At 47.1% G+C, this 144,179-nt stretch overlaps 4 protein-coding genes and 1 pseudogene across 4 annotated transcripts; 4 read left to right on the forward strand and 1 right to left on the reverse strand.

Annotated features, from left to right (window-relative positions):
- Positions 1 to 2,341: 2,341 nt before the first annotated feature.
- LOC122946637 (UDP-N-acetylhexosamine pyrophosphorylase-like protein 1) lies at positions 2,342 to 11,483 on the forward strand. Its single transcript, XM_044306386.1, has 9 exons — positions 2,342 to 2,804; positions 5,856 to 6,060; positions 6,320 to 6,495; positions 6,873 to 7,045; positions 7,665 to 7,858; positions 8,667 to 8,807; positions 8,893 to 9,078; positions 9,152 to 9,218; positions 10,968 to 11,483. The coding sequence occupies exons 1-9, from the start codon at positions 2,516 to 2,518 to the stop codon at positions 11,034 to 11,036; spliced, it is 1,500 nt and encodes a 499-aa protein (XP_044162321.1). The 5' UTR covers positions 2,342 to 2,515; the 3' UTR covers positions 11,037 to 11,483.
- A 3,215-nt stretch (positions 11,484 to 14,698) lies between these two features.
- Positions 14,699 to 26,357, forward strand: LOC122919491 (endoplasmic reticulum mannosyl-oligosaccharide 1,2-alpha-mannosidase-like). The gene is made up of 13 exons (XM_044268552.1): positions 14,699 to 14,937; positions 16,174 to 16,282; positions 17,518 to 17,660; positions 17,762 to 17,883; positions 18,894 to 19,003; positions 19,270 to 19,455; positions 20,081 to 20,229; positions 21,351 to 21,539; positions 21,629 to 21,819; positions 21,939 to 22,059; positions 22,512 to 22,709; positions 22,794 to 22,925; positions 23,522 to 26,357. Exons 1-13 carry the CDS (start codon positions 14,830 to 14,832, stop codon positions 23,720 to 23,722), a joined length of 1,959 nt encoding a protein of 652 aa, XP_044124487.1. The 5' UTR covers positions 14,699 to 14,829; the 3' UTR covers positions 23,723 to 26,357.
- A 1,154-nt stretch (positions 26,358 to 27,511) lies between these two features.
- On the forward strand, positions 27,512 to 31,513 carry LOC122919496 (kelch-like protein 9). The gene is made up of 4 exons (XM_044268557.1): positions 27,512 to 28,632; positions 29,710 to 29,962; positions 30,332 to 30,492; positions 30,680 to 31,513. The coding sequence occupies exons 1-4, from the start codon at positions 27,595 to 27,597 to the stop codon at positions 31,058 to 31,060; spliced, it is 1,833 nt and encodes a 610-aa protein (XP_044124492.1). The 5' UTR covers positions 27,512 to 27,594; the 3' UTR covers positions 31,061 to 31,513.
- A 26,547-nt stretch (positions 31,514 to 58,060) lies between these two features.
- Positions 58,061 to 96,062, forward strand: LOC122919320 (dual specificity testis-specific protein kinase 1-like). The gene is made up of 9 exons (XM_044268275.1): positions 58,061 to 58,147; positions 83,470 to 83,669; positions 87,502 to 87,623; positions 88,503 to 88,551; positions 89,441 to 89,590; positions 89,721 to 89,894; positions 93,939 to 94,022; positions 94,126 to 94,212; positions 94,392 to 96,062. Coding segments are annotated over exons 1-9 (969 nt in total). The 5' UTR covers positions 58,061 to 58,146; the 3' UTR covers positions 94,494 to 96,062.
- Positions 96,063 to 96,337: 275 nt separating this feature from the next.
- LOC122946744 lies at positions 96,338 to 100,944 on the reverse strand (annotated as a pseudogene).
- Positions 100,945 to 144,179: the final 43,235 nt, after the last annotated feature.

Genomic DNA, 144,179 nt, shown 5'->3' on the forward strand with positions numbered 1-144,179 from the left:
CTGTTATGGGGTCACTGTGGCTGACACTGTTATGGGGTCATTGTGGCTGACACTGTTATGGGGGTCCCTGTGGCTGACACTGTTATGGGGTCCCTGTGGCTGACACTGTTATGGGGTCATTGTGGCTGACACTGTTATGGGGGTCCCTGTGGCTGACACTGTTATGGGGGGTCACTGTGGCTGACACTGTTATGGGGGTCCCTGTGGCTGACACTGTTATGGGGTCCCTGTGGCTGACACTGTTATGGGGTCCCTGTGGCTGACACTGTTATGGGGGGTCACTGTGGCTGACACTGTTATGGGGGGTCACTGTGGCTGACACTGTTATGGGGGTCCCTGTGGCTGACACTGTTATGGGGTCCCTGTGGCTGACACTGTTATGGGGTCCCTGTGGCTGATACTGTGATGGGGTCCCTGTGGCTGACACTGTTATGGGGTCCCTGTGGCTGACACTGTTATGGGGGTCACTGTGGCTGACACTGTTATGGGGGTCACTGTGGCTGACACTGTTATGTGGGGTCCCTGTGGCTGACACTGTTATGGGGGTCCCTGTGGCTGACACTGTTATGGGGTCCCTGTGGCTGACACTGTTATGGGGTCCCTGTGGCTGATACTGTTATGGGGTCCCTGTGGCTGACACTGTTATGGGGTCCCTGTGGCTGACACTGTTATGGGGTCCCTGTGGCTGACACTGTTATGGGGTCCCTGTGGCTGACACTGTTATGGGGTCCCCGTGGCTGACACTGTTATGGGGGTCCCCGTGGCTGACACGGTTATGGGGTCCCTGTGGCTGACACTGTTATGGGGTCCCTGTGGCTGACACTGTTATGGGGTCCCTGTGGCTGACACTGTTATGGGGGTCCCCGTGGCTGACACGGTTATGGGGTCCCCGTGGCTGACACTGTTATGGGGTCCCTGTGGCTGACACTGTTATGGGGTCCCTGTGGCTGATACTGTTATGGGGTCCCTGTGGCTGATACTGTTATGGGGTCCCTGTGGCTGATACTGTTATGGGGTCCCTGTGGCTGACACTGTTATGGGGTCCCTGTGGCTGACACTGTTATGGGGTCCCTGTGGCTGACACTGTTATGGGGTCCCTGTGGCTGCCACTGTTATGGGGTCCCTGTGGCTGCCACTGTTATGGGGTCCCTGTGGCTGGCATTGTTATGGGGTCCCTGTGGCTGACACTGTTATGGGGTCCCTGTGGCTGACACGGTTATGGGGTCCCTGTGGCTGACACTGTTATGGGGGTCCCTGTGGCTGACACTGTTATGTGGGGTCCCTGTGGCTGACACTGTTATGGGGTCCCTGTGGCTGACACTGTTATGGGGGTCACTGTGGCTGACACTGTTATGGGGATTACTGTGGCTGACACTGTTATGGGGGTCCCTGTGGCTGACACGGTTATGTGGTCCCTGTGGCTGACACTGTTATGGGGTCCCTGTGGCTGACACTGTTATGGGGTCCCTGTGGCTGCCACTGTTATGGGGTCCCTGTGGCTGACACTGTTATGGGGTCCCTGTGGCTGGCATTGTTATGGGGTCCCTGTGGCTGACACTGTTATGGGGTCCCTGTGGCTGACACTGTTATGGGGTCCCTGTGGCTGACACTGTTATGGAGATCCCTGTGTCTTACACTGTTATGGGGGTCCCTGTGGCTGACACTCTTATGTGGGGTCCCTGTGGCTGACACTGTTATGGGGTCCCTGTGGCTGACACTGTTATGTGGGGTGATGGCTGACACTGTTATGGGGGTCCCTGTGTCTGACACTGTTATGGGGGGTCACTGTGGCTGACACTGTTATGGGGTCCCTGTTTTTGACACTGTTATGGGGTCCCTGTGGCTGACACTGTTATGGGGTCCCTGTGGCTGACACTGTTATGGGGTCCCTGTGGCTGACATTGTTATGGGGGTCCCTGTGGCTGACACTGTTATGGGGGTCCCTGTGGCTGACACTGTTATGGGGGGTCACTGTGGCTGACACTGTTATGGGGGGTCACTGTGGCTGACACTGTTATGGGGGGTCACTGTGGCTGACACTGTTATGGGGGGTCACTGTGGCTGACACTGTTATGGGGGTCCCTGTGGCTGACACTGTTATGGGGGTCCCTGTGGCTGACACTGTTATGGGGGTCCGTGTGGCTGACACTGTTATGGGGGTCCCTGTGGCTGACACTGTTATGGGGTCCCTGTGGCTGACACTGTTATGGGGGGGTCCCTGTGGCTGACACCGTCCTGAGGCGCTCTAGTCTCCGGGTTGTCAGCCTCCTCCTCTCCGCCGCCTGACACCACATCTGCCTCACGTGAATCCCGCCGCCCATTTATATACCGCACACGTGACTGGTCAACGCCCGCCCCCTGCTCGAGGTCCCTCAGGTGGTAACGGCACTTCTGGTCTCCATAGTTACCGGGAGCGAAGGCTCCGAACTGACAGTCGGCTGGTTCCTATAGTAACGGACCGGCGTCTGGTTCGGTTCGGATTTGGTTCTGGCGGTGACAGTCCCGGGTCCGCTTCATGGAGTGTGAGGCGGAGATCCGGCGGAGGCTGCAGGAGGCCGGGCAGGAGCAGCTGCTGCGGTTCTGGGACGAGCTGGGCTCCGGGCAGCGGGAGGCTTTACTGGCGGAGCTGAAGCTGCTGGATGGCCGGGAGCTGCGGGAGCACTGCGGCCGGGCGCGGGCAGCCTACGTGCGGGAGAGCGGCTCACCTCAGCGGCTGGACGAGCGGATGCGCCCGGTCCCCCCGGAGTTCCTGGGGAGCGTGAGGAAGAGCCGCCCCGAGGAGCTGGCGGCCTGGGAGGAGGAAGGTGGGTCCCGGGGAGCCCCAGGAGGGCCCCCCAAAAGTGCCGGGATAAGAGAGCACCCCCCCAAAAGTGCCGGGAGAGTGCCCCCCCAAAAGTGCCGGCATAAGAGAGCGCCCCCCCAAAAGTGCCGGGAGAGCGCCCCCCCAAAAGTGCCGGGATAAGAGAGCGCCCCCCCAAAAGTGCCGGGATAAGAGAGCGCCCCCCCAAAAGTGCCGGGATAAGAGAGCGCCCCCCCAAAAGTGCCGGGATAAGAGAGCGCCCCCCCAAAAGTGCCGGGATAAGAGAGCGCCCCCCCAAAAGTGCCGGGATAAGAGAGCGCCCCCCCAAAAGTGCCGGGATAAGAGAGCGCCCCCCCAAAAGTGCCGGGATAAGAGAGCGCCCCCCTAAAAGTGCCGGGATAAGAGAGCCCCCCCCCAAAAGTGCCGGGATAAGAGAGCCCCCCCCCAAAAGTGCCGGGATAAGAGAGCGCCCCCCCAAAAGTGCCGGGATAAGAGAGCGCCCCCCCAAAAGTGCCGGGATAAGAGAGCGCCCCCCCAAAAGTGCCGGGATAAGAGAGCGCCCCCCCAAAAGTGCCGGGATAAGAGAGCGCCCCCCCAAAAGTGCCGGGATAAGAGAGCGCCCCCCCAAAAGTGCCGGGATAAGAGAGCGCCCCCCCAAAAGTGCCGGGATAAGAGAGCGCCCCCCCAAAAGTGCCGGGATAAGAGAGCGCCCCCCCAAAAGTCCCGGGATAAGAGAGCGCCCCCCCCAAAAGTCCCGGGATAAGAGAGCGCCCCCCCCAAAAGTCCCGGGATAAGAGAGCGCCCCCCCAAAAGTGCCGGGATAAGAGAGCGCCCCCCCAAAAGTGCCGGGATAAGAGAGCGCCCCCCCAAAAGTGCCGGGATAAGAGAGCGCCCCCCCAAAAGTGCCGGGATAAGAGAGCGCCCCCCTAAAAGTGCCGGGATAAGAGAGCCCCCCCCCAAAAGTGCCGGGATAAGAGAGCCCCCCCCCAAAAGTGCCGGGATAAGAGAGCGCCCCCCCAAAAGTCCCGGGATAAGAGAGCGCCCCCCCAAAAGTGCCGGGATAAGAGAGCGCCCCCCAAAAGTGCCGGGATAAGAGAGCGCCCCCCGAAAGTGCCGGTATAAGAGAGCGCCCCCCCCCAAACTGCCGGGATAAGAGAGCTCCCCCCAGAACTGCCGGGATAAGAGAGCGCCCCCCAGAACTCCTGGGATAAGAGAGCGCCCCCCAGAACTGCTGGGATAAGAGAGCGCCCCCCAGAACTGCTGGGATAAGAGAGCGCCCCCCAGAACTGCTGGGATAAGAGAGCGCCCCCCAGAACTGCTGGGATAAGAGAGCACCCCCCAGAACTGCCGGGATAAGAGAGCGCCCCCCAGAACTGCCGGGATAAGAGAGCGCCCCCCAGAACTGCCGGGATAAAAGAGCCCCCCAGAACTGCCGGGATAAGAGAGCGCCCCCAGAACTGCCTGGATAAGAGAGCGCCCCCAGAACTGCCTGGATAAGAGAGCGCCCCCAGAACTGCCGGGATAAGAGAGCGCCCCCACAACTGCCGGGATAAAAGAGCACCCCCCACAACTGCCGGGATAAGAGAGCACCCCCCACAACTGCCGGGATAAGAGAGCGCCCCCCAGAACTGTCGGGATAAGAGAGCACCCCCCAAAAGTGCCGGGATAAGAGAGCGCCCCCCAGAACTGCCGGGATAAGAGAGCGCCCCCCAGAGTCATTGTGCCCCAATATTGGAAGCATTTACTCAAACACTGTAGTACTTGGGGGGCAGTTCTCTGTACCCCGATTATGTCCATTGTGCCCCCTGGTCATACCCGCAGTGTACCCCATTATTGCCCAGGTCACATTGTATCAGTTATCTGCAGTTTTCAGACCTTGTACCCGGGTGTGCCAGCCTCACAGGACATACAATGCCGCCATTCCCTCGGCTCCTCAGTTGGAGAACTTTGTACCTGGTAAAAGATATTAAACTCTGCAGCCTGCTGTGCCCCAGTGCCACCCAGTGTGACCATTATATACACTGTGCCACCCAGTGTGACCATTATATACACTGTGCCACCCAGTGTGACCATTATATACACTGTGCCACCCAGTGTGACCATTATATACACTGTGCCACCCAGTGTGACCATTATATACACTGTGCCACCCAGTGTGACCATTATATACACTGTGCCGCCCGGTGTGACCATTATATACACTGTGCCGCCCGGTGTGACCATTATATACACTGTGCCACCCGGTGTGACCATTATATACACTGTGCCACCCGGTGTGACCATTATATACACTGTGCCACCCGGTGTGACCATTATATACACTGTGCCACCCAGTGTGACCATTATATACACTGTGCCACCCAGTGTGACCATTATATACACTGTACCACCCAGTGTGACCATTATATACACTGTGCCACCCAGTGTGACCATTATATACACTGTGCCACCCAGTGTGACCATTATATACACTGTGCCACCCAGTGTGACCATTATATACACTGTGCCACCCAGTGTGACCATTATATACACTGTGCCGCCCGGTGTGACCTTTATATACACTGTGCCGCCCGGTGTGACCCTTATATACACTGTGCTGCCCGGTGTGACCATTATATACACTGTCCCGCCCGGTGTGACTCTTATATACACTGTGCCGCCCTGTGTGACCATTATATACACTGTGCCGCCCGGTGTGACCATTATATACACTGTGCCGCCCGGTGTGACCATTATATACACTGTGCCGCCCGGTGTGACCTTTATATACACTGTCCCGCCCGGTACGACCATTATTTACACTGTGACTGGTATGGCGCTATCCTGTGCCCAAGGATAGATGAGCTGTGATCTGGCGGCACAGAGACATAAAGGAGCAGCGCCACTCTCCTCCACAGGTCGGGTCTGGTATTGCCCCGATCGTCTCACGTGAGCTGCTGCTTCTCTTTCCTCCGGTCGGCACGTATAGGGCGAGTGACTAAACCTGCAGTAGGCGGCACGCGGACGGACAAGGTGGCGGCGCTCTTCATGGCTTACAGTTTTCAATGTTTTCCAGGTTACCGCCAGATCTCACAGAACAGGGTGGCCGTCCTGCTGCTGGCTGGGGGTCAGGGCACGCGTCTGGGGGTGACCTACCCCAAAGGGATGTACAGCGTGGGGCTGCCCAGCGGAAAGACTCTGTACCAGGTCCAGGCGGAGCGCATCCTGCGTCTGCAGCAGTTGGCCGGAGAGAAATACTCCACGCGGTGCACCGTGCCATGGTGAGAGCGCCTCCTCTCACCCCACAATACTCTGCACATACCCATCATCAGTGAGCTACCCACAGCAGGGGCATCAGTCTAATACATGGATGCCCTGTGTAGTGCCCCCCCCCTCTTTTACTGCGGGCCTAATAGTCTCAGCAGCCAATCAGACTGCATCTTTCATTTTGTAGACCACAATATAGCAGCAAGCATGTGATTGGCTCCCGCGGGTGCTGCGTGGTATATAGAGGTCTCTTCATTCTTGCCCCCCCCCCAGGTACATCATGACCAGCGAGTTCACCCTGAACCCCACGCAGGAGTTTTTCGAGGAGCACAACTTCTTCGGCATCGATCGGGCGGACGTCGTCATGTTCGAGCAGAGGATGCTGCCCGCGGTCGGGTTCGACGGAAAGGCCATTTTGGAGAGGAAGGACAAGGTCGCAATGGCTCCAGGTAAATGATAAAGGAGCTTACGCTCTCCATTATTAAAGGGGTTCTCCGGGCTTTTAATATTGACCTTTGCTCAGGATCGGCGGGGGTCCGACACCCTCCTTCCCTTCATACCGGGTGTCAGACCTCCGCCAATCTGATATTGGTGACCTATCCTGAGGACAGGTCACCAATATGAAAAGCCTGGAGAGCCCCTTTAACATTATAGAATACGGAGGGCAATCGCTTACAGTGCAATTACCCAGAAGCGCTTCCCTGGCAGCAAGTGGTCGTCCCCCTGGACTTGCTGTAACTCGGCTCCACAGACCGATCACACCGCCATGTGCACCGTCCCAAGGAATTGCCTTTTTAGCAGTTTCCTTCCGTTTGTGTCCTTCCAGATGGTAACGGCGGCCTGTACAGAGCCCTGGCTGACCACCGTGTACTGGAGGACATGGAGGCGCGAGGCATCTCGTCTGTCCACGTCTACTGCGTGGACAACATACTGGTGAAGATGGCCGACCCTGTGTTCGTGGGGTTCTGTGTTTCCAAAGGAGCCGACTGCGGCGCCAAGGTAAGTGAGCACATTGTAGGCTCACCCTTAAAGGGGTTGTCCAGGCCTACTCTCCTCATCTGACATTGGGCATGGAGAGACTTGCGAGGGTCAAGTTGCCAGTCATCTGATGCCAGGTCCTAGTGTGCATGTCACGTCTGGCGGGAGACCATGCCTGCACCTCCCCATTAAAGGCCTCCTCTTAGATTACCAAGCACAGCGCCGTCCATTGTGTGGTGGCTGTGCTTGGTATTGCAGCCCAGGACTGAACTGCACATAGACCATGTGACCGATGAACATGACGTCACTGGTCGTGTCGCTCAGTGGGGCACCCCAACCTCTTCAAACAGCTGATATCGATGACCTAAGGAGAGGCCATCAATAGGAAAATCCCAGGAGACCCTTTTAAAGGGGGATTCCTATCATAGACATATGGAGAGATTATCTGAGACATGTCTGATGGCTAGGACCAGTTCCCCGATTCCCAGTGGTCACTGGCGTGTTCCATCATTCAGTATAGAGAGCGACCTTTCACGTTGCCCTTTTATACGGCTCCCTGCGTACGTAGATGTTGGGGGTGATTGTCCGAGCAGTTGTATCAGGTATTAACGTGACCATCGTTTTCCCCTGGATTGTTCAGGTGGTGGAGAAGTCGTACCCGTCAGAGCCTGTCGGGGTCGTGTGCCAGGTGGACAGCATCTACCAGGTTGTGGAGTACAGCGAGATCAGCCCACAGACGGCGGAGAAGCGCAACCCGGACGGCAGCCTGACCTACAACGCCGGCAGCATCTGCAATCACTTCTTCACCCTGGACTTCCTGAAGAACATGGCCGGGTCAGTGGCAGGTGCCCTTTAAATAGGGGCATCCACACACAGCACTGATTGGAGGAGCCCTCCAAACATCGCCCTCTATGGGGATCCCCGGGCAGCACCTATAATATAGATAGTTTATGTATAGTGCTGTCCCCTTTAAGGGATTTTAAAGGGGTCCTCTCACTTCAGTAAGTGGCATTTATCATGTAGAGGAAGTTGATACAAGCCACTTACTAATGTATTGTGAGTCTCCATATTGCCTCCTTTGCTGGCTGGATTCATTTTTCCATCACATTATACACTGCTCGTTTCCATGGTTACAGACCACCCTGCAATCCATCAGGGGTGGTCGTGCTTGCACACTATAGGATAAAGCACCAGCCTATGTGGCTCCCATGGTCCCGGCCTCCAGAGAGGTTGACGCTTATTCCTATACTGTGCAAGCACGATGACCACTGATGGATTGCAGGGTGGTCTGTAACCATGGAAACAAGCAGTGTATAATGTGATGGCAAAATGAATCCAGCAAAGGAAGCAATATGGATAATAACAATACATTAGTAAGTGGCTTGTATTAACTTTCTCTACATGATAAATGACACTTACTGAAGTGAGAGGACCCCTTTAAGCATGAGAAATTCAGCCGTTTTCTAAATTTCTTGCCATTTTTAAGATCTCTGTTTGCTGTTAGTGAATGGGATCATTTATTGTTCCCATCTGTTCTCATAGGAATCTCTGCACCTGCTTCATGGTTTCACTGACAGCAAGCAGAGATAATGAAATCTCAGGAGGTTGTTATCCAGTTGTTACAGTTAAGGTCTCATTGCAGGACGCTAGAGCAGCGGCTGGGGTACCATGTGGCCATCAAGAAAGTCCCCTACGTAGATGAAGAGGGCAACTTGGTGAAACCCACACGACCCAACGGCATCAAGATGGAGAAGTTTGTGTTTGACGTCTTTCAGTTTGCCAGGTGAGTGGCATTCCCTGCGCCGGGCACCACCGCAGCCCTCTGTGCCCGTGCGGATGACGCCAGCTTTGTCTCTCTTGGTTTGCAGGAACTTTGTGGCATTTGAAGTTGAGAGGGAAGAAGAATTCTCCCCTCTAAAAAACGCAGACACAGCCGATAAGGACACGCCGACCACGGTCCGGCGCTCGCTTCTGTGGCAGCACTACCGCTGGGCTCTGAAGGCTGGGGCGAAGTTCACTGATGCCAATGGCCGTGCCATAGCTGAGAAGTCCGGGTTGGTATCAATTGTATCGCACAGTGCCCGTCACCGCAGCCTCTCCGCTTACACATCTTGCTTCTCTTTGTAGTGATCCAGAAGCGGAAGACCCCCCTGCCGTCTGTGAGATCTCCCCTTTAATCTCCTATTTTGGGGAGGTGAGTAAAGATGAGCACTCTCTGTGTTAAAGGGATAGTCAGTGATTTACCCATCAGTTCTAAAGGCTTGGAAAACCCCTTTAAGACCCTGCTGCCAAGACATAGTAATTAATCGTGGGGGTCCGACCCCTGTCGATCAGCTTTTCGAGAAGGCAGCAGCGCTCGCAGTAGTTCCTCTGCCTTCTCTCAGCTTTTCCAAGGCCACGTCACGTTTAGAGAGGAGCGAATTTCATATTTTGAAATTCGTTCACGCTTCGTTTGGTGGTAAAGGCAGAATTGCGTTACGGATTCCATTACCACGGACCATAACGCATTTCTATAACGGAATGCCTTTAGAAAAGTCTACGGGCTGCAAAACGGATCCGTCCCGTTTCCGTTATGCAGGGGAGGCCTCTAAAGGCATTCCGTCATAGAATTGCGTTATGGTCCGTGGTAGCGGAATCCGTAACGCAATTCTGCTTTCACCACCAAACGAAGCGTGAACGAATTTCATAACATGAACGTGACGTGACGTGGCCTTCGCATCGCTGCTCCATTCATATGGCGGATACAGGACCCCTGAAGAGAAGCCAAGTGCGAGAGCTCGGACACTCTGCACATGCTCGACCACCACTCCACTCATGCGATGGACACAGGACCCCTGCTCTCAGCAGAGGTGCATGGGCGCCGCTGATCCATTCATTTCTATGGGACGGCTTTGTACAAGCGCTGGAGACACTCTGACAGTCTCGTAGAAGAACAGAGCAGCAGTGCTCGACCGCCGCCCCATTCATAGGGTGGATACAGCACCCCCTTCTCATGATTGGTGCGGTGGTGGCGCATGTGCACTGCTATTCCATTAAGGCCCCATTCATACCACCGTATTTTTGGGTCCGCGTCCGATCCGCAGTTTTTCTTTTCCATGTGCCTGTTCCACAGTCCTACAAAATAGATGGAACATGTCCCATACAGAAATAGGCGTTGCTATAATGGATCCGCAACAAAAAATGGATGCAGCATGCACGTCATCCGTATTTTTTGCGGACCGCACTTGAATGCACCATCTCTATGTGATACTTCCTTCTTATCCTGTAGATAGGGGATACTTTGAGATTTTGGGACCACCCCTTTAAAGGGGTTATCCCACTTAGCGTTTTCATACTTACCTGCTGCCACCGCGCGTTCACTTCCTGGATTCTGGCTGGGGGCGGGCTTCATCTTGATTGAAGTCTTCTCCCGGCCGTGCCGCGCGCTGGACTGAATGCGCACGCCGCCGCGCATGCGCAATGGTGACTTATTCCTACAGAGCCGGCGTGCGCGTTCGCAGCTCTGTACTATTCTGGTTGGGAAGAAGTCACTGTCGCGCATGCGCGGCAGCGTGCGCGTTCAGAACAGCGAGCGGACCGGCCGGGAGAAAAGGAGTCGTCTTCTGGGCAAGCGCGACCTTCCGGCTTTTGGAGAAGAACAATGGTCGTAACCAGGGGAGACCGAGTCACAACAATCAGGTAAGTGGGTATGAATTTTATCCTAAACGGTGGGGATTTGTTAATAAAGTATATTTACAAAAATGATCACTGTCAAATCATTAACAGATTTAACAGTGATCATTATGATGGGATAACCCCTTTAAGGTCTATTGTACTCAGGGGCCCTGTGGCCCCATAGAGTAGAATGTGAACAGTAGATTACATTTTCTTAGTTTTTTGGGGGGGATTCGGCTGTATAAGGGTCTGATCATTCCCCTCCCCCTGTATTATCTGACCCCTGCAGGGCTTAGACGCGCGTCTGAATAACCAGGACATCTCGTCCCCCTTCATACTGGACGTTCCGAGGGTGTAGGAGGAAATGAAGACCTGAGGGCGGAAGGGCCCCAGCGCCGCGCAGGAGCCGTTGTGCCTTATAATCCGTCGCTTCCGCTGTGAATCACTGCCGTGGGCCTCGGCAGTTTACTGTAAAAGCTGAAACCAAAACTGGAGGATGCTGGACATCGGCCCCATGAGGACCACAGGGTATACATTTAAGGACCACCAATGGGTCCTCTCCGTACTGTAGTGTTGTCCTGACGTCACCTGAGCGACCAGATGTGGTTTCTTCCTGATGTTTTCATTGATTGAAGTCTGTCCCTCGCCCCATCCCTCTACACACTGATCTCCAGTTGCATCCAGCATGAACATGCCAAGCTGCAGTGTAAAGCATGGGGGAGAGACAGCAGCAGCCTAAGCCTTTGATGAAGTTGACACAGATAATTTTGACTCCGACATACTAGAGGCTTCATGTAAAATGCCATTAAAGTCTCTTTTCTAATCACAGGGTCCCTTTAACTACCACGCCTATTAATTTGCAGCCACGTACAATACGGAATCAAACGCTGCGTCAGCAGATCAGGGGAGATTCGGCAGCAGAGCTTTGCCCCTTCACAATCCTCGCAGTCGGATAGACGCTCAGTAAGAGTTTTGGTGCGTAGCCTTAAGGGCTCATGCACACGACCATATGTATTTTGCGATCCGCGAAAAATACGGACGACGTCCGTGTGCATTCTGAATTTTGTGGATCAGCCGGCCCCTAATTGAACTGCTATCCTTGTCCGTAATGCGGACATTAATAGCAAAACGGAATGCACACAGAGTAACTTCCGTTTTTTGCGGACACCTTGCAATGAATGGTTCTGCATACGGTCCGCAAAAAAACGGAATGGACACGGAAAGAAAATACATTTGTGTGCATGAGCCCTAAGAGTGACCCTTAAAAACAATGACCTATGGATGGAGTGGAACTCGCCGACACCCCTCCGTCCAGGAAGAGGGAGCTGTAAAAGGTAGCGGGTGCCGTATGTAGAGCAGCGTGCGCCACATCACCCGCACACGACCCGGGGCGTATCCGCACATGCCAAAAACAACACAACAAAACCGGCGTGTGAATGCGCCATAGCTCTGGTCAGGTGACCCCTCCGACACGGCGACTCCCTAGGACAAGGATCATCAACCTTCAGCACTCCAGACGTTCTGAAAAACTACAACTCCCAGAATCCTCCTTTTACTTTTATGGTAGTTACAAGAACAGCCAAGAAAGTGTGCATGCTGGGAGTTGTAGTTTCACAACAGCTGGAGTGCCGAAAGTTGCTGATCCCTGCCCTAGAAGGCCAATGGCTGCCATATTGGCGCTCGACCCCCAACACACGCTAGGGTCAATTTAAATACAAAGCCAATGGGGGTATGTGATGAAACGCGCAGGACCCCAGCGCTGACCACCGCGCTGTTTTCAGACTTTATCTCCTAGCCCCTCCTCATCAGAACACTAAAATCTCTGCTTGCTGTTGGTGAATGGAAATATTTATGTTTCACAGCTGAGGGTTTGCTACAGGTGTATCCAGTCTAGGCTGTGTGTACGCACTTCAGGCCGATCTATATAAGCCTCTGTTCACACCTGGGGCTAATCATTTCCAGTTTTCTATGGTATCGTAAAAACAAGCGCCGGACCCCACAACGATTTGTATTGGGGTCTGCCAGGTGGATAACGGAGCCTCCAGTCCAGATGTGAACCTAGCCTTACCTGCACTGATACATTGCAACAAACTTCCAGCACTGGACACAGATCAGCTCACATAGGATTGTCTAGACTGGATACAATTGTGACAAACCCTCAACTGTTTAAAGTACTGTGTCAGGATGGGGTTTCAGGTTAAATGTTTCAGTTCACTGACAGCAAGCAGAGTGTTTTGAAAACTGCGAGGAACAGAAACACAAACCATTCTAAAGGCTGGTGCTGAAGCGAGTAGGAGGCTTCACAGGGTCCTTGTTCCTCCCCGCAATTGGTGGCATTAGACAAGTGGTCTCCACCCCGTGGCCCTCCAAGCATTACAGGACTACAACTCCCAGGAGCGCCGCAGACACCGCACGGATGGACACCTCTGCAGCGGGCAATAAACTGGAACTAAATGCATTCATTTGATAAGGGTGTGTATATTTTTGCAACTGTTTTGTGTTCCAGTGCATTGAGGCAAAGGTAAAATGGGGCGCGCACAGCCTTTAAAGGGGTTTCCGACCCCCACGTGGATAGTGTATCACTAGGATGTACCATCACTTACTGACCACAGGGGTTCCACCATAACAGGAGCTGCCCTCTAAAGTGGTGTTTGAGGCTTGTATCGGGTTAGGGGGGGGGGGTCCGCCTGTTACATCTGGAATACGGGAAGTTCCAGTACAGGTGCAGTGCACCTATATGTAGGGAGACCCCGGCAGGCGGCCCAGACTCGCCAGCCCTTCCAGAATGTCCAGGAGGCTCCCAGAAGAGGCGGCAAATCTCCTGGATACCCCCATAGTCACCAGCCCCCGTTACTGCCCGAACCTTCCCTCCCAGATAACCTCCTCACATCCCGGGGGTCCGGATGTCGTCTGTGGCAGCACCCAGGAGGGGAGAGGGTCTGGATGTCTGGTCTGGAGTCTGTAAAGCTTTACTTTGGGGTCTATACAACTGGGGGTCTCTGTTCATGTAGGGGTTTCTGGGGCACTTATTTATGTAGGGGGTCTGCTCTGAGGTCTGTTTATTCTGGGGAATCTGGGAGGTTGCATTTATTTAGGGGGTCTGGTCTGGGGTCTGTAGTAGTTTTGGGGGTTTGGTCGGGGTCTGTATTACTGTAGGGGGACTGGTCGGGTCTGTTTTACTGTAGAAGGACTGGTCTACGGTCTGTATTGATTTTTGGGGTCTGTAGTAGTTTTGGGGGGCTGGTCTGGAGTCTGTATTACTGTAGGGGGACTGGTCTGGGGTCTGTATTAGTTTAGGGGGTCTGGTGTCTGCATTAGTTTAGGGGGGTCTGGACTGAGGTCTGTATTAGTTTAGGGGGTCTGGGGTCTGCATTAGTTTAGGGGGTCTGGACTGAGGTCTGTATTAGTTTAGAGGGTCTGGTCTGGGGTCTGTATTAGTTTAGAGGGTCTGGGGTCTGTATTAGTTAAGGGGGCTTTGGTCCTGTGTCTGGTCCAGGTGCCCCCTCCATATGTCACGTGCTGTCTGAATGACGTCTTATCATTGTCTTGGGGCTTGCTCTACTCGTTTTGCTTTATGTTCATGCACCTCTTTTTATATAGAAACATAGAATGTGTCGGCAGATAAGTAACATTTGTCCCATCTAGTCTGCCCGATATGTTCAGCGCCATGGAATAAATGGGGGGGGGGGGGGGGGGGTGCTGGGAGATTTATGAAAACTACTGCAATAAAAACTGGGTAGTCTCCCATAGAAGCCAATCAGATCCTAGCTCTCTGGAAAATGAAAGCAGTGACCTCATTGGTTGCAGTGGATGACATGTTGCTCTCTCACTAGTTTGGATAAATCTCCATTATTATACATATATAATCACTACCTCCTCCCTCCCAGTATACAGAAGGTAGAACTCCACTGGTAGACGTAATGGAAAGTGCCCTCATCCAATATGGCGGCTTTGGATTGACACTTCAGGAAACTAGAGGCCGCTGCTGTCGCCGCCGCCGCGCATGCGCAGTGACCCCCGCATGGCACTTGTCGGGTTATTGACATGGAGTGGTAGGCCGCAGCCTCGGGCTGTAGTTACCGCTCCGCCCTAGACTCGCTCCTCCTTCCCCGGAGAGGCTTGGCATGGGGAAAGGGTGAGGCACAGCAGCCATGTACTCGCCGCAGCGCCGGGACTTCATGTCCGTCACCCTCATCCAGCCGGACGGCAGCGGCGGCTACAACAACAGCAAGAACTGGAGGCGGAAGTCGTGCTGGCGGGTGAGGGGTTAATGACACCTGTGACTGGGGGGTGGGGGGAGTGCAAAGTGTTAATGACCCCTGACCCCGCCCTTGTCATGTATGGGGCGTTAGAATTGGGGGCGTTCATTGTTCCAGGGGCCCCTGTGTCAGAGCAGTGATGGGCCCCACTGCTCATTAGTGCAGTTTGCCAGTGTGATGGCGCCGCTGATCGGTGGTTCCTCCAGTGTAGTGGTGACGCTGCTTTGTGGTTACCCTGGTTTGATGGCGCCGCTGATCTGTGGTTCCTCCAGCGTTGTGGTGATGCTGCTCTGTGGTTACCCTGGTTTGATGGCGCCGCTGCTCTGTGGTTCCTCCAGCGTAGTGGTGACTCTGTTATGTGGTTACCCTGCTTTGATGGCGCCGCTGATCTGTGGTTCCTCCAGTGTAGTGGTGACGCTGCTCTGTGGTTACCCTGGTTTGATGGCGCCGCTGATCGGTGGTTCCTCCAGCGTAGTGGTGACGCTGCTCTGTGGTTACCCTGGTTTGATGGCGCCGCTGATCGGTGGTTCCTCCAGCGTAGTGGTGACGCTGCTCTGTGGTTACCCTGGTTTGATGGCGCCGCTGATCGGTGGTTCCTCCAGCGTAGTGGTGACGCTGCTCTGTGGTTACCCTGGTTTGATGGCGCCGCTGATCGGTGGTTCCTCCAGCGTAGTGGTGACGCTGCTCTGTGGTTACCCTGGTTTGATGGCGCCGCTGATCGGTGGTTCCTCCAGCGTAGTGGTGACGCTGCTCTGTGGTTACCCTGGTTTGATGGCGCCGCTGATCGGTGGTTCCTCCAGCGTAGTGGTGACGCTGCTCTGTGGTTACCCTGGTTTGATGGCGCCGCTGATCGGTGGTTCCTCCAGCGCAGTGGTGACGCTGCTCTGTGGTTGCTCTCTTGTGATGGCGCCGCTGGTCTATGGTAAAGCTCCCCCCCTGCTACATTACACTGTAGGGGGCGTCATATGGCCTCCCCTGTGCCCCACATTCTCATGTCTCCTGTGTTCATGGATTCTCTGTGGGGGACGTTACCTGTGCCAGTCAGCACCAGCAGGGGGCACTGCATGTATATATCGGGCTCAGGTGTAATGAGGTGATGAGCGGGTGACACACGGGGCCCTGATGTTCCCGGGCAGAGGAGGGGGTGTGGCTTCCATGTATCCGGGTGGGATGTTGGGGTCCATTGTGTCTCTACTGGGGCTCCCCTCCCCCGGCCTCACCTTTCCTGTCTTGTAGAAATGGAAGCAGCTGTCGAGGTTACAGCGCAGCATCATCCTGTTCCTGTGCACCGTGCTGGCCGTGTGCGGGGTCGTGTCCTTCTCCAACCTGGGCGAGCACTGGAAGAGTAAGTGCCGAAATCCATGCACCGCACCCCGCTATACCGCCACATATGTGCTACCCACAGCTATGAGCAATATAAAGTCTGTCAACGAGTGCGGCTCTGGAGTATAATACAGGCTGTAACTGAGGCTAAGTAATGTATGTACACAGTGACTGCACCAGCAGAATAGTGAGTGCAGCTCTGGAGTATAATACAGGATGTAACTCAGGATCAGTACAGGATAAGTAATGTATGTACACAGTGACTGCACCAGCAGAATAGTGAGTGCAGCTCTGGAGTATAATACAGGATGTAACTGAGGATAAGTAATGTATGTACACAGTGACTGCACCAGCAGAATAGTGAATCCAGCTCTGGAGTATAATACAGGATAAGTAATGTATGTACATAGTGACTGCACCAGCAGAATAGTGAGTACAGCTCTGGAGTATAATACAGGATGTAACTCAGGATCAGTACAGGATAGGTAATGTATGTACACAGTGACTGCACCAGCAGAATAGTGAATCCAGCTCTGGAGTATAATACAGGATAAGTAATGTATGTACACAGTGACTGCACCAGCAGAATAGTGAGTTCAGCTCTGGAGTATAATACAGGATGTGACTCAGGATCAGTACAGGATAAGTAATGTATGTACACAGTGACTGCACCAGCAGAATAGTGAGTTCAGCTCTGGAGTATAATACAGGATGTAACTCAGGATCAGTACAGGATAAGTAATGTATGTACACAGTGACTGCACCAGCAGAATAGTGAGTGCAGCTCTGGAGTATAATACAGGATGTAACTCAGGATCAGTACAGGATAAGTAATGTATGTACACAGTGACTGCACCAGCAGAATAGTGAGTGCAGCTCTGGAGTATAATACAGGATGTAACTCAGGATCAGTACAGGATAAGTAATGTATGTACACAGTGACTGCACCAGCAGAATAGTGAGTGCAGCTCTGGAGTATAATACAGGATGTAACTCAGGGTCAGTACAGGATAAGTAATGTATGTACACAGTGACTGCACCAGCAGAATAGTGAGTGCAGCTCTGGAGTATAATGCAGGATGTAACCCGGGATCAGGGCTGTCACTTCTATATTCAGGACATTTCTTGGTCGCCCCGGGTTCAGTCTCTGTAAGCTCAGTAATGGCGGTCATCACCCAACTTTCCCAGATGCAGTAGAGGAGGGGGATGGATTATTGGGGTGCAGTTCTGTAATCCCTTATTTCTGTCTGCTCCTAGGTCTAACGAGCCAGATAGAAGGGGTTAATGAGGGTCGGGACATGCCAGGCATTAACCCCGCGCATCCAGCCGTATTACCAGCCCCCAAAGAAGCAGACGATCCGGATGGCAAGTTACCAAAACCCGCACCACTGCCCCAGCAGGTATGGGGGGGGGGGATGTCTTTGAGGAGGGGGATGGGGTCTGATTGTATTCGCTTTTTATTTTATGTTGTTTTTTTTGTGTGGTTTTTTTTTTTCCGTAGAAGCTCAGAAGACCAAATAAGCGCGGACCTCCAAATCTACAACCCCCACCGGACAAGGGCCAAAAGCTGGAAGATAACGAGCAGCGGCCGGATGAAGCGGACAACAACCAACCAATCATAAGGTAGCTGGAAAACCCTGTGAGCGCACCTAGCCAATCAGCAGAGCTGTGGGCGGGGCAAAGCCGTGCCCTTCCCATTGTCACGAGCATCGGGTAGAGTATAGCCCTTTAAGTGATGCGCCATTCCTCAGCGGTTTGTACTGTCCCCTTAAGAGGGTTGACATTAAATGTAGTGATTAGCACATAATGTTCTGTTGCAATTAGTTTGCCCGCAGTGAATAGAAAACCCATCCACTTCTGCATGCAGTACTGCGTTTGTTACAGTGTATCAGTGTAGACAATGCCAAGCTTACCCGCAGTGTCACATTGTATCCTGAGCATCCGCTGTGGGAGTAGGACTCGGGCATGGTGTAAATGATAGGTGTGCGCACGGGGTGTGCCTGGGCACACCCTAATCAAGCCTGCTGGCCGGCAAATACTAAGGAAGCGCTTCCATTTTGGAGGCACTCATTAGTACCGGAGGACCAGGAAGCGGTGAACGCTCTGTACTTACCGCTTCCTGGTCCTCGGCTGTCGTCTGTGCAGGGCTGTGCGCGCCAGTTCAGAGCACAGCCGACAGCAGGAGGAAGAGGATCGCAGGCGGCGTCCAGGAGCAGAGAGGTGTTTTTTAATTTATGAAAAAAGAGGCTCCTGGGGGCATATGGGGGGCTAATGAGGCATATGGGGGGCTAATGAGGCATATGGGCTGATAATGGGGGCTAATGGCATAAAGGCTATATATAACGGCGTGTGTGTTTGTGCTTTAGGCCTCTTTTACACTGGCGTCAAGTGAGTGGGTCCGCATCCGTGATGCAGAATGCCCACGGAACGGCACCCGTGTATTGCGGATCCGCGAATGCGGTCCGCAATACGGCAACGGGCCGCACACGCCAGTGTGAAAGAGGCCTTAGGGTGCACACTCTAATGCAATAGGCTGCGCATGCCTATGGTGTAAATGATGAAGGTTAGCATTCACTGACAGCAAGAAGAGATCTTCAGAATGGTGAAACGTGTTCACCTTTGTGTATTTGCAGCTGGAGAGGAGCGGTGATAGAACCCGTCCAGACATTGGCCCCTTCTCCAGTCAAAGCCCCGGAGCCCACGAGGGCCCCACCTCAGGATGTCCCCGAGCAGAAGGAACCGGGTAGGAAAGGTTTTATAACTTTCTAATGCACCTTGTGGTTGTTTTTTCCCCCCCCCCTAATTTTTTAGCAATTCTGCTAGCTGTCAGTGAATGGCACCATCGCTTGTCTACATCCAGAGGCACAAAATCGTTCCCAGTCGTGTCACAGCTCCCTCTTGTAACGTAGCCTGTGGGTGCAAGCCATGAGTGTTCCCATTCACTGACAGCAAGCAAAATTTGATGCCCAAAGTCTATGAAAAAGTTGAAAATCTTGTTTTCCCTCCTAGTCCCCATCAGCGAGCGGCAGGAGGCGGTCATCGAGGCGTTCCGTCATGCGTGGAGCGGGTACAAGCAGTTTGCCTGGGGTCACGACGAGCTGAAGCCGATTTCCAAATCCCACAGCGAATGGTTTGGACTGGGACTCACCCTCATAGACGCGCTGGACACCATGTGGATCCTGGGCCTGAAAGAAGGTGACGCCTCTCAGGGGCTGGGGGGCTTGGATGACGTGCTGAACCCCTGGGATGTCTGTGTCAGCGGCGCCGCTGATCTCCATGCTGCTGTGCCAGTCATTCTCATGGAGGTGAAGAGGTGCTGTGCGGTCTCTGGACGATAAGGCGTCTCCATTGTTGTGTCAGACTTCTCTTCCCATTCACCACCTTCAAGATCTCCGCTTGCTGACAGGGAGTGGAAACCTTCCTCTTTTTCATCCAGAGGCCTGTCCTAACGCTTCTCACAGCCACAGTGGTGTCCAGTTGAGACAGTCCTCTGTGATTCCAGGCTGATACATTGTAACAAACTGCCAGTATGGGGGAGAGGATTTTCTTGCAACAAACCTTCAGCTGTGAGATGGTTTGGCCTTTTACAGGGTTTGAAGCCTCTGGATGTAAAGCAGTATGTTCTCATTCACTGACAGCAAGCAGAGGCAAATATTGGAAAGTTGCTTTTACTGTCATCAAAATGAACATCTTCCAGCAGTGTGCGGCGCCATGGTCTCGCTGGATGGGGGTCTCTGCTCCTGTAACCCATCCCCCCATAATGTTATCTTTTAGTATGTCGCTGTCCCTTTAAATATATCTATCCTCTCTTTTACTTTAGAGTTTCGGGAGGCCCGGGAATGGGTGGCCACCCAGCTGTCTTTTGATAAAAACGTTGACGTCAACCTGTTTGAGAGCACCATCCGGATCTTGGGAGGGCTGCTGAGCACCTACCACCTGACCCAGGACCCGCTGTTCCTCGAGAAGGCGGTACGTTCCGCTCTGTTACATACCTACATGAGCTTCTCCCGCCCGCACACCATTGTTCATACCCAGTGGAATGGAGCGCAGTACAGGGTGCCCTGACATCATATGGGATGGGAGGGGGGTAATGTATGAGACAAAGTAATGCCCGGAGCGTGATCTGCAGCCTGTAGCTCTCCGGCTGTGGTGAAACTATAACTCCCAGCATGCCTTGACAGTCCTAGGTTGTCAGGGCATGCTGGGAGTTGTAGTTTCACCACACCTGGAGAGCTGAAGGTTGCAGATTCTTGGTCTGTGTGCCAGTGTTATGTTGCCATCTGGTGGTTGGATTTGTAACAACTGATCTATCCCCATCTGGTGGTAATCAGAGGAATTGCTATTACAGTGTAACTCTTTCGCTTCCAGCACCATACATGTACGGTGATGGGTGAACATGGCGGGCGCCATGGCCAGCGGGTGTCTGCTTTTTCAAACAGCAGAGACGTGCAGCTAATGACTTCGCCCCGGGAATAATGCTGATCGCTGACGTTAAAGCCATTAGATGCCGTGATCAAGATTTACTGCATCTAAAAGCTCAAAAACACATGCATGCACTTCCAGGCTTCTTACCGGCGGCCAATGAGGATGTCGGTAATTGGTTTCAATACGCTGGGTCTCTCTGAAGAGACCCAGGGTATTGGAGCTGCATTTCTTATTTTGGCCAGCAGGCGGCCAACATAAAAAATTAGCAATTCTAGTACCAATACAGATACATAATTAACACAATAGTACAGAATTAAAAAAAAATACAACGTTTTGTAGCCTCAAACACGAGCACATTGTACTGACACAGAGAATGAAGGGCACGGGTCAGTTTTGCCGCAAAGGGAACGCCTTGGGGACAAAACCCGTAGAACGGTGGCGGAATTGCATTTTTTTCTCCAATTCCACCCAATTTGGAATTTTTTCCCCGCTTCCCACTACATTGTATTAAATGGTGACTTTAGAAAGTACAACTTGTCCCTCAAAACATAAGCCCTCATACCGCTATGTGAACGGAAAAATAAAGAAGTCCGCATTTCGTGCTCCCTCTTAATTTCGAGTCCTAGGAATCCCCATCCTGTTATATTTCTGTTTTGCGTCCCCAGAGAGACATCGGCGCTCGCCTTCTCCCAGCCTTCAACACCCCGTCCAAAGTGCCTTTCTCCGATGTCAACATTGGCAGGGGCACTGCCCATCCTCCGCGCTGGACGTCCGACAGCACAGTGGCCGAAGTGACCAGCGTCCAGTTAGAGTTCCGCGAGCTGGCCCGGTTGACGGGAGATGAACAGTTCAGGGTACTTGGTGCTTCTCATACTTTACATTATTTGTCTTTTTTGCTAAGGTCCCGTGTAGGTATAGATCAGGATTTAGTTTTTTCTTCCAGAAAGTGGTGGATCAGGTCACCCAGCACGTCCACACTCTGCCGGGGAAGCGTGACGGCCTGGTGCCCATGTTCATCAATACCAACAGCGGACAGTTCAGCCATCTTGGAGTCTTCACGCTGGGCGCTCGAGCTGACAGCTACTATGAGTATTTGCTCAAGCAGTGGATTCAGAGCGGCAAAAAAGAGACCTCGTAAGTTTGGCGAGGGGGGGGTCCCTTACTTACTAATAAGGCCTCTGCCTCTTGCGTTCCGCTATATCTAGTACCGTTTAGTACAACCCTTGCGTTGGAACTTTTCGGCTTGCCCACAGGTTCTTAGAGGATTACATCCAGGCCATTGAAGGCGTCAAGAAAAACCTGCTCCGAAAATCTGAGCCAAACAAACTGACGTTCGTCGGGGAGCTTTCTCATGGTCACTTCAGCCCCAAAATGGTGAGAACATTGCCGTATTTTTCATTTCTTTTCCCCCAAAAGTGAATACTAGTGAGCGCCTCTAATATTGAAGCACTCACTGGTATGCAGGAGCGGTAACTGTAGCGCTGCCTGTACTCGCCGCTCCGTGTGCCTGACTGCGTACAGCCTCAGGACGTACTCGGGTCACAGTGAAACGCGGGTATGGAGAAGACCAGGGAGCGGTGAGTACACAGCGCTCCATCCTGAGAGGTAAGTCTGGGGGTGTGATCTATTACATTACCGCCATTCTACGCCTCCCGTCTTCGCTCACATGCCCTGCATTCTCACCGCGTCCTATTACTTCTGCTCCAGCAAGCCTAATGTCCCAGCAGATCATCGTGGGGAAGGGGCTACAAAATGAACGACTCACGGACTTAGTAATTGTCACCATTGTTCCTGGGGGTCATTAGTCACGACTTTTACTCTTTCAGGATCATCTCGTCTGCTTCCTGCCGGGGACGTTGGCTTTAGGGGCCCATAACGGGATCACCAGTGATCACATGGAGATAGCTGTGGCCCTCATGGAGACCTGCTATCAGATGTACAAGCAGATGGAGACCGGCTTGAGCCCAGAGATCTCGCACTTCTTCCTGCACGCTGCAATCGGGAGTAAGGACATAGACGTCAAGGTAAGTCCCTGGTTCTATGGGGTTCTTAAAGGAACCCGGGTGTCTTGGAGTTTCACCTCTTACGTCCATTTTCTGTCTCTGCAGCCTGCGGACAGACACAACCTCCTGCGGCCCGAGACGGTGGAAAGCCTCTTCTATCTCTATCGCTTCACCGGTGACACGAAGTATCAGGATTGGGGCTGGGAGATTCTGCAGAACTTCAACAAGTACACCAGGGTATCGTATCCACACCAACCGTTTTTACTGGGGTCTTCTGTGGCCGACCCCCTTGTAAATGGCTATACTATGGTTCCAGGGTAATAGTCTGTGCAGCTAAAGCCGGCCATGGACGTAAATTTGATTATTATAAGTAGTTCCCATTTTTAAGATCTCTGCTTGCTATCAGTGACTAGGAACTTTGCATTTCAGGCGGTAAAAACTGTCCTAATTCCATGCTTCTCACAGCTGTTTGTTACAGTTGCATCCAGTCCAGACAATCCTCTGTGAGCCATACAGTTGTGTTGCCTGCACTGATACATTGTAACAAACTATCAGAGATTTGTGCTGCTGGTGAGGATGTCATTATGCAATCGCCGCTTGCATCCTCTGATTATAGCGTGAACCTCAGTTTAAAGGGGTTGTCCACGATTACAAAAATATGGCTAGGTTCTTCCAAAAACAGCAGCACATCTGTCCAAGGGTTGTGTCTTGGCTCCAGTGGAGCTGCAGTACCAAACACAACCTGTTGATGGGGGTGGTGCTGTTTTGGGATGAAAGCAGCCATGTTTTTCTAATCATGGACTGCCCCTTTTAATTTTACCTTGTCTCATCAGGTCCAATCCGGCGGCTACTCGTCCATCAACAACGTGCAGAGCGCCACCAACCCCGAGCCGCGGGACAAAATGGAGAGCTTCTTCCTGGGGGAGACCCTAAAATACCTATTTCTACTTTTTTCCGACGACGTTGATTTGCTGAACTTGGACAAGTTTGTCTTCAACACAGAGGCGCACCCGCTCCCGGTCTGGACCTCCTAGCGTGGCGACGACGTAGCCATCTGGCGGCTCTTGTAGGCCTCCTCTATGAGAACCCAGCGGCCGTCCATGACAGCCCGTCTGAGCGCCGCCTTGTTTTTCTCTTTAGACGTAAGACCTGCAGGTTCTTGGGTCTTTGTTTCTACCGTCGGGGAGGTGTAAAGGGCGAGGAGCCGGTCCAGAGGCCGCCGAAAACCAACTCAGGACTAGAAGCCTGGACCTTCTGATAGTGACCGCCAGAGGCAGCAAACCCATCCGTCTTGGTCTAAATAGGTCCAAAATTCCCTCCCTGATTCCCTTCACACAGTCATAGAGTTTGGTAATTGTGTTGGGCGACGCTTACCGCTCCCTCTTCTTGCACTGAGCATGCCCAGTACACTCGCCCATAGACCTCAATGGGCAGCTTCACGTCCAGGTGCCAGCTGTAAAGCTTATATGTCTGTCTGATCGCTGATGACCAATCCATTGATCACAAGAATGGGGGTTCACTTCTACGGAACGGGTGGAGATAGCCGAATGCCATACTCGACAGTCCCATTGAACTGAATGGAGCGGTGGTCCCATGTGGACGCAGGGAAATTAGGGACTCCCATTCTTGTGATCAGGGGGCATCTCAGTGGTCGGACCCCCAGCCATCGTACACTTGGGGTGATAAATGTCTTTCATGGAAAACTCCTTTAACAGCTCAGACACGCTGACTGCCCGATAATCTAGTTAAATACAATTAAAAACGTATTGAAAAATCTGTATATTTTACGATAAATCAGTGAAAGTAATTGGTCATAAAAATGAAGGTGAGAAAGATTAATAAAAATGTGTAGATTCTTCTGTCACCACTAGGGGGAGTTCTATGGGAGCCGTACGACACCGAGAGGCGGTGAGCTCCCCCTAGTGGTGGCTGAAGCAGGCACCGTTATAACTCTAGGGCCGTGTGAAGGGGATCTGATCCTTTTTCATTTTAATATTTTATAACATTTTGGACCTTTAAAAAAAAAAAAAAAAAGTATTTGATGAGTAGAACTTTATATAACTCAGGAATGACGACGTTTAAGCTGAGGACTGGATATTCGTCAGGCCAGGAAGCCGTCCCGCTTGTCTTTACTGGGGAACACTGTGACTAAATCCCACTATAGCTGTGACCTGTCTGCTCCGTGTGGCGGGCGACGGGGGGGGGGGGGGGGGGTCATTTACTTATATGCCTGGAACTGGATGAGGGATGCTGTCCTATGCCTTAAAGGGACAGTAGCTCTAAGAATATGGACACCCCCCCTATGTCTTGTCTTGTGAGAAGGGAGAGTGCAATTGGAGCAACTCCCTCAAATTTTTTTTTTGGGGGGGGGTGTAAAAAAAGAAAAATGGGGTTCTATGCACTAAACCAGTGTGAATAGGTAATTGTGTCTTTTGCTGGTGAGAACCCCATGATTGACGTGTACCGGGGGGGCATCGGGTGTTAGTGTATCCACCGTCCATGCCGTGTGGAACCCCGACCTATAGCTGATGCAATGTAGAGGATTTAGGGGGAGGGGGTGCGGCAGTCGATTGGCGTCCTAATCGCCCCCCCTCGAGTCCTCATGAACCAAAGCGGCCATTACCGGCGAAGTGCAATTCAGGATTCAAAGCTCCAGTGCGATCCATTCGCTGCACCCGGGTTGTATCATAGACCACTGGTTATAATAGGGGATGATGAGGGTGATGCTATATTATACATGGAGGGTAATATATTCTTCTTTATTATATATATATAGTTTATTTCATAGTGGGGGGGGGTATATATGGGTGACTGGTGTATATATGTGCATATGTATATATCGACCTCCTTGTTTACCGGCGTCTGGTCGCCTTCTAGGGCCAATAACAATTGATCGCTGGAGTCCTATAAAGTACTGCTCCCCCTGCTGGTGAAACCACGGAGGTGTCAGATTGGGGTCCAGCTCATTCCTCTCTATCCCCTGTGCTTTAGGCATGACTCCTCTTAAAGGGTAGCTCCGCATCCCGTCAAATCTACATACGTTGGGTCACGTCTTATACTCCAGTCACATCCAGATCTGCATCGTGCGGCCTGGAATCAGCCGTAGCCTTAGGATTGTGCAAGTTGTGGCGTATCTAACCACTGCATCCCCCTACAACACAGCAGCAGAGTCAATGGAGCAGGAACGGGAAATGGTGCTGTGGATGTGATTGGAGTATAAGGCACAACAACGTGTGCAAAGCAACTCAGTCGGCGGAGTCGTCCTTTAAGTTGAGTCTGTCGCCCGTTTTATTGTTTTTCTTCTTTTCTACGGATGTCTCCGATCTCCAGCAGCCTCATTATCGTCGCGTCTCGATGTCAATTCTCCCTTTTTTCAGGTTTGAGTAACAGACATTCATGCCAATATGACGTTAGGGGGCGCTATAAGCAAAGGGCCGGATCCATTGCTCACCGGTGCCACCAGTGGTGGACGACGGGTACCGCAGGCTGGCATTCCATTCATTGTAAAGTATGCCCGCTCACTCCGTAGGGTTAATAGGGGCTCGGACTACAGTCCATTAGTGGCCACTTCCCAGTCATCCCTGCTTCCAAAGGGAGGGATTCCCAAGGCAAGGGCATATGAGGGAGTTACTCTTTATGCAATTGTCTACCACATCAGTATACATTCGCCTATGGCAGGGATCAGCAACCTGCGGCTCTTCAGCTGTTGTGAAACTACAATTCCCAGCATGCTCCATTCATTTCTATGAGAGTTCTTAGAAGAGCAGAGCAAGTATGCATACTGGGAGTTGTAGTTTCACAACAGCTGGAGAGCCGGAGGTTGCCTAACCCTGGCCTATGGTAAGTGAGAATTCTATTCCGGTCATTCCGCATCTTCTGTACGGTCCATTCCTTGCAGCTTTCGAATGTCTTAGGACAGTTTTTAGTTTTTCATTAAAACTGTGAAATAAATTATTATAATTTTTTTTAATTTTGCTTATAATTTCCAGTAATTACCCGACGCTGTATCCCTTGCGCTGACATCATGTAATGTTTACCTTGCCGGCTCCAGTAAAGATCACATTGAGTTAATCTGTGTCACTTGTTATTATTGCTCTGCTAACAATATAATTGTCTTTCCTGATACAGAGCTCCAAATCCCCTGCCTAGTGATCGATGCAAAAATTCTGTACCTGCAGCCACCACCAGAGGGAGCTCCCTGTCTACCGTTTATACATTGGCCTCAATAGTAACCCAGAATGCAGGGAGCTCCCTCTAGTGGTGGCTGCAGGTAGCAGAATGTTATCTTGCTATTCTGTGTCTACGCAGAGGATTTGGAGCTCTGTATCAGAAAAGATTACTTCATTGGCCATTGACATGTGTTCAGCCGCTGCTTTGTATCTGTTTTTGGGAAAGCTGGGTAATTATAGCTGCCAACAAAGATGCTGCCAAGTGCCCAGCTTTCTTACCTTGTCTTTTTTTTTTTTTTTTTTATAAACGTTGACATCTGTATCAGTCTGGCATACTGTTTATGAATCAGGTGGCTCAGGATGAGCAGTGGGTTGTTCGGTTCTGGTAATGCTGCAGTCTGGGGACGGTGTTTCCTGGGAAGGTAGGTACGTGCTGCATTAGATATATTACACCTGTATTGTTACTGTCGACCTTTTACATTCCTTTAGACTTGTTTCTATGGTGCACAAGCCCGGGCTTGCTCTAGTTCTACCTGCTCCGCCTCAGCCAATCGGGCGTGATGCACGGAGCCCCAGGGGTCACTGGTGCTATTGTTGTGGGGGGGACAGATATGGGTCATTGCCAGGCGGGCGTGTTGTAGCTGACGACGCTAAGCACACAATGTGAAATCTTTCTGCCGAGGAACCTGGTGGCAGCAGCTACCTGCTATGTGCCGGACAGATACCTTATAGCCAGTATGCATAACGGATCCGTCAACAGCACCTTCACCTCCGACAACTACCCCGAGAAACTGCTGGAGAGGATACGGCAATTCCGTATCCAGCAGGACCTGTGCGATGTGACGCTGGAGGCCGATGGGGTGCTCTTCCCGGCCCACAAGCTTATACTAGCCTCGGCCAGCTCTTACTGTAAGCTGCTGTTTACTGATCCTAAAGTCGACAACTCCGTAAGGCTGAAGGATGTCAGTGCCAAGGGGCTTCAGAACGTCCTGGACTTCATCTACTCCAACAAACTCCACCTGTCTTGGGACAGCGTTGAAGACACCTTGCGGGCGGCAGAGGTCCTGCTTGTCCGGGAGGCGGTCAAGCTCTGCTTCCGTTTTTTAGAAGACGGGCTGAACCAAGAAACTTGTTTGGATGTGCTGAAGATGACCAAGAGGCACGGGCCAGAGGAGCTGAAGGAGAAGGCTGGAGGCTATGTTGGCCACCACTATCAACACGTCCCCGGTCATTTCAGAGACCTGAATCTTGTAGACAAAGGGACGCTGTGCGAAATCCTGGAGAGGGAACACGTTCCGGGCTGCAGCGAGCTGGATCTGTTCCGAGTCGCGGTGTCCTGGTTGCAGCACGACACCGCCAGGCTGAGGGAAGCTGCAGATGTTCTCAAGAGGATCCGCTTCTCGCTGATTCCTCTAGAAGACCTTCAGAGATGCGTGAAGGAGACGCCCGTCATGAAAACCGACTCCAGCTGCTTTCGGTACCTGCAGGAGGCCCTGAAGTACCACTCGCAGGTTTACGCTCAGCCTACGCTGCACTATGATGGCGCCACCATAAGGTCCAGTTCTGACCAGCTCCTGGTTTTGGGTGGAAGGACGAATGACAACCAGGTCCTGGGCAGTATTTGGGTGCAAAATGACGATGGCAGCACTTGGTCTGAGCTTGGAGAGATGTGCTCCCCGGTCTATAATCACTGCGTGGCGGTCATCAATGACTTCCTGTACGTCCTCGGAGGGCAAACCAGGTTCGACCCGTCGGGAAAACATCCATCGAATGAGGTAACGACTTTATTTACTGGGCTTTATGGAGGAATACAGGCATTGGGCACACTACGCTAGAATCTGTCCACTGACTACCTGTCGTTTGCAAGGTTGAAGGGGTCCACCAACCTGATCATTGCTAGAAGGAAAAGTTTGATATAATTTGTGTTCCAGTTCACCATTTTCAAGATCTCTGCTTGCTGTGTGTGAATGGAAACGCGTACATTTCTTACAATTGTATCCAGACTAGATTGAAGACTGATACATCGTAACGTTGTGCAGCTGTTGATGTGTATGGTTCCTAGAGGACGGTCTGCACTGAAACATTATGTCAGCAAGCAGAGATCTTGCAAATGGTGAGGAACTGGAACACAAAGTATCAGAAAGTTGCAGAACTTTTCACGTTAAAATGATTATATGTACGGTGTGCTGTCCACATTTTTTACGGACCCATTGAAATGAATCCACAAAAAAAAATGGAATGGACACGAAAACTAACAATGTTGGTGTGCATGTAGCCTTAGGGCTCGTTCACATGAACGTATTTTGCATTCCGTATATGGCCCGTTTTCTGCGTTCCGCATACGGAACCATTTATTTCAATGGGTCCGCAAAAGATGCGGACAGCACTCTGATTGCTGTCCGCATCCGTTGCTCTGTTCCGTGGCCCCGCAAAAGTTATGAGTCCTGTCCTATTCTTGTCCGTTTTGCGGACAAGAATATGCATTTCTATAATGGGCCTCCTGTTCCGTTCCGCAGAAGGCACACGGGCCGCATCCATTTTTTGTGGATCCACAATTTGCGGACCGCAAAAAACGGCACGGTCCCGTGACTCAGTGCAATATCACTGATGCTAGCCGGATTATTTCCTGATCTGTGTCGCCATCTGCAGGCACTTCATGTCACTGCAGATATAGTAGATGTTCGTGATCGTACTTGGGGCTAACCTCCATGCCATGAAGAGGCGGGGCTGTGACAACCTTCCATAGTTTGCACTATAATTTCTTGTTGAGCCAGGGATCACCCCTCCTCCGGGCATACGTCTACTAGCCCTGTTTGTATATAACCTTCTGGATCGTGTCGCCCTCCCTGCAGGTATTCCGGTTTGACCCGCGCTCCGGCTCATGGCTACAAGTTGCCAGCATGTTGGAGAGAAGAACGCGTTTCCACACGGAAGTGATTGGTGAACGTATAATCGCAGTCGGCGGAGGGTCCCTGTTGGGTCACCTCTCCCAGAGCGTGGAGGAGTATCACCCTGCTGAAAACAAGTGGGAGTATAGCGCCCCCTTTCCTGTCCCGGTGGCAGATCACGCCGGAACGACCCATAAGGGCATTGTGTACATTTCCGGTAAATTCTCCTAAAACACTCAAAACTTTGCCGCCCACCTGTCTCCATTCATTCCCCTCCTCACATGAACAGACAGGTCACTGTCCCCCAGTAGGTCAACCCCCCCCCCTTTCTGAAATGCTCTGTGCTGCGGTCAGTCTTATATGCCGCTTGCTTGGCACGTATAGCTCTGTGGATAGGTCTCAGCCCCCACCTAATCTCAGCAGAGACATATGAAATACTCTGTGCTGCTTTCACCAGTCTGTGACTTTCCACTTGTCACATGCAGGCCTGTCCTGACTAACACAAACAGACAGGTCACGGACGCTATTCCTAAAATACTCTGCGCTGCTGGTGCTCCTCTTTGACTTGCCATTTATTTGCCCGCAGGGGGGTATTCCACGAGTAAGACCCTTAATGAGGTGTACAGCTATTTGCCAAGACTGAAGCGATGGGTGGTAAATCGCGCCATGATGTTTTCCCGCTGTGATCACGGAATGGCCGCTGTTGGAGACAAAATATTCTGCGTCGGCGGGCGCACTTTGAACGCGGTGAGTAGCAGAACGTCAGCGGTTTTGCTTTTTGGTGAAGTTGCAAAAAAAATTCAAAAATTCAGGTGCACAATGGATGGCGAAATAAACTTTTTTAATTTTTTTTTTGCCTGGGTTCCACATCGCCTCCATGCTGCAATAAAAGGTACTGCAATCTTCTTCGATTTCTTTTTTTTTTTTTTTTTAGGCGAAGGAATGGATCCCTGTGAATGAGACGGAGTATTACTGTCCAGCCAGCGACCAGTGGAGCGCCCTCAAGCTCTCGCCCTTCGACTGCTGCCAGTTTAGTATAACCACCCACAATTCCAAGCTTTTCATCACCGGAGGGGGCTCCTTAAGGCGTATGAATAAAGAAGATGGCGTCTTCGTGTATGACCCCGAGGCCAAAGCCTGGAAGAAGGCAGGCTCCTTGCCGCGACCGCTGGTGGACCACGCTTCATGCGCCATTAAACTGCCTCACGGGATGATAGAGAATCGGGAGATGGAAGAGGAAAGCTCGGCCGTCCCGAACAAGAAGCGATCGACTCTGAACCTGTTCATCACCGGAAAACACGAGAGGGAATTGTAACCGGCGAGGGCGAGTCCATTGTCCTATTTTAGGGCCCCCAGCGGTAGGTGGGATGAGGCGTGAAACCCTGTTCTCATCGGCTGCAGGGCAGCCATAGAAAATCAGAGGCAGCTCTCGTGGCTGCGGCTTTCTTATCTTACAAAGGTGGGGGGGGGGGGGTCATGATCCGGGCCCCCCACATTGCATCATGTACTAATAGGACATGACTTGGATCAGTAATGGATCCTGAGATGATTAAACGAATCCGGTTCCCGTTAGGGCCATCAATTACACTTTCACGGCTCGCCTGATTGAAGTTAATCATTAGAGTGCCCCTTTATGACGATGTTAGGGTGGGCTCACATCTACGTTCTGGATTCCGTTATGACTTTCTATTACAACGGAAAATAACGGAGTCCATAAGACTGAAGGACGGATCCGTTATGCTGCCCATAGACTTGTATTATGACAGAATGCAAAACGGAAGCCTTTAAAAGGCATTCTGTCTTAATAGAAGTCTATGGGAATCGTAACGGACCCGTCCAGTTTCCGTTATGCAGACTGGAGAAAAAAAGTCCTGTCGACAGGACTTTGTTTTCCGTCTTGCATAAAGGGAACCAGACGGATCCGTTATGATTCCCATAGACTTCTATGAAGACGGATCAAAACTGAATGCCTCTTAAAGGCTTCTGTCTTATGGATTCCGTTATTTTATGTTATAACGGAATCCAGAATGCAGATGTGAACCCACCCTTAACAGAGAGTGGAGAGTGCTTCTGGTATTGGAGCGCCCTCTTTAAGATGAAGTTTGAAGAGGGTGGAATGCATTTCTCGTGTCTTTGCGTTTTTTAAGTGTTTTTATAGCTTATATCTTCCTGTATAATAAACCTGATGACCATTTATCAATCATTTACCTACAATTTCGTGATAAACAAAGGAATTCATAGGCGGCCACTTGTAATTGTATAGAATGTCATTTTTTTTTTTTTGACTGCCATATCAGCTATAAACACTAGGTGGCGGTATAACATTCTAGCTACAGACATGGTCTGGTATCATTCACAGGTGTGCAGAGGTAGCAGTCACATTGGGCCCCTGGTATCTGAGGCGGCCTGTGGGCCACATAAAGCGCTGTTATAGATTTTACATCGGGCCCTAACACATTAATCAGACCTGAAATAAAGTTTGAATATTTAAATTCCTCTCACACACCAGGCCTTGAGCTTCCTAGATTCGGTTGCCCATAGCAACCAATCAGATTGCAGCTTTCATATTGTAACCTGCTCTGGGAAAATGAGAGCTGGATTCTGATTGGTTGCTATGGGCAGGGCAGCTCGTCAGCAGTGGGCCTATGCAGCAGAGTGAGCCTGACTTTAATGTGGGGGTGTAAAGCTGTGTAAACCCAGAAATGGGGTAACTGTGAGCCCCTGACCAAGGTGAGTGCCTGCGCTAGGCCAGGCAGGACTATAGGAAGGCTGGTTGAGGGAGGTCATTGTGTTGTTACCCAACTTTCCCAGAGCCCTGAATAGTAAAGTTGTAAAATTTCTGTCCTATTCTGGTATTTACCCAGCTTTTCCGGAGCCCGGAATGGATAAGTTGTCCAGTTCTGTCCTATTCTGGTAGTCACCCAGCTTTCCCGCGGTCCTGGTGCACACATTTCCCAGTCGTACATGGACCGATTTGTCACGCAGGGCCACAGAAAAGCTGAGTGACAACCAATATGGCTGCCGTAACCACTCCCACAGCGCTGACACACAGCTTTCCCAGCCTCCTGTAAGGCCTCATGTACACGACCGTTGTTTTGGTCCGCATCCGAACCGCAGTTTTTGCGGCTTGGATGCGGACCCATTAACTTCAATGGGGCCGCAAAAGATGCGGACAGCACTCCGTGTGCTGTCCGCATCCGTTGCTCCGTTCCGTGGTCCGCAAAGAAAATATAACCTGTCCTATTCTTGTCCGTTTTGCAGACAAGAATAGGCAGTTATATCAATGGCTGTCAGTGCCGTTCCGCAAATTGCGGAACGCACACGGACGCCATCCACGTTTTGCAGATCCGCAATTTGCGGACCGCAAAACACAACGGTCGTGTGCATGAGGCCTAAGGCGTATGTGCCAAATTACTGCAAGTTTCTAAACCTCAAGAGAGGATTCTGAAGAAAGAAGTTCTGACAACCAACTTGGCTGCCGATACAGCTCCGGCAGTGTTGTCAGAGTGAGTGACACATCTGTCTGGCTATGTAGTGACGCCTCGCTGCCGGTATTCCTGAGGTTTGTCTTCCAGTAAGGAAGGGATTAGCAGTAGACAGGCCTCACCGCGTTTCTGAGAAGCCGCCACACGTAGTCAGAGTCGTGACGAGTTGTCAGGTTGGTGTCACTTTAACAGATATTTACAAACTGAAGCCGCAGCTTCAGGAAGAGTCGTGACTAATCTACAGAGCGCCGGCGGTAAAGACCCTATAGAAGAGCGCTGCTGTGTATCCAAGCCTCTCATGTGTGATACCGCCTGCTGAACTGTTGTATCTAATCCTATCATGTGTGATACTGTCTGCTGAGCTGTGTATCTAATCCTATGTGATACTGTCTGCTGAGCCGTGTATCTAATCCTATCCTGTGTGATACTGTCTGCTGAGCTGTGTATCTAATCCTATCCTGTGTGATACTATCTGCTGAGCTGTGTATCTAATCCTATCCTGTGTGATACTGTCTGCTGAGCTGTGAATCTAATCCTGACATTATAGTATCTATAGAACTGGTGTATCTAAGCTTATCATGTGTGATACATTCCCGGAGAACCCCTCAGCACTACATTTCCCATCCTCCGTTGTGCACTGCAGGGTCGGACAATAATACTTCTCTAGGTTACAGACCATTGTAAGACATTTATTCTGTTATATGGCGGTTGTAGCTCGGATACGCAGTATCTAATCTCTATAGATCAGTGATGACTGCGCAGCGCCATCTGGAGGTACCGCAGAAGACCTGTTCTGTGGCGTGGTCCAATTCTCTGACCATTCCTGGTGGAGTTGGTGGTGGGTATCTCATTATCGGCTGTCTTCACCCCCGCCGCGGTCGCCTGCTCTGTACCGTTTGCGCCGTGGTAGCTGGCGTTTAACTCTTTAACAGTTACTTCTATTGATGCATTTGATTTCCCCGATTTCCTCATATCCGGCTCCTTGGTTCCAGACTTTTCAGTATAGACACAGAAAAGTGCGAGGAGCGCGGTGACCGCTGAAAACGTCATAGCTGAAGACTCAGGGCAGTGACCGCCCGTATGATATGGCCGCCCATGTGCTGCTTCTGGAATGTTTTTCCTGATGTCAGAGAATGTTATGATGTCACAGATACTGGTTACATGCAATCAGCAGCAGGGGGAGCCCAGGAGCTCACAGCATACAGTTCATACATTAAATCCTGTATACAGTAATCTTCTGAGCGCCCCCTAGTGGTGGCTGCATGTCACCAGATGTCTCAGCAGGAGATTTGGAGCTCTGTGTCAGGAAATGGCGCTCTGACTCTTATAAAGAAATAGTATGGAGTTAATTGGCAAAGAATGATGGAGCTAGAAACGCTCTGATGATGATGATGATGATGATGATGATGATGAGCGCTGGTGTCCGCCATAGGAGATGTTCTGATCAATGCTTATTCTGGTTTCATTTATCCCTTTAATATCCGTCCTGACCGCTCCTCATCCTCCAATCCACAAACGACCTCTAATCTGTTTTATGCCGTTTCCTCATTGAGCGGTGAACACAGGAGGCGCCGCGGAGACAGGAGGAAAGATCACTTTTATTGACTTCTATGTTCTCACCCGTATCGGGGAAAAGAACACATCAGTCACCCCCGGGAATAATTGTGTTTAACTGATCAGCACATTACTACAGATCCTACGGACAGGAGAGTGTGTTCTATCACACAGCAGGCGGTATTATATTAGTTATATTCTTGTACATAGGAGCAGTATTATAGTAGTTATATTCTTGTACATAGGAGGCAGTATTATAGTAGTTATATTCCTGTACATAGGAGGCAGTATTATAGTAGTTATATTCTTGTACATAGGAGCAGTATTATAGTAGTTATATTCTTGTACATAGGAGGCAGTATTATAGTAGTAATATTCTTGTACATAGGAGCAGTATTATAGTAGTTATATTCTTGTACATAGGAGGCAGTATTATAGTAGTTATATTCCTGTACATAGGAGGCAGTATTATAGTAGTTATATTCTTGTACATAAGAGCAGTATTATAGTAGTTATATTCTTGTACATAGGAGGCAGTATTATAGTAGTTATATTCTTGTACATAGGAGCAGTATTATAGTAGTTATATTCTTGTACATAGGAGGCAGTATTATAGTAGTTATATTCCTGTACATAGGAGCAGTATTATAGTAGTTATATTCTTGTGCATAGGAGGCAGTATTATAGTAGTTATATTCTTGTACATAGGAGCAGTATTATAGTAGTTATATTCTTGTACATAGGAGCAGTATTATAGTAGTTATATTCCTGTACATAGGAGGCGGTATTATAGTAGTTATATTCTTGTACATAGGAGCAGTATTATAGTAGTTATATTCCTGTACATAGGAGGCAGTATTATAGTAGTAATATTCCTGTACATAGGAGGCAGTATTATAGTAGTTTTATTCTTATATACAGGAGCTGCATTATACATTATAATGCTAGAGCTGTATATTTTTATGCTGGTTGTTATCCGCCTTCCCTCTTTTCTTGCTGAGATGTCAGTTTAATACGCTGTCGCTCTTTCTGCCTTTGTTTTCTCTGAGCTCATTTTATATTAATGAGATGCGCTGTTGTGATGAAGCTCGTTTTACTGCATATCCAATAAACAGCACAGCAATATACATGGCGGACTGAGGACGTACATAACACTGGGCATCCATCCTACCATCAATCACTGGTTATTGTACCGCTGGTTCCGTCGCGCCCCCGTACATTACATCATGTTAATGGCTGGAGCTCGTCCATAAACACATTTTACTGCAACCTTTCAAGGAGACGATAAAATATCATCCATTGGCAGGCGATAAACTATCGGGAAGTAGGGGGTTTGTAAGCAGGCTGCACATTTTACATGTACAGTTGTGTTCAAAATAATAGCAGTGTGTTTAAAAAAGTGAATAAAGCTCCAAATCCTTCTAATAGCTTTTATTCCCATCCACACAGATGCATTGGGAACACTACACATTCCATTCCAAAGCAAAACATGAAGAAAAATATATCAAATTTGTGTTGTTCCTCTAAAAAAAATTGAAGAAAAGTGAATATTAGACTGTTCAAAAAAAATAGCAGTGTTTGTCTTCTTCTTTACAAACTCAGACATTCACTCTATAAACTGAGAAATGTCTGAGGATTTCCTCTCCTCTGAATCCCGTCACTGATACTCAGTTGTATGACCGCTGTCTCTGAGACCTGCCGGACGTCTGTGCTGCTCGGAGTCACCACCTTCTGCCCCTGTCACCAGGTTCTCCAGCCCAGGAGGATCGGACCACATTCCACGGTTCTTCTCTATTTCTTGGTTTTGCCTCAGAAACTGCATTTTTTATGTCGCCTACAAGTTTTCTATTGGATTAAGATCCGGGGATCGGGCCGGCCGCTCTTTATTCCAACAGCCGGACTTTGCGGGGGCTTCTTGCAGATCGCTCGGCCTCACATCGGCGTCTTCTCATTGTAACCGGACTCACAGGGAACCTTACACCTCCTTTCATCTTCCTGGAGCTGATTGTTGGCCGAGTCCTCGCCATTTTGGCTATTCTTCTATCCATTCAAATGGTAGTTTTTCGCTTTCTTCCACGTCTTTCAGGTTTTGGTTGCCATTTTAAAGCATTTGCAATCATTTTAGCTGAGCAGCCTATCATTTTCTGCACCATTTTATATGTTTTCCCCTCTCTGATCAACTTTTTAATCAAGGTACGCTGTTCTTCTGAACAATGTCTGGAACTACCCATTTTCCTCAGAATTTCAGAGAGAAATGCACGGTGACCAGCAGGTAGAACATTTGCTGCCTTCCTTCCTTAATAATTGCCACCTGTTTTTCAAAGAATGAATGACCTCACTCATTGAACTCCACACTGCTATTATTTTGAACATGCCCCTTTCAATAAGTGATTGAATTACACAGAATCAGCAGCAGGCATGTCATGACTGTTGGGTCTGTTGGGTTTCTATTACTCTACTACACCTACTAGTAAATTATTTGCCATGTAGAAATATCATTTCTACCAAAAACCGTGGTTGATCAGGTTAGTGATGTCTGACTGCTATTATTCTGAACACAACTGTAGCCCCTGCTCCTGGTAGTAGCTTAAAGGGAAACCTCATTCCCTTCTGATATTAGGATCTCCTCTACGGTGAACAGTCCTGACTTACACGGTGAACACATTTTAGTAAATCTCCTTACTTACATTGCAGATATGTTCCCATCTGGCTGCGTTTCGGCAAAATTCCGGCTTTCGGCCAGACAAAAATGATTGCGCACATTTTTTTTTTGTCCGTCCGAAAGCCGAAACTTATGCTGGAAAGTGGCCATATCCTCGCCAGATCCCATTATAGTCAATACGGTCCGGCAGTATCCGGCAAGGCTGCATCCGGTGAAACCCTGCAGGCTGAATAAACTGCCGGGACGGTTAAACGGCGGTGTGCATTCAACGGTCAGGCGGTGCCTTTATGGCCAAGGCAATACCCCAGCTATGACGAGCATGGTATGGCGGTGACAGACGCCGCAGACTTGTTTTTCACTGAGGATGTAACGCCAGATGTGGCCCTTGATGAATACACGTGCGCACTATGCCGTCCGCGCTGCACTCAGCTACAACCTGCACCGGAGACCTGCAGGCATCCGAACGAGAAAATCAGGTCCAGCCAGACATTTAATGAAGTACCGTCTGCGGTGACCGTGCTGGTAATAACTGGGGCGCCACAACCGATAATGAATCATCTAGGTGTATACAGCTCCTACTGCAGATCCATGTGTCTCCATGGTTACCGACGGTGTGGAGCCTGATCCTGCAGCCATGTCCCACTCCATGCCATGTCTCTCCTGCATCTGGACTGGAAAGGTCATCATTGGGGTTTTTGATATATTTTTGGGCAGCCTGTTACCATGGAGACACACAGGTCTGGATAGGAACTGTAGACACAGATCAGTGCACTATTTTTAAGATCTCCGCTAGCTGTCAGTGAATGGCAGGATTCTTGTTTACATCCATAGGCGAAACACCTGACCTGCTCACCTCTGAAGGCTTGTTACACTGTATCAGTGTCGACATTCCTTTGTGATACGTTGCAATTCGCTCGTCAGCCGTGTGAGCGGGACTAGGTGACGAATGCCACCCAACCATCCAGGGTTTTCCAGCAGAACGGGTTGTACAAGGAGACGGGGCTTTAAACGAGTGTCCTCGGAACGGGCATTTCTGTCTGGGGAGGGGGCGTCCATGAATGGGGGTGCAAGTGCTGCAGAGGGATGATAGATGAGGGTCTGGGGTCTTCTGTGGGACCCCGACCGTGCTATTCTGTACAGCAGGCGCGATCTGACATCAGTACGTGCTGATTATTTGCATTATTCATGTTCTACGTGTAGTTTATACAGTGAGACTCGCATTGCTGAGTCGGTAAATATTTTATAGCAGGAGCAGGTGTCCCCCAGCAGGTCCCCTACTTGTGAAGACACATCCTCTATTCAGATGCCAATCCAATGCCTTCTCTGCACGTGAATGGCGTGAATAATCATTCGTCGGTGATGCCCAATTCTGAGGGGATCCCATAAGGTTTTTATCTTAGTAGATATCATGTGTGGTGGCGCTGTTGCATTAGCGTCTATGGAATGTGATGCTGGTCAGTGGTGGTACTACAAGTGAAAGTAGAATTAAAGCCTATTGACCTTTTAGACTGAGGACTATCGTGAAGCTCTGGGATCCTGTAAAGGACTGAAAATAATTGAAGAGAATTTACTGTACATTTACATAGGGGCTGCTGTGTTTTCTGGGGAATGCTTTGTCTTTATCCTTTGGCTTCTGTATTGGAAAAGGCTTCAGGTGGAATTTGAGAGTAGTAGTTTCAGGTTGTCAGAGCCGGCTCTGCAGCATAACCCGGCCTCTGTGTGTCAGGTGACATCATGTAGACGTGTCTTGTCAGTGAGGTTGCTCTGAGGGGAATCGGGGGTGAAAGGACTACAGGTCCCAGCATGTCCTTGCAGTCCATGACTGGTACGGCGCGCAGAGACTTGCATTGTGAACATTTGTTGCTTCATCTTAAGACATAAAAACACCTTCTGGTCAAAAACATCTTCTGGAACATTGTGAACAGAACATACCGAAGGCTTCTTCTGATTTTGAGCTATTTTCCATGTTTTGTTTTTTTTTTACATCATGGTGGTTAACATATGGCTCAGCGATCAGCATATGGGTTAGTGCAGGGATGCTCAACCTGCGGCCCTTCAGCCGTTGCAAAACTACAACTACCAGCATGCCCAGAGAGCCTACTGCTGCCAGCCTACAGCAGGGCATGGTGGGAGTTGTGGTTTTACAACAGCTGGAGGGCCGCAGGTTGGGCATCTCTGGGTTAGTGAACAGCATGAAGGCTCAGTGGTCAACATTGTGGCTTGGCAATCAGCATGTGGGTTAAGGCCATGCACACGACCGTATGTAACACGGTTCTGCAAAAAAAAAACGGATGACATCCGTGTGAAGTCCGTTTTCCTTGCGGATCTATTGTAACAATTCCTGTTCTTGTCCGCAAAACAAACACGAATAGGACATGTTCTATTATTTTTGAGGAGCGGACATACGGACATGGAATGCACATTTCTGTTTTTTTTTAAGCCCCATTGAAGTGAATGGTTCAGCATGCGGACCTGTAAAAAAACGGAATGGAAAAATAAATACATTCGTGTGGATCAGTGGTAAGTATTGTGGCTACATTTTATTTCTTTAATTCTTTATTTATAAAGTGTAGGAAATACAGAAAAAACAAGAAACATGTTTTGTTTTTAGCAGAAGAAAGTAGATATCGCCGAAATCTGTTTCATAGACGCATGTAGAGTAATTACAAAATGCCACTTATAGGATGAGCTAAATCAACATCGGTCTTATAGGGTGTCCGTCTCGCTGGGTAGGTAGGTCCTAATCGGATAAACCACAATGCTTTAAACATCTCCTTCCAAATGCCATTGAGAGCTATAGTATGTATCCACAACTAACAACATAAAAGGGGGGGTAAGAGAGGTATAGTAATATAGGACACTAAATCATGTCAGCAAGGTCTGGTACTCTGGAGTACTCACACCATGGGGTCCAAGCAGTATTGAACCCAACAAGGGAGAAGGAATCCAGGCCATCATGGAGTCCCCTACCAGCCATCTCCAACTTACTCTGTCAAATGCCTTTTCGGCCTCTGTAGACGGAAGGCACATCTGTACGTTTTGTCATTTGTCCTGGTGTATCAGGTTTAACACTTTAGTCGTGTTATCACGGGCCTCCCTGGATGGTATGAAGCCCACTTGATCGGTATGGATTAGTTCTGCTAGTAGGGGATGAGACGCATAGCTCGAATTTTAGAAAATAATTTCAGATCTACATTTAACAATGAGATTGGCCGATAACTCGCACATGCTGCTGGATCTCTTCCCTCCTTGTGATGTGGACATGTGTCATGTCTCTTGGAAGTCGGTGTCCCGTAGATATCGAGTTCACTGCCTTTGTGAGTGGGGTTTTCAGAATGGGCAGGGATTTCTTGTAATAGGAGGCTGTTAGTCCACCTGGGCCAAGGCTTTACCAGGCTGCATGGACTTCAAGGCATTTGTTAGTTCCTCATCCGAGATGGGTTCATTAAGTAAATTCGAATCCGCTAAGTATTTACGCATTGCCCGGTTTTGGGTCGGGTTATTTTGATTCGAGCATTGGAGGTTGTAAAGATCCGCAATTATCCGGAACAGGTGCGTACTCATTCATTCTCTATGGGGCCGGAGGAGATGCGGAGAGCACACTATGTGCACTATGTGCTCTCCACATCCGCATTTCCGGAATGTGGCCCCAATCTTCTGGTCCGCAGCTCTGCAAGAAAATAGAGCATGTCCTATTCTTGTCTGCAATTGTGGACAAGAATAGACATTTCTATGGGGGTGCCGGCTGGGTGTATTGCGGATCCGCAATACACCACGGACGTCTGAATGGAGCCTAATAGTGAGCAAAAGTCTGTACTATTTTTCTGGGCTGTTAAAGTTAGAAGCCCTGGGGGACGCAATTAATGGTACGTAATTTCTTGCTTTTTGTTCACGTAATTTATTACCATATTCAAAGAAGTGTCGTCTACCCCTAGTTAACAGGGTTTTGGTGCGGACGTCGAGTTTTTCTTTAAGTTTCCCCCTTGCTTGTATTAAGGCCGCTCGAGTAGCGTGTGAAAGTTTGTGTGTCTTCTCTACAGGGCTGTGGAGTCGGTAGATAAATGCTCCGACTCCGACTCCGACTCCTCAGTTTTTTGTACTTCCGACTCCGACTCCTCTGTATTTAATATGCAAATGTATTTTATACATTCCTTGAAGGAAAGAAAGAAGTTCTTCTAAGCTCTTCTAGCAGAGAGGTAGTTGGGCAGAAGCTGCTGCCTTCTCCTTTGTGTGCTGATCTTCTGCTGAAGACAGGGCAGTGGGAGGATCCAAGAAGGGACATTTATTGTAAAACATGATTTCCCTAGAAGAATCCCATAGTCATGTTTAAAGTTTAAGATAACATTCTGAGTTTACACGTTTTATAGCCTTAGCTGAATGACAGCAGTTTTTCCAATGGTTTACACTCGCAGGGATGTCAAACTCGTGGCCCTCCAGCTGTTGCAAAACTACAACTCCCATCATGCCTGGGCATACTACAGCTATCAGGGAATGATGGGAGTTGTAGTTTTGCAACATCTGGAGGGCCATGAGTTTGACATCCATGGTTTACAGCTTCAGTCTTGAACTATTGACCCTCCATTCCCTTCACTTATACAAGTGTCTCTAGTCCTGCAAAACACATATTTACTTAATCCCTTATCAGTGAGAGGCGAGGTTAACCATGGGCGCTGCGTTCCCTGTAACATCAGAACACAACACAATGCAAAGTATATGTATTGCCACTCCTAATTGTGCATTGCGTACCATATAGTGAAGCATATGAAAAGCTTCTTCACATCACTGAACGCGTTTGTTTTGCGGTTACGTGAGGCACTGCATGCATTGGCCTTTATTCTTACAGTAGAGAAGTCATTAATTATAACTGTTTATGAATTCGGACATTTAAACTTGCTTTTTTATTTTTTTATTCCAATTTAAATTTAGTAGGAGTCGGAGTCGGTTCATTTTTTGCCGACTCCGACTCCGACTCCAGGTACCCAAAATTGACTCCGACTCCGACTCCTCGACTCCGACTCCACAGCCCTGCTTCTCTAAGCTGGAGATCTCGGTAAGGAGGTGCGCTATTTCGGCCGCTCTCTTTTTGTTACGTCTGGCCCCGTACTCCCCTGATCACACACTCGTATGCCACCCATACTGCCAAGGGGGATATATTGCCAATTTGGTTCTCTTCAAAGTATTGTGCGAGGACTCTTTGGATGTCTTGAGTAATTTCTATGTCCCGAATCAAAGATTCATTCAGTCTCCAATGCCAGGAATTAGGAGGTTGTCAGAGATACATGCAACATTGCATGGTCTGGGAAAGTCATGGGGCCAGATTTATCATGACTCTGACAGCTCACTCCACTTTCACATATGGCTAAAGTCACTTTTAGCCAGGTCAGACTTATGATCGGCCCTTTAAGACTGTAATAAATGTATAAATGTGGTTTGACGGTAGCCGTTTATCCGTCAGTAAGCAGCTTTACAAAAGTCGCACATCTTTACGAAAAAGTTGCATGTTTTTATGAAAAAGTCGCATGTTCTATTAAAAAGTCTCATAAGATAAGCATGGTCCTCACTGGAGTGAAATTGCGACTTTTTTGCGACTTTTTAAATAGTCCCAATAGTAAATCTGTCTAGAGATTCATTTACATAAGAAAACACGCCCACTTTCAGAAAACTGGCGAGCATAGTGCAGAGCAGAAAAAAGTCGCAAATGTGTGCCCAGTTTTAGTGTTTGGGACTTTTTTGGGGACTTTTTCACTCCATTATTCTGACCTGAGCTAATGATAAATCTGGCCCATAGTCTCTAGAGTCAGGATCTAACGCTCTCCATACGTCAACCAGCTGCTATGATTATGTAAAAGGCGCTTAATTCGGTGCAGGTACGAATAAGCTAAGCAGGAGGCATCCCTGGAGACATCTACCAATGGGTCTATGGAGAAGTTTAGATCCCCTCCGACCAACAGTATGCCCTCTGCAAAGTCATCCAGTCTGGATAATATGCTCGCTAAAGACTGGTATTGGTTAGAATTGGGTAAGTAAACGTTGGCCACGGTGTAGAGCTGTCCAGCAATCCGCGCTTTCAAGAATAAGAATCTGCCAGCTTCATCTGTTCGGATATCTACAAATTCCCAGGGAGCGTTTCTAGACATCAGTAACCGCTGTGGTAAGTGTCTGGGAACCTGGCTGATTGAAAGTGTGGAAGGGCATCCCCGCGAAAGTGTGTTTCCTGAATAAATGCAAATTGTACCTTCTTACTCCATAAGAGAATGGAGGACCTTTTCTCCGGTGTGTTAAGCCCGTTGGCATTGATGGATGCAAAAAGTAATGGTAGACATGTTTCAATCCTATATCAAAGAGAAAGAGAAAGAAAGGAGGGGGAGGGGGACAGAAACACCGAGGGATAACGTCAAGTAACAAAAAATTACAAGAAGGTATCTCTGTAAGCAAAACCCCCGCACTGGCTAGTCCAGAACAGGAAAAGACATAAAAGTACTAATATAGTGGAGTCCGAAACAGAGCTCCACTTAGCAATTCCACGCAAGCTCAGTAGTGGGCCAACCAAGAATCGCGTCCCTATGTGGGGAGAGGAAGAGCAACTAAAACTGCTTCCCTTTCCCTGGGCCCAGTGTATAAGGTACACCCGGTGACCCACTTACTTAGGAGGTCCGGGAAAATACCACTAGAGACTGTCCAACCACTGAGGGCAGACGGTGGATAGAGGAAGCATGAGTTAAGCCGGAGTCTCTCCTAATGGAAGAACTCTCCTTTAGGAAATGCACAACAAAGCTTTAGTCCTGATTTGTTGGGGTGGTTTCTATCCGAGGAACCTGTGCTGCTGACTGTGTCCCATTAGGAAGTTTGTGTGCAGGCTGGTTTCTGGAGATACCGCTGCTAGAGGCGTGGGGATAGAGACGCCCCGCCAGTCCGGTAACTCTACTGAGGGTATTTCCAGAACCGGGCCAGGTCTTCGGCTTGATCCGGGGAATGTAGAGCAAACGAAAGGCCATTTCTGCGAATGATGAGATGAAATGGATGGTCCCAGCGGTACGTTGCCCCCCTGTCGGTGATAGAGTCCAGAAGGGGTTTTAGGGTGCGTCTTATCATCAGGATTCGCCCCGATACATCTGGTAGCAATTGAATCTGGGTATTCCCAAACAGAACAGGACTCTGACCTCCATGCTCGTTGTAGGATCTCCTCTTTTTCCCCCCCAAAATATGAACTCTACATAGAACATCTCTGGGAGTAGGATTATCTGGGCGTCTAGATCCCAGGACTCTGTGCACTCTGTCCAGTTCTATTGCTGCATCTGTCGGTCTTGAAAGGACGGTGTCACAACCTTGCGTAGGTCAGTCTCAGGAATTTCTTCTGGAATCCCCCTGAGTTTAATATTGTTGCGACGGCCCCTATTTTCTTGGTCATCTATTTGCGATAGCAGGTGCCTATTCATGTCTCGTTGCCGGGTCAAGGTTTCTTCCACTTTTGTAAGCCTGCAATCTAATGTTGATGAGACTTGTATCTGGGTGGAAAGCTTAGTAGACCCATTATTCAGGTCAGATTTCACTGCCGCTATGGCCTGTTCTCGGTTTTTGGGGGTAGGTTATGCAGGAGGGACCATATATCTTGCAGTTTCGGGCGTTTGACACGCCTGCTGTCTGTGGATGATGATGTTCCAGAGGCATCTGAAAGGACAGGGTTTTGGAAATTTGCTGGAGTGGATGGTGGTCCAGGAGTAGAGGTCAGAGCAGACGTGGTTCTGCTACTATTGCTGGGTATAAAGTCTCTCGCAGTTGGGGAGAGAGCACCGGAATGTGCAATATACACAGACGAGCTGTCGCCATTTTGTGTGGCACTGTACCCTGCGCCATGTGCGGTATATGGTACCTCAAGCAGGACTGGGCCCACAAGGCCTCCGTGGTTATTTAACGGTGCGGCGCTCACCGAGTCAAGTGTCTGTGCTGGTACTGCACTCGGCTGTATCCCATCATGCCTGGGTTCCGACAGGAGCATTGGGGTCGGAGTGACGGAGGCCAAAGGTGGTTGGTTATGTGTTCCGTGATCGCAGGCTCCATCTCGCCCTTTGGCACCATCTTGGAACCAGCCATGGTGCGCGTCGGGGCTGCGCTCTGGCTAAAGTAACGGGCGATGTGGGGCTCGGACACCATAAAAGTGGATCCTCGTCGTCCTGACCTCCTAACCATTCTCCCTCTTGGGGAACAGGAGCCTGGAGCGGTGAACAGTTCGGTTAAATAGCCCAGGGTCAGGAGCTCTGAAGAGATGTGTGCTTACAGCGCCATGATCAGGCCACGCCCCTTATCGCTTATCATAGTGGCTCAGTGATCACCTTGGGGCTTAGTGAATAACATGATGGCTCAGTGATCACCCTGGGGCTTAGTGAATAACATGATGGCTCAGTGATCACCCTGGGGCTTAGTGAATAACATGATGGCTCAGTGATCACCCTGGGGCTTAGTGAATAACACGATGGCTCAGTAATTACCCTGGGGCTTAGTGAATAACATGATGGCTCAGTGATTACCGTGGGGCTTAGTGAATAATACGATGGCTCAGTGATCACCCTGGGGCTTAGTGACTAACATGATGGCTCAGTGATCACCCTGGGGCTTAGTGAATAACATGATGGCTCAGTGATCACCCTGGGGCTTAGTGAATAACATGATGGCTCAGTGATCACCCTGGGGCTTAGTGAATAACACGATGGCTCAGTGATTACCCTGGGGCTTAGTGAATAATACGATGGCTCAGTGATCACCCTGGGGCTTAGTGAATAACATGATGGCTCAGTGATCACCCTGGGGCTTAGTGAATAATACGATGGCTCAGTGATCACCCTGGGGCTTAGTGACTAACATGATGGCTCAGTGATCACCCTGGGGCTTAGTGAATAACATGATGGCTCAGTGATCACCCTGGGGCTTAGTGACTAACATGATGGCTCAGTGATCACCCTGGGGCTTAGTGAATAACATGATGGCTCAGTGATCACCCTGGGGCTTAGTGAATAACATGATGGCTCAGTGATCACCCTGGGGCTTAGTGAATAACATGATGGCTCAGTGATCACCCTGGGGCTTAGTGAATAACATGATGGCTCAGTGATCACCCTGGGGCGTAGTGAATAACACGATGGCTCAGTGATCACCCTGGGGCGTAGTGAATAACACGATGGCTCAGTGATCACCCTGGGGCGTAGTGAATAACACGATGGCTCAGTGATCACCCTGGGGCTTAGTGAATAACATGATGGCTCAGTGATCACCCTTGGGCTTAGTGAATAACATGATGGCTCAGTGATTACCCTGGGGCTTAGTAAATAACGTGATGGCTCAGTGATCACCCTGGGGGCGTAGTGAATAATGTGATGGCTCAGTGATCACCCTGGGGCGTAGTGAATAACGTGATGGATCAGTGATCACCCTGGGGCTTAGTGAATAACGTGATGGCTCAGTGATCACCCTGGGGCGTAGTGTATAACGTGATGGATCAGTGATCACCCTGGGGCTTACACACACTTACCAAAACAAAGGATGGAGCATGTTGGAAGGCTTTTGCTTCTTCTTTCGGGTAAGGTCCTGACACCCTCATACCCATTAGACATACCAACATACATGTAATGTGTGCGGACACCCTGAACCACAGAAAAACGTAGGCCCCCTTCACGCGGGCGAGTATTCCGCGCGGGTGCAATGTGTAAGGTGAACGCATTGCACCCGCACTGAATCCGGAGCCATTCACTTCTATGGGGCTGTGCACATGAGCTTTGATTTTCACGCATCACTTGTGCGTTGTGTGAAAATCGCAGCATGCTCTATATTGTGCGTTTTCCACGCAACGCAGGCCCCATAGAAGCGAATGGGGCTGCGTGAAAATAGCAAGCATTCGCAAGTAAGTGCCGATGCGGTGCGATTTTCACGCATGGTTGCTAGGTGACGATCGGGATGGAGACCCGATTTGTATTATTTTCCCTTATAATATGGTTATAAAGGAAAAAAAATGCATTCGGAATACAGAATGCATAGTATAATAGTGATGGAGGGGTTAAAAATTTAAAAAATTAACTCACCGAGTCCACTTGATCGTGCAATTGCGGATCTCTGTCTTCTTCTGTGATTTTGAGCTGCCGGCTAAGGACCTGTGGTGACGTCACATCACATGATCCAATCACATGGTCCCTCACCATGGTGATGAACCATGTGATGGACCATGTGATGAGCGCAGTGACGTCATCAAAGATCCTATTTCTGTGCACAGCAAAGATGAAGACAGAAGAGAAGCCGGCTGCGCGATCAAGTGGATTAAGGTGAGTTAAATTATTTTTATTTATTTTTTTAACCCCTCCAGCGCTATTTTAGTAAGCATTCTGTATTCAGAATGCTATTATTTTCCCTTATAACCATGTTATAAGGGAAAATAATACAATCTACAGAACACCGATCCCAAACCTGAACTTCTGTGAAGAAGTTCGGGTTTGGTTACCAAACATGGCGATTTTTCTCACGCGCGTGCAAAACGCATTACAATGTTTTGCACTCGCGCGGAAAAATCGTGCATGTTCCCACAACGCCCTTGCATCTTATCCGGGCAAAAAACATGACGCCCGTGTGAAAGAGGCCTTACAAAGCAATATGAGAGTTCTTTTTTTTTATTTAGGGGGAGGGTGGAGTTACCCTTTAATATAAAAGAATTAGTACTATCAATGGCAAGCAGCTTGACTACCACATCCCCCCTCCCCCAGCACTGTCGTGGGCGACATTCTGACCGTCTAGATATCGGCCCACGGTTTCCAGGGACTGAATAGATTCTGCTCGGGCACAGAACTTATGTGACACCCCCCGGAAAATCTGTCGACGTTCAGTCTCAGAGGCAAAGGTTTATTCAGTCTTTTGTTTCACTCGGCTCAGATATTCATCTCTATTGTGTGAGCGAGAACGGCGGAGGTGAGGAGCGCCCCAGGGATAGTCGTGGTGGGACCCCATATACATGTCCTATAAGGACACGGGGCCAAAAGTAGCCAAACTGGGGAAATGCTGACATGAGCTTTGGATTTTATGGTCTAAATTGGGGTACAGGATAATGACGCTGACACTCGGTACAGGACAATGACGCTGACACTCGGGGTACAGGATAATGACGCTGACGCTCGGGGTACAGGATAATGACGCTGACACTCGGGGTACAGGATAATGACGCTGACACTCTGGGTACAGGATAATGACGCTGACACTCGGGGTACAGGATAATGACGCTGACACTCGGGGTACAGGATAATGACGCTGACACTCGGGGTACAGGACAATGACGCTGACACTCGGGGTACAGGATAATGACGCTGACACTCGGGGTACAGGATAATGACACTGACACTCGGGGTACAGGATAATGACGCCGACACTCGGGGTACAGGATAATGACGCCGACACTCGGGGTACAGGATAATGACGCTGACACTCGGGGTACAGGATAATGACTGACCTCGGGTACAGGATAATGACACTGACACTTGGGGTACAGGATAATGACACGCTGACACTCGGGGTACAGGATAATGACACTGACACTCGGGGTACAGGATAATGACGCCGACACTCGGGGTACAGGATAATGACGCCGACACTCGGGGTACAGGATAATGACGCTGACACTCGGGGTACAGGATAATGACGCTGACACTCGGGGTACAGGATAATGACACGCTGACACTCGGGGTACAGGATAATGACACGCTGACACTCGGGGTACAGGATAATGACGCTGACACTCGGGGTACAGGATAATGACACTGACACTCGGGGTACAGGATAATGACACTTGGGGGATGAAAGACTGCCACACATCAGACACGAGAGAGGAAGCGAGACGGGGGATGAAAGACTGCCACACATCAGACACGAGAGGCAGAGATCGATCAGATGATTGACAGGTGCAGTAATATCTGCATCTAATCTGCCACATGTGAATTCACTATTCAACCTGTGAAACCGGCCAGGTGATTGTGTCCAGACAGCACAAAACGTTTGAGATAAGACAACCAGTGTTGCTGTAATCCTCTGTGCTGCTGTGGCAGATCATATCACTATATGATGTGCTCGCCTGGTCATGTTCCAGCCCGTTGTAGAAGCATGGGCCGCCCTGCAGCAGCCTGGTGTCCCTGCTGCTCGGCTGTGTACAGTGCGGTGTTGGGTAATCACATGAATGTGCGGTGACGCGGTGTCGGTTTGGCTACAAGTGACACAGGACAAAGTCCTGCAATGTGAGGAAGGCGAGAGCACCCACAGCACATTCCTGACATTGCTCCGCAACTAAACACCACCCAGTGTGTATGTGGAGGAGCACGTGCCACAGGGCACCCCGGCCAGTCACCATGGGTACAGTACTGGGAGCTGCAAGCGTCAGTGTCATTATCCTGTACCCCGAGTGTCAGTGTCATTATCCTGTACCCCGAGTGTCAGCGTCATCATCCTGTACCCCAAGTGTCAGTGTCATTATCCTGTACCCCGAGTGTCAGTGTCATTATCCTGTACCCCAAGTGTCAGTGTCATTATCCTGTACCCCAAGTGTCAGTGTCATCATCCTGTACCCCGAGTGTCAGCGTCATTATCCTGTACCCCAAGTGTCAGTGTCATTATCCTGTACCCCGAGTGTCAGTGTCATTATCCTGTACCCAGAGTGTCAGTGTCGTTATCCTGTACCCCGAGTGTCAGTGTCATTATCCTGTACCCCGAGTGTCAGTGTCGTTATCCTGTACCCAGAGTGTCAGTGTCATTATCCTGTACCCCGAGTGTCAGTGTCGTTATCCTGTACCCAGAGTGTCAGTGTCATTATCCTGTACCCCGAGTGTCAGTGTCGTTATCCTGTACCCAGAGTGTCAGTGTCGTTATCCTGTACCCAGAGTGTCAGCGTCATTATCCTGTACCCCAAGTGTCAGCGTCATTATCCTGTACCCCGAGTGTCAGTGTCATTATCCTGTACCCCGAGTGTCAGCGTGTCATTATCCTGTACCCCGAATGTCAGTGTCATTATCCTGTACCCCGAGCGTCAGTGTCATTATCCTGTACCCCGAGCGTCAGTGTCATTATCCTGTACCCCGAGCGTCAGTGTCATTGTCCTGTACCCTGAGCGTCAGCGTCATTATCCTGTACCCCAAGTGTCAGTGTCATTATCCTGTACCCCGAGCGTCAGTGTCATTATCCTGTACCCTGAGCGTCAGCGTCATTATCCTGTACCCCAAGCGTCAGTGTCATTATCCTGTACCCCGAGCGTCAGTGTCATTATCCTGTACCCCGAGCGTCAGTGTCATTATCCTGTACCCCGAGCGTCAGTGTCATTATCCTGTACCCCGAGCGTCAGTGTCATTATCCTGTACCCCGAGCGTCAGTGTCATTATCCTGTACCCTGAGCGTCAGCGTCATTATCCTGTACCCCAAGTGTCAGTGTCGTTATCCTGTACCCCGAGTGTCAGTGTCATTATTCTGTACCCGAGTGTCAGTGTCATTATCCTGTACCCCGAGTGTCAGCGTCATTATCCTGTACCCCGAGTGTCAGCGTCATTATCCTGTACCCCGAGTGTCAGCGTCATTATCCTGTACCCCGAGTGTCAGCGTGTCATTATCCTGTACCCCGAGTGTCAGCGTGTCATTATTCTGTACCCCGAGTGTCAGTGTCATTATCCTGTACCCTGTATCCTGACGCTGACACTCGGGGTACAGGATAATGACGCTGACACTCGGGGTACAGGATAATGACGCCGACACTCGGGGTACAGGATAATGACACGCTGACACTCGGGGTACAGGATAATGACACTGACACTCGGGGTAAAGCATAATGACACGCTGACACTCGGGGTACAGCATAATGACACGCTGACACTCGGGGTACAGGATAATGACACTGACTCGGGGTACAGGATAATGACACTGACACTTGGGGTACAGGATAATGACACTGACACTCGGGGTACAGGATAATGACACTGACACTCGGGGTACAGGATAATGACGCTGACACTCGGGGTACAGGATAATGACGCTGACACTCGGGGTACAGGATAATGACGCTGACACTCGGGGTACAGGATAATGACGCTGACACTCGGGGTACAGGATAATGACTCTGACACTTGGGGTACAGGATAATGACGCTGACACTCGGGGTACAGGATAATGACACTGACACTCGGGGTACAGGATAACGACACTGACACTCGGGGTACAGGATAATGACACTGACACTCGGGGTACAGGATAACGACACTGACGCTCGGGGTACAGGATAATGACACTGACGCTCGGGGTACAGGATAATGACACTGACGCTCGGGGTACAGGATAATGACACTGACACTCGGGGTACAGGATAATGACGCTGACACTCGGGGTACAGGATAATGACACTGACACTCGGGGTACAGGATAATGACACTGACACTCGGGGTACAGGATAATGACGCTGACACTCGGGGTACAGGATAATGACGCTGACACTCGGGGTACAGGATAATGACACGCTGACACTCGGGGTACAGGATAATGACACGCTGACACTCGGGGTACAGGATAATGACGCTGACACTCGGGGTACAGGATAATGACACTGACACTCGGGGTACAGGATAATGACGCTGACACTCGGGGTACAGGATAATGACGCTGACACTCGGGGTACAGGATAATGACACTGACACTTGGGGTACAGGATAATGACACTGACACTTGGGGTACAGGATAATGACGCGCTGACACTCGGGGTACAGGATAATGACGCTGACAGTCGGGGTACAGGATAATGACACTGACACTCGGGGTACAGGATAATGACACTGACACTCGGGGTACAGGATAATGACACTGACTCTTGCAGCTCCCAGTACTGTACCCATGGTGACTGGCCGGGGTGCCCTGTGGCACGTGCTCCTCCACATACACACTGGGTGGTGTTTAGTTGCGGAGCAATGTCAGGAATGTGCTGTGGGTGATCTCGCCTTCCTCACATTGCAGGACTTTGTCCTGTGTCACTTGTAGCCAAACCGACACCGCGTCACCGCACATTCATGTGATTACCCAACACCGCACTGTACACAGCCGAGCAGCAGGGACACCAGGCTGCTGCAGGGCAGCCCATGCTTCTACAACGGGCTGGAACATGACCAAGCGAGCACATCATATAGTGATATGATCTGCCACAGCAGCACAGAGGATTACAGCAACACTGGTTGTCTTATCTCAAACGTTTTGTGCTGTCTGGACACAATCACCTGGCCGGTTTCACAGGTTGAATAGTGAATTCACATGTGGCAGATTAGATGCAGATATTACTGCACCTGTCAATCATCTGATCGATCTCTGCCTCTCGTGTCTGATGTGTGGCAGTCTTTCATACCCCGTCTCGCTCCCTCTCTCTCTCTCGTGTCTGATGTGTGGCAGTCTTTCATCCCCCGTCTCGCTTCCTCTCTCTCTCGTGTCTGATGTGTGGCAGTCTTTCATCCCCCGTCTCGCTCCCTCTCTCTCTCGTGTCTGATGTGTGGCAGTCTTTCATCCCCCGTCTCGCTTCCTCTCTCTCTCGTGTCTGATGTGTGGCAGTCTTTCATCCCCCGTCTCGCTCCCTCTCTCTCTCTCGTGTCTGATGTGTGGCAGTCTTTCATCCCTCTCTCTCTCGTGTCTGATGTGTGGCAGTCTTTCATCCCCCGTCTCGCTCCCTCTCTCTCTCGTGTCTGATGTGTGGCAGTCTTTCATCCCCCGTCTCGCTCCCTCTCTCTCTCGTGTCTGATGTGTGGCAGTCTTTCATCCCTCTCTCTCTCGTGTCTGATGTGTGGCAGTCTTTCATCCCCCGTCTCGCTCCCTCTCTCTCTCGTGTCTGATGTGTGGCAGTCTTTCATCCCTCTCTCTCTCGTGTCTGATGTGTGGCAGTCTTTCATCCCCCGTCTCGCTCCCTCTCTCTCGTGTCTGATGTGTGGCAGTCTTTGATCCCTCTCTCTCTCGTGTCTGATGTGTGGCAGTCTTTCATCCCTCTCTCTCTCGTGTCTGATGTGTGGCAGTCTTTCATCCCTCTCTCTCTCTCTCGTGTCTGATGTGTGGCAGTCTTTCATCCCTCTCTCTCTCTCTCGTGTCTGATGTGTGGCAGTCTTTCATCCCTCTCTCTCTCGTGTCTGATGTGTGGCAGTCTTTCATCCCCGTCTCGCTCCCTCTCTCTCTCGTGTCTGATGTGTGGCAGTCTTTCATCCCCGTCTCGCTCCCTCTCTCTCGTGTCTGATGTGTGGCAGTCTTTCATCCCCGTCTCACTCCCTCTCTCTCTCGTGTTTGATGTGTGGCAGTCTTTCATCCCCGTCTCGCTCCCTCTCTCTCGTGTCTGATGTGTGGCAGTCTTTCATCCCTGTCTCGCTCCCTCTCTCTCTCTCGTGTCTGATGTGTGGCAGTCTTTCATCCCTCTCTCTCTCGTGTCTGATGTGTGGCAGTCTTTCATCCCTCTCTCTCTCGTGTCTGATGTGTGGCAGTCTTTGATCCCTCTCTCTCTCGTGTCTGATGTGTGGCAGTCTTTCATCCCCGTCTCGCTCCCTCTCTCTCGTGTTTGATGTGTGGCAGTCTTTCATCCCTGTCTCGCTCCCTCTCTCTCTCGTGTCTGATGTGTGGCAGTCTTTCATCCCTCTCTCTCTCGTGTCTGATGTGTGGCAGTCTTTGATCCCTCTCTCTCTCGTGTCTGATGTGTGGCAGTCTTTCATCCCTCTCTCTCTCGTGTCTGATGTGTGGCAGTCTTTCATCCCCCGTCTCGCTCCCTCTCTCTCTCGTGTCTGATGTGTGGCAGTCTTTCATCCCCGTCTCGCTCCCTCTCTCTCTCGTGTCTGATGTGTGGCAGTCTTTGATCCCTCTCTCTCTCGTGTCTGATGTGTGGCAGTCTTTCATCCCTCGTCTCGCTCCCTCTCTCTCTCTCTCGTGTCTGATGTGTGGCAGTCTTTCATCCCTCGTCTCGCTCCCTCTCTCTCTCTCTCGTGTCTGATGTGTGGCAGTCTTTCATCCCCCGTCTCGCTCCCTCTCTCTCTCTCTCGTGTCTGATGTGTGGCAGTCTTTCATCCCCCGTCTCGCTCCCTCTCTCTCTCTCTCGTGTCTGATGTGTGGCAGTCTTTCATCCCCGTCTCGCTCCCTCTCTCTCTCGTGTCTGATGTGTGGCAGTCTTTCATCCCTGTCTCGCTCCCTCTCTCTCTCTCGTGTCTGATGTGTGGCAGTCTTTCATCCCCGTCTCGCTCCCTCTCTCTCTCGTGTCTGATGTGTGGCAGTCTTTCATCCCCCGTCTCGCTCCCTCTCTCTCTCGTGTCTGATGTGTGGCAGTCTTTCATCCCCCGTCTCGCTCCCTCTCTCTCTCTCTCGTGTCTGATGTGTGGCAGTCTTTCATCCCCGTCTCGCTCCCTCTCTCTCTCGTGTCTGATGTGTGGCAGTCTTTCATCCCTGTCTCGCTCCCTCTCTCTCTCTCGTGTCTGATGTGTGGCAGTCTTTCATCCCTCGTCTCGCTCCCTCTCTCTCTCTCTCGTGTCTGATGTGTGGCAGTCTTTCATCCCCCGTCTCGCTCCCTCTCTCTCTCTCTCGTGTCTGATGTGTGGCAGTCTTTCATCCCCCGTCTCGCTCCCTCTCTCTCTCTCTCGTGTCTGATGTGTGGCAGTCTTTCATCCCCGTCTCGCTCCCTCTCTCTCTCGTGTCTGATGTGTGGCAGTCTTTCATCCCCCGTCTCGCTCCCTCTCTCTCTCGTGTCTGATGTGTGGCAGTCTTTCATCCCCCGTCTCGCTCCCTCTCTTATTCTCCCACTCGGAGACTCTAAGGCCCCTTTCACACGAGCGAGTTTTCCGCGCGGTTGCAATGAGTGACGTGAACGCAGAGCACCCGCACTGAATCCTGACCCATTCATTTCAATGGGGCTGTGTACATGAGCGGTGATTTTCACGCAGCCCTGGCTCCATAGAAGTGAATGGGGCTGCGTGAAAAACGCATCATATCCGCAAGCAAGTGCTGGTGCGATGCGTTTTTCACTGACGGTTGCTAAGAGATGTTGTTTGTAAACCTTCAGTTTTTTATCACGCGCGTGAAAAACGCATCAAAACGCATTGCACCCGCGCGGAAAAAACTGAACAACTGAACGCAATCGCAGACAAAACCGACTGAACTTGCTTGCAAAATGGTGCGAGTTTCACTGAACGCATCCGGACCCAATCCGCAACGCCCGTGTGAAACCAGCCTTAGTCATTTGTGAGGAATAATCCCTCTGGAGACATCTGCGGTTCTGGATTCGTTGCCGGCGCTCTAATCCCGGAGCCCGGATTATGGACTGGCCGAGTCTCCCTGTAATCTAGGTGCTAATAGGCGCAGGAGAGACGTACGGGAGAGGTTTCCCTTTACAGCATGGATAAATAATCCACGGGGGAAGGGAGCACTACAACCCCCATCCTCTCACACCGCTTATGCTGTTAGGCCGGGTTCACACCTGATCTACTATAATGGAAGCGCCGCCGTCACATGACCATAACAAACCATTCCCGGTTGACCCCATTGACCACAATAAGATCCGACACCGGGCAGATTATCGCTGCATGCTGCGCTATATTGTCCTGCAGTCTGCAGCGCAGATGTGAACACGGCCCTAGAGGAAACCCCAGAGCCGAGGGCGACGACCTGGTGCCATGCCGCCATATTTATCCCGTAGTGTGCGCCATGATGTGTCCCAGCAGCGCCAGAGCGGAGAGTCCGAGAGCGATGGAAATCGGAGAATCGATCAGCGGCGCCACCTGCACATATCTACCAAACAGCTCAACAGAGGTATCACACAGGGTAGGATTAGATACACAGCTCAGCAGACAGTATCACACAGGATATGATTAGATACACCGCTCAGCAGGCTGTATCACACAGGAGAGGATTAGATACACAGTTCAGCAGACAGTATCACACAGGATAGGATTAGATACACAGCTCAGCAGACAGTATCACACAGGATAGGATTAGATACACAGCTCAGCAGACAGTATCACACAGGGTAGGATTAGATACACAGCTCAGCAGACAGTATCACACAGGATAGGATTAGATACACAGCTCAGCAGACAGTATCACACAGGATAGGATTAGATACACAGCTCAGCAGGCAGTATCACACAGGACAGGATTAGATACACAGCTCAGCAGACAGTATCACACAGGATAGGATTAGATACACAGCTCAGCAGACAGTATCACACAGGGTAGGATTAGATACACAGCTCAGCAGACTGTATCACACGGGATAGGATTAGATACACAGCTCAGCAGACAGTATCACACGGGATAGGATTAGATACACAGCTCAGCAGACAGTATCACACGGGATAGGATTAGATACACAGCTCAGCAGACAGTATCACACGGGATAGGATTAGATACACAGCTCAGCAGACAGTATCACACAGGAGAGGATTAGATACACAGCTCAGCAGACAGTATCACACAGGATAGGATTAGATACACAGCTCAGCAGACAGTATCACACAGGGTAGGATTAGATACACAGCTCAGCAGACAGTATCACACAGGATAGGATTAGATACACAGCTCAGCAGACAGTATCACACAGGATAGGATTAGATACACAGCTCAGCAGACGGTATCACACAGGATAGGATTAGATACACAGCTCAGCAGTCAGTATCACACAGGATAGGATTAGATACACAGCTCAGCAGACAGTATCACACAGGATAGGATTAGATACACAGCTCAGCAGACAGTATCACACAGGATAGGATTAGATACACAGCTCAGCAGACAGTATCACACAGGATAGGATTAGATACACAGCTCAGCAGGCAGTATCACACAGGACAGGATTAGATACACAGCTCAGCAGACAGTATCACACAGGATAGGATTAGATACACAGCTCAGCAGGCAGTATCACACAGGATAGGATTAGATACACAGCTCGGCAGACAGTATCACACAGGATAGGATTAGATACACAGCTCAGCAGACAGTATCACACAGGATAGGATTAGATACACAGCTCAGCAGACAGTATCACACAGGATAGGATTAGATACACAGCTCAGCAGACAGTATCACACAGGATAGGATTAGATACACAGCTCAGCAGGCAGTATCACACAGGATAGGATTAGATACACAGCTCAGCAGAGTATCACACAGGACAGGATTAGATACACAGCTCAGCAGGCAGTATCACACAGGATAGGATTAGATACACAGCTCAGCAGACAGTATCACACAGGAGAGGATTAGATACACAGCTCAGCAGGCAGTATCACACAGGACAGGATTAGATACACAGCTCAGCAGACAGTATCACACAGGATAGGATTAGATACACAGCTCAGCAGACAGTATCACACAGGATAGGATTAGATACACAGCTCAGCAGGCAGTATCACACAGGACAGGATTAGATACAGCAGCACGCCATGACCTTGGAGATTATGATGACATTAGAAGCTGCTGCTGGTGTTGTTCTAATGAGACCTAATTCACCTGTTGGGTGCAGCCTCCCCTCAGCTTGTAGCTCTCCAGTGTGGCCGGCAGGGGCGCTATTCCCAGAGACTTGTCTGTGTACGGAGGGTGCAGCTCCTCAGTGTGGCCGGCAGGGGCGCTGGAGGGCGCTCGGCTGACAGTGGAGGCTCCAGACCCCGGCAGAGCGGAGAGATGAGAGCAGCGTCCTGAGCCCTGCACAGTGAGTACACCCCGGGGCCCCTGCCGCTTGTGCTGTGTCCCCCACTTGCTGATCAGTATGGGTCTATAGTAATCTCTTCTTTGGAGGGTGAGGTGTTGCTCCTGTGGGGGTGCCTTGGTCTGAGTATGCTGGGAGTTGTAGTGTTATCACAGGTTGGAGTCAACCAGTGTGTAAGCCACAGTTCGCACCTTCCCCGTGCAATGTCCTGCATCCTTCCAATACACCCTGGGGCACTGTTTGCAACATCTCTGCTTGTGGTCAGTGAATGAAATCATTCTTGTTTACATGCAGTGGCTGAACACCAGTGCAGATCTATCTCACAGCTGAGGGTTTGTTCCACTTGTATCCAGTCTAGACAGTTCAGACTCCAGACTGATACATTGTAACAAACCACCAGAACAGATGGGGATGTGTGCTGCTGATGTGTGTACATCACAGAGGATTGTCTGGACTGGATACAATGTAACAAACCTTCAGCTGTGAGAAGTATGACATCTGTGTCTAGGGGTGGCAAGGATGACCCCGGTTGTCTGTGTCACTTCTCGCTATTCTTTTCTGTGCGGATGCTGGAAATTTTTGGTAATTTATTTTATTTTTTAACCTTTTTTTTCCAGTTTGTCCCGGTCTGCCAGGGGTTAACGCGCCTCCCTGCCCCGTGTGTGGTCCGCTCAGATATCGCAGGTTATTAATTTTGGGCTTGTGTCGCTTTTCTAGCCTCGCCCTCATTGCCGTACGCAAGGGACCTGTGGACCTCGGAGCTAAAATTAGGGCTAAATACACACTGTAGTAATGAGGGACGTGGAAGGGATAGGCAGTGCACTTAAAGGGGCGCTCCACTCGTCTGAAAATGCCTAAATTAGCAGTTCCCTGGTATAATTACAATTGCTGGTATCCGGCCCGAGAGCAGTCACATCAGAGACTGCTGTTTTATGGTCGTCTGTGAATGTCCTAAAATATCCGCCACGTCGGCAAAAAAAAAAAACGGATGCCGCTGCAGGGATTCCAGTACCATTCAGCGATTGTGCAGGGAGGGGGAGGTGTTTTTAGGGTCTGTGTTCCTTTAACGGCTCTTCAGTGCAATGTGATTGGTTGCTATGGGCAACATGGCTGGCTGACAACTAACACGGCCTCTGTCAAAGCTGCTGCAGGGGTTGTCACCCAGCTATGGCGTGATGGATCACCATGCTACTGTTCTGTCAGCCTCTAGGGGGCGCATGCTGGGACATGGTCGGGGCCCGCTCCATAGTGAGCTATTGTGAGACCTTCCTGACTACAGACCCAGCTTTCCCAGGGACAGATAAAGAGAGGAAGTCCAGGACTTGATGTCTTCAGTCTCTTCTCCTGACTACTAATCGTGTACTTGGTGTCACTTGTGAAGGGGGTGGGGCAGTGACAACCTCTCAGACAGGATACACGGGCAGGTTGTCAGCAGTAATAGATGTTACTGTAGTATAAGGTGTGTGGATCTCATGTCTGATCCCAGTGTAAATCTATCAGGGATGTGGAGAAAATCCCGGCGCGCTGCACTGCGGACTGGTATAAAACGTGTTATCGGGAATAAAACAAAAACATTATAATCAGCAACGCGTTTCAATGGCGGTCCGCCGTCCTCATCATGGTAGGTCCAAGATGTAGATACACAATGATGACGGGGAAGTGAATGGTATATAACTGGTTAATACACTGCTAAATACATAACGCATGAAAAGTATATAAAGGAAATTAAACGTGATCCCAGCATTAGGATAACCGCGCCAAAAAAAGGAAATGATTAAAACAAGCCAGGAAGTGACATCACAAGCGTTACCGCAAAACAGGTAAGCATTAATGTGCGCACCAAAAAGAGAGTGGAGGGGGAACGGTGAATAGACACAGCTATGCCAACTTCATGAGAGCCCCTCCGTCGCGCGGTCCCCCGGGGGCTTCCTCAGCCCCTCCGTCGCGCGGTCCCCCGGGGGCTTCCTCAGCCCCTCCGTCGCGCGGTCCCCCGGGGCTTCCTCAGCCCCTCCGTCGCGCGGTCCCCCGGGGCTTCCTCATCCCCTCCGTCGCGCGGTCCCCCGGGGCTTCCTCATCCCCTCCGTCGCGCGGTCCCCCGGGGCTTCCTCATCCCCTCCGTCGAGCGGTCCCCCGGGGCTTCCTCATCCCCTCCGTCGCGCGGTCCCCCGGGGCTTCCTCATCCCCTCCGTCGCGCGGTCCCCCGGGGCTTCCTCATCCCCTCCGTCGAGCGGTCCCCCGGGGCTTCCTCATCCCCTCCGTCGCGCGGTCCCCCGGGGCTTCCTCATCCCCTCCGTCGCTGATGGTGGTTGGGGGGTCTGATGAAGAATGCAAATCTGATTTGGGGGTCTGCTCTGAGGTCTGTTGGAAAATACAGGTCCTTCTCAAAAAATTAGCATATTGTGATAAAGTTCATTATTTTCTGTAATGTGCTGATAAACATTAGACTTTCATATATTTTAGATTCATTACACACAACTGAAGTAGTTCAAGCCTTTTATTGTTTTGATATTGATGATTTTGGCCACAGCTCACGAAAACCCAAATTTCCTATCTAAAAAAATTAGCATATTTCATCCGACCAATAAAAGAAAAGTGTTTTTAATACAAAAAAAGTCAACCTTCAAATAATTATGTTCAGTTCTGCACTCAATACTCGGTCGGGAATCCTTTTGCAGAAATCACTGCTTCAATGCGGCGTGGCATGGAAGCAATCAGCCTGTGGCACTGCTGAGGTGTTATGGAGGCCCAGGAGGCTTCAATGCGGCGTGGCATGGAGTCAATCAGCCTGTGGCACTGCTGAGGTGTTATGGAGGCCCAGGAGGCTTCAATGCGGCGTGGCATGGAAGCAATCAGCCTGTGGCACTGCTGAGGTGTTATGGAGGCCCAGGATGCTTCAGTGCGGCGTGGCATGGAGGCAATCAGCCTGTGGCACTGCTGAGGTGTTATGGAGGCCCAGGATGCTTCAATGCGGCGTGGCATGGAGGCAATCAGCCTGTGGCACTGCTGAGGTGTTATGGAGGCCCAGGATGCTTCACTGCGGCGTGGCATGGAGGCCATCAGCCTGTGGCACTGCTGAGGTGTTATGGAGGCCCAGGATGCTTCGATAGCGGCCTTAAGCTCATCCAGAGTGTTGGGTCTTGCGTCTCTCAACTTTTTCTTCCCAATTTCCCACAGATTCTCTATGGGGTTCAGGTCAGGAGAGTTGGCAGGCCAGTTGAGCCCAGTAATACCATGGTCAGTAAACCATTTACCAGTGGTGTTGGCGCTGTGAGCAGGTGCCAGGTCGTGCTGAAAAATGAAATCTTCATCTCCATAAAGCTTTTCAGCAGATGGAAGCATGAAGTGCTCCAAAATCTCCTGATAGCGGCTGCATTGCCCCTGCCCTTGATAAAACACAGTGGACCAACACCAGCAGCTGACATGGCGCCCCAGACCATCACTGACTGTGGGTACTTGACACTGGACTTCAGGCATTTTGGCATTTCCCTCTCCCCAGTCTTCCTCCAGATTCTGGCACCTTGATTTCCGAATGACATGCAACAGTCCAGTGCTGCTTCTCTGTAGCCCAGGTCAGGCGCTTCTGCCGCTGTTTCTGGTTCAAAAGTGGCTTGACCTGGGGAATGCGGCACCTGTAGCCCATTTCCTGCACACGCCTGTACACGGGGGCTCTGGATGTTGCTACTCCAGACTCAGTCCACTGCTTCCGCAGGTCCCCCAAGGTCTGGAATTGGTCCTTCTCCACAATCTTCCTCAGGGTCCGGTCACCTCTTCTCGTTGTGCAGCGTTTTCTGCCACACTTTTTCCTTCCCACAGACTTCCCACTGAGGTGCCTTGATACAGCGCTCTGGGAACAGCCTATTCCTTCAGACATGTCTTTCTGTGTCTTACCCTCTTGCTTGAGGGTGTGAATGATGGCCTTCTGGACAGCAGTCAGGTCGGCAGTCTTACCCATGATTGCGGTTTGGAGTAATGAACCAGGCTGGGAGTTTGTAAAAGCCTCAGGAATATTTTGCAGGTGTTTAGAGTTAATTAGTTGATTCAGATGATTAGGTTAATAGCTCGTTTAGAGAACCTTTTCGTGATATGCTAATTTTTTTAGATAGGAATTTTGGGTTTTCATGAGCTGTGGCCAAAATCATCAATATTAAAACAATAAAAGGCTTGAACTACTTCAGTTGGTGTGTAATGAATCTAAAATATATGAAAGTCTAATGTTTATCAGTACATTACAGAAAATAATTAATTTTATCACAATATGCTAATTTTTTGAGAATGACCTGTATATATTTTTTTCTTATTTTCCTCTTCTAAATCCTTAGGTGCGTCTTATAGTCCGAAAAATACGGAATGCACCATTCATTTCCGGGTCATCACTGTGTGTGTATATATCTTGTACCTACCTTGATGAAGCAGCCTGATGGAGGCGGACCACCTTCAGAACGCGTGATTGTCATGTTTTTATTGTCTGATCAATGATGTCATCAGCAGGGGGCGGGGTTGTGACAACCTCTCAGACATGATATACAGGCAGGTTGTCAGCAGTAATAGATGTTGCTGTAGTATAAGGTGCCTGGATCTCATGTGTGATCACAATGTCATGATATGAGTGATGTCATCAGCAGGGGGCGGGGCTGTGACAACCTCTGTTTGCTGTTGTCTCCACTGAGTGGGTCGTGCAGTTGGCCCCGGGGCCGTGTTGTTTACCAGAGGGCCCCATGTCTGATGCTGCACGATGCAGGGGAGGTGGGCGGCTGATGAGGCTCCGCTGCAGATGATGATTCACTCACTTCATGGAAAAATATTATCTGTGAAAAATTTAACCTCTTCTCTTCTTCAGTTTCTTACAAGTAGCAGGTAAATCTTGTAGAGTTTCTAAGAAAAAATAGGATAATTCAGGGACTGGGACTATTCCTGGGGAAGGACCTTCCTTAGAGGGGAACTCCACTTAGAAAAAAAGTAAAAAATGTTGCAAATTACATTGAAATAAGTTTCCAGATACTTTGTGTTATCAATCTGTTGTTTAAATTGTAACTCAATGAGTCTTCTACTCCAGTCACAGCCAGAGCTGCATTGAAATCTATCTGGTGTCCTGTTGCAGTGCATTGTGGGAGCTCAGATGGCGGTCACACAGCTACAGCTTAGTTGCAGCTCTCGCATAACTTACCGCAAAGTGTTTATAACCCACAATCATTTTTCCATGAGCAGCCAATGGTATTGTGAAGGCAGCTTTGGATGTGACTAGAGGATAAAGCACTATGAAGTTGCAATAGGAAAGAAATCCTATATTTCCTTTCCAGTTCCGTCTGTCAGCTGCAGCACTTTATGTGGCGGCACTGGCGGGGTGTGCCCGCTCTATACTGCTGACATGTGCGTGGCGTAAACCACCCTGAACCCCGAGGGGCAGCCAGAGCCAAAACATAGCGCCAAGTAAAAACCATTGCACTGCCCAAAAATTACTGCTGACAAGTCACATGTCACATCTGTGTAAGGAAAAGCTGGGTGCCAGCCTCTGGGGGTGGGGGGAAGGGCGGGGAGAGAGTCCTTCACAAGCCAGGACCTGGTGACTTACCAGAGGAAGATGCTGGAAATAAAGGGGGAAGGGGGGGGGGGGGGTACTGAGAACTGATTACAGGGAGACGATAACTAGGCAATGTCATAGAGGTCTGAGCGGTACTTAGTGTGCTGCAGTATTATAGTAGTTATATTCTTGTACATAGGAGGCAGTATTATAGTAGTTATATTCTTGTACATAGGAGCAGTATTATAGTAGTTATATTCTTGTACATAGGAGGCAGTATTATAGTAGTTATATTCTTGTATATAGGAGCAGTATTATAGTAGTTATATCCTTGTACATAGGAGGCAGTATTATAGTAGTTATATTCTTGTACATAGGAGGCAGTATTATAGTAGTTATATTCTTGTACATAGGAGGCAGTATTATAGTAGTTATATTCTTGTATATAGGAGCAGTATTATAGTAGTTATATCCTTGTACATAGGAGGCAGTATTATAGTAGTTATATTCTTGTACATAGGAGGCAGTATTATAGTAGTTATATCCTTGTACATAGGAGGCAGTATTATAGCAGTTATATTCCTGTACATAGGAGCAGTATTATAGTAGTTATATTCTTGTACATAGGAGCAGTATTATAGTAGTTATATTCTTGTACATAGGAGGCAGTATTATAGTAGTTATATTCTTGTACATAGGAGGCAGTATTATAGTAGTTATATTCTTGTACATAGGAGCAGTATTATAGTAGTTATATTCTTGTACATAGGAGGCAGTATTATAGTAGTTATATTCTTGTACATAGGAGGCAGTATTATAGTAGTTATATTCTTGTACATAGGAGGCAGTATTATAGTAGTTATATTCTTGTACATAGGGGCAGTATTATAGTAGTTATATTCTTGTACATAAGAGCAGTATTATAGTAGTTATATTCTTGTACATAGGAGCAGTATTATAGTAGTTATATTCTTGTACATAGAAGGCAGTATTATAGTAGTTATATTCTTGTACATAGGAGCAGTATTATAGTAGTTATATTCTTGTACATAGGAGCAGTATTATAGTAGTTATATCCTTGTACATAGGAGGCAGTATTATAGCAGTTATATTCTTGTACATAGGAGCAGTATTATAGCAGTTATATTCCTGTACATAGGAGCAGTATTATAGTAGTTATATTCTTGTACATAGGAGGCAGTATTATAGTAGTTATATTCTAGTACATAGGAGGCAGTATTATAGTAGTTATATTCTTGTACATAGGAGCAGTATTATAGTAGTTATATTCTTGTACATAGGAGCAGTATTATAGTAGTTATATTCTTGTACATAGGAGCAGTATTATAGTAGTTATATTCTTGTACATAGGAGGCAGTATTATAGCAGTTATATTCTTGTACATAGGAGCAGTATTATAGCAGTTATATTCCTGTACATAGGAGCAGTATTATAGTAGTTATATTCTTGTACATAGGAGGCAGTATTATAGTAGTTATATTCTTGTACATAGGAGGCAGTATTATAGTAGTTATATTCTTGTACATAGGAGCAGTATTATAGTAGTTATATTCTTGTACATAGGAGGCAGTATTATAGTAGTTATATTCTAGTACATAGGAGGCAGTATTATAGTAGTTATATTCTTGTACATAGGAGCAGTATTATAGTAGTTATATTCTTGTACATAGGAGCAGTATTATAGTAGTTATATTCTTGTACATAGGAGCAGTATTATAGTAGTTATATTCTTGTACATAGGAGGCAGTATTATAGCAGTTATATTCTTGTACATAGGAGCAGTATTATAGCAGTTATATTCCTGTACATAGGAGCAGAATTATAGTAGTTATATTCTTGTACATAGGAGGCAGTATTATAGTAGTTATATTCTTGTACATAGGAGGCAGTATTATAGTAGTTATATTCTTGTACATAGGAGCAGTATTATAGTAGTTATATTCTTGTACATAGGAGCAGTATTATAGCAGTTATATTCCTGTACATAGGAGCAGTATTACAGATATATCTATAGTTTTTCCTGGAGGTTCCTCCTGAACTTGATTTGCGTCTTGTGTATAAATATTGATTAGCATATAAATATCTTCGTGCCCTTGGTTGTCTCTTTGTACGCGCAGTCTCTTTGCTTTCATTATCTGAATCTTATCTCTCGCCCGCGTTACGTCTGATGTCACTGGGTGAATGACGTGTGCAGCGCACGATCAGCACTGCAATAACAACTATTATATGATCACACCTAATGTGTTTTTATATCAATAAGGAAGCACGCCGGGGCATGGAGAAATCAGTAGGCATGACTAAGGCTACTTTCACAATGGCGTTTTGGTTTCAGGGCTCTCACAAGCGGTTCAAAACGGATCAGTTTTTCCCTTAATGCATTCTGAATAGGTAAGGATCCGCTCGGAATGCCTCAGTTTGGCTCCGTTCCGCCTCCATTCCGCTTTTTAGGCTGCTTGCAGCGTTTTGGTGTCCGTCGAAACTGAGCCAAACGGATCCATCCTGACACACAATGTAAGTCGATGGGGCGGATCCGTTTTCACTGACACAATATGGCACACTAGAAAACTGATCCATCCCACATTTACTTTCAATGGTGTCTTACTCCGCACCACATCGTGGACAGAAAAACGCTGCTTGCAGCGTTTTTCGGTCCGCGATGTGGACGCAACCAAATGGAAAGGAATGCATTTTGATGACTCCGTTTCATTTAGTTCAGTTTTGTCCCCATTGTTAATGAATGGGAATAAAACTGAAGCTTTTTCTTCCGCTATTGAGATCCTATGACGGATCTCAATAACGGAATTGAAAATGCTAACATAGTAACATAGTACATAAGGCGGATAAAAGACATCTGTCCGTCCATCCAGTTCGGCCTGTCATCCTGAAAGTTGATCCAGAGGAAGGCAAAAAACCCCTGAGAGGTAGAAGCCAATTTTCCTTACTTAAGGTGGAAAAAATAATTTCCCGACTCCAATCAGGCATCAGACTAACTCCCTGGACCAGCGACCCCTCTCTAGTAGCTCTAGCCTGTAATATTATTACACTCCAGAAATACATCCAGGCCCCTCCTGGACTCTTATAGTGAACTCCCCATCACCACCTCCTCAGGCAGAGAGCTCCATAGTCTCACTGCTCTTACAGTATAGAGTCCATAGTCTCACTGCTCTTACAGTATAGAGTCCATAGTCTCACTGCTCTTACAGTATAGAGTCCATAGTCTCACTGCTCTTACAGTAAAGAGTCCATAGTCTCACTGCTCTTACAGTATAGAGTCCATAGTCTCACTGCTCTTACAGTATAGAGTCCATAGTCTCACTGCTCTTACAGTATAGTCCATAGTCTCACTGCTCTTACAGTAAAGAGTCCATAGTCTCACTGCTCTTACAGTAAAGAGTCCATAGTCTCCCTGCTCTTACAGTATAGAGTCCATAGTCTCACTGCTCTTACAGTATAGAGTCCATAGTCTCACTGCTCTTACAGTATAGAGTCCATAGTCTCACTGCTCTTACAGTATAGAGTCCATAGTCTCACTGCTCTTACAGTAAAGAGTCCATAGTCTCACTGCTCTTACAGTAAAGAGTCCATAGTCTCCCTGCTCTTACAGTATAGAGTCCATAGTCTCACTGCTCTTACAGTATAGAGTCCATAGTCTCACTGCTCTTACAGTATAGAGTCCATAGTCTCACTGCTCTTACAGTATAGAGTCCATAGTCTCACTGCTCTTACAGTATAGAGTCCATAGTCTCCCTGCTCTTACAGTAAAGAGTCCATAGTCTCCCTGCTCTTACAGTATAGAGTCCATAGTCTCCCTGCTCTTACAGTATAGAGTCCATAGTCTCCCTGCTCTTACAGTAAAGAGTCCATAGTCTCCCTGCTCTTACAGTAAAGAGTCCATAGTCTCCCTGCTCTTACAGTAAAGAGTCCATAGTCTCACTGCTCTTACCGTAAAGAATCCATAGTCTCCCTGCTCTTACAGTAAAGAGTCCATAGTCTCCCTGCTCTTACAGTAAAGAGTCCATAGTCTCACTGCTCTTACAGTAAAGAATCCTCTTCTATGTTTGTGTACAAACCTTCTTTCCTCCAGACGCAGAGGATGTCCCCTCATCACAGTCCTGGGGATAAATAGATGATGGGAGTGATCTCTGTACTGACCCCTGATATATTTATACATAGTTATTAGATCTCCCCTCAGTCGTCTTTTTTCTAAAGTGAATAACCCTAATGCTGATAATCTTTCAGGGTCCTGTAGTTGCCCCATTCCAGTTATTACTTTAGTTGCCCTCCTCTGAACCCTCTCCAGCTCTGCTATGTCTGCCTTGTTCACAGGAGCCCAGAACTGTACACAGTCCTCCATGTGTGGTCTGACCAGTGATGTGTAAAGTGGTAGGACTATGTTCTCATCACCGCCATCTATGCCCCTTTTGATGCAACCCATTATCTTATTGGCCTTGGCAGCAGCTGCCTGACACTGGTTTTTACAGCTTAGTTTGCTGTTCCCTAAAATTCCTAGGTCCTTTTCCATGTCAGTGTTACTGAGTGTTACCCTTTAGTATGTACGGGTGACTTGCATTATTCCTTCCCATGTGCATAACCTTACATTTTGTCAGTGTTAAACCTCATCTGCCACTTCTCTGCCCAAGCCTCCAATCTATCCAGATCCATCTGTAGCTGTATAGTGTCCTCTGTAGTATATATACAGTATACGGTCCTCTGTAGTATACAGTATACTGTCCTCTGTAGTGTATATACAGTATACTGTCCTCTGTAGTGTATATACTGTTCTCTGTAGTGTATATACAGTATACTGTCCTCTGTAGTGTATATACAGTCCTCTGTAGTGTGTATGTATATGTGTATGTGTGTGTGTGTGTGTGTATATATATATATATATATATATATATATTAGTATACTGTCCTCTGTTGTATATATACAGTATACTGTCCTCTGTAGTGTATATTCTGTCCTCTGTAGTGTATATTCTGTCCTCTGTAGTGTATATACTGTCCTCGGTAGTGTATATACAGTATACTGTCCTCTGTAGTGTTTATACAGTATACTGTCCTCGGTAGTGTATATATAGTATACTGTCCTCGGTAGTGTATATACTGTCCTCGGTAGTTTATATACAGTATACTGTCCTCTGTAGTGTATGTATACTGTCCTCTGTGGTATATATACAGTATACTGTCCTCTGTAGTGTATATACAGTATACTGTCCTCTGTAGTGTATATACTGTCCTCTGTAGTGTATATACTGTCCTCTGTAGTGTATATACAGTATACTGTCCTCTGTAGTGTATATACAGTATACTGTCCTCTGTAGTGTTTATACAGTATACTGTCCTCGGTAGTGTATATATAGTATACTGTCCTCGGTAGTGTATATATAGTATACTGTCCTCGGTAGTGTATATACTGTCCTCGGTAGTGTATATACTGTCCTCGGTAGTGTATATACTGTCCTCGGTAGTGTATATACAGTATACTGTCCTCTGTAGTGTATATACAGTATACTGTCCTCTGCAGTGTGTATACTGTCCTCTGTAGTGTATATACAGTATACTGTCCTCTGTGGTATATATACAGTATACTGTCCTCTGCAGTGTATGTATACTGTCCTCTGTAGTGTGTATACTGTCCTCTGTAGTGTATATACAGTATACTGTCCTCTGTAGTATATATATACAGTATACTGTCCTCTGCAGTGTATGTATACTGTCCTCTGTGGTATATATACAGTATACTGTCCTCTGCAGTGTATGTATACTGTCCTCTGTGGTATATATACAGTATACTGTCCTCTGCAGTGTATTTATACTGTCCTCTGTAGTGTGTATACTGTCCTCTGTAGTGTATATACAGTATACTGTCCTCTGTAGTGTATATACAGTATACTGTCCTCGGTAGTGTATATACAGTATACTGTCCTCGGTAGTGTATATACTGTCCTCGGTAGTGTATATACAGTATACTGTCCTCTGTAGTGTATATACAGTATACGGTCCTCTGCAGTGTATGTATACTGTCCTCTGTGGTATATATATACAGTATACTGTCCTCTGTGGTATATATAGAGTATACTGTCCTCTGTGGTATATATACAGTATACTGTCCTCTGTGGTATATATACAGTATACTGTCCTCTGTGGTATATATACAGTATACTGTCCTCTGTGGTATATATACAGTATACTGTCCTCTGTAGTATGTACACTGTCCTCTGTAGTATGTATACAGTATACTGTCCTCTGTAGTATGTATACGGTATACTGTCCTCTGTAGTATGTATACAGTATACTGTCCTCTGTAGTATGTATACGGTATACTGTCCTCTGTAGTATATATACAGTATACTGTCCTCTGTAGTATGTACACTGTCCTCTGTAGTATGTATACAGTATACTGTCCTCGGTAGTGGCCGTATATACAGTATACTGTCCTCTGTAGTATATATACAGTATACTGTCCTCGGTAGTGGCCGTATATACAGTCTACTGTCCTCTGTAGTATATATACAGTATACTGTCCTCGGTAGTGGCCGTATATACAGTATACTGCCCTCTGTAGTATATATACAGTATACTGTCCTCTGTAGTATATATACAATATACTGTCCTCTGTAGTATATATACAGTATACTGTCCTCGGTAGTGGCCGTATATACAGTCTACTGTCCTCTGTAGTATATATACAGTATACTGTCCTCGGTAGTGGCCGTATATACAGTATACTGCCCTCTGTAGTATATATACAGTATACTGTCCTCTGTAGTATATATACAATATACTGTCCTCTGTAGTATATATACAGTATACTGTCCTCGGTAGTGGCCGTATATACAGTATACTGTCCTCGGTAGTGGCCGTATATACAGTTTACTGGCCTCTTCTGTGTCAGTTACTTTAGTCTCATCTTCATAAATGGATATGTTACTGTGCAAGCGTTCTACAAGATCGGTAATAAATATATTGGAGGATAGGGCCCAATGTGAAAGTAGCCTAAGTGCATATGTTTTCGCGGAGGGCGTGTTCTCATAGACGGGGAGTCCACCCTGTATGAGTGGAGATGTCCGTGTCTCATGTGGTGGTACATGTCGCCTGCCGATGACCGGGTGGTTGTCGGGGACGTCTTGGTCCCTTTTCTCCAGTAGTAGATGATCTGAGCTTTGTGTCTGAGGAGTCGGGATCTTGGAAGGAGCCGTATAATCCTGAGCGTCAGGCCGCCCCTACCTGCTGACTAATCCCGTCTCAAGTCATTATGGGTCCGCGAGCGGCTGCTCAGACTCTTGTGTAAGGATCTGCACTAATTAGTCGCTCTAGGAAATTTCCGGTCTTAAACCCGGCAGCCGCTTCTCCTACAACAACAACAACAACATTCTTGACCTTCGGAGGATTCCTTACAGTGACGGCGGCGGGAAAGATATTTCCCGTAATCCTGTTAACTATTTAATAACTGGTAAATCTTGGATGACTGGAATGGGGTTTCTGCGCCGGTCGTAACTACACAGGTTAACCCTATAAGAGCCGCATAGATTGGGTCTTAGTTTTGAGCACTTTGGTTTTTGGTTTCAGAATGCTGCTTTGTTTTCTTTGCAGCCGTACGGTAAAGTGAGCACCGTTCCCATGGCAACCAGAGAAACAGACAATCTCTCTTACCCACTACCCAAAGATGGAGGTCTGTCCTTGGAGATGACTTGTGGACGGACTTGCGTGAGGTCATCCTAAAATCACTAGACCAGGGGGCGCCGTCGAACCTTTCGAATCAGTTTTGATAGGACGTTGTAAGGATGTCATTATCTGACCCTACTGACAACATCCCTTTAAATCCATTCATGTCCCCCATACTGTCTCATAAAGTAATGATCATGGAGGACGGTTTCTGCACTTGCCGTCACTTGGCCTATAGAAGACCACTACAGTCTACCCATAGAGCGATAATCATATTCACCTACACTATAAATGGAGAGATGGTCCCTTTAAGATGGGTAGTGTCTGACCGCGTCCTATGTCCTATGGCCGCCGCTATATATCATATAGTGCGGGTAACGAAGAAGAGCTATCGCCTAGTAGACGTGCGGCCGTCCTCCCGCGTCTCATGTCGCACACAAGCGAAGGGCTGTGGTTTGGATCGGGTGACACATAAAGCCGCCAACCGGTTTCCATCTCTGTCTGCGGCCGCAACCCAAAAGACACGTTAATCCCCTCTTATCAAAGGGACTTGTTATAAGATGGTCCCTATGTCTGAGGATATAAGAGGACGAGGCGGAGATGGGGGAGGAGGGGGCGTCCGTGATGTAGTAGGCTTTGGAATTCTGCTCCATACAAAAGGACGATTCTCTATACAAAACGGTCGGGGGGCGCGTCGTGGGAATGTCCAGGAGGGGCCTCTCTCCATCTGTCGTCCCTTCTTCCACCGCTGATAAACATTTTCATTTGTATTTTTATTATGCATAATACAGAACTGGAAATTGTGTTGGAAACCATCAGCAAGTTGCTGTGGATTGAACTATTGTTCTTGCTTTCATTCAGTAAATGTAATACATACTGGGCGAGTAGGCTGCTGACCTGACAGGCTTTATATGCCCCCTAAAAATCTCTCTTTGCTCACTGGAAACCACAAACAGGCAGGCTAGTTGCGTCTGACATATATACTAATGGGGGAGGATATAGCAGTATACAGGAGGCAATTAGCAGAAACTAATCATTACTGTAAAATGAAAGAAATGCTCCAGCACCACGATGAATAATGTGAAAATCCCGGTCTTTATTATCACCAGAAATCCAGGATCATGACTAAGAACACGACAGTTCGAAACGCGTAGATCCGGGGAACTGGGGACCACCAGTGTTTGTGATTGCTGTACTCACCTGGATTTCTGGTGATAATAAAGACCGGGATTTTCACATTATTCATCGTGGTGCTGGAGCATTTCTTTCATTTTTTCTCTGTTTCCAAAGGACTGGCTTGAGTCCGCTCCGTGCACCGCCGTGCAGGACGATGAGGTGAGCTGGCTATAACCTTTTCTATACTGTATGTAGCATAATCTGCCTGGTGGATCCGTTAACAGCATCTTGTTGACTGTTTCTGCAAAGAAGACTACACAGAGATGCTTGACGTTACGCTGGCTGGTTATGGATGTAATCGAGTCCTTTCACCACTGACATTCAAGTGGAAAGTAAGGCTGGGTTCACATAGGCGTTGCGGGAACATGCGTGATTTTTCAGCACGAGTGCAAAACATTGTAATGCATTTTGCACGCGCGTGAGAAAAATCGGTATGTTTGGTACCCAACCCCGAACTTCTTCATAGAAGTTTGGGTTTGGGATCGGGGCTGTGTAGATTGTATTATTTTCCCTTATAACATGGTCATAAGGGAAAATAATAGCATTCTTAATACAGAATACATAGTACAATAGCGCTGGAGGGGTTACATATTTATTTTTTTTTTAACTCGCCTTAATCCACTTGCTCGCGCAGCCGGCATCTCTTCTGTCTTCTTCTTTGCTGTGTACAGGAAAAGGACCTGTGGTGACGTCACTTCACATGGTCTCACATGATCTTTTACCATGGTGATGGACCATGTGATGACCGGAGTGACATCACCACAGGTCCTTTTCCTGTACACAGCAAAGACGACGACAGAAGAGATGCCGGCTGCGCAATCAAGTGGATTAAGGTGAGTTAAACTATTTTTATTTATTTTTTTAACCCCTCTGGCGCTACTGTACTTTGCATTCTGTATTAAGAGTGCTATTATTTTCCCTTATAACTATGTTATAAGGGAAAATAATAATGATCGGGTCTCCATCCCGATCGTTTCCTAGCAACCGTGCGTGAAAATCGCACAGCGTCCGCACTTGCTTGTGGATGCTTGCGATTTTCACTCAGCCCTATTCACTTCTATGGGGCCTGCGTTGCGTGATAAACGCAGAATATAGAGCTTGCTGTGATTTTCACGCAACGCATAAGTGATGCATGAAAATCACAGCTCATGTGCACAGCCCCATAGAAATGAATGGGTCGGGATCTAGTGCGGGTGCAATGCATTCACCTCACGCATTGCACCTGCGCATAAATTTCGCCCGTGTGAACTCAGCCTAAGTGATTGCCCCTATGGTGTCTAATGGGTGTCAGTCTGCAGTTGTCAGGGCTGTCTACTGACTGGGGTGGAAATATAGGAGACCCAAGGATGAAATAAGATACTTGGAGTCACATGTTAAACTCTTAAAGGGGTTGTCTTTGTTTGTTGAACTTTCTGTTGTCAGGTGCCCGACTGGCATTGAGGTGATAGAATTGAGATTCAGATCCGAATTCCTGCACTATTAATTCCCCCTAGTGGGCAAAATAAAACATTGCGCGGCTTTCTGACTGTATTCCTGGTTACGATGATCCTGCGATAAAGGGGCAGACGACTCTCATCATTTCCCCGTCATGATCAGTAGGTTTACACACAACATGTTTGTTAGCGGTGCCCGTGCCTCTCCCAGACTATTGTGCTTCTGCTGGCACAGCTCCTGGCATCACCAGGGCCCCTGATGTGTCTATGCCAGGAACAGCGGCTGCCAGCATGGCTCCTAATAAAGGAATTACGCATCACTCGATTGTGTAAGGGGATCAGTGATGCTCTGCAGATGTCGCTAAACTATTGTGAGTCTTGTTTTTTGACCCTGGCGAGGGGGGGGGGGGGTAAATGGGGGAGGGGCACGGGCTGTCAAAGCCTCTGTACAATGACATGGCGACACGGCCGACCGGGGTAGCGAGGCAACGAGAGGAGGGTGGAAATGCCAGCACACTGTCCGCTTCATAGTAACAAGGCTCACATTGATGTCTGGATGCAGCTGGGGCCATGGGATGTGGTGCTCCATTCTTACAAACAATATGGCTTCCAGAACTGTACGTCACCCAGCTAATTAATGAGACCTCATTACAAGATGTAGGAAGTAATTGGAGCTGCCACTCATGTACGAGACTATAACTACTATAATACTGCTCCTATATACAAGACTATAACTACTATAATACTGCTCCTATGTATAAGAATATAACTACTATAATACTGCTCCTATGTACAAGAATATAACTACTATAATACTGCCTCCTATGTACAAGAATATAACTACTATAATACTGCCTCCTATGTACAAGAATATAACTACTATAATACTGCTCCTATGTACAAGAATATAACTACTATAATACTGCCTCCTATGTACAAGAATATAACTACTATAATACTGCTCCTATGTACAAGAATAGAACTACTATAATACTGCCTCCTAGGCGCAAGAATAGAACTACTATAATACTGCCTCCTAGGCGCAAGAATAGAACTACTATAATACTGCCTCCTAGGCGCAAGAATAGAACTACTATAATACTGCCTCCTAGGCGCAAGAATAGAACTACTATAATACTGCCTCCTAGGCGCAAGAATAGAACTACTATAATACTGCCTCCTAGGCGCAAGAATAGAACTACTATAATACTGCCTCCTAGGCGCAAGAATAGAACTACTATAATACTGCCTCCTAGGCGCAAGAATAGAACTACTATAATACTGCCTCCTAGGCGCAAGAATAGAACTACTATAATACTGCCTCCTAGCTGTGAGGACGTGTGCTAGCGGTTCTCCTGATGTCTGGAGAAAGCCCCAGGAGGGGACACCCTGGGTGGGGCTCCCCATGCAAGGCCCAGGCTCCAAGGCCTTCACCGGGAGGAAACTCCCAAACTCTTTTATATGTCAATGTAAATCCCAAAGTCATACCTTTTGGAAGAAATGCTCAGAATGGAAGTGTTTTCAAGAAAAATAAATGAAGAAATGGAAAAGAGAAAAACAATGAAAGATGGAACAGCAGCAACTGCTTCTAAGAAACATGAGGTGAGTGGGTCTGCTATGTAAGGTCTACAGAATCCTGGAGAACCAGGTGGCTCTGAAAAAAAATCCTTTGATGGAAGTTTAAAAAGTACAAGGAAAATCCAGCAAGGTGCCCATCATGGAGGACAGAGCTCGTCCCATGCAGCAGGTGTGCAGCTCACCCCTCCAGCTCAGACAGGGAGAACCTCCCTGGAAAGATTGACATTGCAGGAGAACCTGCAGCAGGATCTGGTGTCCAAAATGGCGTGCTCAGGCCGCACAAGATCTCAGGCTGGTGGTGGGAGCATCAAACATGCTGAGAAGCCTGTGGAAATGGCTCAGGGGAAACCTGCAGCAAAGTCTCCAGGAGCCTCCAGGACTATCACAGGTGCAGACTCCGGAGCCAGTGGTGAAACCATCAAGCCTGGAATGGGGAAGCTGAAGGACTCTGAATTCAAACAGCCTCAGACTTTGGCCAAAGCAAGACCACCGGTGAAGGAGGCAGCGCGTGCACCTGAGCTGCAGCTGGCGGAGGAGATCCCAGGGCTGGTAAGGAGAATGGGGGAGTTGAACCACCATAAGAAAATGCTGCAGATGCAGATGGACTGAATCCTGAGAGTAACACCTTGTATGATGGCAGACTGCACTCACTGGGCGTAGAGCTGGCTCTGGTGGTGAGGGAGATGGACTGTGTCCTGGAGAAGATGGGGCCCCTGGCAGAGTCCTATAGGAGCCAGGAACGGTTTGCCACATATAGGCAGAACACTAAACTGGATTCCAGATCCTCTAACGCTGAATCAGGGTCACATATTTCCCCAGTTGATCCCTGCCAAGATGCCAGCAAACATCTTGGCAGTAATAAACCTACCAGATAGACAGGGTTATGACGTTAGTTTTAAGCTCATGTCTAATCTGGATAGGTTCTGGGCTAATTTCCCCAGGTTTAGGGACGAAGAGGGATGGAATAAATTATTTTTATTCCAATCTCCAAACCAGACACAGTCACAGTTAACATCATCTTCTGGAATGAGGCGGTCCCTCCCCAGGGTATTGTGGTGTGGCTCAGGAGACCTTATGTCCGACCTGACTAAGAACAGGGACAATGATGGTATCTGGACATGAGGGTGAAAGGTCCTGGTCAAACTGCACCAGCGGAACAATATAACATGGCATCTACCCAATTCCTTCTACACTGGGAGAGAGAAAGGCGTCTGCTTCTATTCTAGTCAGCCCAGGAAGTGCTTCAGATGTGGCAAGGTCGGTCATCTGGCCAGTGCCTGCACTGTGATGAAGTGCAATCTATGTGGTGAGGTCGGCCATGTAAGTGCTAACTGTAAGACCATCAGATGTAATCTGTGTGGAAATATGGGCCACCCTCACAGAGATTGCCCAGATGCATGGCACAACATCTGTAAAGAGCTACCTGATGAGGAACTGGTTGAAGGGGCAGAGACTGTAGAGGAGGAGGCCTTGATGTCAGGGACAATACTGACCAGGAAAGAAGTCCAGCAGAGGTCTGATTGTGTAGAGCCAGAACATCAGGGCTTAGGCCTCGTTCACACTTCAGTGTTTGGTCAGTGATTTCCATCAGTGATTTGTGAGCCAAAACCAGAAGAGAAGCCTCCACAGACATAATGTATAAGGGAAAGATCTGCTCCTGTTCTGTGTTTAGAGCCGGACCTGGTTTTGGCTCACGAATCACTGATGGAAATCACTGACCGAACACTGACGTGTGAATGAGGCATTAGAGAGTGTGTAGGATGACATGGAGACTGTCCCTCAGGTCCAACAACAGTCAGATGGAGCCTCGTCTGTATCACCATCTGTACCTGAGGAGAGTAAGAGCAAACTGAGGAAAAAAGACACGTCCTCCCGTAAGCCCGAGGCAGATTACAACATGGGCCAATAAATAAGTCATTATAGGTGCAAATGTAATGGTGATATCCAACAGGTATGAGGTTCTGACAGAGTCAGATGGTGACTGAGTGAGAGCTCTACAAAAGGATAGATAAGGAATGTGAAGGCGACACAGGAGACCCCCCAACAAAAAGGAGACCCATTGCCATAGAAGATCAGGTAGAGTCAGACATGGAAACAAGTGGCAGACAGAACAGCTCAGACTCTGACCTATGATGATGGGGACTTCACTGCTTTGTGCTCTGATGGCTGCGTCGTCTTTAAAAATAGCTTTAAGTAATGTGAACAGCATAAAAGTAAGGAGTACGAGACACGCTGTATATGACCATCTCAGGTATCTGGATGCAGATGTCATCTTCTTGCAGGAGACCCGTCTGACCACATTAGGGCTTTTAGGTGAGGCAGAAAGAGATTGGTGGTCTGGTCCTTCTTTCTGGTCATCGGCTGTGGAGCCTTATGCCGGGATGGCTATCATGTTCACCACCAATAATGTGACAGTACATTGGTTACCAGAGGTGGCTATGGGAAGATGTCTGGTTCTAGAAGTCGCTATTCATGGAAGAAGGCTCCGGCTCATTAATATCTGCGGCCCACAGTCAGTGGCAGAAAGGATCCAGTTGTTCAGTGAGATGAAGCAGTATCTCTTTACCTCAGTTCCTGAAGTAATGGCTGGAGATTTCAATGTCGCTAGAACATCGGGTGACAGATCCTCTGGCCGAGCAGTTACCAGGGACTCCAAGGTCTTGAATAACTTGATCTCTCAGGCAGTTCTCAGTGATGTCTTCACACAGGGAGGTAGGAAGCCAAACATCACATACTCTTTTGCTGACAGAAGTAGTTGGATAGATTTGGCTTCTGTTTTTCCATCAGAAACCGTCAGTGGGATAAAGGAGTGAGTAGTCCCTTATTTAGATCACCTGGCCTTGTTTTTCTGTTTGGGATCCACAAAGTGTCCTGATAGTGGTAAAGGGTTATGGAGACTTAACTCTAATCTTTTGGAAGACCCTTATGTCCAGAGAGTCGTCCACTCTCTGGAGCAGTCATCTCGATAAGGGAGATGTTTGAGAGATGTAAAGCTCTGAGGTGTGGGAGATATGTTGTTGGTCTTGACCAGGCTAAAGCCTTTGACAGGGTAGACCACGAGTATCTATGGGCCACTTTGTCAAAGTACGGTATTCCAGGACAATTTGTAGATTGGCTGAAAACTTTGTACAGAGAGGCAGAGAGCTTTCCTCTGGTCAATGGTTGGCAGGGTGACACGTTCAGGGTTGAGGCGGGGGTGAGACAGGGTTACCCGTTGAGTCCACTACTGTATGTGTTTGCCTTAGACCCGTTCCTGAGGTCGCTGCAGGAGTGTGATTATCAGGGGGTGCCAGTCCCCCGTTGCTTGCCTTTGAGTGTTGTTGCCTACGCGGATGAAGTGACTGTGGTGATATCTGAACCTCGTGAGGTGCAGATGTTGTCTGCAGCCATCAGGAGCTATTTGGAGGCCTCAGAGTCTCTGGTCACCCTTGAGAAGAGTCAAGCTTTCTGGACCCTGAATTCTGATCCAGACATGATCTGCCACAATTTGCGAAAGCCTCCACCTATATTAAAATCATTGGGGTTAAATTCGGGAGGGACGATAACGCCAGGATAAATTGGGAAGATAGATTGGAAGCCGGAAATGCAAAGGTTTAGCGATGGAAGAACTGTAGGCTGACCTATAGAGAAACAGTTAAAATATTGAAGACTTACCTGGTCCCTGTCTTCTTATATGTCTGTTGCCAGAATCTTTCTCGGCTAGGCTCTTTAGCCTGTTCTTCCAGCTTCTTTTGGGGGAACAGGTTGAACCCAGTAAAAAAAGATAAAGAGGGATCACCTACCTACAGAGGAGAGAGGGTGGCTGGATATGATAAATCCAAGGGTGTTCTTTGACTCCTTGTTCCTGAAAGTTAATTTTGGTTGCCTGGACTTGAAGAATGGCTCCCTGTGGGTGAACAGTGTCAGGGACTGGATATTGCCTTTTGCAGAATCTTGGGTTCGAGAGGCGGCAGTCTCAAGAGAGGGAGATGGACGCAGGACTACCTGCCCCAGTACCTGGACTATGGTATTAGGTGCCTGAAGAAGTGGGGTATAGAGAAGGCTTACATTCAGACTAAGGCTGGTGTCACACGGGCTTTGCGGGAACATGCGCGATTTTTCCGCGCAAGTGCAAAACATTGTAATGTGTTTTGCACGCACGTGAGAAAAATCGGCATGTTTGGTACTCGAACTTCTTCACAGAAGTTCAGGTTTGGGGTCGGGGTTGTGTAGATTGCATTATTTTCTCTTATAACATGGTTAGAAGGGAAAATAATAGCATTCTGAATACAGAATGCATAGTACAATAGCGCTGGAGGGGTTAAAAAATAATAATATAACTTGCCTTAATCGACTTGCTTGCGCAGCCGGCATCTCTTCTGTCTTCTTTTTTGCTGTGTACAGGAAAAGGACCTGTGGTGACGTCACTCCGGTCATCACATGGTCCGTCACATGTTCTTTTACCATGGTGATGGATTATATGATGGACCATGTGATGACCGGAGTGACGTCGCCACAGGTCCTTTTCCTGTACACAGCAAAAAAGAAGACGGAAGAGAAGCCGGGCTGCGCGAGCAAGTGGATTAAGGGGAGTTAAAATATATATATATATATATATATATATATATATATATATATATATATATATATATATATATATAATTTTTTTTTTTTTAACCCCTCTAGCGCTGTTTTACTATGCATTCTGTATTAAGAATGCTATTATTTTCCCTTATAACCATGTTATAAGGGAAAATAATAATGATCGGGTCTCCATCCCGATCATCACCTAGCAACTGTGCGTGAAAATCGCACCGCATCTGCACTTGCTTGCGGATGCTTGCGATTTTTACGCAGCCCCATTCACTTATATGGGGCCTGCTCTGCGTGATAAACGCACAATATAGAGCATGCTGCGATTTTCACGCAACGCATATGTGATGCTTGAAAATCACAGCTCGTGTGCACAGCCCCATAGAAATGAATGGGTCCGGATTCAGTGCGGGTGCAATGCGTTCACCTCACGCATTGCAGCCGCGCGGAAATCTCGCCCGTGTGAAAGGGGCCTTAGACCAGGAAAGATCTGTACTTTAAGGTGTGTACGACCTTCTTCTGTTTATAGCCCACACTGAAAGACTGCACGACCACCATCCTACAGGACAGTCTGAGGTTCCTCAATGTGGTGAGGCTTCCTCCTAAATTTTATGACATCGCTTGACTGTCCTTGTAAGGAAAGCTTTTTGTTAAAAAAAATTAAACATTTTTAAGTGTCCCTTGGGGTGTCGGCAGCAGGAGACAATGGCACATTTTATACCAGAGTGCTGGGGAGGGAGAAAAATATGGCAGGAAATATCCCATAAACTAAAAATCCCAAGACTGCAGTCTCTTGAATACCCAGATATCATCTATGGGGGGCCATCTCATGTAGGTGACATTGACCGGGGGACCATGTATCTCATCATTACCATCATCAAGTACTATCACTGGAACACCAGAACCTGAGTGTCCATCACTAACGAGCCATCATGTCAGAGCTCAGGTGGATCAAATCCCTGGAAGTCAGGAAAAATAGAAACAATGTGACAATATGGAGGAATGTGTATATAGATTAACGATAGTTTTAATTCACTGGAAATATGCTCAACCCCCCCCCCCTTTTCTTATAACAGAAAAGGATCCAAGTTAAGTTAAAGTCATGAGTTTACTCTGTATTAGAGGTTTATGATTTCTGTCAAATGACTATTGTTTTTAAAAATTTAGTTGGAAATGTATATTTCATATTAGTTTTTTTGCTAATAAAAATTGCCTCCTATGTACAAGACTATAACTACTATAATACTGCTCCCTATGTACAGGAATATAACTACTATAATACTGCTCCTATGTACAAGATTATTACTACTATAATACTGCTCCTATGTACAAGAATATAACTACTATAATACTGCTCCTATGTACAAGAATATAACTACTATAATACTGCTCCTATGTACAGGAATATAACTACTATAATACTGCTCCTATGTACAAGATTATTACTACTATAATACTGCTCCTATGTACAAGAATATAACTACTATAATACTGCCTCCTATGTACAAGAATATAACTACTATAATACTGCTCCTATGTACAGGAATATAACTACTATAATACTGCTCCTATGTACAAGATTATTACTACTATAATACTGCTCCTATGTACAAGAATATAACTACTATAATACTGCCCCCTATGTACAAGGATATAACTACTATAATACTGCTCCTATGTACAAGAATATAACTACTATAATACTGCTCCTATGTACAAGAATATAACTACTATAATACTGCTCCTATGTACAAGAATATAACTACTATAATACTGCCTCCTATGTACAAGAATATAACTACTATAATACTGCCCCCTATGTACAAGGATATAACTACTATAATACTGCTCCTATGTACAAGAATATAACTACTATAATACTGCTCCTATGTACAAGCATATAACTACTATAATACTGCTCCTATGTACAAGAATATAACTACTATAATGCTGCTCCTATGTACAAGAATATAACTACTATAATACTGCTATGTACAAGAATATAACTACTATAATACTGCCTATGTACAAGAATATAACTACTATAATACTGCCTCCTATGTACAAGAATATAACTACTATAATACTGCCTCCTATGTACAAGAATATAACTGCTATAATACTGCTCCTATGTACAAGACTATAACTACTATAATACTGCCTCCTATGTACAAGAATATAACTACTATAATACTGCCCCTATGTACAAGAATATAACTACTATAATACTGCTCCTATGTACAAGAATATAACTACTATAATACTGCTCCTATGTACAAGAATATAACTACTATAATACTGCTCCTATGTACAAGAATATAACTACTATAATACTGCTCCTATGTACAAGAATATAACTACTATAATACTGCTCCTATGTACAAGAATATAACTACTATAATACTGCTCCTATGTACAAGAATATAACTACTATAATACTGCTCCTATGTACAAGAATATAACTACTATAATACTGCTCCTATGTACAAGAATATAACTACTATAATACTGCTCCTATGTACAAGAATATAACTACTATAATACTGCTCCTATGTACAAGAATATAACTACTATAATACTGCCTCCTGTGTACAAGAATATAACTACTATAATACTGCTCCTATGTACAAGCATATAACTACTATAATACTGCTCCTATGTACAAGAATATAACTACTATAATACTGCTCCTATGTACAAGAATATAACTACTATAATACTGCTCCTATGTACAAGAATATAACTACTATAATACTGCCTCCTATGTACAAGAATATAACTACTATAATACTGCCTCCTATGTACAAGAATATAACTACTATAATACTGCTCCTATGTACAAGAATATAACTACTATAATACTGCTCCTATGTACAAGAATATATCTACTATAATACTGCCTCCTATGTACAAGAATATAACTACTATAATACTGCCTCCTATGTACAAGAATATAACTACTATAATACTGCTCCTATGTACAAGAATATAACTACTATAATACTGCTCCTATGTACAAGAATATATCTACTATAATACTGCCTCCTATGTACAAGAATATATCTACTATAATACTGCTCCTATGTACAAGAATATAACTACTATAATACTGCTCCTATGTACAAGAATATAACTACTATAATACTGCCTCCTCTGTACAAGAATATAACTACTATAATACTGCCTCCTGTGTACAAGAATATAACTACTATAATACTGCCCCTATGTACAAGAATATAACTACTATAATACTGCCTCTATATAGAAGTATATGAAGCAGTAGGGGGTACACATGTCTTGCGGTGCCATTAGGAGTTTAACCCCTCGTGTTGACGCTGAGTCTTGTCCCTGTCTTTTAGTGGCGGTCCCCACCATGTATGAGTCGGGGCTTTTCTCTCCGGAGCCGTCGAGCCCCGGCCCGTATTACGGTGAGTTCTCGGACACCTACTACCAGGAGGATCGGTGGCAGAAGCTTCGCACGGCCGTCAGGAAGCTGGAATTTTGGGAGAGTTTCACGGCGGAGCCAATAGGAAGTGGATTCTTCTCTAAAGTGTATAAAGTAAGTGACCCCTGTTGTGGTCCTGGAGGTCAGTGATATACCAGCGTTATCTTGAGGTAGTCACAGCCCCGCCCCTGTGGAACGTATGTATTTTAAGGATGGCTCCTCCTGCTCAAAATGTTGCTTGGTACCTAACTAATTTGATGGTGTCAGTCTTCACTGCAGTGTTGGCATTGTATTCAGACTCTCTGAAGCTCAGATTGGATAGGACTGGATGTCGCCCTGCATTACCAGAAACAATGTGTGATGCCAGGCGGGCAGCTCGGGTGTCGCGGCAGGTTCTGGATGGGCGTTGCTTTGTTTTCCTTGGCAAGCATGACCATTAATAATTAATCTGTGCCCGCAGCCGCTTGGGTTAATGGAGGCGGCGTACGCATAGCGAGCCGCGGATGATACGGGGCCAGTAAGCTGAGATCTGCCGCTACTTAAATATTGATTGTGTGCTGGGCCGTGCCGCCCGCAGCGCTGTGTTCTGTGTGCCCGGGGTTAAAAGGGCGTAATACGAGCCGGGCGTAGCGGTCCTTTCTGAACAGTGGGCGACATAGTAGTGGTGAGCGACGGCAGCGCAGGAGGGCCGAGCAGTATGGCCGCCACCAGCAGGGGATGCATCACCCAGGGGTCGGGAAAGCTGGGTGATGACCCTGCCGGACAGCAGACAGTATCACATGGGATTAGATACACGGCTCAGCAGACAGTATCACATGGGATTAGATACACAGCTCAGCAGACAGTATCACACAGCAGAGGATTAGATACACAGCTCAGCAGACAGTATCACACAGGATAGGATTAGATACACAGCTCAGCAGACAGTATCACATGGGATTAGATACACGGCTCAGCAGACAGTATCACATGGGATTAGATACACAGCTCAGCAGGCAGTATCACATGGGATTAGATACACGGCTCAGCAGACAGTATCACACAGGGTAGGATTAGATACACAGCTCAGCAGACAGTATCACACAGGACAGGATTAGATACACAGCTCAGCAGAGAGTATCACACAGGATAGGATTAGATACACAGCTCAGCAGACAGTATCACACAGGGTAGGATTAGATACACAGCTCAGCAGGCAGTATCACACAGGAGAGGATTAGATACACAGCTCAGCAGACAGTATCACACAGGATAGGATTAGATACACAGCTCAGCAGATAGTATCACACAGGACAGGATTAGATACACGGCTCAGCAGACAGTATCACACAGGATAGGATTAGATACACAGCTCAGCAGACAGTATCACACATGATAGGATTAGATACACGGCTCAGCAGGCAGTATCACACATGATAGGATTAGATACACGGCTCAGCAGGCAGTATCACACAGGATAGGATTAGATACACGGCTCAGCAGGCAGTATCACACAGGATAGGATTAGATACACGGCTCAGCAGACAGTATCACACAGGACAGGATTAGATACACAGCTCAGCAGACAGTATCACACAGGACAGGATTAGATACACAGCTCAGCAGACAGTATCACACAGGACAGGATTAGATACACAGCTCAGCAGACAGTATCACACAGGACAGGATTAGATACACAGCTCAGCAGACAGTATCACACAGGACAGGATTAGATACACAGCTCAGCAGACAGTATCACACAGGATAGGATTAGATACACAGCTCAGCAGACAGTATCACACAGGATAGGATTAGATACACAGCTCAGCAGACAGTATCACACAGGATAGGATTAGATACACAGCTCAGCAGGCGGTATCACACAGGATAGGATTAGATACACAGCTCAGCAGACAGTATCACACAGGATAGGATTAGATACACAGCTCAGCAGACAGTATCACACAGGATAGGATTAGATACACAGCTCAGCAGACAGTATCACACAGGATAGGATTAGATGCACAGCTCAGCAGTCAGTATCACACAGGATAGGATTAGATACACGGCTCAGCAGACAGTATCACACAGGAGAGGATTAGATACACGGCTCAGCAGACAGTATCACACAGGATAGGATTAGATACACAGCTCAGCAGGCAGTATCACACAGGATAGGATTAGATACACAGCTCAGCAGACAGTATCACACAGGAGAGGATTAGATACACGGCTCAGCAGACAGTATCACACAGGATAGGATTAGATACACAGCTCAGCAGGCAGTATCACACAGGATAGGATTAGATACACGGCTCAGCAGACAGTATCACACAGGATAGGATTAGATACACAGCTCAGCAGGCAGTATCACACAGGATAGGATTAGATACACAGCTCAGCAGACAGTATCACACAGGGTAGGATTAGATACACGGCTCTGATTTCTGGTTTTGGGTGGAGATGCCGTTTAGCTGACATGGCCGCCCTCCACAGGAAGGTAGCCTCACATTAGGAGCGGGTGCTCGGGATGTGGGTTGCGGCTTCCTCCTCTGCCGTCCGGTTTCTGCCCCTCACTTCTCTTCGCTCCTCCATTCGGCTTCCGTCTCGAGGGCAGATACTGACAGGAAAGTGCAGTGTTTCATATAGTGTGAATGAATAGAATGCCAGAACTGCAGTGAAGACTGACATGCAAACAGCAGACAAGAAGGTTGTCATCCTTGCAGGAGCCCGGAGAAGCTGGGTGACAACCCCCTGTGGCGGTCATATTGCTTGTACCCACCTTTTCCATGTAAGGGGATTTGTTCTGAGCGTGTCCTTGCTTCCTCTCAGGAAACGCCGCCCGTTAACTTACCCTATAATGATGGGTACAGCGCCCGCGTCCTCCTCCGCCAGCTCTTTTTTATTTATTTTTTTGGATGTTTCTTGTACCTGACAGACGCCACATTTATAACGTGGCTTCTTACTCCCTGACACAGCGCCACCCCTGTCCACAGGTCGCTTCTGGTATTGCAGCAAAAACTATTGCAAAACCCCTCGATAAGAACCTTAGGGTTATCTAATGGAAGCAATGGCGCCCCCTAGTTTAGCTTTTATGTGACATTTTGCACATGATTCAGTCTTTAAAGGGTTAATCTTGCTTTTTTAAAGTGTACCTCTGGTTTTATATTACTTTCAGTATTCATGTGGAAACCATCAGCAAGCAGCATGACATTAGCTGGTAGTTAGGAGCCTATTCTAAAGTCGGAAAAATATCTACTTCTGAAATGTTTTCACTTATTTCTAAGTTTGTTTTCTCAGTGGTGACTGACCTGTTGCCATATGGAAACCATCAGCAGGATGATCCCTTCTTCCTGTCTTTATCTATCAAATACTTTATTATCATACACCCTGACGTCTGGATCATGTTAAAGAGCCGGGCTGTCCTGGGTAGGCCATAGTAAGATCAGACCTGCTTGTTGACGGTCTCCAGGCAACAGCAGTTTTTGTTGTTTATTTATTCTTTCAGACCAGAGTATAAATGAAACAAAACAAATATGAGCGTAATAAACAGAGCTTGAGCAATCAATCCAAACAAGCAAAGCTGCAGTGTAAAGTATGGGGGATGGGACTGAGCAGCCTGTGTGTGACGTGGGCCATTTCGGGTATTGGATGTGTCCCCTTCCTAGGACACTCGGCCCATTGTTGTGCAGCTTCATTACATTAGCGCATTGTGTAGCGGATATTTTGGGCGTGCCCTACGTGTTCCTGTTTGTTGTGGCCCCCATTCAAGCGATAGAACAGAGTCTGTATTGTACAGGGGCCAGCGCAGTGCGGGGTGTCTGTATCACGTCATCCGATGACAATATGGCGACCACCCAGCTTTCCTGCGCTCCTGACCAGCAAATCCTTCCGTTTTGTAAAAGATGGGCTTCTTAAAGGGACAGTCCACATTGACATGTAGTGACACGATGTATTCCCGCGGCAGGTGTCTCACGGCGCCGGCTCCAAGAGCATGGTGGTGAAGATCTATAAAAACGAGGTGGACGAGGAGGGGATCGTCCGAGAAATCTCCCTCCTGCAGAAGCTGTCCCATCCCAACATTGTCAGGTGAGCACCGAGGGGAGGGGCCGCTCTTAAAGGGGGTGTCCAGGACTGGAAAAATGGCCACACACTGCGCCACGCCGTCCACAGGTTGTTTTTGGTATTGCGCCATTGAAATGTAGGGTTGAGCTGCAATTCCACACACGGCCTGTGGACAGGGGTGGCAGCGTTTGTGAAAGAAAGCAGCCATGTTTTTCTAATCCTAGTCAACCCCTTTAAATGCATGTTCTTCCGCTTTTGAATACACTTTGCTCTATATGTTTTCATGTGAAAGATCTCTGCTTGCTGTCAGCAAATGGGAATAATCTTGTATAAACCCAGAGACCTGAAGTCTCCACAGCTGAGGGTTTGCTACAGTTGCACGCAGTCTACACAATCCTAGCAGCAGACGAGGTGCTCAGTAGGACACTATGTCTTAAGTGGACAAACCCTTTAAGAGATGGGTTGGAACGTGTAATGTTCAGATTGTATGTTGTCGGCGCCATCTAGTGGCAGGCCGTGGTATCGCCTTCATTTCTGTACATGATGCATAGCTATATGTTCCTCTGCACCCTATGTCTGTGGGTCCCAAAGTGCCAGTAAATCATCAACTTGGGGGCCCAAAGTGTCGCCTGCGTTTGTCAGAGCTGCAAGTGTCTCTGCCAGCGGTGTCCGCAGGGCATCCATAGCAGAGTTATATATTGGGCGCCCCGAGTCCTCCAGGGCCGTCCTGAGGAGGGACCACCTCCTTATGGACAGCCTCTTTAAGAATATCCTATTAGTGATAACTGCTTGGAGAATCGTTGCGGCATCACGCCAATCCTATGTCTCAGCCGGCGCCCACCTACAGGCCCCAGCCGGGAGACTCGTGTAACTTTTTGTAATCCTCATCTTGTTACTTTTTAGGTATCTGGGAATATGTGTGAAAGACGAGAAACTGTATCCAATTCTGGAGGTAAATTCCTTAATGTTTCATATTCACATCATATGTAAGGAGGTTGTCACAGCCCTGCCTTTTTTTTATTTTTAGCATAATTTAAAGGGCAACCCTACCCAGAAATGTAATCTACTGATAGAAGATTGGGGCAGTCCTATGTGGTTGGAGACGCTCGTTAAATCTTGCAGATTCTCTCACTTGTACCGTTATACCAGGGATTGCGGTATAATGGCCGCCGGCATTGTCCAGCTGCCAGGCCTTTGATGGTATCTCGCCGTCCTCTGGGGGGGAAATTCTGGGACAGAACGTTCCTTGTTCTCACCTCATGGTTTCCGTGTAACATAAACACTTCTGGTTCGGACATCCTGCCCGCCATCTCCAGAAGGAAAGCTCCACTAAAAGTTTACTTTGCTGTACTGATCTACAGTGAAACCAGGTATTATACTCTAGTCACAACCAGAGCTGCACTCATAATTCTGCTGCTTTTGCAGAAGGTTACATCTCGCTGCTGGTACAGTGTAAGAACTTGGCCGCACATGCTCTGTGTGTGGTGCATTATAGGACTTCGGGTGTATTACACTGTGGGAGATATCGTTCCCTGTTTTTTGCTCTCTTTCTCGTACAAAAACTAATACTGGTTTAAAAAAAAAAAAACATTTCCCGCAATGCCACCATCATATCGGTGGTTTATATTGGGCACTGATAGATTACAACTGGAAGGCAGCAGAATTGTGATTGCAGCTCTGGTTGTGACTGGAGTGGGGCAGAACATCCAGCCAATCACTGTAGACTTCATTAAAGGATTTAGCTCCGCCCTATACACACAGTACAAAAGGTTGAAATCGGATTGGTTGCTTTGGGCCACACCCCCACTTTGTGGTTTAACAAGCTCTCTCCCCTCCCCCAGTACGTGAATGGCGGCTGCTTAGAGGAGCTCCTGGCCGGTAAAGAAGTCCACCTGAGCTGGAAAGAGAAGGTGGAGCTGTCATGTGACATCAGTCGGGGGATGGTCTATCTGCACTCCAAAAATATCTATCACCGTGACCTGAACTCCAAGGTAATGTTAAATATGTATACATTTCAAGGAACCAATTATAGTCCTTAATCTCCACTGGCTGTGTCAGTCTTCACTGTTAGAATTTTATTTGCCTGGGGGTTCGCCTCATAGCTTCTTGTGTATTTTGCAGAATTGTCTTATAAGGGTGACCTCACGTGGGAGAGAAGCACTTGTGACGGATTTTGGTCTGGCCCGAGAGGTGGTGGAGCCGCCACTGAAGAATGGAGAAAGGAAGTTGTCCCTTGTGGGATCTGCCTTCTGGATGGCCCCTGAAATGTTACGTGGGGAACCGTATGACCGAAAGGTGCGTTACTTATCAAACCACTGAACACTATTCTTAATATTGTATTCAGAAAACAGGGCAACTGGTTTAAGGGCAGTTCCAGTATAATAATACCGCCCTCTATGGACATAGGTATACCACCTAAAATACTGCTCCTATGTACTAGAATATAACTACTATAATACTGCCTCCTATGTACAAGAATATAACTACTATAATACTGCTCCTATGTACAAGAATATAACTATTGTAATACTGCTCCTATGTACAAGAATATAACTACTATAATACTGCTCCTATATACAAGAATATAACTACTATAATACTGCCTCCTATGTACAAGAATATAACTACTATAATACTGCCTCCTATGTACAAGACTATAACTACTATAATACTGCTCCTATGTACAAGAATATAACTACTATAATACCGCTCCTATGTACAAGACTATAACTACTATAATACTGCCTCCTATGTACAAGAATATAACTACTATAATACTGCTCCTGTGTACAAGAATATAACTACTATAATACTGCTCCTATGTACAAGAATATAACTACTATAATACCGCTCCTATGTACAGGAATATAACTACTATAATACTGATCCTATGTACAAGAATATAACTATTGTAATACTGCCTCCTATGTACAATAATATAACTACTATAATACTGCTCCTGTGTACAAGAATATAACTACTATAATACTGCCTCCTATGTACAAGAATATAACTACTATAATACTGCTCCTGTGTACAAGAATATAACTACTATAATACCGCTCCTGTGTACAGGAATATAACTACTATAATACTGCTCCTATGTACAAGAATATAACTACTATAATACTGCTCCTATGTACAAGAATATAACTACTATAATACTGCTCCTATGTACAAGAATATAACTACTATAATACTGCTCCTATGTACAAGAATATAACTACTATAATACTGCTCCTATGTACAAGAATATAACTACTATAATACCGCTCCTATGTACAGGAATATAACTACTATAATACTGCTCCTATGTACAAGAATATAACTACTATAATACTGCCTCCTATGTACAAGAATATAACTACTATAATACTGCTCCTATGTACAAGAATATAACTACTATAATACTGCCTCCTATGTACAAGAATATAACTACTATAATACTGCTCCTAGTGTACAAGAATATAACTACTATAATACTGCCTCCTATGTACAAGAATATAACTACTATAATACTGCTCCTATGTACAGGAATATAACTACTATAATACTGCCTCCTATGTACAAGAATATAACTACTATAATACTGCTCCTATGTACAAGAATATAACTAATACTGTACAAGAATATAACTACTATAATACTGCTCCTATGTACAAGAATATAACTACTATAATACTGCTCCTATGTACAAGAATATAACTACTATAAAACTGCTCCTATGTACAAGAATATAACTACTATAATACTGCTCCTATGTACAAGAATATAACTACTATAATACTGCTCCTATGTACAAGAATATAACTACTATAATACTGCTCCTATGTACAAGAATATAACTACTATAATACTGCTCCTATGTACAAGAATATAACTACTATAATACTGCCTCCTATGTACAAGAATATAACTACTATAATACTGCATCCTATGTACAGGAATATAACTACTATAATACTGCCTCCTATGTACAAGAATATAACTACTATAATACTGCTCCTATGTACAAGAATATAACTACTATAATACCGCCCCCTATGTACAAGAATATAACTACTATAATACTGCTCCTATGTACAAGAATATAACTACTATAATACTGCCCCCTATGTACAAGAATATAACTACTATAATACTGCTCCTATGTACAAGAATATAACTACTATAATACGCCTCCTATGTACAAGAATATAAACTACTATAATACTGCTCCTATGTACAAGAATATAACTACTATAATACTGCTCCTATGTACAAGAATATAACTACTATAATACTGCTCCTATGTACAAGAATATAACTACTATAATACTGCTCCTATGTACAAGAATATAACTACTATAATACTGCTCCTATGTACAAGAATATAACTACTATAATACTGCTCCCTATGTACAAGAATATAACTACTATAATACTGCTCCTATGTACAAGAATATAATCTACTATAATACTGCCTCCTATGTACAAGAATATAACTACTATAATACTGCCTCCTATGTACAAGATATAACTACTATAATACTGCCTCCTATGTACAAGAATATAACTCTATAATACTGCCTCCTATTACAGAATATACTACTATAATACCCCTATGTACAAGAATATAACTACTATAATACTGCCTCCTATGTACAAGAATATAACTACTATAATACTGCCTCCTATGTACAAGAATATAACTACTATAATACTGCCTCCTATGTACAAGAATATAACTACTATAATACTGCCCTCTATGTACAAGAATATAACTACTATAATACTGCCTCCTATGTACAAGAATATAACTACTATAATACTGCCTCCTAGATACAAGAATATAACTACTATAATACTGCCTCCTATGATACAAGAATATAACTACTATAATACTGCCTCCTAGATACAAGAATATAAATACTATAATACTGCCTCCTATGTACAAAGAATATAACTACTATAATACTGCTCCTATGTACAAGAATATAACTACTATAATACTGCCTCTATGTACAAAGAATATAACTACTATAATACTGCTCCTATGTACAAGAATATAACTACTATAATACTGCCTTCTATGTACAAGAATATAACTACTATAATACTGCTCCTATGTACAAGAATATAACTACTATAATACTGCCTCCTATGTACAAGAATATATCTACTATAATACTGCTCCTATGTACAAGAATATACTACTATAATACTGCTCCTATGTACAAGAATATAACTACTATAATACTGCCTCCTATGTACAAGAATATAACTACTATAATACTTGCCTCCTATGTACAAGAATATAACTGCTATAATACTGCCTCCTATGTACAAGAATATAACTGCTATAATACTGCCTCTATGTACAAGAATATAACTACTATAATACTGCCTCCTATGTACAAGAATATAACTACTATAATACTGCCTCCTATGTACAAGAATATAACTACTATAATACTGCCTCCTATGTACAAGAATATAACTACTATAATACTGCCTCCTATGTACAAGAATATACTACTATAATACTGCCTCCTATGATACAAGAATATAACTACTATAATACTGCTCTATGTACAAGAATATAACTACTATAATACTGCTCTCTATGTACAAGAATATAACTACTATAATACTGCCTCCTATGTACAAGAATATAACTACTATAATACTGCCTCCTATGTACAAGAATATAACTACTATAATACTGCCTCCTATGTACAAGAATATAACTACTATAATACTGCTCCTATGTACAAGAATATACTACTATAATACTGCCTCCTATGTACAAGAATATAACTACTATAATACTGCTCCTATGATACAAGAATATAACTACTATAATACTGCTTCTATGTACAAGAATATAACTACTATAATACTGCTCCTAGATACAAGAATATAACTACTATAATACTGCTCCTATGTACAAGAATAGAACTACTATAATACTGCTCCTATGTACAAGAATATATCTACTATAATACTGCCTCCTATGTACAAGAATATATCTACTATAATACTGCCTCCTATGTACAAGAATATAACTGCTATAATACTGCCTCTATGTACAAGAATATAACTGCTATAATACTGCCCCCTATGTACAAGAATATAACTACTATAATACTGCTCCTATGTACAAGAATATATCTACTATAATACTGCCTCCTATGTACAAGAATATAACTACTATAATACTGCCTCCTATGTACAAGAATATAACTGCTATAATACTGCTGCTATGTACAAGAATATAACTACTATAATACTGCTCCTATGTACAAGAATATAACTACTATAATACTGCCCCCTATTGACCGGTTCTCATATTTTCAGGTTGACGTCTTCTCTTTTGGAATTGTGCTTTGTGAAATACTCGGTCGAATTCCTGCCGACCCTGAGATTCTGCCCAGGACTCGGGTATGTGTCATGTTCCGCTGAGTAGAAGCCGCAGGACTACACCTCCCATCATGTCCTGTTAGCGCTGTCTAACAATCTCCTCTTTCTGTTCCACTATGGTTAGGACTTTGGTTTGGACGTAGTCGGATTTCAGGCCTTGGTGAGGGACTGTCCTCCTCCGGTGCTGGATGTCGCTGCCAGCTGCTGTCGGGTAGGTGTCGCGGTTTCACCTCTCCTATGTAAGATCCCTGCTTTCTGTCAGTGAGTGGGAGCATTCCCTATTGACATCACCACCCTGTCCTGCTGACACACTGTAACAAGCTCTGCACCTGTGTCATTACCAGTCCTGTATTTTATAGGATTAACCCCTTATTCCCTGTCGTTTCCCAGCTCGAAGCATTTAAGCGACCGTCATTCTGCGAGATTCTGGATAACCTGGAGGATGTGGCGGAAACACTGGACTCCCCGACAGAGCTGCCGGACTCCTCCTGAGGGGCGCGGGTGTCGGCTGTAAATACTGTACAGACCTCAGGGCCGTGGGAAGAATCCAGATATTTATTTAACTGTTTTGTATGTCACATGACCCCATAATGGCGGCCATCGGGCTCCTGCTGGGGGGGAGGGGATTTCACTTTAAGTAATAAATGTTGCCTTGTTAAAATACCGCATGAATTCAGAATGTGACGCCCGAGGAGGAGCGCGCGGGGGAGGGGTTACGTGTTTCCCCTGATGGCGTTAAACCACTGGAAAACATATTACTCCACTCACATCCCAAGCTGCAGGGGACGGCCATCTTGGCTGTGCATTTTCCTAGTGTTATATGCGGCATGTCCCCCCAACACCCCCCCCCCCCCCTTAATATAATGACACTGCAGACGATGTGGCCTCCCCCTGTGCACCTCTATGGTATATTCCACCTCGATCGGGTGCTCCTCCTGCACATTGTGACGGAGCTGCAGTAACAGAGTGTGGGTGACCACTGATCTCCTGGCAAGTATAGGTGAAGCACAGCGATCGGCGCTAATCTGTGTGTAGTAACTACGGCGCGGTCGCACCTTCACCCTACTCTCTTCAGTCAGTGCCTTAGTCCCCGCGGGGGGGGGTCATGATTTTTCAGGGCGATGTGTGTGTATATATATATATATTTTTTGGCCCCTGCCCTTTACCACCTCCTACGGGTATTGTTAAATCGCTATCATGCAATTATTTAACCCCTTTGGCTCTGTGTAATATTTTTGTCTTGCCCTCTTCTGTATAAACCATGTTTTCTGTAGTTTTAGGGCCCTCGCCCATTAAAGCGGGCTCCTGAGATCAATGTGAAATGTCCTGATATTTCTCTGCAGGTGTAATATCCACATCTACCACTAGGTGGCGCCAGAACTCCATGAGAACCAGATACCAGCGCAGCAGAGCTAAGTGGGGCTGTATACGGGTTTTCAGGCTTGTGATATTGATGCCATGTCAGGGTAGGTTATTTAATATCTGATCAATGGGGGTCACAGCCCGCACCCACAGACCCCATACCTGTGGATGCTGGAACAGGAAGCACGGCTCCATTCAAAATGCTAGTTCCGGAGCTGGAGGCTGCAGGGAACAGCTGACGGCGGGGGTGCCGGGTGTCGGACCGTTACTGATGAGATATTAATTGACCTACCCCGAGGATAGGTTCAATATCCTGAGCCTGGAAAACCCCAGCTGTAAGAAGTAGGTCTGTGTGGGGTTTCAGGCTATAAACAAGAATGCTGCTGTTCACTGAAAGCAAACAGAGATCTTACAAATGTTTCATTATACAGTGATTTAAAGACTCCGGTCCGTGGGTTGTGTCCAGTACAGCAGCACGGCTCAGAGCTGCAATACCATACGCAGCCTAATGAAAGGTGTGGCGCTGTTTTAAGAAGCAGATGTATTTTCTAATCTAGGACAACCCGATTGATAATCTTTAGTTGGAGATGACTAGGATCCTCATATAGATGGCGGCTGTAAAGGACGTGTGCAGTTTTGCAACCATTTGTTTTATTGCGCTAATGCATCTATGATACAACGACGTCAATACTTTTAACTATTAATCTGCTCCCGTCTTGTGTCTACAGCTCCCGTGCAGAGCTGTGTGTTCCATAGCTACAGACTAGCTATCTGTAGATCAGCAGGAGGAGGAGGCATGGAGTGAATGGTAAGATCAGACCACACAGGGTTTGTCTGTATCCATGGAAACGCATATCTCTTCATAGGAGCTGCAGCCACAAAACCATTTATCTGTAGTCCAGACTGTCTAGAAAGCGAATGCTGCAGAAAATGTCCATTGTAGAAAGAGTTAATAAGTAATAAAAGGAAAGCAGCCTAGTCTAGTGGAATCAGCGGATCTTCATTTCGGACACTTTGTACGAGTAATGGTGGTCCTTTCCTTTCAGCCAGTTCACCCCGTTGGCGTAGCTCGTGTGGTTCCCCCTCAGGTACCGTCCGTTGAGATTGGAGTCATGACAGGCGTTGTACCACCAGCCTCCAGCATACGACTGGGCGCAGTGATGTTTGGCTTTGTCATTGTCTCGGTCCTTTGTGGAAAACTGGTTATTCCTGTGGTAGGTTAGAGAGTCCCCTGAAAGAGAGTGGTTAATGCAGTGAGACTACAACTACTCCTCCTCTCAGGTAAGACATCGCCCAGCTTTCCAGAAGTTCTAAATGGTTGCAGGGGGTGGAATTTGATGGTTTAAGGGGTTCTCCTTCTTCATACTTGCCTAGCGGACCCTAAACATTGCACCTATTTGCTCCATACACCATTTTTTTCATGTAGGCACTTTCCTTACTCTATTCTCAGCTTCACTGCATCCTGGCAGGATGTTTACCTGCAGCACTTCCTGTTTACCTGCAGCACTTCCTGTTTACCTGCAGCACTTCCTGTTTACCTCAGTGTGAAACTGGAGAACTCCTTTAAACTCAATCCTGCAATAAACTCCCCCTGGTGGCTACAGTAGATATGACACTGCAGGTAAAGAAGTTCCGTCCTGTCGTATGCTACTGAAGACAGCTGAAAAGGCCGCGGGTTATCTGGCAGCCATTACAGCTTCCCTAGAGTCCTGAATGGTTGATCTGCCTAGTGATGTGTTGTCTGTTCCCAGGAAAGCAGGGTGACAACTTCTGTGCACCTATAAGGACAGCTAATAATAACACAACATTCTTTACCCTAGAGCAAGGATCCCCAGTCTGTGCCTCCCACCTCCGCTGGGAGTTATAGTCTCCCCACAGGAGGAGACCGATGCCCTATTGTCTAGAAGTTGTCCCAGCTTTCCTAGAGCCCTGAACGGCCCATCTGGGGGCAGAGAAAACATCACCAGGCAGATCGGCTGCGGCTCCCATGTCTGTACAGAATGTGGCAGGTTCAGGAAAGCCGGAAGCAGTTTCACCCCCTCCGTTAGGGGGCGCTGTGTTCATACTCACCTGCAGATCCCTCCAAGAAGTGGACCGGACCCAGGGTGTAGTTGTGCGCCTCGTTGGATATGCTGAAGTCTCTGTACGAGGCGTACGTGTGGACGTTGGTAAAATCTGTTAGGTCGACCCGGAGCTGGACCTGCCCTGCGGGGATAAGATGCATAAGGAAGGAAAGGGGCTCCCCCTAGGAGAGAATGACCCTACGGTGGTGCCCCCAATGTCAGCTCCGTCCTGCAAGATCAGATCATCTATAGGTGGACGGGTGAGTGAGGCCTAGTGCGCATGTGCCCCCCTATGATCAAAATGACCAGGCAATTACCAGGAGAGGTCAGGCGATGAAGGTTGTCGTTCCCCAGCCAGAATTCACCGCTCTGATGTCCGAATCCCTTCTTCTAATCATTCCAGTCCCGATAAAAGTCCACCGAACCGTCCACACGCCTCTGGAAAACCTACAAGAAGAATGACTCCTCTCTATAAATGCATGACATCCTCTTAAAATCCTAGTGTTACCCAGCTTTCCCAGGTGCAGATACATTTACAGCTCCTACAGGAAACCGCACTCAGCTTTCCTAGATCCCTGAATGGCAGATCCGCCTTGTCATGCAGAGATATATCCCCAGAGAGCAGCACGGCTCGGCCGATGCACTACAGGGGGAACGCTGAGTGACGCCCCCAGACCATACGGGCTTTCACCAAGCAAGAAACGGGGGAGACTCACAATCCAGCCGCCTCCATCACTTTCCATGTCGCACAGCACAGCGAGAGGAGCGCCACCTGGTGGATAGATGGTGTACCACCCAGTAAGAGCCTGACCCTGCTCCAGGAGCTGCTTACAGTTCTGGGCAGCTGAAGAGGAATTACCAATGGATTAAACGGCAAACCAGTGAAAACAGAAAAAAAGTAGTTTAATAAAAATTCAAAATTATAAAAAAAAACACAAAAAACAATAAATTACAAAAGAAACTAATAAATCTCACAACTTACAGCTCAGAGTGTAAATGCCTGGATCCCCTGGAGAGAAAACAGCAACGTTTACTATAAGGTAATGCTGTCCACATCCAACATACAGAAGATGCCCAGGTTATACCAGCTGTACATATATAATTATATACAGGAGATACCCAGGTTATACCAGCTGTACATATATAATTATATACAGGAGATGCCCAGGTTATACCAGCTGTACATATATAATTATATACAGGAGATGCCCAGGTTATACCAGCTGTACATATATAATTATATACAAGAGTTACCCAGGTTATACCAGCTGTACATATATAATTATATACAGGAGATGCCCAGGTTATACCAGCTGTACATATATAATTATATACAAGAGTTACCCAGGTTATACCAGCTGTACATATATAATTATATACAAGAGTTACCCAGGTTATACCAGCTGTACATATATAATTATATACAAGAGTTACCCAGGTTATACCAGCTGTACATATATAATTATATACAGGAGATACCCAGGTTATACTAGCTGTACATATATATTATACATATACAGGAGATGCCCAGGTTATACCAGCTGTACATATATATTATACATATACAGGAGATGCCCAGGTTATACCAGCTGTACATATATATTATACATATACAGGAGATGCCCAGGTTATACCAGCATGGTCCATATCACTGTATATAGGATCCCTCCAGTATCCAGGCCCGGGATTATAATGTATCGGGAATGTTGTACCTTTAACTCCTTGTGGACCCATTTTCCCTGGAATTCCTGGGGCTCCGCTCTCCCCTAAGAATAAAAGAAATTCCCAGGCATTCATCTCCTGTCAGGGAAAGGTTTACATATGAAAAGATGAGATAAAACATGATACCTTTAGGTCCTGCAGGTCCTGGGGGTCCAGGCTGACCAGGGGCACCAGGCGTTCCTGGACATCCCCTTAAAATGGTCAGTTTGTCTGATCCTTGAAGTCCAATGACCTTAACATCTGGGATTAAAAGAGAAGAAAATATGAGCGATTGGGTATGCCGAGCCTGTGTATCTAATCCTCTCCTGTGTGATACTGTCTGCTGAGCTGTGTATCTAATCCTATCCTGTGTGATACAGTCTGCTGAGCTGTGTATCTAATCCTATCCTGTGTGATACTGTCTGCTGAGCTGTGTATCTAATCCCATCCTGTGTGATACTGTCTGCTGAGCTGTGTATCTAATCCTATCCTGTGTGATACTGCCTGCTGAGCGGTGTATCTAATCCTATCCTGTGTGATACTGTCTGCTGAGCTGTGTATATAATCCTATCCTGTGTGATACTGTCTGCTGAGCTGTGTATCTAATCCTATCCTGTGTGATACTGTCTGCTGAGCTGTGTATCTAATCCTATCCTGTGTGATACTGTCTGCCGAGCCTGTGTATCTAAGCCAATAATGTGTGATACTGTCTGCTGAGCTGTGTATCTAATCCTATCCTGTGTGATACTGTCTGCTGAGCTGTGTATCTAATCCTATCCTGTGTGATACTGCCTGCTGAGCCGTGTATCTAATCCTATCCTGTGTGATACTGTCTGCTGAGCTGTGTATCTAATCCTATGTGATACTGTCTGCTGGGATGTGTATCTAATCCTATCCTGTGTGATACAGTCTGCTAAGCTGTGTATCTAATCCTATCCTGTGTGATACTGTCTGCTGAGCTGTGTATCTAATCCTATCCTGTGTGATACTGTCTGCTGAGCTGTGTATCTAATCCTCTCCTGTGTGATACTGACTGCTGAGCTGTGTATCTAATCCTCTCCTGTGTGATACTGTCTGCTGAGCTGTGTATCTAATCCTATCCTGTGAGATACTGTCTGCTGAGCTGTGTATCTAATCCTATCCTGTGTGATACTGCCTGCTGAGCTGTGTATCTAATCCTATCCTGTGTGATACTGTCTGCTGAGCTGTGTATCTAATCCTCTCCTGTGTGATACTGACTGCTGAGCTGTGTATCTAATCCTGTCCTGTGTGATACCGCCTGCTGAGCTGTGTATCTAATCCTATCCTGTGAGATACTGTCTGCTGAGCTGTGTATCTAATCCTATCCTGTGTGATACTGTCTGCTGAGCTGTGTATCTAATCCTATCCTGTGTGATACTGTCTGCTGAGCTGTGTATCTAATCCTATGTGATACTGTCTGCTGGGATGTGTATCTAATCCTATGTGATACTGTCTGCTGGGATGTGTATCTAAGCTTATCATGATGCTCTCAAAATTCGACACTTTATAAAACCTTGCAGTTACTGACTAGAGAATGAAGCATGCAATACCATTTCTGAGCACCAGGTGGCATACTTCAAGCATCATATTGGGGGTCACTTCCATGTTGCTCAGTGCCTGCAGTCAGACTCCTATAAATGGTGGCTGATGACGCACCTCACACAACCACCACTGGGCTCCTCTGCCAAGGGTCTGGACCATGACTTACCAGGACAGATGTCTTCAGTGGAGATCACAGCCATCAGCCAGAGCAGGAGCCAGGCAGCGGTCGGCACACACCCTTTCATTGCTGCTTCTCTCCCGCACTGCCCACTGCACTGCTGCTTTATATAACCTGGGAACTATTTTTTACCAATTTCCTGCCTTTTGCAATTCCCACATCAGCAGATTTGCACCTTCCGCTGTGTCTCAATATTAGGTTCCTCATACCTGGAAGACGTCACCGCTGCTAAACTCAGCAGATACAAAGCTGCAATAACGGTACTTTCACACTAGCGTTTTTCTTTCCCGGCATAGAGTTACGTCCTAGGGGCTCAATACCGGAAAAGAACTGATCAGGATTATCCCCAGGCGTTCTGAATGGAGAGAAATCCGTACAGGAGGCATCAGGACGTCTTCAGTTCAGTCTTTTTGACTGATCAGGCAAAAGAGAAAACCGCAGCATGCTACGGCTTTATCTCCGGCCCCAAAAAACTGAAGACTTGTCTGAACGCCGGATACAGCATTTTTCCCCCTAGGAATGTATTAGTGCTGGATCCATCCTTAAGAAAGGGTGAATAATATAAAATGCCAGCTCTATTTTGCCGGATGACAGAAATCCGGAATTTCAATGCATTTTTCTGACTGATCAGGATCGTTATCAGTCTTACAAATGCCATCAGTTGGCGTACGTTTTCCCGGATCCAGCAGGCAGTTCCGGCGATGGAACTGCTTGCCGGATCACTCTGCCGCAAGTGTGAAAATAGCCTAAGGAAGCGGCATTGTCTAATATTCTGGGCATTAAAGATAAATCAATGATGCATTAATAACCCTCATCAGACACTGGGTTGTCACTCATCATGTTATCATATTCAGTCACATGACAAATACCAATCTATGCATGGAAAACAATGGAGCAAAATAGTTTTCATCAAATTCACTTCACACAGCCATAATGTTACATGACAAAATTATAAATGCCTACAGCCACCACTAGAGGGAGCTCACTACATACAGATTATACAGCCACCACTAGAGGAGCTCACCACATACAGATTATACAGCCACCACTAGAGGGAGCTCACTACATACAGATTATACAGCCACCACTAGAGGGAGCTCACTACATACAGATTATACAGCCACCACTAGAGGAGCTCACCACATACAGATTATACAGCCACCACTAGAGGGAGCTCACTGCATACAGATTATACAGCAACCACAAGTGTGAGCTCACTACATACAGATTATACAGCCACCACTAGGGGGAGCTCACTGCATACAGATTATACAGCCACCACTAGAGGGAGCTCACTACATACAGATTATACAGCCACCACTAGAGGGAGCTCACTACATACAGATTATACAGCCACCACTAGAGGGAGCTCACTACATACAGATTATACAGCCACCACTAGAGGGAGCTCACTATATACAGATTATATAGTCACCACTAGAGGGAGCTCACTACATACAGATCATACAGCCACCACTAGAGGGAGCTCACTACATACAGATTATACAGCCACCACTAGAGGGAGCTCACTGCATACAGATTATACAGCCACCACTAGAGGGAGCTCACTGCATACAGATTATACAGCCACCACTAGAGGGAGCTCACTACATACAGATTATACAGCCACCACTAGAGGGAGCTCACTATATACAGATTATATAGTCACCACTAGAGGGAGCTCACTACATACAGATCATACAGCCACCACTAGAGGGAGCTCACTACATACAGATTATACAGCCACCACTAGAGGGAGCTCACTACATACAGATTATACAGCCACCACTAGAGGGAGCTCACTACATACAGATTATACAGCCACCACTAGAGGGAGCTCACTACATACAGATTATACAGCCACCACTAGAGGGAGCTCAATACATACAGATTATACAGCCACCACTAGAGGGAGCTCAATACATACAAATTATACAGCCACCACTAGGGGGAGCTCATTACATACAGATTATACAGTCACCACTAGGGGGCGCTCACTACATACAGATTATACAGTCACCACTAGAGGGAGCTCACTACATACAGATTATACAGCCACCACTAGAGGGAGCTCACTACATACAGATTATACAGCCACCACTAGAGGGAGCTCACTGTATACAGATTATACAGCCACCACTAGAGGGAGCTCAATACATACAGATTATACAGCCACCACTAGAGGGAGCTCAATACATACAGATTATACAGCCACCACTAGGGGGAGCTCACTACATACAGATTATACAGTCACCACTAGGGGGCGCTCACTACATACAGATTATACAGTCACCACTAGAGGGAGCTCACTACATACAGATTATACAGTCACCACTAGAGGGAGCTCAATACATACAGATTATACAGCCACCACTAGAGGGAGCTCACCACATACAGATTATACAGTCACCACTAGAGGGAGCTCAATACATACAGATTATACAGCCACCACTAGAGGGAGCTCACTACATACAGATTATACAGTCACCACTAGGGGGAGCTCACTACATACAGATTATATAGTCTGTGTCTGGAGATTACAGCTTTATATGATTTGAATGAGAATATAAAATCATATTATCACTGACTGAAAATAGCATTTTTAAAATATAACTTTTACTAATACCAATAAATACCCCACATTGTCATCACTATTTTCTATAATTTTATATCGTATATATACCCATGAAGAAAATTTGGCAGCACTCCCTTCAACAGTAACCCAGGGTGCCCGCGGTGGTCCCTCGACTCAGGACGGAAGGCAATTAAGAAAATCCACAGCACTCCTTGAAGAATAAAATGTGCTCTTTATTCACACCAATATTGGGGTTATTAATATATAATATATTTGTAAAACACTTGATGGACTAGTGTCTTTGTGAAAAGTGTTGTCAAGGAATGTGCTATCAAGAAATGAATTGTAACATGTCTATAAAAAGGGAGTGCACTTTTTTTGTATTGGTTGATGAAGTAATTGTCAACAACCTGATGACGTATTTATACTGGCACTATTGCACTTTATGTTTCACCTGACTTGAGAAAGGTTCTGTGAGAGAACCGAAACGTTGTCAATATTTGATGTATGAATAAAGAGCACATTTTAATCTTCAAGGAGTGCTGCGGATTCTCTCTCTCTCTCTATATATATATATATCGATCCATATCCCAAAATATTGATCCGGGTTACATTTAAATAGCAGGGATTGAGGTGAGGCCTAGTTAAACCTTGTAATCGTAAGTAAAGACGGGCTGGATACATCTTGTTCAATCCTTCACCACCAATTAGGATCTAGAAAAAGTGCGAATGTCTTCTCCATACGATTTATATTTTTATTTCATCAGAGTTCCTCTGTTCCCTTTGGATTCCTTAAGAGAAGTCGAGTCCTTTAGTGGAGCCAGGTCAGCTGTCCCTGATTGCTCCCTTAACTACCCCTGCCTATACACAGAGCCCCCCCCCCCCCCCCCGATCCCACTTCTCGGTGGCTAAACACTTAAAAACTCTAAAATAACTATTTATGCCAGGCTTTCAATAAAAAGCGGATCCCAAATTGCGTCTCAGCACGTTTCTCCAGCGCCTTAGATATACTGGCTCTTCAGGGGACCTTCAATACTATAGTTTAAAACAGACAATGCTGTGTAAACACCCAGTGGCCTCCTCAGATGCAGGATATTGCGCAGGAGGAGGTGGAAAAGAAAGAAGGGCAAGGACCCTTTACTCAACTTAAATCTAAAAGTACAAAGATGCCTCCCCCCCCCCCCCCAGTAGACATTGTTTATTGATGTGTTCTCTAAAGTGCTCAATGAACAATTAGAACAAATTCCCTCATGAAATAAATTTTTTGAAAATAATCTAAATAAGGAAGAAATGGAGGCCTTCAGGAACTTGGAAAATGACCAAGGTTTAATCTTTAAACCCTCTGATAATGGGAGTAATTTGGTGATCCTGGATGATGATGTATATTTAAGGATGTGCCATTTATTAGTAAGAGACAGGGACAAAAATAAAGACCCAACAGAGGAGTTTGTCAATGTCCTTGAACAATTATTGATGGAAGGTTTTGAACAAGGGTCACTATCCAAGGAAGAGCCAAGATTCATGACACCTAGATATCCCTAAATACCCACCTTTTACTCTCTCCCAATGATTCATCCAGGGGTATCCCCTCTCAAGGGTAGACCAATAGTATCTGGAATAGATTCAATTTCCCAGAATACCAGTACATACAGCACAGACCAAAAGTTTGGACACACCTTCTCATTCAAAGAGTTTTCTTTATTTTCATGACTATGACAATTGTAGATTCACACTGAAGGCATCAAAACTATGAATTAACACATGTGGAATTATATACATAACAAAAAAAGTGTGAAACAACTGAAAATATGTCATATTCTAGGTTCTTCAAAGTAGCCACCTTTTGCTTTGATTACTGCTTTGCACACTCTTGGCATTCTCTTGATGAGCTTCAAGAGGTAGTCACCTGAAATGGTCTTCCAACAGTCTTGAAGGAGTTCCCAGAGATGCTTAGCACTTGTTGGCCCTTTTGCCTTCACTCTGCGGTCCAGTTCACCCCAAACCATCTCGATTGGGTTCAGGTCCGGTAACTGTGGAGGCCAGGTCATCTGGCGCAGCACCCCATCATCTCCTTCATGGTCAAATAGCCCTTACACAGCCTGGAGGTGTGTTTGGGGTCATTGTCCTGTTGAAAAATAAATGATGGCCAACTAAATGCAAACCGGATGGAATAGCATGCCGCTGCAAGATGCTGTGGTAGCCATGCTGGTTCAGTATGCCTTCAATTTTGAATAAATCCCCAACAGTGTCACCAGCAAAGCCCCCCCACACCATCACACCTCCTCCTCCATGCTTCATGGTGGGAACCAGGCATGTAGAGTCCATCCGTTCACCTTTTCTGCGTCGCACAAAGACACGGTGGTTGGAACCAAAGATCTCAAATTTGGACTCATCAGACCAAAGCACAGATTTCCACTGGTCTAATGTCCATTCCTTGTGTTCTTTAGCCCAAACAAGTCTCTTCTGCTTGTTGCCTGTCCTTAGCAGTGGTTTCCTAGCAGATCTTCTACCATGAAGGCCTGATTCACACAGTCTCCTCTTAACAGTTGTTCTAGAGATGTGTCTGCTGCTAGGACTCTGGGTGGCATTGACCTGGTCTCTAATCTGAGCTGCTGTTAATCTGCGATTTCTGAGGCTGGTGACTTGGATGAACTTATCCTCCGCAGCAGAGGTGACTCTTGGTCTTCCTTTCCTGGGGCGGTCCGCATGTGAGCCACTTTCTTTGTAGCGCTTGATGGTTTTTGTGACTGCACTTGGGGACATTTTCAAAGTTTTCCCAATTTTTCGGACCGACTAACCTTCATTTCTTAAAGTAATGATGGCCACTCGTTTATCTTTACTTAGCTGCTTTTTTCTTGCCATAATACAAATTCTAACAGTCTATTCAGTAGGACTATCAGCTGTGTATCCACCTGACTTCTCCACAACACAACTGATGGTCCCAACCCCATTTATAAGGCAAGAAATCCCACTTATTAAACCTGACAGGGCACACCTGTAAAGTGAAGACCATTTCAGGTGACTACCTCCTGAAGCTCATCAAGAGAATGCCAAGAGTGTGCAAAGCAGTAATCAAAGCAAAAGGCGGCTACTTTGAAGAACCTAGAATATGACATATTTTCAGTTGTTTCACACTTTTTTGTTATGTCTATAATTCCACATGTGTTAATACATAGTTTTGATGCCTTCAGTGTGAATTTTCATAGTCATGAAAATAAAGAAAACTCTTTGAATGAGAAGGTGTGTCCAAAATTTTGGTCTGTACTGTATATTGACTGTCCCTTATGTGTCATCATTACCATCGTATATTCATGACACAACAGACCTCTTGAAAATGATAGATGGTATTCTGGTGGTTGATCAAGAAGCCCTCCACATCAGTATCCCTGAAAACTAGCGGTACCCTATATCGACCCCATAACCAGTTGATCCTCAGACTCCTGGAATTCAAATGAACACGCAATTATTTTATTTTTGATTCTAGGTTCTACCACCAGCTGAGGGGTACCGCAACGGGGAGTCCCTGTGCGCCAACTTACGCGAAACTGCTCTTGGGCTGGTGGGAGGACTCAAAAGTTTTCCAGGAAGAGAGGACAATTTGGACATCTAAAATCCTGCATAAGGGCCGATTTATTGATATCTTGGTGTTATGGAATGGAACGAAGAATTTGTTTAGGGAATTTGTGGAGTCCCTCAATGAGAACAAGGTGGGCTTTAAATTCACATGGGAGGCAGATGACAAAAAGATCCCTTCTTGATGCGATTAAAAAACAGTAGGGCGGTTTGAAGACTGAGATCTATCGTAAACCCATGGCTACAAATAGTTTTCTAAGATAGGATAGCCACCACCCGCTACCTCTCAAAAGGGGAATCCCTAAGGGACAATATATGAGGGTAAGGAGAAATTGTTCAAATCCTTTGGGATTTAGAAGACAAGCAAGGAATCTAAAAGCCACATTTTTAGAGAGGGGAGGAGGTTCTTAGGGGAGCTTTCAAGTATTGTTGGATAGAGACTCCTTGTTACAACCTACACTCGTTTTATTGAAGTATAAACAAAAAGGTATGGCATTAGTAGATAATATAGGATTGATTGATAGATGCATATCATGTACAAAAAGTGATTCCAGTGTTACATTGTGCAACGTGCCCGCGTGGGGGATGCCCGAGATCCCGGCTTTGCTCTTCGCTGAACTTGCGAGACACAGATTTCTGGGGGGGGGGGGGGGGGAAACTTCCTTCTCCACCTGATCGCCCCATATCATCTCGTTCCAGTTTGCTGGGGGGGGGAACACCATCTTGTTCACTCTCCGATCAATACAAACTGGTGATAGAGGAGGAGCTCTGGGGGTGGAGTTTCCTCTCTGTACATTTGCACTGGGTTGTTCCCTGTGGGCAGGGCTGTGGTTTCCCGCTCCGGGCTGGGCGTTCCCCGATTTTCCAGCTCTTGAGGTGCAAGAAGAAGATATGCCATCACAGGCAAAGATGGCTGATTAACCTCTTGGATGCCACCCGCAAATAGAAGGGTGGCTTCATCCTGTATTCCCTTCCAAGCACCATGGTCTATAAATAGCTTTTCGCACGGTCACCTTGATGACTAAACAGGTAGCTACAAAATTTTCCTTAAGGCGGCATGCAAGGCCTTAGGAGACACTAAATAAGGAGAAGGAGCCGGTTCTCTCCAAGAACTCCAGGAGGGCTAATCCCTCTAAACACACATTGGCAGCGAGGTTACCCTTGACGATGTTAGACCTGCTTGTGACTTACCAATTAGTTCCCCTTGTGTAGCAAAAATACAATACAATGCCTAGGCTTTCTAAGCTAACACAAGGTAACATAAGTACCATTAGTATTAACGTCCTCAGAGGCAGTCCATATGAGCAAAAACGTAAGGTGCTAACTATCTGGCTGATGGTATAAAGTGCAGAGTCCAATTAAAGTGGATAAGATCACATTGCGGTACCTGTAAAGGAATACACACAATGGGTACAATACTTTAAACGTTGCTGAAAACTTCAAAAAAGGTTAGTGCAAATATATAAGGCACATATATAATGCAATCAAACGAGTCCTTTGCTTCAGTGCTGACGGATCAAGGGCACCAAACTGGAACATGAAGTACAAAAGTCCTTATTTGTAATCCACATGGGGCAGTAATATAAAACAAAGGTAGCAGCAATGATAATGAGAACCATTTAAAGAAAAGGGGACTCCCAATTAACCTGAGAAGGGGGGAAAAAAGGGAATTTTGAAGCAGACGTTTGCAACCTGGAATATTCCTGAAGATGGGGGGAGTCCTGACAAACATGACCATCTGGGTGAGGACAAAACAGGGGCAACAAAAACAAAATAAAACACAGCCAACAAGTCCTCACCCGTCAAGTCCAGTCCATGGTTCTTTTTTTTTAAGCAGGCTGGTGGATGTCCTCCTCACTGCTGCTGAACGACCACGGGGGCCTCTCCTGCCTTTTGTGGTCCAGGCGTGCAGCAACGGTGGTGCTCTGGCGACTCCTGCTGGCGGATCTTGGCAGTGACCTGGTGGTCAGACTTGTCATCGTAGTTGTAACTCTTTGCTTTGCTGGACCTGAACCTCCTGCCATAGGGAAGGTATTTAGAACCTCCGGCTGCAAGGGAGCTGGTAGGTAATCCTCAGGTCGTGGTGGTGAATCACGGGAGGCTCTCTCCGTTGACGACATCTTCCACGGGAGCCGATACGTTTCCACCGTCGGACTGTAGGTAAAGGTAGTGGTGGATACGCATCCCAATTGGCAAATTGGTGGCGGGGGCAATCCTGGAATTAGCAGCTCTGGCTTGGCTTTTTCACAAAAGCTCAGTAATCCCCCTGTGGTTTCTTGCAGGCATCGAACCCGTCCCGCAGATGCTGGGCCTTCCTGCCAGCACTTCGGTGCTGGCGCTGGGACGAGGGGCTTCTCCACGAGGGTCACGCAAGTAGCAAATGTGCCCTTGAGGGACTCCATAGGGGTAAACTCCACTTGGTCGCCCTTCTAGAGACTGTGTCGGGCCTGAGGCAGGTACGGGCGCTTGACAGAGCAACGGTTAATGAACAGCATAGCACAGCTTCTCTGGAACATGTGCAGGCATGGGGCAGGCCGACTGCGGTGTGTTAACCTGTTTTTTCAGGCTCCTGCTCACAGAGGTCATTCTTTTCCTGCTGCGCAGCCATCTGGCATTGACTCTCCCGGTAGGCTCAAAGCTTCTCCCGCTCTTCAGTTGCGGCTACCTCTTTTGCCCTTTTGCTGAGGTCAGACGACGGATAAGGCCTGGCTCCTTCCTCTAGGACTGTCGGCTGCCAAAAGAGGTTAGGCCCAATAAAGGAGGCCTGATGCTGGGCAGGAAAGGCCCTGGTGGAGTAGTTGGTTCGCTACCTGTGTTGGCGTCATCATCCGAACCTTCCCAGTCCTCCGTTTAGGGTCGTGGTCTGGACACCGCAGTGGCGTATTGGCCTTGCATGCCCTCGGTGGAGGTAAACTTCACTGACTCTCCCACCTGAAGATTGTGTAGCCGGTCGGGTAGATAACTCCTCTTGACGGACCGGTGGTTCACATAGTAGTCTCTGCCTGTGTCTTGATCTTTGAAGAACCCAAAGCCTCTTTCCTTGTCGAAGGCTAACACGACTCCCACTCGCCTCTCCAACCGGGGATGGCTGTCGGCTGGGTGTTCCATTAGGTGTTTAGTCAGCTCTTCAAAATAGATTTTGGTTTGGTTGGTTTTCTTCCCCGCCCGCCTCGCAGATCTCTGCCATAAGCGCAGGCCATAAAGGGTTAGATGGGGCGAACCCACCTCGTGGTCGCAGTGACGGCGGTTCTCGTGCAATAGTTTCATAGATGCCTTGGTGATAATTCCAGGGTCCTTTACGCGGCCATGGGCAAGGATAAGGCAGCAGTCCTTCACCTGGTTTGTATGCCGGCGGTGCACCCATCTCGCACTGTGGCTGCAGGCACAGCGTCTCTCTGCAAGTCTGAAAGCAGCCACTCGTTTAGCAGACTGAACCATTGATCACACAGGCTCCCCTTGCACGCCCCCTAGGTTCTGAAGCATAGGGGAGGCGGCGCTCATATTGTAATCCATGCTAATGAGATGATGGCACAGCAGAAAAACTTTTCCCGCATGGGGTGGCACTTAATTTTTTCCCGCCCAGCATAGGGTTTTGCAGAGTGATGGCGCCATAAATTAAGCAAGAAGGCCTTCAGCAGTTATTCAATGTCCAATCCTGTTCTATAAGGCACAAAGAATTTGTATCCTGTTCGTGACGCCAATTTTATATGCAGTGAGCCGAGACCGCAGGGGATAACTTGTGAGGTCGACGGTGTAACGAGGAAGAATAACAGTTAGTTCTTTACTCACAGTTTTGACGCTCCCTGGGCCAGGCTGCAGTAAAGGGGAGAACATGTCTAATGTATATGGAGGTTGGATGCTGTAAATCCAGGTAACAGGCTGTATATGTGGCTATATCTCAGGCTATAGTAGGAGGTTGTGTGCTCACTGGTACTCTGCTCTTTGCCTTGTTATAATCTCAGTAAAGGTGGTTCATGTCCTTATCTCCTACACACAAGTGCTACAACAGATGGCCCGTCTGTCCTTGAAATAACTGTGAGGCTGCCGGAAGCTAATAAATGCTTCATAAATGCTTCTAGGCGCCTAAAGCCTAGAATAATGGCTATTGTCCTTCCTTTGTCTATCCACATAGAAGAGGGTAAAATCCACTTGGCACTCTGGAAGAGTAGACAGTAGAATCAAGGTTTCACCTCTGTCTGCTTTCCTAGCTTGACACTGAGACAAATGAATTGGCTCCTCTGGGCTGTGGAGCCCAAGAGAGCGCTGAGAGGAGGGGGTCCTCTCCTTCCCCCTGCTCCTCACTCCATCTCCTCCACTCTAAACTCCCTAACTAGGCTAGAACTGTACAGTCGTGGCCAAAGGTTTTGAGAATTACATAAAAAATGAAAGTTTTTGCTGCTTAAGTTTTTATAATAGCAGTTTGCATATACTCCAGAATGTTATGAAGAGGGATCAGATGAATTGCATAGTCCTTCTTTGCCATGAAAATTAACTTAATCCCCCAAAAACCTTTCCACTGCATTTCATTGCTGTCAGTAAAGGACCTGCTAAGATCCTTTCAGTAATCGTCTTGTTAACTCAGGTGAGAATGTTGACGAGCACAAGGCTGGAGATCATTATGTCAGGCTGATTGGGTTAAAATGGCAGACTTGACCTGTTAAAAGGAGGGTGATGCTTGAAATCATTGTTCTTCCATTGTTAACCATGGTGACCTGCAGAGAAACGCGTGCAGCCATCATTGCGTTGCATAAAAATGGCTTCACAGGCAAGGATATTGTGGCTACTAAGATTGCACCGCAATCTACAATTTACAGGATCCTCAAGAACTTCAAGGAAAGAGGTTCAATTCTTGTTAAGAAGGCTTCAGGGCGTCCAAGAAAGTCCAGCAAGCGCCAGGATCGTCTCCTAAAGAGGATTCAGCTGCGGGATCGGAGTGCCACCGGTGCAGCGCTTGCTCAGGAATGGCAGCAGGCAGGTGTGAGCGCATCTGCACGCACAGTGAGGCCAAGACTTTTGGAAGATGGCCTGGTGTCAAGAAGGGCAGCAAAGAAGCCACTTCTCTGAAAAAAAAAAACACATCAGGGACAGATTGATCTTCTGCAGAAAATATGGTGAATGGACGGCTGAGGACTGGGGCAAAGTCATATTCTCCGATGAAGCCTCTTTCCGATTGTTTGGGGCATCAGGAGAAAGGCTTGTCCGGAGAAGAAAAGGTGAGCGCTACCATCAGTCCTGTGTCATGCCAACAGTAAAGCATCCTGAGACCATTCATGTGTGGGGGTTGCTTCTCATCCAAGGCAGTGGGCTCACTCACAATTCTGCCCCAAAACACAGCCATGAATAAAGAATGGCACCAAAACACCCTCCAACAGCAACTTCTTCCAACAATCCAACCACAGTTTGGTGAAGAACAATGTATTGTCCAGCACGATGGAGCACCGTGCCATAAGGCAAAAGTGATAACTAAGTGGCTCGGGGACCAAAACGGTGACATTTTGGGTCCATGGGCTGGAAACTCCCCAGATCTTAAATCCCATTGAGAACTTGTGGTCAATCCTCAAGAGGCGGGTGGACAAACAAAAACCCACTAATTCTGACAAACTCCAAGAAGTGATGATGAAAGAATGGGTTGTATCAGTCAGGAATTGGCCCAGAAGGTGATTGAGAGCATGCGCAGTCGGATTGCAGAGGTCCTGAAAAAGAAGGGCCAACACTGCAAATACTGACTCTGCATAAATGTCATGTAATTGTCGATAAAAGCCTCTGAAACGTATGAAGTGCGAGTAATTTTATTACATGACACGGAGGCGAGTATTGCTATCTCTTTCTTTACTAGAATAAACAGCAGCAAAGAAAAAATACAAGTCAAACAAGTTGCCATGGCAACAGAACCCTCCCCCATATGACCCAGTATAATAGGTCTGGACCCCAAACACTCCTCCTCTTTCTTTGCTGCTGCCTCCACAGATAAGTACTTTGTGTGGGCTATCTGTGGGGCTTTATATTGTTAAGGGCGTTTATCTCCCTTCTCATTTTATTTAGGCAATATATTTTTTCTATTCCCTTACTGTGTTCAACGTTTACTGTATATATTTCTTCCTTAGGTATATATTTCTCTATATATATATTAGTACTCGTTATGTCTATCTGTTTTGTGGGTCTTCCCTGAGGTGGTTTTCTTATTCCACAGGGTTCGTTCGGTTAATTCCGGCTACCGCCGCCCCCCCCCCCGCTTTTCCCTCTTACTTCATAGGTCCGCTTCTTCCCTTCTGCTCACTCTCCTGTGCGCTCCCGTCGGCGGCCGTGGTCTCGCGGGACTTCGGCCGCCATATTCTTATCCTCTCTCTTCTCCTGCATCTTCGGATCCTTCGCGCCGTTTTTCCCCTATTCTCGCGAGATCTCGCGCTTCTTTGCTCCCAGCATCGCGAGATCTCGCTTGTGACCGTTCACTAGTTCCTCTGAGCGGACGGTTTTTACTGCTGTAGCGCTCGATTTTTTCTTAAGTGATCCCTGCTGGCCTCTAGGTTTGTTATTGCTGGGGCCCTTACATATATTAGTGCCCTGTTAATACGGTTTGCTCTGATCCTGTCCCAGGCCATATATTTTTAGTCAGGCATTTATAAGCTGCATTGCTTTACCATGACTGATCACAATCAGCGCACCCCCACACCTAGGGACTTGGAGCAGTTGTCTCTGGCCCAGGAGTCTGTTGCTGGTCAGTCTGATGATCAGGCGCTGGCGATTCAGCGCTCTGTTGCTATGGCCATTCAATCCGCTATGGGGTCCATGGCTTCGGCCATATCGCACTCCATCTCTGAAGCTTTCCTTTTGCATAACCCGCCCTCTAAGGATAGCTCCATCCCTGCACCCTCTAGTTCTCGGGCACCTGCCCCTGATTTACCTGCCTCCAGAACCAGTAATGTTGGTGAGTTACCTGCCACCCTAGATAGCGCGCCTCGTCCGCGCAAAAGAGCCTACGCCCGCCAGGCAGAAAAGGCGAGGCAGTGGAAATGCGCCAGAGCGCAACATGACACTGAATCTGACTCCGATCATTATTCGGATGAGGAGGCACAGGATGATCGTTTTTACGGTACAGAGGAGGAGGGTTTAGTCCCTTTAGATATGGACCTCCCCGGTCCTTCTTCTAACCCGGCCTTACCCCTTACTTCTACTACGGACGGTTCCGTGGAACCCTCCTTGGCCATACTAGACCCAGCGGGTCTTCCGCTGTTTGACCCGGATGCACTTCACCATCCCAGATCCGCAGAATGGCTCCCCTCTGAGCATGTTGCCAGATACTTGGAGGCGAGAGTTCGCCAACCTCTTAGTAAAGAGGCTAGAAATAAGTTACGGGCTGAATGCCCCAGGCCAATTGTTCCCAATAAGGTCTGTGAGACCCCTATTGTGGACCCAAAGATGTCCCAATATTTAACCAAGTCAGGATGGAATCCCCGCAGAGGGCTTGAATCTGCTCTAAAAGCCTGCCAAGACAAGGTCTTAGATATTTTAGGCCCCCTGACTAAGATATTTGAGTTGGCCGAGTCCGCTAAAGCTCAAAACACGCTGGTTGACCCAGAGGAGCTACGGGGTTGGGTCCAGCGTGCAGTATGTATTACTGGAAATATCAATACGTCCCTCTCTATAGAGAGACGTAAGGCCATATTGTTTAAAATTGAGCCAAAACTCTCTAATTTGGCATTAACAGAAGCAGGCAAGGATGCTCAAGGCCTCCTTTTTGGAGATTCTTTTATTAAAGATCTCTCCCGTTTTGTTGGGGCCTTTACGGCCTTGGATAAGGCTCAAACGTCTATGAGACGCGTTTTTCAAGGTCGGGTCTCCACCAGGGCCGGCAGCTCTAGGGGCCGCCTGTCCGGCCGTTCATCTTTCCAGACCCGTGGTTCGGGTCGAGGCTCCTTCATGTACCGAAACTCCAATCAGGAATCCAGACAGCCGTCTACCTTCTTCCCCTCTCGTGGCCCGGCTTGGAGATCCAGAGGCTCTAGAGGTTTCCCAGCGTCAAGACGTCCATTCGGTAAGTCTACCAATCCCATCCCTTTCTTCAGTTACCTGGGTAGGGGGAAGACTCCGTCTTTTTTCCCACGTTTGGGCTACAATTACCTCGGACCCATGGGTTCTCTCTACTGTGCTAGGGTTCCGAATAGAACTAACCAGATCTCAGATCTACATTCCCCCTCCAGAACCTTACCACCTTCCTGCTCCGAAACTCCTTCTTTTGCACAAGGAATTATTGGCCCTATTCCGGAAGGGCGCCATAGAGCCGGCCCCATCTTCCTCCCTGGGAGTGCTAAGCAATATGTTTCTTGTGGCCAAGAAAGGGGGCCAAATGCGCCCTGTTATCAACCTCCGGCCACTAAACGCTTTCGTCCTTTACCGCCATTTCAAAATGGAGGGTATCCACCTCTTGAGAGACATGCTCCTTCACGGCGATTGGATGGTAAAGTTAGATCTAAAGGACGCCTACCTGACAGTCCCAGTGTCCGAGGTTTCCAGGGACCTCCTTCAATTCCGATGGGGCAAGGAGACATGGAGATTTACTTGTCTCCCATTCGGTCTTTCTTCAGCTCCTTGGGCTTTTACAAAGTTATTGCGCCCGGTTGTCTCCCACCTTCGCAGTCGAGGGATCCGTCTCATCGTCTATCTCGACGATATCCTTCTCATGGCTCTGGACCGAGCTACCCTTCTGACGCATTTGGGTTGGACTATGGACCTCCTGTCCCGTCTAGGTTTCCTGCTCAACCTGGAGAAATCCTGTCTCACTCCGGGTCAAGAGATGGAATTTTTGGGTTTTTCCATCAATTCCATTACAGAAACTCTCAGTCTCCCGTCTTCCAAGGTCCAAGCGATTCGCAAGGAGCTTTACCGGACTCTATCTCTCCCACAGGTCTCCCTGCGTCAACTGGCCCGTGTCATCGGCCTCCTTTCGGCCTCTATCCAGGCCGTTTTTCCTGCTCCCCTGCAATACAGGGCCATGCAACGCCTCAAGAACTCTCACCTTCTGGCGGGCCTTTCGTATTCAGATCTGATCACCTTGGACGTGGCAACCAGGAACGAGTTAACTTGGTGGATTGGCAATTTGGAGATCTGGAACGGCAAAGCGATTTTCGCCTCTCGTCCGGATTTTACAGTCGATTCGGATGCCAGCCTTCTGGGATGGGGAGCCTACTGCGACGGAGTGACCACTGGAGGACGCTGGTCTGCGGAGGAATCTGCCTTACACATCAACGGCCTGGAGTTGCTCGCGGGCACCTTCGCGATTCGCAGTTTTGCGAATGGATTGACCGGAACCTGCATCAGACTACGGATGGACAACGTGTCGGCCGTCCGTTATGTCAACGCCATGGGAGGCACGCACTCATCGACCCTGTCCCGGCTGGCTCGGGATTTTTGGACCTTCTGCCTTTCCAGGGACATCACCGTAGTTGCAGAATACCTACCCGGTCTCCACAACACTCACGCAGACTGGAGTTCGCGTTTTCTTTCCGACTCCAGCGACTGGAAGCTAGACTCGACGGTGTTTGCTTCTATATCCTCCCTTTGGGGACCCTTTTATTTGGACCTTTTTGCGTCCCGCTTGAATTCTCAGCTGCTCCGCTTCTACAGCTGGCGCCCAGATCCGGACGCGGAGGCAATAGACGCCCTGTTGCAAGACTGGTCGGGTCGCCTGATGTATGCCTTCCCACCATTTGCCCTGATTCCCCGTGTCCTGGCTCAGATTCGCCAACAGAGGGCCGAGCTAGTCTTGATTGTCCCGTTCTGGACCTCACAATCTTGGTTTCCTCAAATGTTGGAAGTCCTGGTTCAGTGCCCATTACTTCTCCCAATGTTTCCGGACCTGTTACTGGATCCTTTGGGTTTTCAACATCCTCTCATCCTGGAGGGATCTCTACAGCTCCTCGCCTGCAGGGTCTCGGGGGACCCTGGCACGGCGTTGCAATTTCGGACTCAGCTAGACGTCTTTTGGAGGACGCATGGGCTCCCGGAACCAGACGGTCCTATCGTGCGGCCTGGAAATCTTGGGCTGACTGGTGCATGGCTAGGAACGTGGATCCCTTATCAGCTCCTGTAACGGAGATTTTGGAGTTCCTCACATCTCTATTTGACAAGGGTAGGGCTTATCGTACGATCAATTTGTATCGTTCGGCAATTTCGGCCTCTCATCTAGGTTTTAGTGGGGTTCCTGCGGGGCAACATCCTTTGGTATGTCGTCTTCTTAGAGGCTCTCGCCTTTCGCGTCCTCCTAGGCCACGTTTTTCTTCCACCTGGGACGTTTCTTCTGTCCTTTCTCTTTTTTCATCCTGGCCGCCCAACTCAGACCTTTCCTTGCGTCAGCTTTCCGCTAAATTGGTCTCTCTTTTTTGTCTGGTCTCTTGTAAGAGAGTCTCTGATGTTAGGGCCTTGGACCACGACGCTCGTTCTTTTACTCCGGATGGGGTGGTATTTAATATCACCCGTCGCACCAAGACCAATATTCGTTCAGTGTCTTACCCATGTTTCCCGGAGTCTCCGTCTCTATGCCCGGTCGCTTGTCTGAGAGAGTATGAGTCTCGCACTGCTTCTCATCGTCTCTCCTCTTGTCCTCACCTTTTCCTATCATATCGCCGTCCTTTTCAACCTGTCACCAGCGTCACTTTGGCCAGGTGGGTTAAATGGATTATGTCCCAAGCGGGAGTTGATACCACGGTTTTCACCGCACATTCCACCAGGGGTGCTGCTGCAACTTCCATGGCAGTCGCCGGAGCACGATTGGAGGACATTATGCGTCTGGCGGACTGGTCCCGGGTTTCTACATTCCGTGAGTTCTATTTTCGTCCTTCTTCTCATGTTTTTACTTCGGTTGTTTCCCAGCTTTAAACTCGCAATATGAGCCTCCGTGTCATGTAATAAAATTGCATGATTTTCCTATTTTATGACGTAAAGTCATGATTTTATTAAGGACACGGAGGCGAGTATTGCCCCTCCCTTCCCTCCCTGTTTTATTTGATTGTCATTTTACTTCTGAGATTGATACCTGCATTATGCTATGTATTTTAAGTCTTGTACTGTATTTGAATGTTACCTTGCTGCTGAAGATCTTGCTAATAGCTTGTACTTCTTCCTTAAAAGGTCGATTACCCTTTGTTTTTCTGTTTTTTCTTTCTCAGGGTGAACTTACCTATTACGCTACAACGGCTGTCTGCAGCGTCTACCGTTTCGTTTTCCAGCTCTATGAATCCAGTTCCATGAGGATTTCATCTTAAAGTTTTCCTTTTTCAGCGGGAACTTTTCTTCAAGTTGGATTGTTCAGTTCTTCTATTGCGGAATCACCATCAAAGAAAGAGGAGGAGTGTTTGGGGTCCAGACCTATTATACTGGGTCATATGGGGGAGGGTTCTGTTGCCATGGCAACTTGTTTGACTTGTATTTTTTCTTTGCTGCTGTTTATTCTAGTAAAGAAAGAGATAGCAATACTCGCCTCCGTGTCCTTAATAAAATCATGACTTTACGTCATAAAATAGGAAAATCATGCAATTATATTCCACTACATCACAGAAACAACTGAGACAAAGACCTGAAAGCAGTTTAGCAGCAAACTCTGTGAAAACTAATATTTGTGTCATTATCAAAACTTTTGGCCACGACTGTAGTATATATACTGTGGTGCTATCCCCGTCTAGTGGTGGAATCTGTGTAGTGCACCTAACAGCCTGTTAACAGGGATCTTTATACAAAAGTGCAATACAACATGATACAACATATAATATAAAAACGTTGCCGGGCACACGTACAGGAGTAGGACGCTGCAACATTATACGCAAAAAACGGTGGCAAAGGAAATAGGAATCCTTTGTACTGTGGATGTATAAAGGCCTCTTTTTTTTCTATTGCCCATTCTCACTATTTTTGTCCCCTTTATCCCTGTCCTACCTGATTAGTTCTAAATACCCTCCTCTCCAATTAATTGTCTCCTTGATGTGGCATTGGGATTGCGTTTCACTGTGTAACGCACGACCTGCCGTACTGGAGAATACATCTAATGACATACCCGGATGGGGAGTGCTTGACCCTGATGCATTTCCGGTAGGAATGGAACACAAGTATAGGCATTCCTGGTTGGGTGGGGCAGGAGGAGGAGGCGATGACTTCCCCTTTGTGGGCGGTTAGTGGATGCAGAAGACAGATGCGCCCGACAGGAAGTTTCACCAGGAGTAAATGAAGATATTAGGCGTGCATCCAACGTGGAGTGCACTCGGAGGTAATTATTAACAGGAGTGTACCTAGAAGCAATTAGGAGAAGGTATTTAAAGATCTAAGGGGGCAATATACAGCCGCGCATTATCCTGCATCTGAGGAGGCCACTGGGTGTTACCCAGCATTGTCTGTTTTAGCCTATAGTATTGAAGGTCCCCTGAAGAACCAGTATATCTTAGGCGCTGGATAAATGTGCTGGGACGCGATTTAGAATCCGACTTTTATTGGAAGCCTGGTATAAATATAGGGTTTTTGAGGGTTTAGTCACCGAGAAGTGGCGGGTGCTTCGCTTATAGGCAGGGGTAGTTAAGGGAGCAATCAGGGACAGCTGACCTGGCTCCACAAAAGGACCCGACTTCTCTTGAGGAATCCAAAGGGAACAGAGGAACTCTGATGAAATAAAAAGATAAATCCTATGGAGAAGACATTCACACTTTTTCTAGATCCTAAGTGGTGGTGAAGGATTGAACAAGATTAAATCGTAAGTAAAGACGGGCTGGATACAAGGTTTAACTAGGCCTCACCTCAATCCCTGCTATTTAAATGTAATCCGGATCAATATTTTGGTGCCAAATATATATGATATAAAATTATAGAAAATTGTGATGACAATGTGGGGAATTTTCAGCCAGTGATAATATTGTATAACCTCTAGGAACTGAAAGCAGTGATTACTAAATAAAATTACTAAAAGAATCCCAATGGAAACTGCTGACAGCCCTGGAAGTGACCATCTATTCCTCGCCCATTTCTCAAGATCTGATGTTACTCAATCTGCTGATTTGTCTGTTTTTTTCCCCAAATGTTCCTATTTCTGCCTTTTAGTGACATCAGCCATAAATCTGAAACCACCTAATATTGTATATGACCACCTCTCTAGGCTTTCCAAAAGACAACTCCTGTTAGTATGCCGTTTTAGGGTGTATGGACATTAAGGGGGGAGAGGTGGTGGTCCTCCATTTGGAAACCTCTGTACCAGCAGCTACTGTTCTGGAGGACTCCAGCCAGCTTGCATGGTCACCATATGATAATACATTTCCCCAGCACCAACGCCTGGCTGCACCCGGCAAATTCCGCTTTTTATTGGGCATGCCAGAAGGGGGACCAGAGATGATCACCATGGTGGATACATTTCAACAGGAGTGGACTAGTGGGAGCTCACTACATACAGATTATACAGCCACCACTAGAGGGAGCTCACTACATACAGATTATACAGCCACCTCTAGGGGGAGCTCACTACATACAGATTATACAGCCACCACTAGAGGGAGCTCACTACATACAGATTATACAGCCACCACTAGAGGGAGCTCACTACATACAGATTATACAGCCACCACTAGAGGGAGCTCACTACATACAGATTATACAGCCATCACTAGAGGGAGCTCACTATTTACAGATTATACAGCCACCCATACAGGGAGCTCACTATATACAGATTATACAGCCACCCATAGAGGGAGCTCACTACATACAGATTATACAGCCACCACTAGAGGGAGCTCAATACATACAGATTATACAGCCACCACTAGAGGGAGCTCACTACATACAGATTATACAGCCACCTCTAGGGGGAGCTCACTACATATATATTATACAGCCACCACTAGGGGGAGTTCACTACATACATATTATACAGCCACCACTAGGGGGAGCTCACTACATACATATTATACAGCCACCACTAGGGGGAGCTCACTACATACAGATTATACAGCCACCAATAGAGGGAGCTAACTACATACAGATTATACAGCCACCACTAGGGGGAGCTCACTACATACAGATTATACAGCCAATAGAGGGAGCTAACTACATACAGATTATATAGCCACCACTAGTGGGAGCTCACTACATACAGATTATACAGCCACCACTAGGGGGAGCTCACTACATACAGATTAAGCAGCCAGAACTAGAGGGAGCTCACTACATACAGATTATACAGCCACCACTAGAGGGAGCTCACTACATACAGATTATACAGCCACCACTAGAGGGAGCTCAGTACATACAGCTTATACAGCCACCACTAGGTGGAGCTCACTACATACAGATTATACAGCCACCACTAGGTGGAGCTCACTATATACATATTATATAGTCACCACTAGAGTGAGCTCACTATATACAGATCGTACAGCCACCACTAGAGGGAGCTCACTACATGTAGATTTTACAGCCACCACTAGAGGGAGCTCACTACATACAGATTATACAGCCACCACTAGAGGGAGCTCACTACATACAGATTATACAGCCACCACTAGAGGGAGCTCACTACATACATATTATACAGTCAGAACTCGATGGAGCTCAATACATACAGATTATACAGTCACCACTAGAGGGAGCTCACTACATACAGATTATACAGCCACCACTAGAGGGAGCTCACTACATACAGATTATACAGCCACCACTAGGGGGAGCTCACTACATACAGAATATACAGCCACCACTAGGGGGAGCTCACCACATACAGATCATACAGTCACCACTAGAGGGAGCTCACTACATACAGATTATACAGTCACCACTAGGGGGAGCTTTCTACATACAGATTATACAGCCTCCACTAGAGGGAGCTCACTACATACAGATTATACAGCCTCCACTAGAGAAAGCTCACTACATACAGATTATACAGCCAACACTAGAGGGAGCTCACTGCATACAGATTATACAGCCTCCACTAGAGGGAGCTCACTATATACATATTTTACAGCCACCACTTGGGGGAGCTCACTACATACAGATTATACAGCCACCACTAGGGGAGCTCACTATATACATATTTTACAGCCACCACTTGGGGGAGCTCACTACATACAGATTATACAGCCACCACTAGGGGAGCTCACTACATACAGATTATACAGTCACCACTAGAGGGAGCTCACTACATACAGATTATACAACCACCACTAGAGGGAGCTCACTACATACAGATTATACAGCCACCACTAGAGGGAGCTCAGTACATTCAGATTATACATCCTGTGTCTGGAGATTACTGCTTCATATAATTTGTATGAATAAATTAAATTACATTTATCCCAATGGAAACTACTGATAGCCCTAGAAGTGACCATCTATTCCTCGCCCATTTCTTAAGATCTGATGTTACTCAATCTGCTGAATATGCACTAGGCAAAATAAGCTGTTTATTGGGTGTGCCGTGGGGGGACCAGGGATGCTCACCATGGTGGATACATTTTTCAAGAGGGGTGGACTCTGATGGGTCAACTCCAAAGTCCTGTAAATTGTTTGGCGTGTCCTCCATATTTTTTAGCACATTCCACAGATGGCATTCAATTGAGATCTGGGAATTTGGAGACAAGCCATCACCTTCATCTCTTTTGCATGTTCCTCGTTCCTGGTCAGTTTTTTGCAGTGTGGCTGCGGCATTATCCTGCTGAAAGAGGGCACTGCCAATAGGGGCAGCGCTGCTATGAAGGGGGGTACTAGTCTGTACAATGTTAGGTAGGTCACTTGTCCCATCTACATGGGGCTAGGACCCAAAGTTTGTGCAAAGCATTACACTGTCTCCACCAGCTTGTCTTATTACATAGTGCACCTGGTGCCATTTCTTCTCCTGGTGACATATATGCAACATGATTCATCAGACCAGGCCGTCTTCTTCCCATAGTGCACCTAGTGCTATATCTGTAACACCCCAGAGTTTTGTTACAAAACTCTTTTACCCCGCTACAATCTCTTAAGAGCATTTACATTGTCATCTAATGTAATTTCACATACCATCCTGACAAATGTGCATTGAAAGCCTTGTTACATGTATATTGCTGTAATTTCTATGTTCACCAGCAGGTGGCAGCAATGTGTTAGCAAGGAGTTAGAGCCAGTTTAGTGTTCCTAGGCTGGAATAGTTCATTCCAGTTTAGCTCCCCCCTCTGTGAGCAGAAGTGGGCTTTGCCCACATCCTGCCTCATGGGGAGGGAAGGAAGTTAAGTTAGTGTGCTAGCCACCCCTGCTAGGGGAAGGCTGTGCATGTAGGAGCTCCCAGATATAGGGAATCAAGCCAGGATCTTGTCTCGGCTGAGACATTGATCTTCATCCCCAGCCTGAGCCTTGCAGCCTCAGCTGGAGGAAGCAAGCAGACAACTCCAGTTCCAGGAAGAAGCATACCCAGTGAAGCTAACTGAGTCAAAGTCCAGAGACCCCAGGAGAAGCCATATTCCTCCTCAGCTAGTCAGTCCCCATACAGCAGAAGATAAAAAGTGCAGAAGCCAAATTCCTGCCACAGTTTAGAGCTAACAAGCAGACGTCCTTTCCTGCAAAGCTCCATTTACACGAGAGAGCAGAAGCATAAATTCCTGCCAACCATTGCCAATACCTGCTGGGACCAAAGACTAATGCTGTTACTTGCTTGGATGAAAGCTTCAACCAGTAAAGACAAGTTTGAGCTTTACCAAGGGTCTGGATCTCAATTACTGCTGCAAATTCCTCTATTACTCCTACTAGCACCACATAAAATTTATTGCAAGTGAGCCAGGATCCAGGAGTCCAGCTGTACCAAGGTAGGAGACACCGTTGAGCAAGAAATGGAATAATGGTCACCTTTAATAATTAAATTTTAATAATATTTATAATAAAATAATTGCCCTAAGATGAGGTGCAGAAAAACAAGAGAGAGGGGCGGGTATCCACCCTACTCGTGGTGAATGTACAAAAATCCTAGGGAGGGAGGGAGGAAAGGGGGAAGGGGGGTGCTGGGTCTCAGCCCCTATTGTTACCCTGATGAGAGGGCCCTATTCCTACACACCGCAACCTCCTAACAAAACCCTAAAAATCCCTAAGCAGTTCTCTGACTGCCCAGCTTCGTCCTGGAAGGGGGGAAAAGTGGGGGTGGGGGGGGGAGGGATTCCCTAGAAGCAGATGAGGTACACCACCTACATATACGCTCCCAGATCCCTGGTAGCGACTGTGAATAGTACACTAGACCTGTAAGGATCAGTGTCCTGAGAGAAATGGTGTGATCACCCCACACATATACAATGATTCGTGCTGAATTGCTCAGTAACCATAAGATGGCCCGACGCGTTTCTCTGTTGTGTTACAGTTCGTCAGGGGCCCAAAGGAATTGATGTCAGCAACAATAGCAGTGGCCTGCCCTCTGGTTGGGACAGGTCACCAGATTTCAACTAGACTGTGCTCAGCAATGGTTAACAACAACAGCTGATATGTATCATATCTCCTTCATACATCTCCCATAGTGTGGCAGTGTAACATAAGCCGCAATCACAAATGAGGGGAGGAAGGAATATTACTTAGCTCGTCAGGAGTGACCGGTCAGTGGACCTGTTCCTACGATACAGACTGGTTCCAGTTCCTCACCAGTCTGTGTGCTGGATCCCGCGTGTGGCAGTACAGCAAAAGACGCCGGCACCGCTGCACCATTTAAGCCGTCTGCGTCATCAGTGCTCCGCCCATCATCCCAATCAGATGACCCATCACGTGACCACAGCGTCATGGTCACGTGGGGCAGTCATGTGGTCGCAGGTCCTACGACCATAGTAAGATGGGGAGAATTTGACAGGGGGGTTATTATGGTAAACGGGTGTGCTTGCAATATTCAAGTCACAGCCGTTGGCCCCCTATACTGGAGTCTCGTTGGGGTAACTACAGTGTTGAGTCCCCATAGGACTGGAACGGAGATATTGTGTGGGGATGCCCTACAGGGATAGGGGAGCCCCACACCATCGTAGGATGAATGAAATTCCATATTCATTCGGATGGATGGTGCGCCGCTATCATCCACAAAACAAGTGGCGCAGTGTCACCTATTTGAGTATTTTGGCCGGTGGAGATCAGGGGAAAAAAAGGAGATATGCATACTTAGACTTAGTCACCTATGCACTTCAGGTACTGTTGCATGATTCGCAGCAATGTCCCTGAAGTGTGTGATGTTATATCAGAAAAGCCACATAATGGCAGTACCTGACCCTCATTAGACCAAGGGTATATTGCTGCGTAGGAGGTAGGGGATAAACTCAGATAAAACAGCTGAATGAGAGTTGTTCATTTAGTCCCTGTGGGTGAACAGTTTTTAATTGGAAGATCCACCAGGTCTCTCTTTGTAGGATCTTTTGGTCCCAATTGCCTCCCCTATTCGGGGGTGGGACAGCCTCAATACCCATGAATCGGACTTGTGAGTAATCCCCGCCATGGAACATTGTCACATTGCGTGCCAAGGGGGTATCCTTATGATGACGTAGATCCCCCAGATGTTCTCCTATCCTCCTGCGCAGCTCCCGCTTAGTTTTGCCAATATATTCCAGGCCGCATATACATTGTGCACGATAAATCACACCTCTGGTGCGACAATTTATAAATTGTTTGATGGTATATGTGTGATTTGTCACATGACCAGTGAAGCTATGCCCCTGTTTGATGTAAGGGCAGGCAACGCACCCACTGCAATGGTAGGAGCCATGTGGTGCTCTCAGCCATGCAGTCGACGCGGTGCCAGCACTCGAGTAATGGCTATGCACCACATGATCTTTAATGTTACGCCTCCTTCGATACGTGACTTGGGCATACGGGGTCATCATTTTTTCAATGTCTGGATCGAGCAAAAGAGTTCCCCAGTTTTTCTTCAGAATCTCTTTTACCTCTTCAGCCCCCATGACAAAAGTGCCTATCAGACGTATCACTCTTTCCTCACTTCGGGATCTCTGTGGGTGTAACAGCCCTGTACGAGCAGAGGCAAGTGCCCTCTGATAAGCTTTTCTCAGGACATGGTCTGGAAACCCCTTTTCCAGAAATCTTTGGCGGAGATCCCCTGCCTGTTCCTTGAACTGATGGATGGAGGAACAATTCCTTCTCATCCTCAGGTATTGACCTGTGGGAATTCCTCGTTTCAGAGGGCCGGGGTGAAAACTCTCCCACTCCAACAAAGTTTGTAGCTGTCGGTTTTCTATAAGTTTGTGTGAGGAGTTCACCCTCCGGTCCCTTATCAATCCGGATGTCAAGGAAAGGCAGGGAACCGGCGGACATCTCATATGTGAACCGAAGTCCCAATTGGTTCACATTGAGAATGTCCACCAAGTCTCGGAAGGTGCCCACCGGCCCCCGCCAGATAATAAAGATATCATCAATATATCTGGCCCACATCACCACTGGTATGGTGAGTGGGCTAGGGGGGGGGGGGGGTCGGTGAACACAATTTCCCTTTCCCACCAGCCCAGGAGCAAATTTGCATACGATGGGGCACAGGGACTCCCCATCGCAGTGCCCCTGAGCTGGTGGTAAAAGGACCCGTCAAAGATGAAATAGTTGCAAGTTAGGGTAAACTGCAACAATTTCATAACAAAGGCATTGTGTTTAGTGAACTGGCAACCTCTCGTAGCCAGGAATTCTGACACTGCCCTCATACCTAGGTCATGTGGGATGGACGAATATAAAGCCTCCACATCAATAGAACCTAGGAGGCAGTCATCCTCCAAAGTGATTCCCTCTAGTCTACCCAGAAGGTCGCTGGTGTCCCTTGTATAGGACGGCAGCGCTCTGACAAAGGGGGCCAATATCCGATCCACATACACACCCACATTCTGATTGAGACTATTGATGCCAGAGACAATGGGGCGTCCCTTCAGGGGTACAATACCCTTATGAATTTTTGGTAAAGAGTAGAATGTAGCGACTTGTGGATGTCGACACTCCAGAAATGCCAATTCATCTTGGGAGATAAGATCTTGTTCTCTGGCTTCCCTTAGTATTAGGTGTAGTTGTGTTTGATATTGTTGAGGTGGGTTATTCTTCACTTTTTCATAGGTTTCTCGATCCGACAAAAGTCTCAGACACATTTCCCTGTACTGTGGGGTGACTAGGACCACGATATTGCCCCCCTTGTCAGAGGGCTTTATCGTCACACATTTGTCTTTCTCGAGACTCTTCAGTGCAAGATGTTCTTCCCTAGTGCAGTTGTGCTTCCTGCAAGATACCGTCAGATGATCAAGGTCAGCAAGGACCTGATGCAGGAACACGTCCACACAGTTGGGATCACCAATTGGTGGCATCTTAGTGCTTTTGTTTTTTAGCATAGTGAAGGGACCCTTTCCATCCACTGGGGTACTATCAGAGAGGCTAAAAAGGAGATGAACATCCTGCAAGATGTCTAGCGGGACTCCTAATTCCCTACTTTCACGTTTGTTAATTAGGGAGAAATGTTTTGACCAGCGTAATTTTCTAACGAAGAGATGAAGATCTTTAACCCAGTTAAATAAATTGAAAGGGGGTGTGGGGACGAATGACAGGCCTTTACTGAGAATTTTTAGTTCAGGTGGTGAAAGAGTTTTTTTGGAAAGGTTTCACCGTTGACACTGTTACCACTATCATACAGAGACATTACACCACTCTGGCATTCCTAAACTGGTACGTGAGTTTCAACACCTTAAAGGGCCCAGTGTTAGTACCCTGCGCACGCTGAAATTGTTGTCATGAGCAAAACTATAGACTATTAAACCCATATCCTGACCCACTGTATAATTTGGCGTCCGTGTAACCGTACCACGGTCCGGCTCATTGCATTTTTGGCGTCACGAACAGGATACGAACCGAATCCCTGCCATAACAGGATCGAATTTAATTGTGTGCCTATCCCTGCTACAACAGAACCGGATCCAATTGTGTGCCTTAACTGGATTAAATTGCATGTTTTCCAGTACTGCAAGATCTGAGGATTCTGCCAAAACCCTGAAAATTGACTTTATTGCTGTGCCAGAAAGCGCTATACAGTGCGCACTAGCACTCTAAGGGTAATTCAGAAGCAGGAAAACTCAAGAACGCCCTCTCAAGAGCACGAAGATGCCGAATACGCCCCCCTAGAAGCGGGAACTCTCAAGCCTGCCTACCAAGAACTTTGCAATGCAAGCCAAGGGAGTGTAGACTCCTCCCTTTGTGCTCCGCCCTCACTTCCTGAACGCACACCGACAGAGGAGCCAAGGAAGATGGCGCTCCCTTCACCGAAGTGGGATCGGATGGCAATACAGGGAGAACTCGTCTACAAGGCTACTGTTCCTGAGATCCGGGTCTCCCAACTCGTGAAGAGAGCTGGCCCCAGCTGTTCCTGGAGCCTGCGCATGCTGCGACTGGTGGAGAGACAGCCTCCGCCGACCAGACATCCCCCAAGATGGCCGCCGACGCTAAGCCTACTCCCGCGGAAGACACCAGTGACCAGATCACCCAGGCCTTGGACCAGCCTGCACCGCAGATGGCACTTGAAGTCGTAGATGACCACTAGGAGGCACCGGACTTGGCCGTCTTGCCGCGACATCAGGTAGGAGCAGTCGCGCTCCCTGAGGCCCAGGCCCGTTCCGAAGCTGCCCCTGCAACGCTTCCGGTGGGTCCCGACACGGCTAGTAGGCCTGAACAGTCTCCGACAAGCACACATACTGGTGAGGCGGAAGCGGTCGGAACTTCCACTCCGCCGCCCAGAGCCAACAGCTCCAGAACGGGACGCCCTAACCCAGAGGTCCCAACGGAAATCACTGCTCATGCCCAGATTGCCTGGAAATACAAATCAGCTGTTTAAGAATGGGTGAAGCAGGTCATAGATGACCCCAGGCCAGGAGACCCTAAACTTATCAGATGCACTGGGACAGTACTCAGTTCTCAGTGGAGAGAGGTGTTGGATTTCTGCAGGACAATCATAGCAGGGGAGGAAATATTTGTGGGCCACCGCTCTGTTAAGCGCCACTACTTGCCCCAGGCCCGTCACAACTTGTACGTAGGGGATCAAGTGGAGTATACCCCTATGTGCTCAATCCAAGGCCCATTTGCTGATGGTGTGACTCTGCTGGCCAAACCTTTGTCCCCTGCAGTTACCCCAGAGTCCTGGCAGGAAGACCCAGGCTCTGCAGGGAAAGTTAGATGCCTTCAAGAAACTCAATATGGCAGGTTTCAGTTTTAACAGCATCAGCCAGAACCTGAATTCTTGACCTTGCCGCACCAACAACACTACGGGTGGGCCAGATTAATAACTCTGTTTTAACTTTTAATCCCAGAGTGCAGCCATATGTACTGCCCTGAAAGCTGCCACAGGCACCCCTAGTTAGCCTTCCAGAACCCCTTCAGCCGGAGGTATTAACCGTCTCTTAATCAAAACATGCAATGCAACAGCTCTCTGCAAACCAAATAAAGTACAAAATTGCGTCACAATTGCAAATGCTACACTAATAAGTTAGAGATGCTTGGCAAATCATTTTGTACAAAATTATTTGAGCCCGTCTGCTGCACGTCAAGGCGACCTCTAGTTAGAATTTAGTGTTAGGAACCCGTCTATCTGTTATGTGCCATGACGGCTACCATATAATTCAGCAAGTGTAGGTTCCACATGCATGCTGGGCCTGCTTTAATTTCTGTCATTTTTTGGTGCCAAAATGGCCTCCATTATATCCTAGGAAAGCAGGTACCAACATGCATGCCGGGCCCACTCCACACCACTCCCGGCGCCAAATGGCCACCAAGGACTGCAATGAGAGTCCACACACTATCTCTCTCCTGGTGCCAGATGGCTTCAGTGAGTGAGGGGGAGCAGGCCTTAACCGCCTCTGCACCGGCTAGGGATTCCGGCTTGCAGCATGTCACCGCTGCATTCACCAGGCTGACTGCTCAGCCAACTCCAAAGGACACCACTAGAGGGCAGTGGCGTACCACTACTGCTGCAACCCTGAGTGACCAAAGACAAGAGCACCCCCTAATGCGCTTTAGTAGCTCAAGCAGCGAGGAGGACCTGAACGTCCTTCTTTAAAATGCATCCTTTTCTAAAAATAAAGGACTAATGGGAGCCACGTCATGGACTGTTCCTGATGGGTGAGGACCCGTTGGCATTGTTTTAATGTTTTCTTTTACAGGTTGCCCTATTCCGTCCTCACCCTGATGGTCATGTGCTGTAAGGACTCCCTTCATCATCATTTAACCCCTTTCTCAGGTTACTTGATAACCTTCTGGAACTACGGTTCTAAATTATGCTGCTATTTTAGATGTTTATATGACATTTTATATCTCCCATTGGATTACAATTAACTATTATTCCTGTGGATTACAATTGACTTTTACAGTTTCCAGAGGATTCTACATTAAGCACTTCAAGCAAAAAGACTCAAGCCTTAGTTGAGCATACTCTTGCACTAATAAATTTGCACTGTTTTACCAAAATATTTACTGCAACGTAAAAAGCTTGCACCCAAAGAAAAGACTCAAACGTATACCTGAGCTCTTTGTGATCTCTATGTGACAGTATTGCACTAATTTCATTACCAGTTTACAGGTTATGTAATGTTCAAGTATTACATGCCCATTGTGTGTATTCTCTTCTAGATGCCGTAATGTGACCTCATGCACTTATTGTGATAATTGCACTTAACTTTGCACTCAACCAGATATGCAGCAACTTACTCCTGTGTGCCTTTTTTTTACAGCTCTTGTTCTCCCCCCCTTTATACGGACTACCTATATGGATGCTTAATACTAATGGCCTACACCCGGTGTTTATACCCATAGGTACCCAGGGTAGGACCAAGTGGTAAGTCCCGGCAGGTCTAGTAACTATACGGGTAGCCCCGCTGCTTTGGGAATGGTTAGAGGCGTTTTTGACCCCTCCTTCCCGTTTGTTATGTGTTCAGGATTGCTCCCATCCTGAGGTGTCTTATAGGAGTTTTATGGGATTATTATACCCTCCTCCTGTGACATTGCCAGAAGAGCATGGATACGCTAATACCTTCCCTTCTGAGCCTTTGCCTATGGTATAGCGCTTCAAACCTTAGTGCCATTTAGCTACCCATAGTCACCATAGTGATCGTGCTATAAGCCACATATTTCAACTTTGGTGCAGGGAAGGGAATACAGGATAAGGCCACCCTTCCATTTGCGGGCATCCCATTACATAATGGCGGGACTACAGAGTAAAGACACCGCCATGCTTCCTTTGGTGTTTAGAGGATCCAGAACACTTCAAACTTAGTCAGTAGTGATTGCTTAGTGCAGACCTTTGGTTCACTGGTTATACCGAGAGGGAAACTGTTAATTAGGACACCCTACTCATGCAGGCAGGAACCTCGGTTAGCCGTTATATGTTTTGTATTTGTATGTCTATATGTGTAATACATGCAGCACTTTGTACTTATTTGGGTACCCCAGAGCTGGTTCCTCTCCCTCTTAAGCATAAGCCGAGGGCGACTTAACTCGAAGTAGCTTGTCTTTATTACATAGTGCACCTGGTGCCATTTCTTCTCCTGGTGACACATATCCCTCAGGATGTGCACATGATGTAACATGATTCATCAGACCAGGTTGTCTTCTTCCCATAGTGCACCTGGTGCTATATCTGTAACACCCCAGAGTTTTGTTACAAAACTCTTTTACCCCGCTTCAATCTCTTAAGAGCATTTACATTGTCATCTAATGTAATTTCACACAACATCCTCACAAATGTGCATTGAAAGCCTTGTTACATGTATATTGCTGTAATTTCTATGTTCACCAGCAGGTGGCAGCAATGTGTTAGCAAGGAGTTAGAGCCAGTTTAGTGTTCCTAGGCTGGAATAGTTCATTCCAGTTTAGCTCCCCCCCTCTGTGAACAGAAGTGGGCTTTGCCCACATCCTGCCTCATGGGGAGGGAAGGAAGTTAAGTTAGTGTGCCAGCCACCCCGGCTAGGGGAAGGCTGTGTGTGTAGGAGCTCTCAGATATAGGGAATCAAGCCAGGATCTTGTCTTGGCTGAGACATTGCTCATCATCCCCAGCCTGAGCCTTGCAGCCTCAGCTGGAAGAAGCAAGCATACCCTGTGAAGCTAACTGTGAGTCAAAGTCGAGAGACCCCAGGAGAAGCCATATTCCTCCTCAGCTAGTCAGTCCCCAGACAGCAGAAGATAGAAAGTGTAGAAGCCAAATTCCTGCCACAGTTTAGCGCTAACAAGCAGACGTCCTTTCCTGCAAAGCTCCAGGTATATGAGAGAGCAGAAGCATAAATTCCTGCCAACCATTGCCAATACCTGCTGGGACCAAATGCTAATTCTGTATCTTGCTTGGATGAAAGCTTCAACCAGTAAAGACAAGTTTGAGCTTTACCAAGGGTCTGGATCTCAATTACTGCTGCAAATTCCTCTATTACTCCTACTAGCACCACACTCAATTTATTGCAAGTGAGCCAGGATCCAGGAGTCCAGCCGTACCCAGGTAGGAGACATCGTTGACACTATTACCACTATCATACAGAGACATTACACCACTCTGGCATTCCTAACCTGGTACGTGAATTTCAACACCTTAAAGGGCCCAGCGTTAGTACCCTGCGCACGCTGCAATTGGCATCATGAACAAAACTATAGACTATTAAACCCATATCCTGACCCACTGCATAATTTGGCGTCCGTGTAACCTTACCACGGTCCGGCTCATTGCATATCTTCCCCAGGTAAGTGATACACGCACCTGCTGTCCACATGATGTAACATGATTCATCAGACCAGGCTGTCTTCTTCCCATAGTACACCTGGGGCTATTGTAGTACTCCACAGTGGGGCACTACCATTTTATCACCTGGCTATGGGTTCTTATGTCTAGCAATGTAGCCCATGAGTATATTTATCGCAAAATCTTTTCATTTAGTGCCTTAATATTATTTTGCAACTGTTTGTGATGTGCCTGGTTTTCCAGCAGGTGGCTTATGTTCTGGCAGATTCTTTTAAAAAGAATGGAACTAACCATTATCATTCTGCCCCCCCCCCCCCCCGCTTTGGGCAGAAGTGGGGATTTAAACTTCCCACCAAAGAAGGAGTTTTCAAAAAGTTAGAGGGGTTGAGTGAAAGAGTAAAAAGAGACCAGACGAGGCGCAGTGAGGGAAGCATTTTCCCCTCCTGTTGCGGGAGCTTTGGAAAGCAGCTTGTAGAGCAACCCACTTCTGATATTAATAGGACTTTGTATCTTAGAGGGGGACAACTGGTCCAAGACACCCCACTCTGTTTAAGACCGTAACCAAAACTTGAAGCTAAAGATGGCATTATAGAATAAACAGTCAAAGCCAACTGCCAGAATCGTGCATACTGCTGGAACCAAGAAAGAGAATTGTCAAGTATCCTTTTGTTACTGCAAGTCTATTTCAAGTAAAGAAAAGTTAAACTTCACAAAGTCTGGACTTCATTTCGTTCCTCGCTCCAACTCAATCTCTGCAACGGAGACTGGCCCCCAGGAAGTGACAGCCTGAAGGCAGGAGCACCGTCACACAAACATTAGGCCACAGTATATCCCTCGTATCCTACACACAGGGACTTTTCACCTGGTGTGGGGGGCAGCTTGCTGACCATCTCTTCCTCAGGTAAGTGACACACACTCCAGGCTGTCTTCTTCTATTGCTCCTTAGTCCTATGTTGATGCCCACATGCCCATTGTAGACATTTTTAGCAGTGGACAGGGGTCAGCATGGATGTTCTGACTGGTCTGTGGCCCCATACATAGTTAGCTGTGGTGTCCTATGTCCTGACACCTTTTTTTTAATCATTGCCAACAGTAAGGTTGTCAGCAATTTGCTCTACAGTAGCTTTTCTGTTGGAACAAACCAGACAGGATAACCTTAACCCCCTCCACACACACAGACACATCAGTGACCCATGGCCACCCATGACCCTATCGCTGGTTGTCCTTTCTTTGTCCACAGTATACCAGGAGTACCCCACAAGACCACCTGTTTTGGAAATGCTCTGACCTAGTCCCCCATCAAAATTTGGCCCTGGTTAGAGTTGTTTCGGTCCTTACAGTTTCCTATTTTTCTTGCTTCCAACACATCACAAGAACTGACAACTCATTGCCTAATATATTCCCCCAACAAGGAGAGCACATCATAGGAAGTTCTGCACAGAAGAGGGACAAGCTCCCCATCTTTTGATGTTCTGCTGTGGGGACAACACCAAAACAAGCCTCCAGAAATAAAAGGGTTCCTGGACGTAGCCACTGACTCCCTCCAGATGGAAGCAGACGCTGGTAAACCAGGTAAGTATGTGTTTCTTCAATAACTTTGGGTACAAAGTGTTGCAGTGACACGTTTCAGAGCCAAACCAGCCTAACCGTTACAATTGCTTAAAGAAGGGGCCAGTTCAGCCCCAAAACGCGTTGCTATAAAACTTTGTACCCAAATAAAGCAAAGCTATTGATGAAACGCATACTTACCTGGTTCACGCCATTTTGGAGTTCCCATTGTTTTTCCTTGCGCATATCCCCCCCAACGGGCACTGTTTCCGCCATAAAATCAATGTTATTCACTTCACCCATCAGTGGTTATGACTTCAGTGATTTCTCCTCATTAGCGTCATGCCCTTGCTAATACACAATTAGGGGATAATCACCGCTGATACATTTGACTTTCTCTAGAGTTACAGCTGGGATCTACTCCCCTGACACATCTTATTTGTATCTCTGCTCCTATGGGGGCAATTTCTTTCTGCAGTTGACTAATTGCCCTCGTCCTGAAAACAAACTTATACACGTGTAAAGATGAAAGACGGCACTCACCGAGAATAGTCAAATTCTTACTTTCTTGGTCCACATCGGCATAAAAACAGATAAGAAAGCGGTAGGGGTGCAGGACGCCACACAGGCACCATGAGGCGATGGCCGTTTCGCGTAAATCACATTTCCACGGGCCTCCTAACATGGTGACGTCAATACGTCACCTTTATGCATCAGCGTCGCCAAAGCAGACATGCGCATCAGCAGCGCTACCGATAACATATCAAATGCATAAAAGCATAAACCTAATAGTAAGGTACAATACTACAACGATGCCTATAAAAAGAAACTTAGGTCATTACGGTCATTTAGACCTAAAGGACCCATGGCATTGGCTTTAATAATCCAGCTAGCCTCTTTACGCAATAATTGGGTATGTCCATAACCCCCTGTTGGCAAGAAGGGTACTATTTCCAAACCTGAGAATGTTAAGACCCTGGGGTCGCCTCCATGTGACTCTCTAACATGTTTAATCAACCATGGACATCCTTTACCGGATGTCACCGAGTTAAAATTTTCTCTTATTCTTTCAAATAATGGTCTAATAGTTTTGCCAATATAGAAGCGACCACAGGGACACATTATCAAGTCCACCAAGAACCTGCTTCTGCATGTGAGGAGATGGTTGACCCTATGCTGCAAACTTCCAAAACATACTGTCCTATGCTGAGAATTATATCTACAGAATGAACAATTCCCGCATTTATGGTTGCCCTTAGGTACATATTCTTTGAGCCATGTGTCTGGCCTTTTTTCTGAGTATCTACTCCTAACCAGCCTATCTTTCAAGGTATGGCTACGCCTAAACGCAACTATAGGTTTGTTCTGTGCCAGGCCCTTCAAGGACTCATCCTTACTCAATATATCCAAATTATGATATATAGTCTTGCGAATGGCGTCCTCCATAGGACTATATTTGAATGAGAACATGAATCTGTGTGGTGTCCGATTTCATTTATCCTTTTTAGGAACTTTTTTACCCAACCACAAATCATCCTGGGCAAATTGTGAAGCTTTTAACATTGCTTTACGGAGATCCCTAAAGGGATAGGCCTCTTCTCATCAGGCGTTTTGTTAGATCAATGGCCTGGGACTTGAAGTCCTCCTCCCGGCCATTAACTCTCCTAAGACTTATGTATTGACCATACGGTACAACTGCTTTCACACTTCGAGGGTGAAAACTATCATAATGTAATCGAAAATTGGTTGCCGTGGGTTTTCTATACCCCTCGGTGACCAATTGGTTTCCTTCCACTGTCACCAAAACATCAAGAAACTCCAACTTGAGACCCCCAAACTTATAGGTGAATCTCATTCATCTGGTTATGTTCATTAAGATGGTTAACAAACTCACTGAATTGGGATTCTGTGCCTGACCAAACTATTAATATATCGTCTATAATATATAGTGTAAAAACAGCTGAAGGTAACGCAGAAATGGATTAGTTAGGGAATAGAAATATTTATCTTCAAATCGTGCTAGGAAGATGTTAGCAAAAGTACATGCCACCGGCGGTGTCCCCATAGCTGTACCATACTTCGGTTTATACCACTGCTCCCCAAATCTGAACACGTTATTTCCCAATACAAATTGGCCTCTCCAATAAACTGGATAAACATGGGGCTCTTATCGGTCCCTTCAAGGATCTCCTTAACCGCCAACACTCCCATCTCCTGTGGAATACGGGTGTATAAACTCTCCACATCCGGAGAGACCAAATGATGTCCCTCCTGCCAATGAAAAGATTTCAGAGACAGGAGGAAGTCATTTGTGTCTTTCAGATAGGAGGGAATATCTTTAAGGAGTGGGCGGAGAAGCCAGTCTAAGTATTCCGATAGGGGGGCTGTGGCAGAACCGATACCAGACACAATGGGCCGCCCAGGTGGTTGGTCCAAACTTCTGTGGATTTTAGGTAAAAAATATTAAGATGGTTTAGATGGGGACACCGGGAGCAACCTCCCACCCCTCGTCCTAGAGAGGACATCTAATTCCACATATCTACGCAACATAACTCTAATAAATCACATATTTTAGGAGTTGGATCTGTATTCAATTTCTCATAGACATTCTCATCCTCCAATAGTCATAAAAATCCCTGGTCATGAGGACAACACAGCCCCCCCTGTCCGCTGGTTTTACAATTATATCCTGTCGAGATCTAAGCCATTTCAAGGGTTTTTCTCCAGGGCAGGCTTATTACTCTTCTCATCAGAGACGCTCGAGTCTGACTCAGTTGTCCAGTAATTAGAGAATCGGCGTGGCGTTTGTCTCCTTTTATGTTGTCGTCTATTATTCCAATCAAATACCTTCCAAACAGGGTCAACCATCTCCTCACATGCAGAAGCAGGTTCTTGGTGGACTTGATCATGTGTCCCTGTGGTCGCTTCTATATTGGCAAAACTATCAGACCGTTATTTGAAAGAATAAGAGAACATTTTAACTCCGTAACATCCGGTAAAGGATGTCCACGGTTGATTAAACATGTTAGAGAGTCACATGGAGGCGACCCCAGGGTCTTAACATTCTCAGGTTTGGAAATAGTACCCTTCTTGCCAACAGTGGGTGATAAACATACCCAATTATTGCGTAAAGAGGCTAGCTGGATTATTAAAGCCAGGTCTAAATGACCGTAATGACTTAAGTGTCTTTATAGGCATCGTTGTAGTATTGTACCTTACTATCAGGTTTATGTTTTTATGCATTTGATATGTTACCGGTAGCGCTGCTGATGCGCATGTCTGCTTTGGCGGCGCTGATGCATAAAAGTGACGTATTGACGTCACCACGTTAGGAGGCCCGAGGAAGCGTGATTTAGCGAAACGGCCGTCGCCTCATGGTGCCTGTGTGGCGTCTGCACCCCTACCGCTTTCTTATCTGTTTTTATGCCGATGTGGAGCAATAAAGTAAGAATTGGACTATTCTCGGTGAGTGCCGTCTTTCATCTTTACATATGTATACTCTTTGGACCTAATTGAGACTGCGCACCGCTGAAGTCTGTTGTAAGCCGCCGTGTCACCACCACAGGGAATGTTCCTTTGATGTCTGTGGTGGAGAGCCGGAGTAGTGCCGTCCTATCTCCTGATCTACATATGGTTACTGAAAACAAACTTAGCTTATGCCCCTGATACATTTGGCTTCCTCTAGAGCAGGGATCAGCAACCTTCGGCACTCCAGCTGTTGTGAAACTACAATTCCCAGCATGCTCCATTCATTTCCATGTGAGTTCTTAGAAGAGCAGAGCAGGTATGCATGCTAGGAGTTGTAGTTTCACAACAGCTGGAGTGCCGGAGGTTGCCAACCCCTGCTCTAGAGTTACAGCTGGGATCTACTCCCCTGACACATCTTATTTATACCTCTGCTCCTATGGGGGCAATTTATTTCTGCAGTTGACTAATTGCCCTTGTCCTGAAAATAAAATTAGAGCTTATCATGCCCCCCCCGCCCCACGAACTTGCATTACCAGAGTCCTTCACACAGTCATGTAGTAAAATGATAAAATTCCAGCAGCCTGCAGCCACCAGTAGGGGGAGCTCATCACATATTAGTTTATACAACTATTACATTTAAAGGGAGCTGTAAAACTCTTTATGCAGTGAGCTCCCCCTAGTGGTCACGGGAGAGAAACACCAGGACAAAGTGTAGGAAAAGAAGTTCCATACTGGGACCCCTGCACCACAGGCCCCCTAGCAGCAGTGTGGGTCTGCTTCTATGATATTAGTGATTTATAGTATTGTAGAAATCTGCAATAGATAAGATAAACCGGCTGTCATCAAACTCCCTTCAGTCGGGTGCCAGCTGCAGCCTAAGAATAATACTGCCAACGTGTGAGCACCCATCATGGGATACAATGCCCTCATTCTTACTGGTGGCTTTCTTTTTCCTATTGACTTTAAATTGGGAAATTGCAGCTACACTGGTTGCCAGCATGTTAGTTTTTTCTTGCTGTGCAGCAGCCTTCTGACACTGTTCTACTGGCACATTGTACAAAGGAAAAGAACGAGCGCTCAAGTCCAAGCCTAAGGTCCAGTCTGCTACAAGGTATGCCATAAATCACACTTCAAGATGGGATCTAGAGCTGAGTCACCACGTTATCCCCTATCCATGGGTGGCAGACCAACTGCTGGGACCCAAATGATCATGAAAACCAGGGGTCCCATGTCCCTGTTTAAAAGGCGCAATGGTTGAGCATGCTCACTCAGAAATATCTAAGGGCTGTGTTCCGCAGTCTCCAGCGCTCTCAGAGAAAGAATGGATCAGCAATGCACATGCACGACCTGCCGCTCCATCATTGATGGTGGAATGGGACCCCCATTCTTGGGAATGCTCAGAATTCCCAGCAGTTGGACTCCCACCAAACAGTTATCCCCTATACTTTGGTTATGGGATAACTTGAGAATGGCACAACCCCTTTAAATCAACAGCAAAAATGGCAGAAGGTTATAGAAGGTTATAGAAGGATACCTTAGAAGTCTATAGAAAAGTAAGGACTGGGAGAGAGCAGGTGCAGAGAGCGAGAGAGAGAGAGCAGGCGCAGAGAGCGAGAGAGAGCAGGCGCAGAGAGCGAGAGAGAGAGAAGGCGCAGAGAGCGAGAGAGAGAGAGAAGGCGCAGAGAGCGAGAGAGAGAGAGCAAGAGAGATAGCAGGCGCAGAGAGCGAGAGAGAGAGAGAGAGAGAGCAAGCAGGTGCAGAGAGCGAGAGAGAGAGCAGGTGCAGAGAGCGAGAGAGAGAGCAGGTGCAGAGAGCGGGAGAGAGAGCAGGTGCAGAGAGCGGGAGAGAGAGCAGGTGCAGAGAGCGGGAGAGAGAGCAGGTGCAGAGAGCGGGAGAGAGAGCAGGTGCAGAGAGCGGGAGAGAGAGCAGGTGCAGAGAGCGGGAGAGAGAGCAGGTGCAGAGAGCGGGAGAGAGAGCAGGTGCAGAGAGCAAGAGAGCGAGAGAGAGCAGGTGCAGAGAGCAAGAGAGCGAGAGAGAGCAGGCGCAGAGAGCGAGAGAGAGAGAGAGAGAGCAGGCGCAGAGAGCGAGAGAGAGAGAGCAGGCGCAGAGAGCGAGAGAGAGAGAGCAGGCGCAGAGAGCGAGAGAGAGAGAGCAGGCGCAGAGAGCGAGAGAGAGAGAGAGCAGGCGCAGAGAGCGAGAGAGAGAGAAGGCGCAGAGAGCGAGAGAGAGAGAGAGAGAGAGAGAGAGAGAGAGAGAGAGAGAGCAGGCGCAGAGAGAGAGAGAGCGAGCAGGTGCAGAGAGCGAGAGAGAGAGCAGGTGCAGAGAGCGAGAGAGCGAGAGAGAGCGAGAGAGAGCAGGTGGAGAGAGCGAGAGAGAGAGACACAAACACAAAGAGATGCTGCAGCTTCTAGTAAGTGCTAATTTCTCACCCCAGTTCTGGATTCACTGATACACTGCTATATAATGTCGCTTAGACTGTTACTGCTTCTGAGGGGATGAAGCAGCTCATATACTCCCACCAGATCAGAAAAAAACTGGCAGAATATGAAGGGGGTAGGAAAAGCCCCTCCTGATGAGCGAGAAATCCTCTGTGTGATGTCCAGGTATAGGGGATGTGAAGAACTCCACAGTAACAGTTTGGTTATTTTAGCTCCCTGCTACTTAATCCCTGTGGATACCTACTCCTAACAATGGATGTAGACATCTATGTGTATCAAGGACATGTGTACACACACTTCCGAGACATTCAGTCTGCTTCTAATCACAAGACTGATCTACTTAATTAAAATACACAAGATAACACTTCTGGCCATTGTCTTGGAACAGCCACAGTGATTGCTTGTAAGCCATGTGACCAATCCCTGGTTTGTAAATTGAGTTTCCAAAACTCCATTGTCTCGCTGGCTCAGAGGAGGAGTTTAATGCTGCTTAAATTGAATGCCCTTGCTTTCCATTAAACGTGTCTTGTTCCAGCATAAAGCTTTGGCTCCTGTGTGGATTATTATGCGACACCAGCAATATTTTACTCTGTGTATTCTTGGCGATATTTCATGGGAATAAGGGAATGACAGACGGTAACTCAATTCAGACTGTCACAGGGGGCATTGGAGAATGCTGGCCCCTTGATATTGAGTTGTGAATGGAACTGTGGAAGGATAAAGTCCTTGTCTTGAACATCCCCCAGGATCATGAAGTAACCCCGCGTGACTAGTTACCAATCTCCTTTGCACTACTGCTGTTTGGGGATCTGAGTCACAGGGATTTACCAGAGTGATAGATTACTGGGAATGTCTTGGACAGCCCCTGTTTAGCCAGTCACTGGGGAGGGAATCTGAGAGGGTTTGTCTGGATTTTTCTTAAAAATTTTTTTACCCATCCTAATTTTTTAAATAGACATTTTGCTTGAAAATTTCACTTTAGAATCTGAAAATTCTAATTTTGCAATTAACTGAAAAAAAAATAATCTGAATATTTTGGTGCTATTTTGTGATAATTAATGAATTTTTACAATTCCATTTTTTTTATCCTATAGTTTTATCTATAGGATAAAAAAAATGGAATTGTCAAAATTCATTAATTATCACAAAATAGCACCATGGCAGACTTTTCCTTACTTACATTTTTATGTGATACTTCTGAACACAAAAAATTCATATGCAAGATTTGAAAACTATATAAAGAAAGACAATATAAAAGCCTTCATTTTCTTTTAAGGTAGCGCAATAGAGGTTACCGGCGTTTATGACCTGGTGCGAGAACGCAGGGTGGGATATGGGACATTTTATATGTGATATTTATTCATACGCAAGATATAAAAATCCTATAAGGACGGCACAATATAAAAGCTTTATTTTGCTTCTAAGGGAGAATGACTAAGGTTTCCTGTCGTTTATGACTTGGCGTGGGACCGCAGGGTGGGATATGGGACATCGGTGAATCCGGAAGATGTAAAAAAAAAGTTACTTCATTATCAAAATAAATAACTTTTTTTTTTTTTTTTTTTGTTTTGTTTTCTTTCACTTCTGTGAGTTTTATAATTAAGGCTTTAGGGATTTTAAGGATATGACGAGACAGAATACGGCGACTGTGATCCGAACCAAAGTAAGACAATGGGCAAACTACAATCCAGCTCCGCCAGAAAAAAATAAAAATAAAAATCTTCTTTAGTCAATCATTAAAAGGTCACAAATCACGGCAATGGGTACAAAGGCTGACAACGTGTTTCGACCGCAAACAAGATCTTAATGATCATTTACAAAAAGATCAAACGAATGCAAGGTACAGGCTGCCCGGCGAGGACTGAACAATAGATTTTAATCAGCCAGTAGCTGAGTAGAGAGGGAAGCAGCAGAAGGGCAGGTGCACCTAACTCAGCAAAGGGTCCGTGTGCTTCTGGCAGGGTCAGCAATCACAGCAATCAAAAGTCCAAACAGCTTTTACCTTCCATCCAACACAAGACGGTGGCGTACAAGTTCATCAGGCACTTTTTACACATCCACATGTGTGTGTGACATACAAAAATAAATCACCTTGCCCACCTGGGCGCTAACTATACATTAGGTGACCTCACTAATATAATCCAAGTCCAACACAGGGGGATTAGGCTCTGCACAGCCTACAGGCACTGACCCCCGCTCAGCCTTGTCTTTACCCCACAGTAATAAGCTCAGCAGCTACACCTGGGTCAGCCTCAGGGTAGGGGACAGTGACCTACTGGAGTGGGAGGGAATGGCAGGTCCCTCTACAAACACCTACATGCCATTCCATAAATATTCAGCCCATGAATTAACCTTCACAATTCCCTCAGCAAACTATGCTTTACTGAATCACTGCTTTCTGGATTCTTTTTACTTCACCCATCTGAGCATTCAGGGTGAGATATAAATCCCCTCCAGGACTTTATCAGCCACCATGTTGCAGAATACAAGCTTAGCACATATACCAACACCGAGTACACTGACTACCGTCATGGTCAGACTGGCCCACCAGAGAATCCTCCACTGGGCCCCAGCATTGACAATAATGGGCCCCTAATAAAACAAGGCCCTTACAGGGTTGTCCCACAAAGAATAATTTACATTGTTCAAACCAGCATCTGGATATGAATACTTTTGTAATTGAATGTAAATAAATATTTAGTATAGCCACTGATTTATTCAGTAAAATGTATCCCTATAGCGCCACCTGGTGGGACCCGCACCTATCAGATCTAGCGATACGCCCTCATTGTCTCAGATGGGAATACCCCTTTAACTCCCGTTTCCAGTCCAGCCCATAGGAATCCGGCAGTTACCATAAAGGATCCAAAATGCTTCCTGGGTTCTTAAGATCTCCTTGCAAATCCACCCCCCCCCCCCCACCCTGTGGAGACCCATCTCTGTCTATACCAGTGATACGGATGTCCTTAACTGCACTGTTAGGAAACTGATACAAAATATAGATATAGATATTGAGGTCCTGAGAATTAGCGACATCATTAAAAGGGGTTCTCCGGGAATTAAGAAAATGAAAATACTTCATTATAAATATATTCCCAAATACCTTACATTAGTTATAATGGTTCGTTTTGTCTAGGGAGCAATCATTAGGAAAAACAAAATGGCTGCCGTCCTATTAATACAGTACACACAAAACCTGTCCTAATCACACAGGAGGACAAGTTACTTCACAACACTGAGGTAAAAAGCTGCCTCATCCTCCTCTCTGCTCGTCAGGGATTATGATCCTGAATACAGATGATAAAATCTCTGTAGGAATGGAGTTCATGAGGAGATGTGGCTAATAAACAGCAGCACTTTTATGCAATCTCCATTACCACAGTCTGTCCTCTCTGTCCTTCATGTCTCCTAATGAACTCCATTCCCACAAAGATTCAGCTAAACATCATATTAACCACCTCCGGACCGCCTAACGCAGATCTGCGGTCCGGAGGTGGCAGCTGTGCGCTCAGCGACGCATATACGCGTCATCTCGCGAGACGCGAGATTTCCTGTGAACGCGCGCACACAGGCGCGCGCGTTCACAGGAACGGAAGGTAAGAGAGTGGATCTCCAGCCTGCCAGCGGCGATCGTTCGATTTTTTTTAACCCCTAACAGGTATATTAGACTCTGTTTTGATAACAGCGTCTAATATACCTGCTACCTGGTCCTCTGGTGGTCCCTTTTGTTTGGATCGACCACCAGAGGACACAGGTAGCTGTGCAAAGTAGCACCAAACACCACTACACTACACTACACCCCCCCTGTCACTTATTAACCCCTTATGAACCCCTGATCACTTCATATACACTCCCTGATCACCCCCCCGTCATTGATCACCCCCCTGTAAGGCTCCATTCAGACGTCCGTATGATTTTTACGGATCCATGGATCGGATCCTCAAAACACAAACGGACGTCTGAATGGAGCCTTACAGGGGGGTGATCAATGACAAGGGGGTGATCACCCATATAGA

The sequence above is a fragment of the Bufo gargarizans genome, chromosome 9 (assembly GCF_014858855.1).
Source record: "Bufo gargarizans isolate SCDJY-AF-19 chromosome 9, ASM1485885v1, whole genome shotgun sequence".
NCBI lineage: Eukaryota > Metazoa > Chordata > Amphibia > Anura > Bufonidae > Bufo > Bufo gargarizans.

What these genes read in the sequence shown, in the direction of transcription:
- LOC122919320 (XM_044268275.1), top strand. An exon ending in TCCCATCCCAACATTGTCAG is followed by an intron (nt 87,624 to 88,502) that starts GTGAGCACCGAG and finishes GTTACTTTTTAG; the next exon opens with GTATCTGGGAATATGTGTGA. An exon ending in AGATTCTGCCCAGGACTCGG is followed by an intron (nt 94,023 to 94,125) that starts GTATGTGTCATG and finishes CACTATGGTTAG; the next exon opens with GACTTTGGTTTGGACGTAGT.
- LOC122919491 (XM_044268552.1), top strand. Translation starts at nt 14,830, where the DNA reads ATGTACTCGCCGCAGCGCCGGGACTTCATGTCCGTCACCCTCATCCAG. An exon ending in AACAACCAACCAATCATAAG is followed by an intron (nt 17,884 to 18,893) that starts GTAGCTGGAAAA and finishes GTGTATTTGCAG; the next exon opens with CTGGAGAGGAGCGGTGATAG. An exon ending in GATCCTGGGCCTGAAAGAAG is followed by an intron (nt 19,456 to 20,080) that starts GTGACGCCTCTC and finishes CTTTTACTTTAG; the next exon opens with AGTTTCGGGAGGCCCGGGAA.
- LOC122946637 (XM_044306386.1), top strand. Translation starts at nt 2,516, where the DNA reads ATGGAGTGTGAGGCGGAGATCCGGCGGAGGCTGCAGGAGGCCGGGCAG. An exon ending in GGCGGCCTGGGAGGAGGAAG is followed by an intron (nt 2,805 to 5,855) that starts GTGGGTCCCGGG and finishes AATGTTTTCCAG; the next exon opens with GTTACCGCCAGATCTCACAG. An exon ending in GCCATAGCTGAGAAGTCCGG is followed by an intron (nt 9,079 to 9,151) that starts GTTGGTATCAAT and finishes TTCTCTTTGTAG; the next exon opens with TGATCCAGAAGCGGAAGACC.
- LOC122919496 (XM_044268557.1), top strand. Translation starts at nt 27,595, where the DNA reads ATGCATAACGGATCCGTCAACAGCACCTTCACCTCCGACAACTACCCC. An exon ending in GAAAACATCCATCGAATGAG is followed by an intron (nt 28,633 to 29,709) that starts GTAACGACTTTA and finishes CCCTCCCTGCAG; the next exon opens with GTATTCCGGTTTGACCCGCG. An exon ending in GGGCATTGTGTACATTTCCG is followed by an intron (nt 29,963 to 30,331) that starts GTAAATTCTCCT and finishes ATTTGCCCGCAG; the next exon opens with GGGGGTATTCCACGAGTAAG.